The sequence below is a fragment of the Lutra lutra genome, chromosome 8 (assembly GCF_902655055.1).
Source record: "Lutra lutra chromosome 8, mLutLut1.2, whole genome shotgun sequence".
In the NCBI taxonomy this organism is placed as follows: domain Eukaryota; kingdom Metazoa; phylum Chordata; class Mammalia; order Carnivora; family Mustelidae; genus Lutra; species Lutra lutra.
In genome coordinates, this window is record NC_062285.1 from 53,687,513 (window position 1) to 53,801,885 (window position 114,373).

At 37.0% G+C, this 114,373-nt stretch overlaps 5 protein-coding genes and 1 pseudogene across 5 annotated transcripts; 2 read left to right on the forward strand and 4 right to left on the reverse strand.

Annotated features, from left to right (window-relative positions):
* Nucleotides 1–6,295: 6,295 nt before the first annotated feature.
* Nucleotides 6,296–7,237, forward strand: LOC125106897 (olfactory receptor 10C1-like). The gene has a single exon (XM_047741485.1). The coding sequence runs from the start codon at nucleotides 6,296–6,298 to the stop codon at nucleotides 7,235–7,237; it is 942 nt and encodes a 313-aa protein (XP_047597441.1).
* Nucleotides 7,238–26,244: 19,007 nt separating this feature from the next.
* Nucleotides 26,245–36,614, reverse strand: LOC125106898 (AP-3 complex subunit delta-1-like; annotated as a pseudogene).
* Nucleotides 36,615–39,916: 3,302 nt separating this feature from the next.
* LOC125106899 (olfactory receptor 12-like) lies at nucleotides 39,917–40,882 on the reverse strand. The gene has a single exon (XM_047741486.1). It carries the CDS (start codon nucleotides 40,880–40,882, stop codon nucleotides 39,917–39,919), a length of 966 nt encoding a protein of 321 aa, XP_047597442.1.
* Nucleotides 40,883–49,991: 9,109 nt separating this feature from the next.
* Nucleotides 49,992–50,927, reverse strand: LOC125107452 (olfactory receptor 12-like). Its single transcript, XM_047742566.1, has one exon. It carries the CDS (start codon nucleotides 50,925–50,927, stop codon nucleotides 49,992–49,994), a length of 936 nt encoding a protein of 311 aa, XP_047598522.1.
* An 11,742-nt stretch (nucleotides 50,928–62,669) lies between these two features.
* Nucleotides 62,670–63,659, forward strand: LOC125107682 (olfactory receptor 9K2-like). The gene has a single exon (XM_047742995.1). The coding sequence runs from the start codon at nucleotides 62,718–62,720 to the stop codon at nucleotides 63,657–63,659; it is 942 nt and encodes a 313-aa protein (XP_047598951.1). The 5' UTR covers nucleotides 62,670–62,717.
* An 11,955-nt stretch (nucleotides 63,660–75,614) lies between these two features.
* On the reverse strand, nucleotides 75,615–76,547 carry LOC125107645 (olfactory receptor 9K2-like). The gene has a single exon (XM_047742940.1). It carries the CDS (start codon nucleotides 76,530–76,532, stop codon nucleotides 75,615–75,617), a length of 918 nt encoding a protein of 305 aa, XP_047598896.1. The 5' UTR covers nucleotides 76,533–76,547.
* Nucleotides 76,548–114,373: the final 37,826 nt, after the last annotated feature.

The following is a 114,373-nucleotide window of genomic DNA, read 5'->3' on the forward strand; positions in this document are numbered from 1 at the left end:
GGTGAATTAAAAAAACACCAAAAAGATAAAAAGCTTAGAATGAAGGAAAAATTGATGGTATTTGCAGAAAATAGTACATGTATAATGCTAGATGCTTTGTTTTATCATTATGTATCTCTCCATGGATATATGAATATACAGGCATACCTTAATCATTGTGCTTTGCTTTATTGCACTTTGCAGATACTGCATCATTTTTTATTTTATTTATTTATTTATTTATTTATTTATTGAGAGAAAGTGAGTGGGGAATGGGGAGAAGGAGAGAGAGAATCTTAAACAGGCTCCACACCCAGCATGGAGTCTGATGCGGGGTTTGATCCCATGACTCTGAGATCGTGACCTGAGCCAAAATCAAGAGTCAGGCACTTAACCAACTACACCACCAGATGACCCTGCACTTTTTTTTTTTTTTTTTTTTTTTATAAATTGAAGCTTTGTGGCAACCCTACATTGAGCGAGTCTGTCAGTGTCATTTTTCCAATAGTATTTGCTCCTTTATGTTTCTGTGTCACATTTTGGTCATTCTCAAATATTTCAAACTTTTTCATTACTATTATATTGTGGTGATCTGGGATCAGTGATTACTACTTGATGAAAGCTTGGATGATGATTAGTATATTTAGCAATAGAGTATTTTTTTAAATTAAGGTACATACATTATTTTCTTAGACATAATATTATTGCACACTTAATAGACTACAATATACTATAAACATAACTTTTATAGGCACTGGTAAACCAAAATTTATTTGACTTACATTACTGCAACATTCACTTTCTTGTGGTGGCCTGGAAACAAGCCCCATATCTCCAAGATATGTTTGTGTGTGTATATATATATATATGTGTGTGTGTGTGTGTGTGTGTGTCTGATAGAAATAGATAATTAACAAAGAGTATAATATACACAACTCAGGTTTTCAGTTCAATGATTTTTTGGTAATTTTATATAACTATACACATACACACAAAAGAAAAAATACTAAATTCTTCCACAGAGTTTCCTCATGACTTTTATAGTCAATTTCCCTCCCCCTAAGGCAACCAATTTCTGATTTCTATCACCATAGATTTTTGTTTGGTTCTCTAAAAGTTCCAGTGAATTGAATCACATAGTGAATGGGATTTTGTGTCTGTATGCTTTCACTCAACTAAATGTTCATCATGAGGGTGAGTGACTCAGTTCATTCTATTTTGAGTGGTATTATATGCATAAACCCAAATCTGTTTATATGCTTTTTAATGAGCATTGGACTTGTTTCTAAGTTAGACTGTGATGACTATAGCTTTTAATAAGCATTCATATACATTTCTTTTTGCATATTGCATATTTTTTTTATTGTTCTTGGGTAAGAATCTAAGAGTGAGATTTCTGGGTAAAAAGGTCATAAGTATGTTTAAACTTTATAAGGAACTATCAAACCATTCTGCAATGGTTATAAATTTATAAGAATTCCAATTTTTCACATTCTCAGCATCATTTGATTTTTAGAGGTTTTTTGTTGTTGTTTTGTTTTGTTTTGTCATTCAGATATTTCTTTGAAGATTAAAAGAATAACCAGAATGAGTGATACATTCTCTTTCATTTCCTTTTCACCTCACAATGTTTATTTATACAATTTCTGCCAGTACCATGCTGTCTTGGTGATCACAGCTTTGTAGTAAAGCTTGAAATCAGGTAACATGATGCCCCCAGTTTTATTTTTGTTTTTCAACATTTCCTTAGCAATTCGGGGTCTCTTCTGGTTCCATACAAATTTTTGGATTATTTGCTCCAGCTCTTTGAAGAATACCGGTGGAATTTTGATTGAAATGGCATTAAAAGTATAGATTGCTCTAGGCAGTATAGACATTTTAACAATGTTTATTCTTCCAATCCAAGAGCATGGAATGGTCTTCCATCTTTTTTTGTGTCTTCTTCAATTTCTTTCATGAGTGTTCTCTAGTTCCTCGAGTACAGATCCTTTACCTCTTTGGTTAGGTTTATTCCCAGGTATCTTATGATTCTTGGTGTTATAGTAAATGGAATCGATTCTCTAATTTCCCTTTCTGTATTTTCATTGTTATTTTATAAGAAAGCCACTGATTTCTGTACATTGACTTTGTATCCTGCCACGTTGCTGAATTGCTGTATGAGTTCTAGTAGTTTGGGGGGTGGATTCCTTTGGGTTTTCCATATAAAGAATCATGTCATCTGCGAAGAGAGAGAGTTTGACTTCTTCATTGCCAATTTGGATACCTTTTATTTCTCTTTGTTGTCTGATTGCTGTTGCTAGAACTTCTAATACTATGTTGAACAAGAGTGGTGAGAGTGGGCATCCTTGTCGTGTTCCTGATCTCAACGGGAAGGCTGAAAGCTTTTTCCCATTGAGGATGATATTTGCTGTGGGTTTTTCATAGATAGATTTGATGAAGTTCAGGAATGTTCCCTCTATCCCTATAATTTGAAGCGTTTAATCAGGAGCAGATGCTGGATTTTGTCCAATGCTTTTTCTGCATCAATTGAGAGGACCATGTGGTTCTTCTCTCTTTTCTTATTAATTTGTTCTATCACATTGATTTATTTGCTATTTCACACATCTATTTCTACCATTTTATTTCTGTAATTTATACAGAAGAGAGAGCATAGGACATTTAAAAGAAAGGAAAAATATTACATATGTTGGTATTAAGGGAGACAGCCTGACCTCAAAGCCCAATTCTATAACTTTGTACCTGTAATATCTTGGGAATTATTTAAGAAGTCTGTTTTTAAGCTTCCTGGTGTTTGTAATGGAGATACCAATACTAATTCTTTCAGAGTGGTCATAAAAATTAAATGAGGTAATATAAATTCTCAAGCATGTATCTAGCAAATGATAAACACAAAATATTAGCTACTATTATTGGCCATTTATCATCATCATTGACATTATTACTGAAAGATTATCTTGGGGTGCATGGGTGGCTCAGTTGGTTAAATGATCGCTTTTGGCTCAGGTCATGATCTTGGGATCCTGGGATTGAGTCCTGCATTGGCTCCCTGCTCAGCAGAGATCCTGCTTGTCCTTCTTCCACTCTCCCCACTTGTGCTTGCTATCTCTCTCTCTGTCAAGTAAATAAATAAATAAAATCTTTAAGAAAATTATAAAAACAAAGAATATCTTAACTGGATTATCTGTTTTTGGGTGTTGTTTGCTAAGTTCCTTATAGATTTTGGATACAAACCCTTTATCAGATACATCATTTTGTCATTTGCAAATATATTCTCCCACCCTGAAGGTTGCCTTTTAGTTTTTTAATTGTTTCCTGTGCTGTGCAGAAGTTTTTGCTTTTTGCTTTTGTTTCCCTTGCCCCAGGAGATGTGTCAGGTAAGAATTTGCTACAGTTGGGGATGCCTGAGTGGCTCAATTGATTAAGCATCTGCCTTCTGCTTGTGATCTTGGGGTCCTGGGATCAAGCCCCACATTGGGCTCCTTTCCCTCTGTTCCTCCCCACTGCGTGTGCTCCCTTTCTCTCTCAGGTGAATAAATAAAATCTTAAAAAAAAAAAAAGTTGCTACAGCTGATGTCAAAGATGTTGCTTCTTATGTTCTCTAAGATTTTGATGGTTTCATGTCTCACATTTAGGTTTTTCATGTACTTTAAATTTATTTTCATGCATGGTATAAGAAAGTGGTTCAGTTTCACTCCTTGACATGTTGCTTTACCTTAATATTGTTGTAGTATCACTAAGTTGCAGATAACTGAGTTAATCTTTATCTCAAATCAAACATTTTAAGTACTAGAAGCACTGATCTTAGTATGATAATTTTTTTTGTAATTGTTCCACTCTGAGATGTTCACAGTTTTCTAAGTTAATGCTTTAATTCAAAAATTTAAATAAAGGTTATACAACTTTATTTCCCAAATGAGAGAGGAAGAGCTTTATTTCAGGTAGTTCCTTTACACAACATTTTAAAAAGCCTCATGATTTTCCATCTTAAAAACACAATGAAAAAAAAAAAAAAAACAATGAATAACAATAATAACTAATCTTATCCTGCCCTCTGTTTTTCTCCAGGTATCACCCTGTCTTTCTCCTCCCTTTCATGGCCAAACTTCTGTAATATGTTGCTCCCATTGGTTTCTTTCATTTCTTAATTTTTATTTACTCATAAATAGTTTCAGTCTGGTTCATGCTCTTAGCTGTCTTTGTTTTGCTGTGCAGAATCTTTTTTATCTGATGTAGTCCAATTTGTTTATTTTGCTTTTCTTGCCTGTGCTTTCAGTGTCATATCCAAAAAATCATTGCTAAGACCGATGTCAGAGACGGATATTATTCAACCATTAAAGAAAGGAAATCCTGACATTTCTGACAACATGAATGGACCTGGAGGCATTATGCTAAGTGAAATAAGCCAGAAACAGAAGGAAAAATACTGTATTATCTCAGTTATGTGGAGTCTAAAAAAATTGAATTCATAGAAACAGAGAGTAGAATGAGCTGAGGGGGGGTGTAGTGAGAGAAATGAAGAGATGTTGGTCAAAGGGTACAAGGTTTCAATTATAAGATGAATAAGTTCTGGGGGTCTAAGTTACAGGATGATAACTATAGTTAATAATACTGTTGTATACTTGAACTTTGCTAAGACAGCATACCCAAAGGATTTTTATCACACACAAAATGATAACAATGTGTGGCAATGTATGTTTTCATTATCCTAATTGTAGTAATTATTTCACAATTCATACACATATGTAATTGTCATTGTCAAATTGTGTACTTAAACATATATAATTTTGTCAATTATATCTCCATAAAACTGGAAAAACAAAATAAGAAGAAAATGTGTTAGGTTTGAAGAATGAGAATTCTTGAGAATGAAAAAGTTTTTACACTTCTTGAAGACAGGGAAGAAAACACATTTTTTACATTTAAAAAAAATATTTATTTTTTTAATTTCTTTTCAGTGTTCCAGAATTCATTGTTTATCCACCACACCCAGTGCTCCATGCAATACGTGCCCTCCATAATACCCACCACCAGGCTCACCCAACCTCCCACCCTCCTCCCATCCAAAATCCTCAGATTGTTGCTCAGAGTCCACAGTCTCTCATGGTTCGTCTCTCCCTCCAATTTCCCCCAACTCCCTTCTCTCCAGCTCCCCATGTTATTTTAATTAGTTTCATTGAAAATTTGGAATTGCCCTAATCAGGACAGTTTATTTGTGTTGTTAATTTAAACACCAATAATAAAGTGAAAACCATCTGAGGTGTTTATGGAACCTTCTTTGGAGCCCTGCACTGTGCCTATGATATCACAAAAACCTTAACAGTCACTATCCATTTGAGGAGCTTAAAGATTACTGCAGTAAATATTCATAAACCCAATAATTATTTCAATTGTATGATGGAAATCCACCAGAAACTTATTGTTTTACACATTGAAACTTAAGTGATGTAATCTCTGGAAAATATGTTCGAAAAATGAGAACCAAACTGACATAGAATGCTCATTGTTGTATTTCTGAAGAAATCCCTCTTGAGAGAAATCTAATTAAGCTGTGCAATGAATGCAATCCCTATGGTCTTCAGTCAGAATAAAAATATTGCCTATTCCATGACCAATTTGCAATTGTAGAAGGTCTAGAAGCCCAACAAGGAAAAGAAAATTCGCCTTATGAATAGGTATGTTCTCTTATTCATAATGTCCTGTAAAATTACACTGAGGTTGTAGAAAGGAGATTCTGTTAGTTTTGGTTTCCATGGATTTTAGCTGCCTAATTGTTGATTTATGCTTTTCAAATCTAAATGAGTCAAAATATGTATGAAAATGAATTGATAAATGGCTAGAGTGTACTCCATTCCAAACCCTTAACTGTGGCTTTAAGAAAAGTGTGGAATTCAGAACCTGAATATAGCATGATTATATTTTACTCTATACACTTCAGTTTTATATAACTTCTTTACAATTAGAATACCTCCTTATATTACTTACGTAACACTCTGCGTATAAGACTAGAATGTCAGCATGATAAAAACAAAAAATATATAATGTAACTTAAAGCCATTGTTTTCTTTTAATTTCTGTGAATATACCCTAAGATCTAGAATGCAAAATCAGAAAGAAATACTGCCTCCCTTTTAATTGGACATTTATTTAGAAAGATTTAGCAAAAGGAACCCAAATGACTATGTTCTATGTAAGACCACTGATCCTAGGAAAGCTCCTTCGCTAAAGTTTGATAGAAAACCATACTAGCTGACTGGATTCCCTTCAATATTTTCTGTTCTCTCTGTTGTCTCCACAGATGTCTGGCTCTGTGCCAACAATGAGTAGAAATCAGTCCCTCTGTACCACATTCACATTCGTGGCTTTTTCCTCTCTAGCAGAGTTACAGCCTGTGCTCTTTGTTGTGTTCTTAGTCATTTACTCATTTACTGTGGGAGGAAACCTCATCGTCATCTCCCTGATCTGGGTAACCCCTTCCCTGCACACTCCCATGTATTTCTTCTTGGTTAACCTGTCTTTTCTGGAGATCTGCTATATTACCAGTGTGGTGCCTCAGATGCTAGTGCACCTGCTGGTGGAGACCAAGACCATAACTGTGGGGGGCTGTGAAGCTCAGATGTACATATTTGCCATCTTGGGACTGACAGAATGCTGCCTGCTGGCAGCCATGGCTTATGACCACTTTGTAGCTATTTGTTATCCGCTGCATTATACTCTGCTGATGGGCCCTCGTGTGTGTTTGAAATTGGCTGTGGCATCTTGGACCACTGGGGTGGTGGTGGAGTCAGCCCAAATCACCCACATCTTCAGTCTGCCCTTCTGTGGAACAGGAAAGATTCAGCACTTTTTTTGTGACATCATGCCTGTAGTGAAACTGGCTTGTGTTGATACATCCCACATTGAGATTGTGATGTTCGCTGTCTCTGTGCTTTTCATTATGACTCCCTGTTTGCTCATCCTGTGCTCCTACCTGAGAATTCTTATAACCATCGTGAGAATCCCTTCAGCAACTGGCAGACGCAAAGCTTTCTCCACTTGTTCATCTCATATCCTCTTTGTTTCTCTGTTCTATGGCACTGCTTTGTTCACTTATCTTCAGCCAAAGACTGCACACACTCCAGAAAAAGACAAAGCAACTGCACTCATGTACACAGTGGTCACACCTGCTCTGAATCCTGTTATCTATACCTTGCAGAACAAGGAAGTAAAGGAAGCCTTTCAAAGAGTAACACAGAAGAACCCTCTTAGACAAATGGCCTAACCTAGCCATAGTAGATGAAACTTACATTATTTAGACAGAAAAGTTACCCAATGTTTTATGATCCCTCTACAAATATACATTTTTCTTAAAGTATTTATTGCATCCAATTGGGAAACATTTGTAAATGTTGCACATTTTTCAATGCGTTTAAGCAAAAAGCAACTATGCAATAGGATATTTAAATAATTTATCTTTCATTTAATCAATAAATTATCAAACACTTCTTGTGTCCTAGACAGTATTCATTTTTTAAAAGATTTTATTTGTTTATTCGTGACAGAGAGATAGAGGCAGAGGGAGAAGCAGGTTCCTCACTGAGCAGGGAGCCCAATGCAGGACTCGATTCCACAACCCTGAGATCATGACCTGAGAGAAGGCAGATGCCCAACCATCTGAGTCACCCAGGAGCCTGACAGTATTCATTTTTTCTTTCTCCATTGGTACTAAGATTAAGGTTCGTATCCCTCATATCACTGAGGAACATGAAATATTCTTGTGGGAAAAGATTAAAAATGAATAGGAAGTAATCTTTACACTTTTGGTGTCAAATACATGCTGTTAGAATTTAAGTTCTTAAGTGGCATATGCTCCCTTACTTAGCTCTCTATACTTAATAATCATGCATCTTAAATAATCAACTGTTAATAAATACTCGTGAGTGATATACACTATAATACAATTCTAAGTATTTAAACTACCAAAGTGTTTAAAGTGTCTAACTTGTAAATCTGGTGGGATCCTAATTCTTTATCCAAAACTAAATTCTTTCCTTGCTCTTATTCACTCAGTGCTTGAGTTTTCCTAAGAATGAAGTTTTAGAGACTTTTCTCCCTATTTGACATTCACTCTTGTTACTCCCATTGTAAACCTTGTTTAAATGTATGGGTTTGAATATAATATCCTTTGGGGACTGCCCATTTATTCTAGCTAATTAACTATTATATTTTTGATCCCCAAGTAATGAAGAACAGGACTTCCATAAGAGATTAAACTAAATAACTTTTATTTTTTAAAACTTTTATTTATTTATTTGTCAGAGAGATAGACAGCACAAGTAGGCAGAGCAACAAGCAGAGGAAGAGAGAGAAGCAGACTCTTCACTGAGCAGGGAGCCCAATGTGTGGCTTGACCCCAGGACCCTAGCATCATGACCTGAGCTGCAGGCAGATGCTTAACTGACTGAGCCACTCAGGCACCCTTAAACTAAATAACTTTTAAACAAATACTGATTTCTTATGGCAACTTTGGAGAAGTGAGGTGACCAAAAAATGTAAATGTTCAGTGATATATTGTAAAAATTAGGGTTAACTTTTGACTTTTATCTTAGTGTTGTTTACCCCAGAGTCAAGTCTTAATACCAGTGCAAGTTATGTATTTGGAAAGGACTCAGAGTGGGAAAATGACACAGACAAGGAAAGACAGACACTAAATTGTCCATTATTATGACAGGTACCATAAAAGAGCCCCAAAATTTATTTTTATGGAGGAAATAGTGTAAAACACAATCCTAAAATGTATCACTACATAGGTCTTTATACATACACACTTATTCTCATAAATCATTGATTGAGGGTTGATCTTAGGAAGTGATCACCCTGACACTATTACTTCACTGCTAACTGTAGCAGATTTCTGGAAATGCCCTCAGGAATAGTGATCTAGACTTGTGGCATCTGGAATGCATCTGGCATTGGATCTTAAAATGGCAAAGTTGAAGGGATATAGGAGGTGATACTGTCAGTGAAAGTTACAAGTTTATTCTACAGAAGTATTTGAGATACTTGTGATAGTTAAAGGAGGTAAAGTATAGGTATGAATTGATAGCAATATAAAATAGGAATTTATATTTCAATAATTGTTTTTCTCTCTTTCATTTTCTGACTCTGGAGAATGGTAGCTTCTTCAAGACCAATGCTAGAACTATATACCACACAGACAAGAGAAAAATGTAAATCTTGTCCCATCAATCCCTTCTTATCATAGGTTGACATTCACCTCAACCACTAGTTTAGTTTTTTTTTAGAACTCTACAATTGGCCTCTTTTTTAGAATAGCCTTCACAAATACAAATTTAATATTTTAAATTACTCAGCAGATGAAAGACTGTAGATACAAGTCCCAAGAACGTATTTACATAGTTGCATTTAAGTGTGACTATTTTTCAAAATTATCCAATGAAAATTTCCTATGATCCATTACTTAAACTGAATATAATTAGTCATTTTTACTATTTCTTTTTCTACTTATATTCATTTAGTGCTATGAGTGAAAAACAAAACATACAATAAACTATTATTTAAGTATTTGTTCTTCAGAGCATCCGCCATTACAAATATTTTATAATGTTTTATGCAAGGTAATGTGACAACCCTTCATTTGCATTTAGGTTTAAATACCCCTATTATCTTAGAAATGAAAAGAAAATCCATCTTTTTAGTGGACTGAGCAATACTTTCAGGCTCCTTTTGTATCCTAACATTACCATTGTTTGGATATGCAAGCTCATGGGCTAGAAGGACTTGAGGAACTCCATCATGTATCTTCCATTGCAAAACATCCCCTTTGTAATAAACATAAGTGAGATGGAGATTTTTCTAAAGAATTCCATTCAAATGCACTACAACTTTTAATATGTTTATCATAATGCAATAACAGAAGAACAAATTATTTTCTTTTTGGTAGGATTTATAGTTTGTGGTGATTAAATGCATAAAACATTATTAAAGATCACCTAGTTCATGTCCTGACTCTGAGTAGCCATGCAATAATAGCTACTATTAATAAAATTAATAATCAATAAGCTTTTATAAAAATCCCTGCCTTGCAGTCCTGAGAGGAAAATATATAGCGGTACAAGCCTTTCTCAAGAAACAAGAAAGGTCTCAGGTACACAACCTAACCCTACACCTAAAGGAGCTGGAGAAAGAACAAGAAAGAAACCCTAAACCCAGCAGGAGAAGAGAAATCATAAAGATTAGAGCAGAAATCAATGAAATAGAAACCAAAAAAACAATAGAACAAATCAACGAAACTAGGAGCTGGTTCTTTGAAAGAATTAATAAGATTGATAAACCCCTGGCCAGACTTCTCAAAAAGAAAAGAGAAAGGACCCAAATAAATAAATCATGAATGAAAGAGGAGAGATCACAACGAACACCAAAGAAAAACAGACAATTATAAGAACATACTATGAGCAACTCTACACCAACAAATTTGACAATCTGGAAGAAATGGATGCATTCCTAGAGACATATAAACTACCACAACTGAACCAGGAAGAAATAGAAAGCCTGAACAGACCCATAACCAGTAAGGAGATTGAAACAGTCATCAAAAATCTCCAAACAAACAAAAGCCCAGGGCCAGATGGCCTCCCGGGGGAATTCTACCAAACATTTAAAGAAGAACTAATTCCTATTCTCCTGAAACTGTTCCAAAAAATAGAAATGGAAGGAAAACTTCCAAACTCATTTTATGAGGCCAGCATCACCTTGATCCCAAAACCAGACAAGGATCCCAACAAAAAAGAGAACTACGGACCCATATCCTTGATGAACACAGATGCAAAAATTCTCGCCAAAATACTAGCCAATAGGATTCAACAGTACATTAAAAGGATTATTCACCACGACCAAGTGGGATTTATTCCAGGGCTGCAAGGCTGGTTCAACATCCGCAAATCAATCAATGTGATACAACACATTAATAAGAGAAAGAACAAGAACCATATGATACTCTCCATAGATGCTGAAAAAGCATTTGACAAAGTACAGCATCCCTTCCTGATCAAAACTCTTCAAAGTGTAGGGATAGACGGCACATACCTCAATATTATCAAAGCCATCTATGAAAAACCCACCGCAAATATCATTCTCAATGGAGAAAAACTGAAAGCTTTTCCGCTAAGGTCAGGAACATGGCAGGGATGTCCGTTATCACCACTGCTATTCAACATAGTACTAGAAGTCCTAGCCTCAGCAATCAGACAAAAAAAGGAAATTAAAGGCATCCAAATCGGCAAAGAAGAAGTCAAACTATCACTCTTTGCAGATGATATGATACTCTATGTGGAAAACCCAAAAGACTCCACTCCAAAACTGCTAGAACTTGTACAGGAATTCAGTAAAGTGTCAGGATATAAAATCAATGCACAGAAATCAGTTGCATTTCTCTACACCAACAACAAGACAGTAGAAAGAGAAATTAAGGAGTCCATCCCATTTACAATTGCACCCAAAACTATAAGATACCTAGGAATAAACCTAACCAAAGAGCCTAAGAATCTATACTCAGAAAACTATAAAGTACTCATGAAAGAAATTGAGGAAGACACAAAGAAATGGAAAAATGTTCCATGCTCCTGGATTGGAAGAATAAATATTGTGAAAATGTCTATGCTACCTAAAGCAATCTACACATTTAATGCAATTCCTATCAAAGTACCATCCTTTTTTTTCAAAGAAATGGAACAAATAATCCTAAAATTTATATGGAACCAGAAAAGACCTCGAATAGCCAAAGGAATATTGAAAAAGAAAGCCAAAGTTGGTGGCATCACAATTCCGGACTTCAAGCTCTATTACAAAGCTGTCATCATCAAGACAACATGGTACTGGCACAAAACCAGACACATAGATCAATGGAACAGAATAGAGAGCGCAGAAATAGACCCTCAACTCTATGGTCAACTCATCTTCGACAAAGCAGGAAAGAATGTCCAATGGAAAAAAGACAGCCTCTTCAATAAATGGTGTTGGGAAAATTGGACAGCCACATGCAGAAAAATGAAATTGGATCATTTCCTTACACCACACACAAAAATAGACTCAAAATGGATGAAGGATCTCAATGTGAGAAAGGAATCCATCAAAATCCTCGAGGAGAACACAGGCAGCAACCTCTTCGACCTCAGCCGCAGCAACATCTTCCTAGGAACATCACCAAAGGCAAGGGAAGCAAGGGCAAAAATGAACTTTTGGGATTTTATCAAGATCAAAAGCTTTTGCACAGCAAAGGAAACAGTGAACAAAACCAAAAGACAACTGACAGAATGGGAGAAGATATTTGCAAATGACATATCAGATAAAGGACTAGTGTACAAAATCTATAAAGAACTTAGCAAACTCAACACCCAAAGAACAAATAATCCAATCAAGAAATGGGCAGAGGACATGAACAGACATTTCTGCAAAGAAGACATCCAGATGGCCAACAGACACATGAAAAAGTGCTCCATATCACTCGTCATCAGGGAAATACAAATCAAAACCACCATGAGATATCACCTCACACCAGTCAGAATGGCTAAAATTAACAAGTCAGGAAATGACAGAGGCTGGCGAGGATGCGGAGAAAGGAGAACCCTCCTACACTGTTGGTGGGAATGCAAGCTGGTGCAACCACTCTGGAAAACAGCATGGAGGTTCCTCAAAATGTTGAAAATAGAACTACCCTATGACCCTGCAATTGCACTGCTGGGTATTTACCCTAAAGATACAAACGTAGTGATCCGAAGGGGCACGTGCACCCGAATGTTTATAGCAGCAATGTCTACAATAGCCAAACTATGGAAAGAACCTAGATGTCCATCAACAGACGAATGGATAAAGAAGAGGTGGTATATATACACAATGGAATACTATGCAGCCATCAAAAGAAATGAAATCTTGACATTTGCGACGACGTGGATGGAACTAGAGGGTATCATGCTTAGCGAAATAAGTCAATCGGAGAAAGACAACTATCATATGATCTCCCTGATATGAGGGAGAGGAGATGCTACATGGGGGGTTGAGGGGGTAGGAGAAGAGTAAATGAAAGAAGATGGGATTGGGAGGGAGACAAACCATAAGTGACTCTTAATCTCACAAAACAAACTGAGGGTTGATGGGGGGAGGGGGTTGGGAGAGGGGGTGCGGTTATGGATATTGGGGAGGGTATGTGCTATGGTGAGTGTTGTGAAGTGTGTAAACCTGGCGATTTGCAGACCTGTACCCCTGGGGATAAAAATATATGTTTATAAAGCTGTAAAAAAAAAAAAAAAGAAAGAAAGAAAAAAGAAAGGACGAATACCCAAGTTTTGTAGCAACATGGACGGGACTGGAAGAGATTATGCTGAGTGAAATAAGTCAAGCAGAGAGAGTCAATTATCATATGGTTTCACTTATTTGTGGAGCATAACAAATAGCATGGAGGACAAGGGGAGATGGAGAGGAGAAGGGAGTTGAGGGAAATTGGAAGGGGAGGTGAACCATGAGAGACTATGGACTCTGAAAAACGATCTGAGAATTTTGAAGGGGTGGGGGTGGGAGGTTGGGGGCACCAGGTGGTGGGTATTGTAGAGGGCACGGATTGCATGGAGCACTGGGTGTGGTGCAAAAATAATGAATATTGTTATGCTGAAAAAATAAAAAAATCAAAAAAAATTTTTAAAAAAAATCCCTGCCTTGTAAATTGTTTTGAGACATTCTTTTGCACCCAAAAATTGAGTTTTCTGCAAAAGATTTTATTGTATTTGTGAGCCTGCTTCGGGGCATAGTTTAGTGTCCTATGTGCCCTAACTTCTCATACTCAAGTAAATCAATTAATTAAAATAGCATTGTGAAGTAAATTAAGTCCTGTGGACATAAATACATAAGTTTCAGCTTTCACATACACAAGCAATGGTGTTTTCATGTCTTACCATTTATTCTGATTATTTAATCATACTGTTTTCTAATAACAATTCTTCATTATTCTTATCATTGATGTTCAAGAAAGGTCAAAATCAAAATACTTCAAGGGGACAGAAAGTGAAGCAGCTAAACTTGATAACCAAGAATTCACTTCACATTGCAGGATGTGATAAAACTGACTGATACCCATATCATGAGTCACTGGTCCTCTCAGTTACCTTACATTCACTTTTTTTTGGAAAAAGATTATATAATGTGCATGCATGTGTGTGTGTGTGTGTGTGTGTGTGTGTCTGTCTGTGTGTCTGTGTGTGTGTGTGTTTATTTGCTGAGCTGATGATAAAAATATGACACTGTTATGCAAGTTTTTTCCTACTTATCTTATTTTTACATTGTGGTTGTCTCCCCTCCATTCTTCTGTCTTCTTTTGTATTGAATACACAATATATTGTTTTGCTCAGTTTTATCATCATAGTCAAATTACCATCCAGGTCCTAAGTTTTAGAATAATGATGATCAGAACCTGGATGTTTATCAATAGAATAACAACTGGAAAAGATTCAGCTGGATATTTTCAACTCAGAAACTAAACTGCACTGCAAGTAGAAGCTGAACAAATGTATTTATCTCCTGTGTCTGAACAATATGAACATGTGCTCCCTCCTGTTGAGAAGTATTCGTGGTTGTACATGATGATGTGGTAAGCTCAGATAAGAGAAAGTTCAAAAGAAGGGAAAGACTGAAGGCTCTGTAGGTATTGCAGTAGCAGAGCCTCACCCCCCTTCAAAGCTTTCTTTTAGTTGTGTCTGGGACACATAACATATACTTCACATATGTACTCCCCATCCCCAATTCCATTCCAACAGCTGCCAGTCACCACAGGGTGTCTGATCTCTTATATTGTTTTGCTTTCATTTTCAAATACTCACTGCCCTGCAAAACCACTTGGAGAGGGTTTACTGTCGCTATCTATTCCGAAACTATTAAGATATCCGTTCATGTTCGCACCAGAAGTAATGTTTCTCAACCTTCATTTCCCCAGAATTTCAGAATGACACTGAATCTTCAGGGGAAAAGGTGAAAAAAAAATTCTTTACCAAACTTGTGTAACATTTTATTTCTTGGATTCAAAGCAGTTTATCCCCAAGTCAAAAGTTTATAGAATATTTTCCACACATACCACAAAAGATAAATCAATACTGACTTTTGGTTTAGAAAAATGAGGACACGTTTCAAAAAGCAACGTCACAAATTACCCTATTGTTAGAAAAAAAAAGGATAAGAAAGAGATTTGTATAGAGATTTATATAGAAAGTAAGAAAAAGTTATGGACACTAATGTGATGCTTTCCAGTATATGCCTACTTCTCTGAGACTGGGCCAGCACTTAGCTTCCCCATGTTAAGACAACTTGATGTCACTTCCACAGCCAAAACTGATTTTTTAAAAGATTTTATTTATTTATTTAAGAGGGAGACAGAAAGAGAGAGCACGAGCAGGGGGAGGGGTAGAGGGAGAGGGAGAAGCAGACTCACCACTGAGCAGGGAGCCGGACATGGCGCCCAATCTCAGAACCCTGGGATCATGACCTGAGCTGAAGACAGACGCTTAACCAACTGAGCCACCCAGGTGCACCTCCAAAACCTAGTTTAAGTACCAAAAGTCTTTAGCCAGGATTGCTGAGGATTTTAATTTTATGAGTTTTTTTTCTATGTTCCTCAGAAAGAAAGAGCTGAACAAATTATGCAATGCAAAAATAATCTTTTTGACCAGATCGAATGACTCAAATTTCTCAGATACAGGAACCAAAGTATATGGTTAGTGTTCAGGCTCTTTCCAAAGATAGCAATACATACACTGTCATTATGTTTTAATTTTTGAATTTTTTAAGATAATGTTAAGTAAGACAAAAAAATTTCTTCTCAATTTCTACATACAGTTGCCAGTAGGGAAAAGTAGATGCCAAATATTTGTTAATAATTATTGATTGATCTGACAACCTGATTAATCTGATAATGAGGATAATAACTCAGAATAAGATTTAGTACACTTATAAATTTTCATCAAGTTATACATCTTTAATACAAACAATATGTCAATTCAAGTTACCAACTGCCAAATAAATGCGTTATAAAAAAGGAAATGACATATAACTATATTTATAGTCTACCACTTAAAGAAATTTATTCAGAGGCAGTTTATTTTACTGTGCAGGATTAGGAGATATACTTGTCATTTGAAAAGCTCCCAAGTAGTGCCATCTGATGGCTGTAATTTGTGGTGATTTTCTCTGAATGTATGTCATGCCTGGACATCTTTACACTTAAGAAAATCTGATACTTTGTGACATTTTAGTTCTCAAGACATAAGCACTGATTACAATTATTTAAAATTTACCCAAAGAAATATGATCATTCCCTCTTTTGTTCCTTCACTCTATTTTATGCATATACCAAATGAAAAACATATCACATATGACTCATTTTTTGTAATTTTTTCTCTAAAGCATACATAATTCCCTGCTATCTCTACAATAACTTATAAGCTTCTTTTTTTAATTCTTTTTTTTAAGATTTTATTTATTTATTTGACAGAGATCACAAGTAGGCAGAGAGGCAGGCGGGCGGCGGGGGGCGGGGGGAGGCGAGCAGGCTCCCCGCTGAGCAGAGAGCCCGACGCGGAGCTCGATCCCAGGACCCTGAGCTCATGATCTGAGCCAAAGGCAGAGGCTTAACCCACTGAGCCACCCAGGCACCCCTAACTTATAAGCTTCTTGAGAGGAGAGATGTCTATTGTCATGGCCATCATTGATTTTCACAATTTTCAGTCCTACAAGTTCAAAGATTAGATTTCCATCCTTCAAAGAAGACCTATATAGCACTAAATAAATATTTTAAATAAATAAATGATTGAGTATTTTGTTCAATTCTAAGTGTTACCACATTTGAAAGACTCAGGTGAAGTATAGAGCAAGTTCCTAGGGGTGGACAGAATTGCTGTGTTCAGCAATGACGAGGTTTGACAGAAGTCATTAAGGAAGTTGAATATTACACAAGAAGACAAAGTCATTATCATTACACATTTAAAGGATTTTTTGAAGAGGCTTGATTTATACTCAAAGATGGAAAGCATAGAATTTAAAACAATGGGAGGAAGTCACATGAAAGCACTTTTCTGCTCAGTATAAAGAAAATCTTTCCAAGAAGCAGAAGTTTTAGAAAATGAAATTGACTGCTTTCAAAAATACTAAATTCTCAATTGACAAATATATTCAAGTGTATCCTAATTGGTAAGTGGTTTAGGAAGCATATAGAAAGGATTCACTTTGAATTCTGTTAGATTAAATCATTTAAGGTACTTCTCTGACATAAGAAAACACATTTTGCATTTGAAAGTATTAAGCACTAGAAGAGGGTATCTAAAATTTAAATCTCTATTGTCTCCCTCCTTCATGACCTCCATTCTCTATCTTTAGGTAGAATCTTAGGTAGAATATGGTTTCTAATCTTTTGGAGAATCGTTTATATGCATGAACGTTATAAGATAGACGACTAAAGTTAAACATTTCTTTAAGAATAATTTCTGTTCCATAATCATCTGATAACCTATCATTAAATTCTTATTAAGTAAAAACAATAACAAGAGTATCTATCCACTTTAGGGAAAAGCTTTAAAATTTTTAAGGATTTATTTGTTATTTTAGAGAGAAAGAGAGAGCATATGGGGAGGGGAGGGGCAGAAGGAGAGGAAGAGAGAGACTTTTTTTTCCCCCAAAGATGTTATTGATTTATTTAAGATAGAGAGTAAGAGAGATAATGAGCAGGGGAAAGGAGGCAGATTCCCTGCTGAGCAGAGAGCTCAATGTGGGGCTGGATCCCAGGACCTCAGAATCAAGCAAGCCAAAGGCAGATGCTTAACCAACTCAGCCACCCACGCACCCCAAGGGGGAGAGAGAGTCTTAAGCAGACTCTCGCTGAGCACAAGCCTGATGCAGAACTCAATCTCGGGACTCTAAGATAAGGATCCTGAAACCATGACTCCAGCTAAAATCAAGAGTCTGAGGCTTAACTTGACTATGACATCCAGGTGTCCCAAAAGCTTCAAAACTTTTAAAGCTTTAGAACACTACATCTCTTACTTAGAATAAGAAATTCCCCATCTCTAAGTGATAGAAGATTCTGAGAAATGTAAAAGAAATATGTAAATTATAATTTATTTAGTGTCTGGGATTAACTTCAATCAAAAGATAAAAGTATTTTATTTTTGACCACCAGTTACCATAGTGTTTATTTCCTAAATCAATAACAGTTAGGCTATACTTGACTAGTTTCATCAAATGAGAATTTCTTATTTTGAAGGCAGTCCATTTTGCATTGTTTTAGGTAAATTACAGACTCATTATTCTCAATTTCCCTCTCTTCTTTCATATTTACCAACATTAGTCATTACAGTCACGGAATTCCTCCCTATAACTATCTTCCAGTGTTATCACTAACTCATGGTGGGAGACAGGAGAAAAATTCTTTTAAGATGACTGAGCATAATAAATGTCTTAGGAAGACTTGAATAAGACTGTTTTTGATAGCCATTCCTCAAATCCTGTGTATACTTAATTGTTATTATAGGTTGTTTGTGATGTGATTTGATATTTAATTGACACCAAGTGTTAGGAACATTAATGTTAAAATTAATTCATCATTCTGTTTTATAGCTTCTCTGGCTAAAGAGGGCAGGTGAAAATAGTGCATCATACTCAACATAGTTTCTAATGTAGTTCAAAACACCTACTCAGTCTAATCAATCAAACAATAGCCCTGAGATGTTTTGTGTGTGTGTATATATATATTTTACATATAATATATATGCAGTATATATGAAGAATATATACATTATATAATGTTTACATATATAAAGGTTTTTATAATATATATATATATATATATATACTCTCCCATAAAATTTTTACAGCATCTCAAGAGAAATTATTTAATTGTATCTTGTCATTCAAGCTTATTTTATTTTTATTTTTATTTTATTTTTTCAGTGTTCCAAGATTCAAACTGATTTTAAAAGAAAAAAATATATTTTAACTTTCAGGGAATTAGGTAAAATATCATTTTATATGTGTGTACTAGAAGTGAGAGAAACTGTAGTTCAAATGTGTATATACATAAAGGAAACAGTTTCAGAAAAACAGCTTTTATTTTTTTCACATTTATTCTAGGTTACATTTACCAAACATGGTGAATAATATAAGATCACTATTTCCACCGAGGGAATAATAAAAATAAATAAATTCCAAACTAACTTGCGGAGATTAAGGAATGTAAAATGAGTTTAAACTGGAAGCCATAAATTCCACCTTCAAATAGTTTTTTTTTTTTTCTTTTTTTAACATGTGAGCTCTTTGGGAACTACTCTAATATCAGCATCTACCCAAGAGATTCTTGCAAACCCATATGTGTTGTGTGTCTATCTGTGTGTATATGACAAGTACAGAAAATTTAAAGAAACACTTGTCTCTGACTATATTTTTTAACATTTAATGTATTACTTAAAACTATTTCAAGCTTGAGTTACTCTGTAACTCCTATTCAGGGATTTCCTAAGGTTCTTCCTAATTTAGTTCTTTGACTAAATTCACTTTTTAATAAGGCCCAATGAGACTGATTAAAATCAAGGGTTATTTTACATAGACTTTATTTAAAATAATTCATAGAAGGATATAAAAGTTTCATTCCACCTGTGGGAATCATCTGTTTGCCTTGATGTAACCTATAGCTAATTATGCCAAAACAAGATCAATTTTTCTAAAGAAGTTTGAGGAATTACCTACCCTATACCCCAATTGCATCTTGAGACCAGTGGGATCCCATCTTCTCATTAACCTTCTCAAAGGCATGATTCTTTCTCTCATAGGTATCCCTCTAGCTGCTACACTTAACTGTGAAATGGAGTATTATTTTAGACATCCAGTGGGAATCATACTATTTGGAAACCATCAGAATAAACTGGCTTCAAACATGCTACCCTGAGGATGACTTCATCTTGAATTAAAAATATTTATATAAATATTCTCCAAGGAAAAAGATGATTAATGGCAACAACAGAGGAGTGTTATGTGAGCTTCTGATTGGTCTCCAGGGTTTGCTGCAAGATGCAAGATGCAAATTTCTTTTGAGTATAAACCCCACAAAGTGTATTAAACACTTTAGGTGAAAGGGGCATCTTAAAGGGATTTTGTCTTCTTGCATAATTAAAATAAGACATTCTTAAATAAATAAATAATCAGAAAATTTCCCCACCAATTACACAAATTCTCAGGATTGGTGGGGGGGTGGAATCTAGCAATTAAGAATTGTTTTTCTCCTATCTAGTCTCTAATCTAAATGTAGGTAAATCATTGTGGAAATAAATAGGAACTTGGAATGAGAAGAGTTGGATTCTAGTAGTGATTGGGACCAAAAGAAATGTGCATGTGGGTTCATATTTTACATTTCTGGTACTTCTCATTTAAAATCCATTAGAATTTCAGCCTTATGTCACAAACTCTTTTAAAGACTGATTTTAAAAACTCCAGGCAGGGGTGCCTGGGTGGCTCTGCTTCTTCTCAGAATCATGAACTTTGGCTCAGGTCATGATCCCAGGGTTCTGGGATTGAGCCCCCCCACCCCACCTCCCTCACCCCCCACATCAGGCTCTCTGCTCAGCGGGTAGCCTGTTTCCCCCTCTCTCTCTCTGCCTACCTCTTTGCCTACTTGTGATCTCTGTCTGTCAAATAAATAAATAAAATCTTTTAAAAAATAATAAAATTTAAAAAATAAAAATAAATAAAAACTCCAGGCAAACTAATGCATACACTATTTCCTGTTCCCACATTGAATCATTCAATTCAAGACACCAGGTACCTATCATATTTTAGAGGAAATGAAAACAAACACCTAAAACAAGAGATTTGTTAATTATTTTAAATTATTCACTTTAATTTCACAGTCCCATTTGCCAACACAAGTTAGCATTATTATTAATAAATGAGTCTTCAGAATTCACTGTGGTTTGTTTCTTCACACTATCTCTTGGTTCAATTCACAATAGGAAAACAATAATTTAATTTTAGAAATCTATAACAATAATAATACATCTAGAAAATCTCCAGATAGCTGGAGTTAAATAACATTTAAAAATCCATGAACCAAAGTGAGAATTTAAAAAAAAGAAAAAAATTTTAATTGAGTGGTTTTACATTAAATCATACTGGGAAAATCATTTCAAAATAACTGAGACGAAGCTAAAGCCATATTGAATGTGTCAATGATTTACTGATATTTATTGGTATGATACAAAAGCATAGAGAGCAAAAGAAAATATAGGCAAAATGGCCTTTATGGAAACATAAAAACCTTTTGTTTCAAGAGATTATCAACAGAATAATAATGCAGTTCCCCAAGTGGGTGAATATATTTTCAAATCACATATCTGATAAGTGACTAGTACTCAAAATAGAGAAATCCTAAAATTCAACAACAAAAAGCAAAAAACATGACTCAAAAATGGTCAAAAAATTAGTATACATATACAAATGATGATATACAATGACAAATAATCACTTGAAAAGATCCTCAATAACACTAATCATTAGGGAGATGCTTTTCAAATCTACAGTGAGATATCCCATCACACCCATTAGGATGACTACTAAGAAAGAAAGAAAGAAAGAAAGAAAGAAAGAAAGAAAGAAAGAAAGAAAGAGGAAGAAGAAAGAAAGAGAAAGAAAGAAAGAAAGAAAGAAAGAAAGAAAGAAAGAAAGAAAGAAAGAAAGAAGGAAGGAAGGAAGGAAGGAAGGAAGGAGGGAAGAGTAAATTGGTGAGAATGAGGAAAAATTGGAACCATGGATACTTTTGGTGGGAATGTAAGGTTGTACAGCTTTGGAAAACAATACAGATGGTTCCCAATTTATGAAGGTTCAACTTACTAGTTTTTTACAATTGTGCAAAAGTAATATGCATTCAGTAGAAACTGTACTTTGATTTTTTATCTTTTCCCAGGTGAGAGAGATGCAGTATGATACTCTCTCATGACATTGGCCAGCAGCAGTGAGCTGTTGCTCCCAGTCAGCCATGCAATCAGGAAGGTAAACAATCAATACCATTACATCAGTTCTGTACCTATACAGCCATTCTGGTTTTCATTTTCAGTGCAATATTCAATAATTCGCACAAGATATTCAACCCTTTATCATAAAATAGGCTTTGTGTTACATGATTTAACCCAACCATAATCCAATGGAAATGTTCTGAGCACACTTAATGTAGGCTGAGCTAAACTATGATGTTCAATAGATTAGGTGTATTAAATGCATTTTGAACTTTTGTTATTTCCAATTTATGATGGATTTATCAAAATATAACCTCAATATAAGGTAAGGAAGATCTGCATAGTGGGTTTGTAAAAAAATTAAAAATAGAACTACCATATGATCCAGCAATTCCACTTCTAGTTATATGCTCAAAAGAATGAAAATCAACAAGACAGTAAACAACATGTGTTGGAGAGGATGTGGAGAAAGGGGAACCCTCTTGGACTGTTGGTGGGAATGCAAGTTGGTGTAGCCACTTTGGAGAACAGTGCGGATATTCCTTAAGAAATTAAAAATAGAGCTTCCCTATGACCCTGCAATTGCACTACTGGGTATTTATCCCACAGATACTGATGTAGTGAAAAGAAGGGCCATCGGTACCCCAATGTTCATAGCAGCAATGGCCACAGTCGCCAAACTGTGGAAAGATCCAAGATGCCTTTCAATGGACGAATGGATAAAGAAGATGGGGTCCATATACACTATGGAGTATTATGCCTCCAACAGAAAGGATGAGTACCCAACTTTTGTATCAACAAGGATGGGACTGAAAGAGATTATGCTGTGTGAAATAAGTCAAGCAGAGAGAGTCAATTATCATATGGTTTCACTTACTTGTGGAGCACAAGGAATAACACAGAGGACACTGGGAGATGGAGAAGAGAAGTGAGTTGAGGGAAATTGGAGGGGGAGACAAACCATGAGAGACTGTGGACTCTGAGAAACAAACTGAAAGTTTTGGAGGGGAGGAGGGTAGGGGGTTGGGTGAGCCTGGTGGTGGATATTATGGAGGACACGTATTGCATGAAGCACTGGGTGTGTGCATAAACAATGAATTTTGGAACACTGAAAAGAAAATAAAATGGAAAAAAAAGTTAGAAAAAAACTTTTAGGAAAAAAGTTAGAAAAAAAGAATTAAAATCAGGGTCTCAAAGGGATATTTGTACACCTATGTTTCTAGCAGCATAATTCACAATAGCTAAAACATGGAAGCCTATCAATGGAGCAAGTGCATATCAATGGATGAATGGATAAGCAAAATATTATATATATATATATATATATATTTCCTTCATTTTAAAAGCTGAATATATATATAGTATATATATGTACTATAAATATACATAATATAATATAATATTATATTATGTATTATTATATTATATAATTATATATTATAATATATTATATATTATATTTATTATATATATATACACAATAGAATATTATTCTATTAAAATGAAGGAAATTCCAGCATATTCTATAAAATGCATTAACTTTGAAGGCATTTTGCTAAGGGATGTAAGCCTGTCATCAGACAAAAAGACAAATCCTATATGATTCCACACATATTAAGTAGTTAAAGTTGTCAAAATCATAGAGATAGAAAGTACAGTGTTGGTTGCCAAAAGCTGAGAGGTAGAAGAAGGCCAGCTATGAATTGGGAGAGAATATTTGAAAAACATTTATCTATTAAAAGTTATGTAAGACATATAAAAAAAACTCTTATAAATCAAGAATTAAAGGCAAAAAAAAACCAATAGGCAAAAACTTTAAAAGAAATATTATCAGATATGATATATGAATGTTAAACAATCAAATGAAAAGATCCCTAACATGACTAGTCATCAGGGTAATGTTAGTTACGTCAATAGATATCCACTAGAATGACTAAAGTTAAAAACATTGTGAATACCAAATATTGATAAGGATTTGATACAACTTGAACTCACACATTACTGATGGTAATGCAAAATCCAAGACACTTTGTAAACCAGTTGGGAGTATCATTAAAGTTAAATACACAGTTATCTAAAGCATGAATCTCATCCCAAATATTTTATTAAGAGAAATGAAAATATATGTCATCATGAAGTTATGTGCACAATTGTTCACAGTAGCTTTTTCCATAAATGTTAAAAAAAAAGAAAGCAAATCAAATTCAGGTTCAATAGGTTGATAGATAAACAAATTACAGTACATCTCTATGTAATAAAATACTACTCAGCAATGAAAAGAACAAGCTGCGGATATTAACATATTTATTAACATAAATAAGTCCCTAAAGCATTATGCTAAGAGAAAGATGTTATTACAAAAAGATACTGTGTAGAGGTGCCTGGGTGGCTCAGTGAGTTAAAGCCTCTGCCTTCGGCTCAGGTCATGATCCCAGGGTCCTGACATGAAGCCCCACATTGGACTCTCTGCTCGGCAGGGAGACTGCTTCCCCACCCCTGCCTCTCTCTGCCTGCCTCTCTGCCTACTTGTGATCTCTGTCTGTCAAATAAATAAATAAAATCTTTTAAAAAAAGATACTATGTGATTCCATTTGTATGTAATACTGGAAAGTTAAATATAATGACAGAGCTGATCTGTGATTCTTAGAGGCTAAGGATGGAGAAAGGGGGTTGACTGTAAAGGTGCATAAAAATATTTTTTGGAATATGGAAACTTTCTATATCATGATTTTTTTTAAGTAAGCTCTGTGCCCAACATGAGACTTGAACTCAGACCCCAAGTTCTTTTATCCTGAATATATAAGAATACCTATAACTCAAAAAATTAAAAATAAACACATCACCATGAAAATGAGCAAAAAAACATTCATTTATTTGACCACTAATGGCCACTGAGTTCATGTAGTATGGAAATTAAATTTAAACTCATTATGTAATACCACTTTCCACTGAGTAGACTGGTTAATAGCAAGAAGACAGATAAGCGCTGGCAAAGATGAAGAGCTACAGGAATTTTCCACCTTTCTGGGGGCTATATAAAACTTTTGTCAACTTCTGATCTAGTTAAAATGCATAGATAATGGGGCACCTGGGTGGCTCAGTCGGTTAAGCATCTGCCTTCAGCCTGGGTCATGATCTCAGGGTCCTAGGGTTGAGACCCATATTGATGAGACCCATATTGAGATCCCTGCTCAGGGGAGAGTCAACTTCTCCCTCTGCTTCTCCCTACCCTCTTGCTTGTGCACTCTCTCTTCATTAAATAAATAATTTTTTAAAAAAAATCTAAAAAAAAAAATAAAATGCATAGATAAATCAAAGATAGCAATAAGGACATTATTAAAATAGAAATATTCTTATATTGATAAAAATGAAATTTAGAACTAAATAAAACTATTCTCAAATTGCAATTAACTAATAAAATAGCTTCTATATAGAAAGCATATTACAGAAACAAATTGCCAAGTTTACCATCATAGTATGGGATCATCACATATCTTACTAAATATTAAAAAATAAAGCAGACAAGAAATGAGAAAAAATGTAAAGAAGTAAAGAAGTACAAGTAACAAGATTAATACAATAGATATACAAGAACATATATAAATAACAGACCTATAATGTGTGTGTTGCTAAAACAAAAAAATAGTTTCTTCTTCAGTACATAAGTAACAATTACAAAAAAAAATATTAGGCAATCAAGTTAGAATTATCACAATTAGAAATGCATATCATGCAGATACTATTCTCTGAAAATAAAAAGTCAAAAACTAGAAAAGCTCATTAACAATTCCCTCATATTTGCTTCTGTTTTACAAGTTTATTGGATTATCTTGACACAAAATCATTACAGCATGGTGATATGTCTCTCTCCCTTTTATCCATAAATGTCAAAGCACATCAGTTCTTAGATAACACATCATAAAATTTTGAGGTTCTAGAATTACTGTACAAGATTCTGTAGTAGGTTACATGCTAAAGAGATAAATGTTCTTCAAAAAGAAATTACATCGGGGCACCTGGGTGGCTCAGTGGGTTAGAGCCTCTGCCTTCGGCTCAGGTCATGATCTCAGGGTCCTGGGATGGAGCCCTGCATCGGGCTCACTGCTCAGAAGGGAGCCTGCCTTCCTTCCTCTCTCTCTGCCTGCCTCTCTGCCTACTTGTGATCTCTGTCTGTCAAATGAATAAATAAAATCTTTAAGAAAAAAAAAAAAAGAAGTTACATCATTGAGGACCATCATCCCTAAGGAAGTACATCCTCTTGGGGTGGTCCAGAGTCCTTTTGTCCAGCCCATGGCGAGGGCCATGCCAGGGCTGGGCCTTCCTGGAAGCTCTGGGCACAACATGGGACAAACCCTGGGGAGCTTTCAGCAACAGAAGGGACCTGGAATCCCAAACAGTCCCACCACTCACCAAACAACACCAACCAAGACACATTTCACTGAATAGGAAAACAAATGTAAACCAACAAGGTTCAGGTCCTGCTCCATCAGGGATCCTGACTGGATCCCTGTGGTAGTCCCCCACCCAGCAGATGAACACATGGGTGGGACACAAAGAACATAACAGCCAGCGGCCTTCATAACCCTTTAGCCAGCAGTGTCCTGATCCATGGCTGTGAGAGTGAAGAGGAGTATATCTGCTTTGAACATGTATCCCTGCAAAGGGTATCTGGGGGACCTGAGAGACTAGAGGCAGAACACACCACTCTGTGCTGTCCACTGAGTCCCCTCAGCCTGGACAGTGCTTATACTTGCTGCTGAGACAGCTGGCCTAGCTATCAGAGCCTCTGCTGGTTGGGGGCTGCAACAGGGCTTTTTGCCAAAGACATTGGACAGAGTCAAAGTAAAAATGACAAGATAAACCAATGCAACATATCACTGTGCCCCCTGAACGGCAGCAACAGTGGACCCAGGATGAATGCCCTCTCCTGGCAAGGTTGTAGGCCAGGCTCTGCACTGGCCAGCCTTACTTTCATCTCCTCCAACAAGTTGTCCAACAGTGTCAGGTGGCTGCATTCTCATGGGAAATTCCATGGAGACTTCTCCCCTTCTTCACCAGGGGGCAGGCATGGTGGCCCTGGATGGAGCAGCTGTACACGGAACAGGAGTCTACTTTGCCCACCATGAAAAAATGGTGATGGAAACAGATGTTTGCTAGAAGCTTCTGGAAGGACATAGTATTGCCATTGACTTTGAGCTCATGTTCACCCAGGTCCTCAGACTCCAGCAACTTGACAAAGGTCTCACTGTAGCAGGGTATTGTGGCCAAGTGCCATAACAAAGGTACAGCCAAAGTGCAGCTTGAAGTCCCACTTCTCTGAGTCCACTCTTCATCATTCTTGGCTCAAGGGTCCTCTTGAGCTTCTGGGCCATGACAACAATTCCCTGATATTGTAAATTTTAGAATCTGTTGCCAAGTAAACCACTGGTCAAAAACAATTTAACATGTTTAGATCTCCACAATAAGGAAAAAAGTATGAATCAAATATTTTTTAATTAAAATCAAAATTGTGAAAAATACTTTTCCTTACTAGAATACAGCATTGGGGAATGACTTTGTATCTTTAGCCATAAGGTATAATCCAATACTATTTAATTCTCTATTCTTGATAATTATTCCATGATTATGTAAAACATTAATAGTATGGGAAGTAGGGAATTTAAGGAAACTCTTTTTTTTACTATTTTTTCAACTTATCTGTAACTTTTTTAAAAATTTTATTTATTTATTTGACACAGAGCGAGATCACAAGTAGGCAGAGAGGCAGGGAGAGAGAGAGAGGGGGAAGCAGGCTCCCAGCTGAGCAGAGAGCCCGATGCAGGACTCAATCCCAGGACCCTAAGATCATGACCTGAGCCAAAAGCAGAGGCTTAACCCACTGAGCCACACAGGCACCCCTATCTGTAACTTTCTGGCAGAGAATTTATTTATTTGCTTATTGAAAAGTTGTTATTTGAGAGAAAGAAAGAGAGCAAGCATAGGGGAGGGCAGGAGGAAAGGGAGACAAAATCTTTTTGTTGTTGTTGTTAAGATTTTACTTATTTTATTTGCCAGAGAGAGTGAGATAACACAAGCAGAGGGAGAGGGAGAACAGGTTCTTGGCTGAGCAGGGAGTCCAATGCAGGGCTCAAACCCAGGAACCTGGGACCATGACCTGAGCTGCAGGCAGATGCTTAATGGACTGAACCATCCAGGTGCCCAGAGGGAGAGAGTATCTCAAGGAGAATCTCTGAACCCTGAGCTTGACACAGGGCTCCATGTCCTAGTCCTGATATCAGGACCTGAGTTGAAACCACGAGTTGGAGGCGTAACTGACTATGCCATCTGGGTGCCCCCTCTGGCAGAGATTTTAAAATAACTTTGACTAGTATGTCAATGGCTATAATGGAAATAATAGAAAACATGGAAGATCATAAATTTAATTTTAGGGGAAAGATGGGAACTATAAGAAAAAAATGGAAATGTTAGAAATCAATGCAGTAAGCTAGAAGAAGAAGTCCTTGATGTTCTCATCAATATACTTCACACATATCCCCAAAATTATTAGAATTAATGAACATGAAGATAAATCAATATAAATTATTTAAACTGAAGCACAAAGAGATAAGACATTTTTAAAGGAAAGAGCAGAACATCTAATAACTGTGGGACAATATCAAACAGTGTAACACATGTGTAATTGAAATCTTAGATAATTTACAGATAAGTTTGATGATAAGTTTGCAGGTAAGTTTGATAAATAAGGCATCTAGGTAGCTAAAAATTTTCCAAAATAAGGGACAGACACAAAACTAGAGATTGATGAAGTTCGGAGAACACCAAACAGGGTAAATACCAAAAATACTGCACATAGACATATCATATTCAAACTACTTAAATCCAAAGACAACGAGAACATCACAAAGGGAGCCAGAAAAGTGAAGGGAGGACATCTGTGAAAGAAATGAGTATAAGAAGAATAGGAAAATAGAAAAGTTCTCCTATGAAACCATGCAAACAAGGAAACAACAGAGTAACATCTTTAAATTCCTATTTAAAAAAAAAAAGAAAGAAAGAAACTACAGATGTAGAATTCTATATCTGATGAAAATATCTTTCAGATATGAAAAGGAGATAGACTGTCTAAGATAAAAATAAAGATTTCCACTGAATAAAATGTGTCCTGAAATATTTCATATGGAAGTAATATAATACAGGCCAGAAGCTTGAATCTACAGAAATTAAAAGTTTCAAAGTGGAATAAATAAGAGTAAAATAAAATCTTATTTTCTTATTTCAAATTCTTCTGAAAGATAAGTATTTAAATCAGGAATCAAAAAACTATACAGCTCTTGGGTCAAATCTTTTTATATGCCTGTGAGTTAAAAACATTTTTTTTCACTTTCAAATGCACAATTTTAAATGATTGGATAAAATCAAAAGAATAATATTTTATGACACAAGAAAATTATATGTGTTTCAAATTTCAGTGTCAATAAAGTTTTTGGCAAATTTAGCCACCATGCTCATTTATTCATGTTTATCTACGGTTGTTCTCTGCTATAATGACAGAGTTCAGAAGTTGCAAAAGAGTCCTGCTACATTGTACATTTCCTCCATATATTTTTATTGGATACTTTTGTTTGTTTGTGTCTTTATCTTTCAACATTTATTTGGCACATTGTTTATTGAAGGCTCTTGATAAAGATAAAATATCTAAAGTGCACATTTTCATTCTTTACATAACATGACTTTTTATTGCTTTGAGAATTTACTGTAATCTTTATGGATCATTTACTGGTAAAGTCTCAGTTTTGGTATACTTGCATCTCTCCTTTGGGAAATATTAATTGCTGAATTTTGGGTAGAGTTTGATAGCCAGTATTCTGGTATACAAGTGCAGGAGGAATCCTGAAGCATTTCAGGTGTGTTTATAATATACTTTTAATCTCTTGACCCTTTGGTATGAAGTGCACTCATGTTCTATGCTGTCTCCAAATCTGGAAATCCTTTGTTTTATACTTCCTGGGAAATAAATCTCAAAATCATGGTGTGGGAGAAGCAATGACCCAGCATCACTATGTGGGGGGATGAAGGAAATCAGAATTTCATCCCAAAATATGCCTCCTTGACATAAAAATATTCTGAGTTAAAGGCAATTAAGAAATAACAAATTCAGAAAAAGCTCTCCCTTTTTGCCTAAAGATATAAATTCTTCTTTTACTAGAGACAGACTGTTAATAGACCAGAGATGGCACCTAAGAAATCTGCAAATAAAAATTAGTCCATTAGTGTTTTCTGACATATATTTACCTTCTCTCCATTTGCACTGTGGAAGCCTAAAACTGCTTTCCTTTGTCCTGTCAGTTCTGTGTAAATTTACTGTCATTCATTGAGTATGTTATATATGCTGGAATTCTAACTCACCATTTTAACTTACTTTCATTTAAGTGTTCTCCCATGTGATGTGCACTGCACACATTAGTAAACTGTTTTTTTCTCTTATTAATCTGTCTTCATTTGAGATCCAGATGAAGACTAGGGATGGGTAGAAGTAAAGTTTTGACTCCCCTACAGAAAAAGCCAGGCTGAAATTGCTTATTTGCAAGCATGATTCTTGAAAGTTATTAGTTCATTAATCAGAAAATAAATGTGGCTTAAATAAACTGTACATTTATTTCCCTTTCAAAAAACTGTTATCTTGAGATAACACAGGAATTGTGTAGTAGTCGTATATTCATCAGGGACACTTGGTCTTTCTAATTTGTTACTCTATACCTTTCAATGGGGGGGGATATCATTTTGTAGTTAATGACAAATAAATATCACTCTGATGTTTTCCAGCTCCTTCTTACAAAGAAATGAAATTCACTTCTCCTTATTTTGAATCTAGGGTGGCTTGTGAATTATATCAACTTATATATAATGTGGCATTGATGTTGTGGGAGTTTTTTGTTTTTTGCTTTGTTTTGTTTTTTTGTGGGAGTTTTTAACCTTTATGAGAATTTGCAAATTGCCCTCTTGCTTTATTTGTGAACTCTGTGCCCATCATCATTTTAAAGAGACAGGATGAGTATTCTAGATAATGAGACACGTGACCTAGAGCCCTCAGAGGCAGTCAGCCACCTATCAGCAAACAGGCAGATACTTAGTGAGACCATGAAACACCATTTATTTCACTATAAAACATTGAATGATGAGCTTCTTAATGTTTGTTGTTTTAAGCCACTAAGTTTTGATACACACCACTGCTTGAACAGCAGCCAAAGAGAGAAAATTTTAATTAAAAAAAATTATAGCCCTTATGAATTAAGGAGGAAGAAAAAAGATGTACAAATTCCCTCTAAGGATACCTAAATTTCCAAAAGACACTGCAGCTTATTTCCTTCTGGTGAGATCATAACCATACAACCTCATGAGAAAACTAGTGGATGTTATTCAGCCTGTTCACACAAAATAATTCAGCCTATTTCAAACTAAAAGTGAAAAACCATAATAATACTTGATAAGGAAAAATTCAACTTCCATTTCTGATGCAAGCTATAAGAAAATTATAAAGGAAGCTCCACAACCTCACCAAAAGCATCACAATAAAACAACATCATGCCTAATAGTGAAAGAATTTTCTGCTAACACCAGGAATAGGACAAGAATATCTTGCTTCACCAACTCTGTTCACCATTGAATTTGGTTCAAGGAAGTGTGATACATAAGAAAAAGCTATTAAAGTCACCCAAAATAAAAAGGAAGAAGGGTAAGACTACATTTATTAGCAGATGACTTGATTATCTGTGCATTAAATTCAGTAGAATCTACAGAAAAGCTACCAAAATTAATAAACGTCCTACCAACCTTACTCTCCTGGGATAAACTTTACTGGTCATGATGCAGTATCCTTTTTTATATATTATGAATTCAATTTTTCTAAAATTTTATCAAGAATTTCTGCATATATTTTCATGAGAGATGGATATGCTAGCAAAGTCATGTTGGTCTCAAAATGAATTGGGGTTTATTATTTCTACTTTATTTTCTAGAGGAGTTTGAGTAGAACTATATTCTACAAAAAAACCATAATTTTTTATACAATAACAATATTAAACATTTGGTCATAAATCTGACTGATGTGTAAGCCCAGTTCACTAAAAACTAGAAAACATTGTCAAGAGAAACTACAGAAGACCTAAATAAGTGGATAGATGTTCCACTATCTATAGATCTATAGATGTTCCACTGATTCATTGGAAGGATCAGTTATATTAAGAGATTTGTTATACTTAAATTGATCTCTGAATTCAATTCAATATAAATCAAAATCACAGCAAGTTTTCTGTAGTTATTGGTAAGTTTATTCTAAAGTTTTACATAGAAATGCAATGGAACTAGGATTGCTAAAAACAACTTGAAAAAGAACAAGTTGGAGGCCTAAATAATTTTAATACTAGTGTTGCAATTATAATACAACATAAATCAATATGGAATTAACATCAAGATATCCAAATAGACCAAAGCAAGAGAGTCCAAAAATAGATATATGCCTATATGATCATTTGATTTTTTAAATGTTTTTTTTTAAGATTTTATTTATTTATTTGACAGAGAGAGATCACAAGTAGACAGAGAGGCAGGCAGAGAGAGAGAGAGAGAGGGAAGCAGGCTCCCTGCTGAGCAGAGAGCCCGATGCGGGACTCGATCCCAGGACCCTGAGATCATGACCTGAGCCGAAGGCAGCGGCTTAACCCACTGAGCCACCCAGGTGCCCCATAAGTAGTTTATTTTTTTTTAATCTTTTTTTTTTTAAGATTTTATTTTTTTATTTGACAGAGAGATCACAAGCAGGCAGAGAGGCAGGCAGAGAGAGAGGAGGAAGCAGGCTCCCTGCTGAGCAGAGAGCCCGATGCGGGGCTCGATCCCAGGACTCTGAGATCATGACCTGAGTCGAAGGCAGCGGCTTAACCCACTGAGCCACCCAGGCGCCCCTGATCATTTGATTTTTCAGCAAGGACACAAAAGCAATTCAGTTGGAAAAAGAGATCATCTTTTCAACAAAGTGCTGGAACAATTGCATATCCATATGCAAAAAAAAAAAAGAAATTTATTATACCTCTCCCCACAAACAAAAATTAACTCAAAACACATCATTGAAATAGATGCAAAACCTAAGATATAAAATTTCTGGGAAACCTGGGAGAAAATGTTTGTGAGTTATAAAACTTATAAACAAACAAACAAACCAAACGTGGGACGTCTGGGTGGCTCAGTGGATTAAAACCTCTGCCTTCGGCTTGGGTCATGATCTCAGGGTCCTGGGATTGAGCCCCACATCGGGCTCTCTGCTCAGCAGGGAGTCTGCTTCCTCCTCCCTCTCTCTCTCTCTCTCTGCCTGCCTCTCTGCCTACTTGTTATCTCTGTCAAATAAATTAATAAAATCTTTTTTAAAAAAGTGGGAAGAAAGAGAACTGAATGAACACTGCAAGTAGAGAGGGTTGCAAAGGTGAAAGAAAAAACAAACTGCAAACAAAAAAGAAGAAACAAAAATATTAATAATGTATCAGATAGGATTCTGGGGAAAATATTTAAGCACACACAGAATAATACTATGTTATAATTTTAATATATTTGAACTTCAAGTGTACAAAGGGATTTATGGTAATCCTTGTTTCATGCTACACTATCAACTTCAGACCACATGTAGACATTAATCCTTTCCCTCTCCTCTCATACCTTCATCCTCCCATCCCAAAGTAATATTCTGACTCCTTTGTTAATCATTCAGTTGCTAACATTTAACATAATTTGAGTGAATACACATGTCTTTTTAATTATTTTAATTTCAGTTGCCTTTATTAAAAAGTATCACATAAAGAATTCCATATAATTTATGTATGCACACCCCTCAAGGAGGTAAAGCTTAACTCCCTACTCCTGAAGAGGAAGTTACACTTAGTATTTGCTTCCAAAGAGAACTGTGTGAAAAGGAAGAAAAAGTAACTACAGAGGAAAAACTTGATAAGCACTACCTTAGCCAGGTGATAAAGGTTAACATTGCCAGGGGTTAAGTAATGTTAGTATGCACCTTATGTATCCTTGATGTGATGTGTTGAGAAGGACACTTTACCTGTATGGACTTCCTTCCAAAAACTCACAACCACAGTCCAGCCATAACAAAAATTTCAGACAACCCCAACTGAGAGGCGTTCTACAAAATAACTGATCAGTACTCTTCAAAACTATCAGGATTATCAAAAATAAGGAAGGTCTGAAAAACTGTCACAGTTTAGAGGAGGCTAAAGATGCATGAGAATAAAGTATAATATGGTATTCTGAGAGAGTTCCTGGAAAAGAAAAATAATGTTAAGAAAAACACTAATGAAATCTGAATATGGACTTTAGTTTTTTAAAAAAGCAAATTCTGTACGTAATGTTTTGGGACTGACTTTTCATCCTTAATATATTATTGCTCAGATTCACTCTCATTGTGGGTATATCTATAATTTCTTTGTTTCATAATATTCTGTGTGTAAAAACATTCGTTTTCATTGATCAAAATTCCTGTCGAGGAACATTTTATTTCTGGAATTTTTATCTTGTTAACTACGCTGTCATCAGTATTCTTACATATATCTTCTCCCCTACATGTGTAAGATCTTCTCTTGGGTATCTGTTTGGGAAAAGAGTTTGTTTTAAGATACATAAATAATGCACTATATGAGATAACAACAAACTTCCCAAATTATCTTTACTTATTTACACAATCAAAAGTAATGTAAATATAACCTGTAGACCATTTACAGATTCAATCTTATTTTTTCATTGTCACCCCCAAGAGCCTATTCTGCACATTTTTATAATAACAACCATGAAATGTTAATACTAATACTACAAACATACTGTATAACCGTTTGTACACTGTGTGTATATATACAGAAACAGAATTTTTATTCCATGTGTAAATATAAAGGATATGATACAAAAGAAAATTGTACATTAAAAAAATAAGAAACAATGTTTGGTCCTTACAGAAAATATTCTCCTGTTAAGAATTCATGCTGTGTGGGCACCTGGATGGCTCAGTGGGTTAAAGCCTCTGCTTTTGGCTCAGGTCATGATCCCGAGGTCCTGGGATGGAGCCCTTTTTCGGGCTCTCTGCTTGGCGGGGAGCCTGCTTCCCTTCCTCTCTGCCTACTTGTGATCTCGTCTGTCAAATAAATAAATAAAATCTTAAAAAAGAAAGAAAGAAAAAAAAAAAGAATGCATGCTGTGGACCATGTGCTCTCTAGCATTGGCCTGGTAGGACTTTTTCATTTCTTTCCAATTAAGTAGGTATAAAATTGAATTTTGTATTACAATCTTGATTTCCATTTTTCTAACCCGATTGATATAGAACATCCCAATAAATTTTCAGTATCGTTTGCTCTTCTGTGAAGTGTGTGCTAATATTTTATGCATTTAATATTGGTTAATTGCAGGGGTGCCTGTGTGACTCAGTGGGTTAAAGCCTCTGCCTTCGGCTCAGGTCATGATCCCAGGGTCCTGGATGGAACCCGGCATTGGGCTCTCTGCTCAGCAGGGAACCTGCTTCCTCCTCTCTCTCTGCCTGCCTCTCTGCCTGCTTATAATCTTTGTCTGTCAAATAAATAAATAAAATCTTTAAAAAATATATTGGTCAATTGCACCATCTTACAGATGTGTAGAGCTCAGTATATAATCTTATTGGTTGTGAGTACTGTGAACATATTCTTTAAGCTTGCATTTTATGACTTTACTTTTTATAAAGTGCCCTTTGATGGGCAAAACTACTCTTACATGTATTTATCTTTACTTACATGATTTAAGTCTTTTGTAATCTTGAAAATTTTTTCTCTATTCATTTTTTTTTCCCTATGGAACAGAAACAACTCATAATTCCAAGGCAGAATAAATAGACCTAAGCTACATTTACTCTCTGGAATTTTTTTCCCTTTACTTGTACTTATCTGTTCTTACACAATTGAAGCCCTTGTATTAATTCTTTTTTCTCAATTTCATTTTTTTTTCCTGTGGATGAGAAACAATTCATACTCCCAAGGCACAATTGATCAATGCTACATTTATTCCCTGGAAATTTCTTTTTCCCTTGAAATTTTTTTTCTTTGTACTGAAACTTCCAGAAAAGTTTATTAGATTGGCTGATATGTTTACATTAAAATTATGAAGAAAACCTGTTTTCTACACAACAACATGTTCATGCATTGTTTTTCTGATTCTATTTAGTTGTCTGTGCTCTCTTGCATTTCACTGAGTTTCTTTAACATAATTATTTTGAATTCTCAGGCAAATTGTAGATCCCCTTTTCTATGGGGTCAGTTACAAGATCTTTGTTAATTTCATTTGTTGATGTCATCATGTTTGTCTGATTCTTCATGATCTATGTGGCTTTGCATTGGTATCCACTTGTTTGAAGGAGTAAACATCTCCTCCAGGATTTATGGACTGGTTTTGGCAGGTGAAGTCCTTCTTTTGGTTCCCTGAGCTGATGGAATTATCTCCGGAATTGCAGTAGTGCTGGATTGGAGCCAATTTGAGACTGTCACTGGGTCTGTAGTGGGGTCTGTATTTGGCATGCTTATTACCAGGGACTCCGGTGGACATTTTTGGTCTGGCCTCTCTGGGTAGATGGGACTGCCTCAAGTAGTTTGTTCAGGAGGGTGGTACTAAGATGAGAATCTGCTTCAGGGTCCATAGTCAGGTCCTCAGTCGCAATCTATCACCAGATACACAAATAGTATCTCCTGCTGCATCCCCAGACCTGCAGGACAGCTGGCCGCTGTGGCTGTAGGGACCTGGAATCAAATATATGGCCCTTTCGGATCTTTGGGTGTGCAGACAGAAGAGTTTCCTGCTTAGTCCCTGTGTCAGCAGGACACCTGATGAACTGCTGCTGGGACAGGCTGGAACCCCATTACAGGACTACTCAGAATCTACAGTCTGACTCAGTTTGATGGGCTTATCTCCAGGAGCTCCCAGACTCTGGCTGAGAGGGGCTAGAGCTTGTTTGCCACCTATTTCAGGGTCCACAGACAAGATGGAAGTTTGCAATGCTTGTTATCCAACCCAGGGATGGACATGATTGCCTTTAAGTGCCTTGCCATATGGGACTGGTCACAGGATCAAGACAAAAGGGGCTGTATTTGAGTCTTCAGGGGTTTAGAGCTGTTTCCAGGACTGTAACTGGCACCATGTTGACAAGTCAAGTTGCTTGATTGTGGACCAGTGATCTCAAAACAGTTCTCTACAGTCTTGAACTGCACAGTCTCCAGTCTGGATCCCAAACCTCCCACAAAGGCAGTTTTGTCGCTGGATGGATGACAAATTATTGTTCAGGAATATGAGACGTGGATGGCTTATTCCATCATCTTGCTGACATCACTCTTCTCTTCTTCTTTGTAATTTTTGAAGGATAGTTTTCTACTGCATAATCCAATGAATTTTATAATTTTCCACATTGAGGTCTTATACATCTTTTGCTGAATTATACTAAATTCTTGATAATCTCTGATACAGATATAAATGGCATAGCCTTTTATTAAACATTTCAGTTGTTCACAGGGAGAGGGAGAAGCAGACTTGCCAATGAGCCAAAGCCCAATGCAGGGCTCAATCCCAGGATTGGAAAATCATGACCTGAGCCAAAGGCTTAACCATTTGAGCCACCCAGGCACCCCATGAAATTGATTTTTTATATTAATCCAGACATCTATATAAACACTTCCTTCATATTTTCTTTATAAATAATAATGTAAATGAACACATTTGAAACATACATATTTTCTTTGTAAATAATCATGTAAATGAATAAAAATAATGTAAATGAACTGTTCATTTACTTAACTTATAAGCAACTTAAGTTATAAGTTATAACATATAAGTTCATATACTTAATCTCTTATACTTGAAATTTCTATTTATCATCACATTGCTCTTACTAGATACAATAAGATGCTGAACTGCATCTTTTGGGGGATAATGGACATTTTGTCTATTTCTTAATTTTTCTATTCTTAATTTTAAGAATTTTCTATTCTTAATTTTAAAGAAAATATGTCTAACATCTTCCCCTTTAGAATGTGTGTTCATTCAGTTTGTATAAATGCAATTTGACAGATTAATGAAGTTTAGTTGTTTTTCTTTAAAAAAAAAAAAGGTTTTATTTATTTATTTGAGAGAGAGAGCATGACAGGGAAGAGGCAGAGGAAGAGGGAGAAGCAGACCCTAAGCAGGGAACCTGACACAGGGCTTGATCCCAGGACCCTGAGATTATGACCTGAGCTGAAGGCAGATACTTAATCGACTGAGCCATCAAGGTGCCCGGAAGTTTTGTTATTTTTCTGATTTCACTGTTTTTAAAATCCTAAAATAGAGTAAAAAGTTATCAAATACTCTTTCATCTATGAGATATTGTTTTTTACATTTAAACAACAATAAAAAGTTATCATCTAAATAAGTCAAGAACATCAGAATAAGAAACATCATTTAAAGAATCCTTAACATTAAAAGTAAACAGAAAAATTATTTATATAATGATGAAAACAAAAGTCAATTACATGGAAAATTATGTAAAAGTTTTAAATATGTCATTAAAATGAAAACAGAAAATAAAGTAACCAATAATTCCACATATGAATTCAGAAATACATATATGCAGATATCATATTAATGAACCTAATATGTTCTGTATTAAATGTCTGTATTAAATTTATGAGTTGTAATTTTGAATATATCTAAATCAGAAACTCAAAATTCTCATGGTATGAAGTCAAAACTATGGCAAATTTAATTAAGGAATATAAACTGGAGTCACCTGGGTGGCTCAGTCAGTTAAGTGTCTGCTTTCGGCTCAGGTCACAGTCCCCAGGTCCTGGGATGGAACCCCATATCAGTCTCCCTTCCCTGCTCGGTGGGGAGTCTACTTCTCCCTCTCCTTCTGTCCTTCCTCCCACTTGTGCTCTCTCTCTCTCATGTTCTCTCAAATAAATAAATAAAATCTTTTTAAAAAAAGAACATAAAAAGATGAAGTTCTAAGGATTAATAATACAAAGTATAGAAAACCACAGACATCAAAAGAATTAAACTATATTAAGATGTGATTTTATGTTCCTCCATAGCAATATTTTTTCAAATCTAGAGAAAAATAAGGATTTTCAATCAATATACGGGTTGTGAAAATGATCCCAGAATATAAATAGACAGTATTGAAACCAATAAACATGACTGATAGCAGAAAGTTTATCAAACATTTATTATAAGATCCCATGACAAAATAGTTTTATAGGAACCATATTTATTTATTTATTTATTTATTTATTTATTCATTTTTTACTTTTTGCTTCTTGATGGAATCATTAATTTTTAGATGATGGAAGGATATTATGAAGGATATTATTAGTGTAATACTTTGTACCACTCCTTTGTATAATTTAGACAAAACCAGCACCTTACCATAGCACCTTGAATTCTCATTTGCAAAGATTGGACAGTGGCAAACTTGATTATGATTTGGGGAAAACATACAGCATAGTGTGTGTCTCTTTCAGCTTTTTCCTTTTCCTGATACATAGATGGATAAGTAAATACACATATTCACATATATTTATAGATATTATATCAATAAGTTGAATGTATTAATGTAGTATACTATATTTGTAAGTTGCAATTTTTCATACACCTAAGTAAATAAAACATGGAGAACAAGCCTATATAATAACTAGATATCACACTGTGAAATAATTATGTAGGATTATGAAAATCTATATTGGTTTTTAGTCTTTCCTAAAGAATCTATTGATGTTATAAAAAATAAAACAAACCTTGATCTTCAAAACTTTTGGATGGCTTTCATTGAAACTATTCTATAAAAAATTATTGAAAATATTGCTTTTAGTCTATCTGCAGTTTCATAGATGGCTGGGTGTCAGTGAAAAGATAATTTTTTTTAACAATACTCTTTTCACAGCATTTTTCACCTCTCTGTTCCTTAGACTATAAATCAGTGGATTTAACATAGGGATGATAAGAGTATAGAAAACAGCTATAATCTTGCTTTTTTCTGGTGAGAACATGGCCCCAGGTTGGGCATACATGAAGAACACAGTACCATAGAATAAACTCACCACAGTGATGTGAGAGCTGTAAGTGGAGAAAGTCTTACTCCTGCCATGGGTGGAGGGGATCTTCAAGACAGTGGATAGAATATAAGCATAGGAAACCAGAATGACAGTTGTGGTGGTGATGATGATGAGGGCAGAGAGAATGAACAGCACAATCTCATTCACAAAAGTGTCATCACAAGAGATCTTGATCAGGGCTGGGACGTCACAGAAAAAGTGGTCCAGTCTGTTTTCTCCACAGAAACGCAAACTGAAGGTAAAACCTGTTTGTATCATGCAGTTAACACCTCCACATATATAGGAACCAATCACCAAACGAGCACAAGCCTGTTGAGACATACGTACAGGATAGAGGAAGGGCGAGCAAATGGCGGAGAAGTGATCATGTGCCATAATGGCCAGAAGAAAGCCTTCAGTCCCAACACAGAGAGCAAAGAAAAAGAACTGTGTTGCACAGCCATTGTAGGAAATTTTCTTGTCCTTTGACAAGAAAGTAGCCAGAGTTTTGGGAGCAATGACTGTGGAGTAACAGAGATCTAAATAGGACAAGTTTCTGAGAAAGAAATACATAGGTGTATGAAGTTTGGAGTCTATTTTAATGACAATTATCATGCTAATATTTCCCACCACAATGACCATGTAGATGAGCAAGAAGAGTAAGAATAAGAGAATCTGTATGTCTGGAGCTGTTCTGAATCCCAGCAGAATGAACTCATTCACTTCTGAGTAATTCCTGTTCAGCTCTTTCTTCATAGCTGAGACTTATCTGAGAAAATAAGTGGATGGTCATGAAGCCTGTGAAATGCAATGCCTTGTTAACGTTTGGTTCCTGAGGTTCTCAGTAGAAGAAAAAGTATTGAGAGGTGTGCTTGACTACACCTCTGACAAAACAGCCTTATTTCTTCTAATATATTTAGTATCCTTGTCATATGGGAAATGTGGATGGGCAAAGGATGTCTGGGACAAGTGATGACATCAGTCATTCTATGTCATTTGCTCCAAGCTAAGGAATCACATGTACTGGGTCCAAATTTTACCTCTTTCAATCCAACGGAATCTAAGATAACTACCTGCATTTCCAATGCCTTGAAATTTTCTGTCAGATGGAAGATACTAATAATACCTACATTATAGGACTACTAATGAAGATAACATGAGACTGAGTGTGAAAAGAAACATTTACAATTACTAGAACATCTTAAAAGCATAATAAATATTAGCCAAAAAAAAAAAAAAACTAGATCAGCAAACAAGCAGCTAAAAATTATTTTTGCATTATGAATGGTAAACTGGGTAAAAACATAGTCATTTCCTTTCCCACCACAAGATGCAGTTAATTTGGTTCTCAAAATATTCTGATATTTAAATTTTATTTTTTTAAACATATAATATATTTTTATCCCCAGGGGTACAAGTCTGTGAATCGCCAGATTTACACACTTCACAGCACTCACCATAGCACATACCCTCCCCAATGTCCATAACCCCACCACCACTCTCCCAAACCCCCTCCTCCCATCAACCCTCGGTTTGTTAGGTGAGAATAAGAGTCACTTATGGTTTGTCTACCTCCCAATCCCATCTTGTTTCATTTACTCTTCTCCTACCTCTTGAACCCCCCAATTGCATCTTCTCTCCCTCATATCAGGGAGATAATGTGATAGTTTTCTTTCTCCGATTGACTTATTTCGCTAAGCATGACAGCCTCTAGTTCCATCCACGTCGTCGCAAATGGAAAGATTTCATTTCTTTTGATGGCTGCATAGTATTCCATTGTGTATATATACCACATCTTCTTTATCCATTCATCTGTTGATGGACATCTAGGTTCGTTCCATAGTTTGGCTATTGTAGACATTGCTGCTATAAACATTCGGGTGCACGTGCCCCTTCGGATCACTACGTTTGTATCTTTTTTTATTTTAAAGATTTATTTATTTATTTATTTGACAGATAGAGATCACAAGTAGGCAGAGAGGCAGGCAGAGAGAGAGGAGGAAGCAGTCTCCCTGCTGAGCAGAAAGCCCGATGTGGGGCTTGATCCCAGGACCCTGGGAACATGACCCGAGCCGAAGGCAGAGGATTTAACCCACTGAGCCACCCAGGTGCCCCGACTACGTTTGTTTCTTTAGGGTAAATACCCAGCAGTGCAATTGCTGGGTCATAGGGTAGTTCTATTTTCAACATTTTGAGGAACCTCCATGCTGTTTTCCAGAGTGGTTGCATCACCTTGCATTCCCACCAACAGTATAGGAGGGTTCCCCTTTCTCTGCATCCTCGCCAGCATCTGTCATTTCCTGACTTGTTAATTTTAGCCATTCTGACTGGTGTGAGGTGATATCTCATGGTGGTTTTGATTTGTATTTCCCTGATGACGAGTGATATGGAGCACTTTTTCATGTGTCTGTTGGCCATCTGGATGTCTTCTTTGCAGAAATGTCTGTTCATGTCCTCTGCCCATTTCTTGATTGGATTATTTGTTCTTTGGGCGTTGAGTTTGCTAAGTTCTTTATAGATTTTGGACACTAGCCCTTTATCTGATATGTCATTTGCAAATATCTTCTCCCATTCTGTCAGTTGTCCTTTGGTTTTGTTCACTATTTCCTTTGCTGTGAAAAAGCTTTTGATTTTGATAAATTCCCAATAGTTCATTTTGCCCTTGCTTCCCTTGCCTTTGGCAATGTTCCTAGGAAGATGTTGCTGCAGCTGAGGTCGAAGAGGTTGCTGCCTGTCTTCTCCTCAAGGATTTTGATGGATTCCTTTCTCACATTGAGGTCCTTCATCCATTTCGAGTCTATTTTCATGTGTGGTATAAGGAAATGATCCAATTTCATTTTTCTGCATGTGACTGTCCAATTTCCCAACACCATTTATTGAAGAGGTTGTCTTTGTTCCATTGGACATTCTTTCCTGCTTTGTCAAAGATAAGTTGACCATAGAGTTGAGGGTCTATTTCTGGGCTCTCTATTCTGTTCCATTGATCTATGTGTCTGTTTTTGTGCCAGTACCATGCTGTCTTGATGATGACAGCTTTGTAATAGAGCTTGAAGTCCGGAATTGTGATGCCACCAACTTTGGCTTTCTTATTCAATATTCCTTTGGCTATTCGAGGTCTTTTCTGGTTCCATATAAATTTTAGGATTATTTGTTCCATTTCTTTGAAAAAAAAGGATGGTACTTTGATAGGAATTGCATTAAATGTGTAGATTGCTTTAGGTAGCATAGACATTTTCACAATATTTATTCTTCCAATCCAGGAGCATGGAACATTTTTCCATTTCTTTGTGTCTTCCTCAATTTCTTTCATGAGTACTTTATAGTTTTCTGTGTATAGATTCTTAGTCTCTTTGGTTAGGTTTATTCCTAGGTATCTTATAGTTTTGGGTGTAATTGTAAATGGGATGGACTCCTTAATTTCTCTTTCTTCTGTCTTGACGTTGGTGTAGAGAAATGCAACTGATTTCTGTACATTGATTTTATATCCTGACACTCTACTGAATTCCTGTACAAGTTCTAGCAGATTTGGAGTGGAGTCTTTTGGGTTTTCCACATATGGTATCATATCATCTGCGAAGAGTGATAGTTTGACTTCTTCTTTGCCGATTTGGATGCCTTTAATTTCCTTTTGTTGTCTGATGGCTAGGCTAGGACTTCTAGTACTATGTTGAATAGCAGTGGTGATAACGGACATCCGTGCTGTGTTCCTGACCTTAGCGGAAAAGCTTTGAGTTTTTCTCCATTGAGAATGATATTTGTGGTGGGTTTTTCATAGATGGCTTTGATAATATTGAGGTATGTGCCTTCTATCCCTACACTTTGAAGAGTTTTGATCAGGAAGGGATGCTGTACATTGTCAAATGCTTTTTCAGCATCTATGGAGAGTATCATATGGTTCTTGTCCTTTCTTTTATTAATGTGTTGTATCACATTGATTGATTTGCGGATGTTGAACCAACCTTGTAGTCCTGGAATAAATCCCACTTGGTCGTGGTGAATATTCCTTTTAATGTACTGTTGAATCCTATTGGCTAGTATTTTGGTGAGAATTTTCGCATCTGTGTTCATCAAGGCTATTGGTCTGTAGTTCTCTTTTTTGATGGGATCCTTGTCTGGTTTTGGGATCAAGGTGATGCTGGCCTCATAAAATGAGTTTGGAAATTTTCCTTCATATTTCTATTTTATTGGAACAGTTTCAGGAGAATAGGAATTAGTTCTTCTTTAAATGTTTGGTAGAATTCCCCCGGGAAGCCATCTGGCCCTGGGCTTTTGTTTGTTTGGAGATTTTTGATGACTGTTTCAATCTCCTTACTGGTATGGGTCTGTTCAGGCTTTCCATTTCTTCCTGGTTCAGTTGTGGTAGTTTATATTTCTCTAGGAATGCATCCATTTCTTCCAGATTGTCAAATTTGTTGGCGTAGAATTGCTCATAGTATGTTCTTATAATTGTCTGTATTTCTTTGGTGTTCGTTGTGATCTCTCCTCTTTCATTCATGATTTTATTTATTTGGGTCCTTTCTCTTTTCTTTTTGATAAGTCTGGCCAGGGGTTTATCGATCTTATTAATTCTTTCAAAGAACCAGCTCCTAGTTTCGTTGATTTGTTCTATTGTTTTTTTGGTTTCTATTTCATTGATTTCTGCTCTGTTCTTTATGATTTCTCTTCTCCTGCTGGGTTTAGGGTTTCTTTCTTGTTCTTTCTCCAGCTCCTTTAGGTGTAGGGTTAGGTTGTGTACCTGAGACCTTTCTTGTTTCTTGAGAAAGGCTTGTACCGCTATATATTTTCCTCTCAGGACTGCCTTTGTTGTGTCCCACAGATTCTGAACCGTTGTGTTTTCATTATCATTTGTTTCCATGAATTTTTTCAATTCTTCTTTAACTTCCTGGTTGACCCATTCATTCTTTAGAAGGATGCTGTTTAGTCTCCATGTATTTGGGTTCATTCCAAATTTCCTCTTGTGATTGAGTTCTAGCTTCAGAGCATTGTGGTCTGAAAATATGCAGGGAATGATCCCAATCTTTTGATACCGGTTGAGACCTGATTTAGGACCCAGGATGTGATCTATTCTGGAGAATGTTCCATGTGCACTAGAGAAGAATGTGTATTCTGTTGCTTTGGGATGAAATGTTCTGAATATATCTGTGATGTCCATCTGGTCCAGTGTGTCATTTAAGGCCTTGATTTCCTAGTTGATCTTTTGCTGGGATGATCTGTCCATTTCAGTGAGGGGAGTGTTAAAGTCCCCTACTATTATTGTATTATTGTCGATGTGTTTCTTTGATTTTGTTAATAATTGGTTTATATAGTTGGCTGCTCCCAAGTTAGGGGCATAGATATTTAAATTTTAGATCTTCTTGTTGGACAGTTCCTTTGAGTATGATATAGTGTCCTTCTTCATCTCTTATTATGGTCTTTGGCTTAAAATCTAATTGATCTGATATAAGGATTGCCACTCCTGCTTTTTCTGATGTCCATTAGCATGGTAAGTTGTTTTCCACACCCTCACTTTAAATCCTGGAGGTGTCTTCGGGTTTAAGATGAGTTTCTTGTAGGCAACATATAGATGGGTTTTGTTTTTTTATCCATTCTGATACCCTCTGTCTTTTGATTGGGTCATTTAGCCCATTAACATTCAGGGTAAGTATTGAGAGATATGAATTTAGGGCCATTGTATTGCCTGTAAGGTGACTGTTATTGTATATTGTTTCTGTCCTTTCATATCTACTACTTTTAGGGTCTCTCTTTGCTTAGAGGACCCCTTTCAATATTTCCTGTAGAGCTCGTTTGGTGCTTGCAAATTCTTTCAGGTTTTGTCAGTTTCAGTTTTTGTCCTGGAAGCTTTTAATCTCTCCTTCTATTTTCAATGATAGCCTAGCTGGATATAGTATTCTTGGCTGCATGTTTTTCTCATTTAGTACTCTGAATATATCATGCCAGCTCTTTCTGGCCTGCCAGGTCTCTGTGGATAAGTCTGCTGCCAATCTAATATTTTTACCATTGTACATTACAGACTTCTTTTCCCGGGCTGCTTTCAGGATCTTTTCTTTGTCACTAAGACTTGTAAATTTTACTATTAGGTGACGGGGTGTGGATCTATTCTTATTGATTTTGAGGGGGGTTCTCTGAACCTCCTGAATTTTGATGCTTGTTCCCTTTGCCATATTGGGGAAATTCTCACCAATATACCTTCTGCTCCCCTCTCTGTTTCCTCTTCTTCTGGAATCCCAATTATTCTAATGTTGTTTCGTCTTATGGTGTCACTTATCTCTCGAATTCTCCCCTCGTGGTCCAGTAGCTGTTTGTCCCTCTTTTGCTCAGCTTCTTTATTCTCTGTCATTTGGTCTTCTATATCACTAATTCTTTCTTCTGCCTCATTTATCCTAGCAGTGAGAGCCTCCTTTTTTTATTGCACCTCATTAATAGCTTTTTTTATTTCAACTTGGTTAGATTTTAGTTCTTTTATTTCTCCAGAAAGGGCTTTTATATCTCCTGAGAGGGTTTCTCTAATATCTCCCATGCCTTTTTCAAGCCCGGCTAGAACCTTGAGAATCGTCATTCTGAACTCTAGATCTGACATATTACCAATGTCTGTATTGATTAGGTCCCTAGCCTTTGGTACTGCCTCTTGTTGTTTTTTTTTTTTGTGGTGAATTTTTTGCCTTGTCGTTTTGTCCAGATAAGAGCATATGAATGAGCAAGTAAAATACTAAAAGGGTGGCAACAACCCCAGGAAAATATGCTTTAGCCTAATCTGAAGAGATCCCAAATCGTGAGGGGGGAGAAAGGGGATAAAAAGGTTCAGAAAGAAAAAAAAATTAAAAAAGAAAACCAATAAAGAAAAAATATAAAAAGGAAAAAATATATATATATTAGATAAACTAGTTAAAAAATGTTAAATTAAAAAAGAAAAAGGTAAAAGTTAAAAAAATTAGCAGAAGAAGAGAAATAAAAATTGAAAAAGAAAAAAAAATTAAATTAACTGCAAGTCTAAAGAATCAGGGGGAGAAAGCCATGAGTTCCGTGCTTTGCTTTCTCCTCCTCTGGAATTCCGCTGCTCTCCTTGGTATTGAAACTGCACTCCTTGGTAGGTGAACTTGGTCCTGGCTGGGTTTCTTGTTGATCTTCTGGGGGAGGGGCCTGTTGTAGTGATTCTCAAGTGTCTTTGCCCCAGGCGGAGTTGCACCGCCCTTACCCGGGGCCAGTCTGAGTAATCTGCTCGAGTTTGCTTTAGGAAGCTTTTGTTCCCTGAGCGCTTTCCATAGAGTTCTGGAGGGCGGGAATGAAGATGGCGGCCTCTCGGTCTCCAACCTGGAGGAACCGAGAGCCGGGGTCCCCACTCCTCAGTGCGCCCTCAGAGAACAGTGCCCAATTACTCCCGTCACCGTGGCCTCCGGCCGCGCTCCAAGCTGACCAAGCCTGCAACCGGTTCAAGGTAACGCCAAGCTGAGAGCACACTCCTTGGCTCTGTCTCTGTAGCCAGCTTCCCCGTTCTAATACCTGCAAGCTCTGCGACCCTCAGATACCCCCGATCCTTCTTTGACCCTGTGGGACCTGAGGCCACGCTGACCCCGCCTGGGCTTCACCCTGGTTAAGCCTCTGGAGCGACGTCCCTCAGCGGAACAGACTTTTAAAAGTCTTGATTTTGTGCTCCATTGCTCCGCCACTTGCCGGGAGCTGGCCCCTCCCCCCGCATCTATCTTCCCGTCGCTTTGGATTCACTTCTCTGCCAGTCCTACCTTTCAGAAAGTGGTTGATTTTCTGTTTCTAGAGTTGTTGTTCTTCTTCTCTTCGATCTCCCGTTGGATTTGTAGGTGTTTGCAATCTTTAGATAAGCTATTTAGCTGATCTCCCACTACCTGAAGTAGTCTCAGCCTGCTACTTCTCTGCCATCTTGACTCCTCCCCCTCTGCCCATTATTTTATTGGATTTTTCCTTTTTGGTGTTTTGAGTTTTATAAGTTCTCTATATATTTTGGATATTAGCCCTTTATTGGTATGGCACTTACAAATATCTTCTCTCATTCCATAGATTGCCTTATAGTTTTGTTGGCTGTTTCTTTTGTTGTGCAGAAACCTTTTATTTTTATGTAGTCCCAATAGTATATTTTGTCTTCACTCCTGCTACCTGAAGTAGTCTCAGCCTGCTACTTCTCCACCATCTTGACTCCTCTCGAAGAGCTTTGAATTCTTAACCATCGTTCTGGAAGTTCCTTTCTATCACAGTATCCAGAATTCACTTCAGATTTAGTTGGATGACAGCCACCAGATGGCAGCAACTGCAGCTGTGTCCATCCAGAATTAGCTTCTGGAGCCAGAACCCTCCAGGAACACTAAGTGGTTCTGGATCCTCTCAATCATATCATTTACCATGATAATTAGGCACTTACTTCAGAAAAGAATATTATGGAACTACTCCATGTTAAAGCAGGATTTTAAAGCATTAGAAAATTGTATTCATTAGTATATAAAAAGCACTGTATATTATGACAAACCAGGGCAAAACTTTTATTTCCTTTCTACATTTTTTAAATGTTAAAAATATTCTTAACTGTTGGAAAAACACTTGAATAAAGACCTCAGTCCACACCATATAACATAAAAAAGAACTTTATAATAACTAAAATTCAAATATAATATATGAAAACTTTAATATTTGAAAATATCAGATTTTGAATGGGTAAGTATATGTAAAAAAGAGAAAAAATAAAATTATATACAAATGCTATGCTACTTCACATGCAAAATTGATTAAAATTTCAAAAGAGAATAAACACAATAATATTTGCACAAATAATGACAGGATATGGGGCACATGGGTGGCTCAGTCAGGTAAGTGTCTGACTCAGCTCAGGTCATGATCTCAGAGTCATGAGATTGAACCCCGAGTTGCCATGGAAACTGCTTGAGACTCTCTCTCTCCCTTTCTCTTGCCGAGCCCCCATTCTCGCTTGTGCTCTCTCTCTTTCTCTCTCTCTCTCAAGAAAAAATTAAAATAATGACAGGATAATGGGTCAATGACAGGACTGACCCCATATCTCTACCTCCCTTCAGAAATAGCTGTTTCTAGATTATGAGATTACATCTTTAGAATATTCCACATGCTTTGCAATATATATTTGAATAATAAAAATTCTGGAACCATACTAGTGTTGAGTTTTGACTATACCAAGTTACTTAGTCTCCAACTGCCTCAATGTCCTCATTTGAAAAACAATGATAACAGTGATGTTATATGTTCTTTATGTATAAGCTTTTATTATAAAATATATCACTTAATATTTAGAAAAAATGAAGAATTAAAAATTAATACAATATTATTGCCACATATTTTCCATGTAAATAATTCTTTTTTTTTCCATGTAAATAATTCTTAAATAATATACTGGGGGTCCTCTTTTTATAGCAGTAGCCATTCTAAGGATGATAGTCTTCAAAATATAAACCTGAGTCTTTGGGAAAGAAAGGGGCCTTTACTCAAAAGTGCTATATGTAACCATTACCATTCTGTTTTGCCCCTACACAGTATGGCTGCTCTCTTTTCCAAATGAGTATCAATATACTTGCTTTGTAGGATAGAATAGTTCACACAGATGTAATATTTTAATTCTCATACAATAGCAGCTCTTACTATTTACTTCCTAAAGTAAAACTGAAATGAAGATATTATTATCACATCCAAAATTGAAAACAATGTTTTCATATATTCTAAGCATAGAAATACCATTTTGTAACACTTAGAAAAACATTGGATGCCATATATAAAAATATCTTTGATATATTAATATTCCAAGAACAAGGATAACTGGAACCCTTAGAAAACAGACAGTGTCTACTGCCTCATGGTTTTACAAACATCACAGAAAGAATCATTTCCGGTGTAGTATTCTCTTCACAGCATCTTTCACATCTCTGTTTCTCAGACTGTATATTAGAGGGTTTAGCATTGGTATTATCAATGTATAGAGCACCGCTACGATCTTGTTTTGCTCTGGGGAGGCGATGGCACTGGGCTGGGCATACATAAAGAACACAGTCCCATAGAACAAACTCACCACAGCTATATGGGAACCGCAAGTAGAGAAGGTCTTACCCCTGCCATGGGTAGAGGGAATCTTCAGGACAGTGGAGAGGATGTAAGCATAGGAAACCAGAATGACAGTTGTGGTGGTAATGATGATGAGGGCAGAGAGAAAGAATAGCACAATCTCGTTCACAAAAGTGTCATCACAAGAGATCTTGATCAGGGCTGGGACGTCACAGAAAAAGTGGTCCAGTCTGTTTTCTCCACAGAAATGCAAACTGAAGGTGAAACCTGTTTGCACGATGGAGTTGATGCCTCCACAGATGTAGGATCCAGTCACCAACTGAGCACAGACTTTCTGCGACATGTGCACAGGGTAAAGGAGAGGGGAGCAAATGGCCGAGAATCGATCAAATGCCATGACAGCCAAAAGGAAGCCTTCAGTTGTGACAAATAGAGCAAAGAAGAAAAACTGGGCCGCACACCCATTATAAGAAATCTTCTTTTCACTAGACAGGAAGTTAGCTAAAGTTTTGGGGGCGATGACTGTGGAGTAGCAGAGATCTAAATAGGATAAGTTTCTAAGGAAGAAATACATAGGCATTTGAAGTCTGGAGTCCATCTTAATGACAATTATCATGCTAATGTTTCCCACCACAGTGACTGTATAGATTAGCAAGAACACTAGGAATAAGAGGATTTGTAGTTTTGGAGGGGTTACAAAGCCTAGCAGAATGAATTCTGTCACTTCTGAGTAATTCCTATTTAGCTCGTTTTTCATGGTTGAGATGTAGGTGGAACTGGAGAGATGGTAAAAATGAAAGAAATAAGTGATCAGAGCACTAGTTTAAGTAAAAATAACTAAAAGCTAGAATAGAAAAAATTTCATCATATTGTTCCCAATAAATTACAAAACAGCAATACAGAACAAATTGTTATTTTTAAAGAATAAAGAATTTAATCTGATTGGTCACCCTTTGAGATATACCTATTTTGCAAATAATGCAGGCTTGTTCTCTAAGCATACTTTGGAGAAATAGAGATTCTAACAAAGTGTGTAGAAACAAGAGCTCGTCAATTGTTTTTCCCTTGAGTTATTATCAGTTATTACCATTGAAAGTTGCCTTCTCTTGTGGAATATATTTCTCACAGACATAATAATCCACTTAAAACTTCATTTGGAGTGAAAATCCATTAAATTGATTATCTCTTTTTATTTTTTAAATCATTTAGCTTCCTTATCTACTATAAAAAATAACAGACAAATATTATATTCATTTTTCTTTTATTATGAGGAAAAGGGCTTCATATTCTGACAAAAGAATCATCTTTTTACCTGGTAATTCATATTCTTATTTCTTCCATTATTTTTTGTCCCTATGGTGATGTGACTCTTATTGGCACAATTCACTTACTAAAAACAGAAGCAATTCTTGAGTATATTTTCTAAGCATGATTTCATCAGACTTTTGTTTTTTCTCTTTCTCCTTTTCTCTTTCTTTCCCTCCCTCCTTCCTTCCATCCTTCCTTCTTTCCCACTCTTATTCCCTTTGGAGTTTTCAGGGTGGAATCTAGGTAGGGAATTCTAAGATCTTGGATAGAGATTATTCTGTCCTTTCAGAAACAGACAAATCTAGTAAAAATACAAAGATCTGTGCATATGGAGGAAAGAGGGCACATATGACAATTTTAAGATAGGTAAAAATGGGGGAAAGAAGAATGAAGAAGAATGAAGAAAGAAGAATGAAGAAATGTGTATTTAAACAAGCTTGCATTATATTTACTTAGACATATGATGTTATGGCTATAAGTGTCCCTAAAACATGGTGGTAGAAAAAGGAAGTAATTTTTATTTTATTTTATGTATGGAGAAATTAAGAAAAAAATATTTAAAAAGCTTCTTTAGAGGCATGAGATTGAGGAACAGAGTGGTTTACTATTCAATAAGCTATCATAAAATATAAAAGAAAACTAACATTTCAAATATTCACATACTATGAAAATATCTTTCATATTTTATAAACATAGTTTTATAAATATATAAAAATTATTATGTAAGTTGTATAATTATAATAAATAAAAATTATATAAAATATAAATTATACAATGTCTCATAATATCTCTTGTCATCTTTATTTTGGTCATTGCCATAGTTTCACTAATGGTGACATTCTTTCAAGACAGGTTGAGACAACACAAGTATACTAGAGTCAATTTAGTCCAGTATTTATATCTACTTCCTTGAAAAAAATTAAAAGTTAACAGCAATGTTGACTGATTTTAGAAGGCAGAAAAGTCATCAAAATAAACTCTGGTAGGGCCTATCAACTAAAAAATGTATGGTTTCCTTAAATACACATTTTATACAAAACTTCTGGTTTCAACAGAAAAATTGAAAAAAAGTAACTAAAACAATCTAAAAAAGAATGTGATGAGAAAAAAACTAGATATAAAAGATATTCTTAAGAATGAAACATTTCTCTCCTTGTAAACTCTCTACTATATGTGAAATCATGAAGAAACAGGAGGATGAAAAGAAGTGCACCTTGGTTTCCTGCAACATGGATTGCATCCCTTCCCTGGCCAGATCAGACTCCAAATGCTAAGATGTACAAGTGCTAGCAACAATTGTAGTTTTTTTTCTCTCTCTCTCTCTCTTTCTCTCTCTTTTAATTTATTGTACTTTTTCATTGATTAAAACAACACCAAACCTGGTCCAGTCCTGAGAGAAATTCTCTCTTGAGGAGGGAAACCAGAGTGGTGTACATTCCCTCTGCAAGAGGGTAACCAAGCATAAAAAACTTTCTCACCAGTAATGTGCTCAGAATGCAAAAGAGAAGTGAGAGAAGAAAGGATTCATTAGAAACTTACCAGACCTTTGGGAAGTAGAAGCGCTCTCCAGAGGGCATGAGAACTATCCTTCTAACTACTGAACTAAATAATAATAACAATTAAACACATTTGGATGAGAAGTATTTGATTCTTTTTTTTAACTTCATAATCTATGCAGAAGAAATTCACCATTTTTCATCTGAGTGGATAGCAACCCTTATTTTTAGAAACTCATTTCTTATCTCTACTGTTAACATGTCATACTTGTATTAGAAGAAAATTTTTTATGCAGAATAATCCAAATAGGTGAAGAGTTGGGGTTGGAAAAGGAGGATTTTGAAGTAACACAGAGACTGCCAGAGCAGGCAGTCATACATCCATTTCTGATTTCAAGGCAAAAGAGAGGTGTTGTTAAGGATCCCAGAAGCCTGGGAATTCCTTCAAGAGTGAGACCATGGCTGGGTTTGCCCACCTGTGCTAGAACCAAAAAGAGAAACCCCCAAGGAGCATACTGAAAGAGAAAGAAATTCCCTCTCCTCACACATCCTCAGTTTTACCATTAGTGGGAAAACAGCTTCTCCAGGATCCTAGAGATCCTTCCTACTTTATCCTGATGACATTTCCCTTTAACTAGGACAACTCTCTTTGGTATTTCTTAGGGCACAAGTATGACATAACATATTCTCTTAGATCTCCCTTATCTGAAAAAGCTCCTTATTTTGCCTTCAGTTCTGAAGACTGTGTTTTCTGCACATGCATGTTGGTTTGGTCTCCCGTCCCCCAATCTTTAAAGACTTTACACTATCTCTGGTTTGAATTATTTCTGACAACAAGTGCATGCTTTAACTTTGATGTGTTTGTGTGTGATGTCCCTTTTTTACTCACCTTCAGAATTTGATTCTGATGTGCTTTATTTGGTTTTCTCTCTGTCTATGGGATTACTCTTTATCTATCTATGGGATTTTGCCCATTTTCTTGCATCTGTGTGATTAGATTTGTCATCAAATATGAAAAATATCTGCCCTTTATACTTTATATTATTTTTCTGGCCCCTCTTCTTCCAGTTACATGTACATATTTCCTTAGTTGTCACTGAATACCTGTTCATTATTTTTCCTTTTTAACTTAATTTTAGGTTTGGTTTGTTTCTGTTGCTATATATTCAAGTTTAAAATCTTTTCCATCTGATTTGTTCCCTTTCTCAGGAATTATAGTCATTCACAACTTATTGGGCAATCTCTAAAAATATTTGGTTCATGTATTTTCTCCAGAGTTTAATAGTTTTGTGATGGGAGGCAAATCTATGGTTGCCATTCTTTCATAACTAGATGTAGAAAATCTTAAATTCATTTTTTAAACTTATAGAATTACCTCAGCATTTGCAGTATAAACATATACATCAGTGAGATTTCATTGTTCTTTTTTATTGAAGTATTTTATTTATTATTTGTCTGTTTTGAAATTTTAAGTTAATTTACGAGTGAGAGTTGTCTACGAATTTTTAGTTTAATGTCCATATGACATTTATAAGAACTCATAAATATAGTAGGAGAGTATTTTCTTTACAACTATTTCTGAGAGAGTTTATGTAAAAATTAGCTTCTTTTTTGTAAATGTTTGCAAGTAAACACTGGTGAAGCTATTTATACTTCATAGGAATATCATTAATAAAAATTCAGTTAGTTTAAGAGATACTTTAAAATTCATATTTCTTATCCACAGACCTGGCAGGCCAGAAAGAGCTGGCATGATATATTCAGAGTACTAAATGAGAAAAACATGCAGCCAAGAATACTATATCCAGCTAGGCTATCATTGAAAATAGAAGGAGAGATTACAAGCTTCCAGGACAAACAAAAACTGAAAGAATTTGCAAATACCAAACCAGCTCTACAGGAAATATTGAAAGGGGTCCTCTAAGCAAAGAGAGACCCTAAAAGTAGTAGATCAGAAAGAAACAGAGACAATATACAATAACAGTCACCTTACAGGCAATACAATGGCCCTAAATTCATATCTCTCAATACTTACCCTGAATGTTAATGGACTAAAGTCCCATTCAAAAGACACAGGGTATCAGAATGGATAAAAAAACAAAACCCAACTATATGTTGCCTACAAGAAACTCATCTTAAACCTGAAGACACCTCCAGGTTTAAAGTGAGGGGGTGGAAAACAACTTACCATGCTAATGGACATCAGAAAAAGCAGGAGTGGCAATCCTTATATCAGATCAATTAGATTTTAAGCAAAAGGCTATAATAAGAGATGAGGAAGGACACTATATCATACTCAAAGGAACTGTCCAACAAGAAGATCTAACAATTTTAAATATCTATGCCCCTAACGTGGGAGCAGCCAACTATATAAACCAATTATTAACAAAATCAAAGAAACACATCGACAATAATACAATAATAGTAGGGGACTTTAACACTCCCCTCACTGAAATGGACAGATCATCCAAGCAAAAGATCAAAAAGGAAATCAAGGCCTTAAATGACACACTGGACCAGATGGACATCACAGATATATTCAGAACATTTCATCCCAAAGCAACAGAATACACATTCTTCTCTAGTGCACATGGAACATTCTCCAGAATAGATCACATCCTGGGTCCTAAATCAGGTCTCAACCGGTATCAAAAGATTGCGATCATTCCCTGCATATTTTCAGACCACAATGCTCTGAAGCTAGAACTCAATCACAAGAGGAAATTTGGAAAGAACCCAAATACATGGAGACTAAACAGCATCCTTCTAAAGAATGAATGGGTCAACCAGGAAGTTAAAGAAGAATTGAAAAAAATTCATGGAAACAAATGATAATGAAAACACAACGGTTCAGAATCTGTGGGACACAACAAAGGCAGTCCTGAGAGGAAAATATATAGCGGTACAAGCCTTTCTCAAGAAACAAGAAAGGTCTCAGGTACACAACCTAACCCTACACCTAAAGGAGCTGGAGAAAGAACAAGAAAGAAACCCTAAACCCAGCAGGAGAAGAGAAATCATAAAGAACAGAGCAGAAATCAATGAAATAGAAACCAAAAAAACAATAGAACAAATCAACGAAACTAGGAGCTGGTTCTTTGAAAGAATTAATAAGATCGATAAACCCCTGGCCAGACTTATCAAAAAGAAAAGAGAAAGGACCCAAATAAATAAAATCATGAATGAAAGAGGAGAGATCACAACGAACACCAAAGAAATACAGACAATTATAAGAACATACTATGAGCAATTCTACGCCAACAAATTTGACAATCTGGAAGAAATGGATGCATTCCTAGAGAAATATAAACTACCACAACTGAACCAGGAAGAAATGGAAAGCCTGAACAGACCCATACCAGTAAGGAGATTGAAACAGTCATCAAAAATCTCCAAACAAACAAAAGCCCAGGGCCAGATGGCTTCCCGGGGGAATTCTACCAAACATTTAAAGAAGAACTAATTCCTATTCTCCTGAAACTGTTCCAAAAAATAGAAATATGAAGGAAAATTTCCAAACTCATTTTATGAGGCCAGCATCACCTTGATCCCAAAACCAGACAAGGATCCCATCAAAAAAGAGAACTACAGACCAATAGCCTTGATGAACACAGATGCAAAAATTCTCACCAAAATACTAGCCAATAGGATTCAACAGTACATTAAAAGGAATATTCACCACGACCAAGTGGGATTTATTCCAGGGCTGCAAGGTTGGTTCAACATCCGCAAATCAATCAATGTGATACAACACATTAATAAAAGAAAGAACAAGAATCATATGATACTCTCCATAGATGCTGAAAAAGCATCTGACAAAGTACAGCATCTCTTCCTGATCCAAACTCTTCAAAGTGTAGGGATAGAGGGCACATACCTCAATATTATCAAAGCCATCTATGAAAAACCCACCACAAATATCATTCTCAATGGAGAAAAACTGAGAGCTTTTCAGCTAAGGTCAGGAACACAGCAGGTATGTCCGTTATCACCACTGATATTTAACATAGTACTAGAAGTCCTAGCCTCAGCAATCAGACAACAAAAGGAAATTAAAGGCATCCAAATCATCAAAGAAGAAGTCAAACTATTACTCTTTGCAGATGATATGATACTATATGTGGAAAACCCAAAAGACTCCACTCCAAAACTGCTAGAACTTGTACAGGAATTCAGTAAAGTGTCAGGATATAAAATCAATGCACAGAACTCAGATGCATTTCTCTACACCAACAACAAGACAGAAGAAAGAGAAATTAAGGAGTCTATCCCATTTACAATTGCACCCAAAACTATAAGATACCTAGGAATAAACCTAACCAAAGAGACTAAGAATCTGTACTCAGAAAACTATAAAGTACTCATGAAAGAAATTGAGGAAGACACAAAGAAATGGAAAAATGTTCCATGCTCCTGGATTGGAGGAATACATATTGTGAAAATGTCTATGCTACCTAAAGCAATCTACACATTTAATGCAATTCCTATCAAAGTACCATCCATTTTTTTCAAAGAAATGGAACAAATAATCCAAAATTTATATGGAACCAGAAAAGACCTCGAATAGCCAAAGGAATATTGAATAAGAAAGCCAAAGTTGATGGCATCACAATTCCGGACTTCAAGCTCTATTACAAAGCTGTCATCATCAAGACAGCATGGTACTGGCACAAAAACAGACACATAGATCAATGGAACAGAATAGAGAGCCCAGAAATGGACCCTCAACTCTATGGTCAACTCATCTTCGACAAAGCAGGAAAGAATGTCCAATGGAAAAAAGACAGCCTCTTCAATAAATGGTGTTGGGAAAATTGGACAGCCACATGCAGAAAAATGAAATTGGATCATTTCCTTACACCACACATGAAAATAGACTCGAAATGGATGAAGGATCTCAATGTGAGAAAGGAATCCATCAAAATCCTCGAGGAGAACACAGGCAGCAACCTCTTCGACCTCAGCCGCAGCAACATCTTCCTAGGAACATCACCAAAGGCAAGGGAAGCAAGGGCAAAAATGAACTTCTGGGATTTTATCAAGATCAAAAGCTTTTGCACAGCAAAGGAAACAGTGAACAAAACCAAAAGACAACTGACAGAATGGGAGAAGATATTTGCAAATGACATATCAGATAAAGGGCTAGTGTCCAAAATCTATAAAGAACTTAGCAAACTCAACACCCAAAGAACAAATAATCCAATCAAGAAATGGGCAGAGGACATGAACAGACATTTCTGCAAAGAAGACATCCAGATGGCCAACAGACACATGAAAAAGTGCTCCATATCACTCGGCATCAGGGAAATACAAATCAAAACCACCATGAGATATCACCTCACACCAGTCAGAATGGCTAAAATTAACAAGTCAGGAAATGACAGATGCTGGCGAGGATGCGGAGAAAGGGGAACCCTCCTACACTGTTGGTGGGAATGCAAGCTGGTGCAACCACTCTGGAAAACAGCATGGAGGTTCCTCAAAATGTTGAAAATAGAACTACCCTATGACCCAGCAATTGCACTGCTGGGTATTTACCCTAAAGATACAAACGTAGTGATCCAAAGGGGCACGTGCACCCGAATGTTTATAGCAGCAATGTCTACAATAGCCAAACTATGGAAAGAACCTAGATGTCCATCAACAGACGAATGGATAAAGAAGAGGTGGTATATATACACAATGGAATACTATGCAGCCATCAAAAGAAATGAAATCTTGCCATTTGCGATGACGTGGATGGAACTAGAGGGTATCATGCTTAGCGAAATAAATCAATCGGAGAAAGACAACTATCATATGATCTCCCTGATATGAGGGAGAGGAGATGCAACATGGGGGGTTGAGGGGGTAGGAGAAGAGTAAATGAAACAAGATGGGATTGGGAGGGAGACAAACCATAAGTGACTCTTAATCTCACAAAACAAACTGAGGTTTGATGGGGGGAGGGGGTTGGGAGAGGGGGGGTGGGATTATGGACATTGGGGAGGGTATGTGCTATGGTGAGTGCTGTGAAGTGTGTAAACCTGGTGATTTGCAGACCTGTACCCCTGGGGATAAAGTATATGTTTATAAAAAATAAAATTTAAAAAATAATAAATCTTTTAAATTTTTTTAAAAAAATTCATATTTCTCTTTTACACATAATTTTGTTCTACTTAAAATATTTTTATTTAAAAATCATCAATTTTGGTAAAAATGTTTTCTTTTTTTTAATAGCAGAAGAATATGTAGTGCCATCCCCATTTCACTCCTGATCCTTGTGATTAATGTTGTTCTTTTTTCCTTATTAAGTTTAGGATTTTATACACACTACTAATTATTCAAAGAATCAACATTAAAGTCATGTGAATAGCCTATATCATATATAGTTTTTCTAATTAATTTTACCTTTACTTTTTATTTTCTTTTTCTTTTGTTTTGTTTTGATTTGACTTGCTATTATCTATTTCATATTATCAAGAAGATTATTATTCTTTTAAGATCTAGGTGTTCTTGCCTTTCTTCATATTTACAAGTAAGGGTTTGTATATCCTCCAAGTACTACTTATTCTTATGAAGCTTAGAAATATCATAGTTCATTGTCATTTAGTTCAAACTAAATCAAAACTGAATTTGATAGATAATTAGAAAACTTTATGGGCATGGACATTAGAAACAAACACCTCCTAAAAATCCATTTGATTTCTGTATCAGGTAGACTATGATTAAGAACATACACTGAATGATTTCAATCAGTGAGTTTGTTGAGGGTTCATATCCCATCTAGTGTGAATGACAGGAAGTGACTCTTACATATTTGTAAGAAATAGCATGTTGTTACTGCTAATGCTATTGTGAGTAGCTTAAGAATAAAAATACTATATTAGATTCTGGTACATGTTACAGATTAGATAGTCAAGATCTATGTCATGTGCTTTCTCGAAGAAGAGATCGGAAAGTTTAAATGTGTCCTGCCACAAGGGTTTTTGACCCAGATTTTGTTCTACCAATTAGATCTACACAGACTCTGAATTTAGAACAGAACAAAGACTTGGGGTCGACTTTCTGTTCATTTTGACTTTTTCTTCTACCAGTAGACAAGTTTTGGAAACATGTGGGCTTTTCTCTGCAGCATTGTTGAATGCCCAAATTTCTACAGAAGGATGTTTTGATGGATGGAGAAGTAGTGACATCTTTTTGCTCCCTTCTATCTGACCCCTGGATCATAGTTAAGGTGCTATATTTTTAAATTGCATCTCCAGTGGTAGCCTCTCTCTGTGAGTTAATCCTAAATTGTCCTGAGGGTCATTATAAGAATGTCACCCAAGGTGCACTTGGGTGGCTCCATTGGATAAGTGTTGACTCTTGATTTTGGCTCAGGTCTTGATTTGGGTCTTGAGATCAAGCTCTGGCATGGCCACAGCAGGGAGTATCTGCTTGAGGTTCTCTCCCTGTCCCTCTGCCCCTCCCCCTGCTCATCACACGCATGCACACATGTGCTCTCACACACACACTCTCTCTCTCTCAAATAAATAAATCTTAAAAACAAAAAAGAGTGCCACCCAGAAGTTCCCAGCCTTTCCAAATTGATAGGCTTCTATTCACCTTTATTAATATTTTCCTGTTTAAAGTAACAAACCTATTTATTCTTCCTACACCAACAAAACTTTTACTAATATTGTATTAAAATGAGAAGCTCTTGACCTATATAATTTTGTATTCCACACACTGAAAAGTTCTAGATAAATTCTAGAAATAATTTTTAATTAAAAGGAGATTTAGGAGCACCTGGGTGGCTCAGTTAATTAAGTGTCTGCCTTTGGCTCAGGTCATATTCTCAGGATCCTGGGATCCTGTCCTGCAATGGGCTTCTTGCTCAGCAAGGATTCTGCTTCTCCTCCTGCCTCTTACCCTGCTTCATCCTCTCTATCATTCTCTCTTCTCTAGCTGTTAAATAAATAAGTAAAAACTTTAAAAAGCGGGGGGACTTAAAAGGTAAGATTACAATTAAGTCATGGAAATATTTAGGACAAAAATGGCATCCTGAAAATATTAAGCTCATTAAATAGAGTGTTATCTCTATGGTTTTAATGTAGTCTTTCCATCACAAATATTTTAAAATATTTCACTAAGGAATTTTAAAATAATCTTCTTGAATGCTATTATTTCTTTTATTTTCTAATTGTTTAGTTTTGAATATATGAAAACATAGAAATCACAAAACAGTATCTGACCTTTAATTTGTGATTTAAATGATATTTATGATATCATGGAATAGTAGACATGGAATATGTCTACATCAAGGAATACAGGTAAACCCTAAGCTGGAGTGAATTTTTGTCTGTTTTGAATTATAATTAATGTAATTTACTACATAATTAAAAATGTTCACTTTTTATTCTAACATCTAACACTTTTCTCATATGGTACAAACTTTTAAATCTCTCTGTGCCTACCAATACATATGTTATGACAATTACCAGAAACTTTTTCTTCATCAGTGAAAAAATTAAGTCCAAAGAAATTCCCAAAGGATACATACAACCTGTACTTGGAAAAGTTCCCTGTACTTAGAATATTATTAGATTATTTTGTTTGTATCTGAGGTTAACACAGTCCTCATGGACAACAGCCCTGGAGCCTGCACTTACATCTCCACAACTGACTTTAAGATTACTCTTCTCCCAGTGGAATTGATCAGAGGATGAGCAAAACCATAATGTTGGAATATATTGAAGAAAGGTTCCACAGGACTAAAAATAAGAACATTGTAAACAACCATTGTTGACACTCAAACAAATGATGATTGACTCTAGATGACACAGAGTTGCTAAGGTCCTTTAATACCCATGATTATTTCATTAGCCTTATTTTAAGACATATAAAGCATACTAGATTTTATGAAAGGTACTTTCCTTTAGTATATTCTTTAAATAAACTTTCCCTGAATGAAGAGCAAGATCCCTTGAACTGATGCAACTTTACTAGAAAGTCATCTTTGTGGTGTAAGAACTGCAATGTTCATCAGCTTCCCTCTGCTTCAAAAAAATCTGATTATGACATATTTTAAGTAAACAACTACCAGTGAAGTAAAATAAATATAATGAGGCAATAAAAATGCCTTATTAAGGGACTTGATCTATGGAAATGACCATTTAATTAGAAAGAGCTTTAAATAATTTTATTTAATATAAGATTAGTGGCTTTTAATTTTTTAATTTTATCATATATATCACTTACCTATTTTTATCTCTTTTCAAAATGATGGGTACAGTAGTAATAAATATTAAAGAAACTGAGGCAAATAAGGTAAAAATACTCAAAAATGTTTTTATTATTGTCATGTAATGATTCAAACACTGGACTATCATAGGCTACAAACATTGTCATAGAGATTACATGTAGCATCTCTGTTTTAGATTATCATAGCACTCCTATTTTAGATAATGAGAATAGAAATTTCAAAAGTGAAAAATTAGACAATATTAAATCCTATAACTGGCTGAACTCTCAGCAAAATTATGACTTAAATACAATAACTCAGAAATGTCTTTCACTGCTTAATAACTGAATACCAACTTCATAAGTCTAACATTATCTAATGCAAATTCTTGAACGCTCATGACATTAAAATTGTTTTATATGCAATATTGAATTAAGATGCAAATAATGTATTCTACATTTAAGAAACTATGTGACTAAGAAAAAAGCCTGGATTGCATTTGTTTATTTTGCTTTCTGCCTCCCAGCAGGTTTCTGCCATGGGTGACAGGGGAACAAGCAATCACTCAGAAGTGACTGACTTCATTCTTGTAGGCTTCAGGGTCTGCCCAGAACTCCACATTCTCCTCTTCCTGCTCTTTCTGCTTGTGTATGCCATGATCCTTCTAGGGAATGTGGGGATGATGACTGTTATTATGACTGATCCCCGGCTGAGCACACCAATGTATTTCTTCCTAGGCAACCTCTCCTTCATTGATCTCTTCTATTCCTCTGTTATTGCACCCAAGGCTATGATCAACTTCTGGTCTGAGAGCAAGTCCATCTCCTTTGCTGGCTGTGTGACCCAGCTCTTTCTCTTTGCCCTTTTCATTGTGGCTGAGGGATTTCTCCTGGCAGCCATGGCTTATGACCGCTTCATTGCCATCTGCAACCCACTCCTCTACTCTGTCCAGATGTCAACTCGTCTCTGCATTCGGTTGGTGGCTGGTTCCTATTTTTGTGGCTGCATCAGCTCAGTTCTTCAGACGAGCATGACGTTTACTTTGTCCTTTTGTGCTTCCCGCACCATTGATCACTTTTACTGTGATGACCGTCCACTTCAAAGGATTTCTTGTTCTGATCTCTACCTTCATAAGATAGTTTCCTTTTTCTTATGCGGCATTATTATTTTGCCTACCATAATTGTCATTATTGTGTCCTATATGTATATTGTGTCTACAGTTCTAAAGATGCACTCCTCTGAGGGATGTAAGAAAGCCTTCTCAACTTGCAGCTCTCACCTAGGAGTCGTGAGTGTACTGTACGGTGCCATCGTTTTTATGTATGTCATCCCTGACAGATTCCCTGAGCTTAGTAAAGTGGCTTCCTTATGTTACACCTTAGTCACTCCCATGTTGAATCCTTTGATTTACTCCCTGAGAAACAAAGATGTCAAAGAAGCTCTGAGAAAGATCCTGGGGAAAAAAAACATTTCTATTTAATTTTATCTTAACAGTGACATAACTGAAAGGCCTGGACATTATGACAATTTGGGGAGGCATTGATGCAAAGAATGCCTCCAATGATTTTGAAATATTTAATTTTAGAAAGTTTATTTATTTGAATCCTGTGAACTTACAGCTGACAAGTACATTTTGAACGATATTTTTCCTGATGGTTCATTCTGGAGTGGAATGGCTTTCTCCGTACTTTGTCTTCATTTGGGTAAAGATCATGATTGCTGTGTATTTCGATTTTAGGGAAAACATATTCCAGATTTGGTGCTGACACTCTGAAGATGATGTTTGGGATGTTTATCTTGAATCAGTAACAAGTGTTACAAAATATGTATATACTTGGTAGAAGTAATAAAATCTGATATGGTAAGAAGACAGAACAAAATATCAGATTTACTGGAGAAATCTTTTTCAGCACTCCATGAGAGAATCAGATGTTCTACAGTGCACACAGTGCCAAGAGTGACATGTGGGTCACTCTTAATTGTCCAGACACCCAATGAGTGACCACATATGTCATGCTTTTCTGGGGCTTAAATCATTCTTGAAAATCCTCCTTTTGGACAAGGAAACTGTAATGAAAATGAAAGAAAAATAAAGAGGATTCATTTTTTTTGTTCTACATGCCTTAGAATTAATTCACCAAATCAATATTTATTGAATATTTATATATATTTTGCTGTACAAAAACGCACAGTTAGATGAGGAGAAAACAGCTGGCCAGAGAACCAAAATATCACACGGAAACCCAGTGAAAAAGACATTTATGGAATATACAAAAAGAGCACAGCCTTTAGAGGTGAACAGTCTTAATGGTCAGTGAAATCTTTCTCTACACATTTTTAAAAACTAGGTAAAATTGAGCAAGGTGAAATAGACAGGTTTCTGTGCAAAATCACTAGATGGTGAACTGCATGAGGTTTGATAAGTTATTTGTACTGCACAAGACAAAAAGTGAGGGATAAACCTTAAAAATGAATTCATGGAAATTGTGAAAACCTCTATGTCAAGCCAAGGAAGACGACTTTTATTCTGTAGACAAGAGGTAGGCATTGGGGATTTTTAAGAAAGATAGTATTCTGTTCAACTGGGCATTTTGCAAATATCATACTGATATCTTTATGGAAAATAAATATTCACAAGGAGAAGACTTAGAAAGTGAGTGATTGTCCAAGTAAGAGATTATGGTGGCTTTTACTAAAGGCAGTCTTCTTAAGGACAGTGGAGAAGAGACTCTCTTTAGAATGACAGGTAAAGTAAGCTGAATATGGACTGATGGTTGATAAAATGGGAATGATGTAGAAGAGAAAAATGCCTCCTAATGTTTAAGCATCTCTGCTGGAGAAAAGCTACTTCATAAAATGAGGAAGAAAATCTGAGTAACAACAGTTCACTGATAACTTGAGAGTTAAAAAAAATAAGCTCAGGTGTCAAATGGAGCTTTCAATTTCTGTGTTTGCCATGTAGTTTTGGGCAAGTTGCATAGTATCTCCATATTCTAATTTTCTCCTGTAAAATGGGGTGTATAAGAGTATTTACCTCTCAGAGTTACTTGAATGATTAAATTACATACATTTCATACAAATCTGTTAAATCTATATATTTATTGGCTGCCAGATTTGTTCTTTCTTCATGCATTTAATACTATCAATGTTAATTCTGAGAGAAGACAGTAGCTTTCTCTGTCCCTTTCCCTTCGTTACCATGAGGCATTACCAAATCCCCAGGAGTACCTATGTTTTCATTTCCATAGACAGAACTTGAGTCACTTTACTTTGTTATTTCAGCCTTTATTTTCCTTTTTGCTAACAACCAACAGAAAAGATTCAAAACAAACAAAAAGAACAGAGCCCCCAACTAGGGATGGAATAGTAACTTATGACCAATGAGGTATCTAGTTCTCTCTCTACTCATGTCTGTCTCTAAGAATCCTTCTTGTATTTCAATAAACATCACCTCTTTCACCCACATTTTTTTAAAATACAGATTACTGGGGAAAACAGGAGACTCGCTAAGTAGAAAAACTTCATGAGGATTTTAGGGTAAGTGATCACTGTGCTACGGTAGTATACCACCTCTCTCCTGAGGTGAAGCAGAAAGATTTTTAGGTTGAAAGAGGCATATTTTACAAAGCCACCCCCATGAGTAAAATGCAGAAGACTTCATGCCAGTACTCTGAGTCCTATAATGGAATGACTCAGCAATGAAAGAAGCTCCTCATCCTTTAAATCATCATCCAATGAATATTGGTAACCCTTCATCCAACTGAGGAAAAGGACCCGAACAATAGTGTTAACTGTTGGGAGAACAATGTTCCTCTATATGCACCACATCCTGCATTCCCAGCAACCACCACCAGACACACACATACATATCAATACAAACATAATCATGGTCTTGTGTCTTTGTCTCTGTCTCTCTCTTTCTCCTCTCTCTCTCTCTCACACACACACACACACCCAGGATACCTTTGAGAAGGACACCAAGAACAATTAGTCGCTATATCACTCCCCAGAGCAATGTATGTGTAAAGTCATCCAGCTGACTCTGAAAAGAATCCTCAGACTAAGCTAGAAGCTAACAGACCTCACCATGAGAAGATACATACAATAATTTTTCAATGCTGACTTTTTCCCTTCTTTTCCTGATATCAAGTAATTTTTGCCATTGCTACAGGAATTAAATTCAGGTATATTCGTTCTTGTTTAGAAATTGCTCTTCTCAGTTTACTTTTCAATTAAAGTAAGGTTCATGTATAATACAGAGTATTTCTAAAGCAGGGATGAGATTGAAAAAGAATGATAATGAGCATGTTCATATAGATTAATAAAAATATATGCATAAATGCATACATAAACATAAATGTGTGTATATATATGTAATTCTCAAAATATGAGATATGCATTAGAAGACTGCTAATAATCAAATTTGTAGGCAAGTCATGGAAAAAGTTATTTCAATATTATATAGCTAATATTTGATTTGGGAACTACTAGGTTTTTTGTTATTTATTTATTTATTTATTTATTTATTTTCTGCATAACAGTATTCATTGTTTTTGCACCACACCCAGTGCTCCATGCAATCCATACCTTCTCTAATACCCACCACCTGGTTCCCCCAACCTCCCATGCCCCACCGCTTCAAACCCCTCAGATTATTTTTCAGAGTCCATAGTCTCTCATGGTTCACCTCCCCTTCCAATTTCTCCCAACTCCCTTCTCCTCTCTAACTCCCCATGCTATTTGTTATGCTCCACAAATAAGTGAAACCACATGATAATTGACTCTCTCTGCTTTACTTATTTCACTCAGCATAATCTCTTCCAGTCCCATCCATGTTGCTACAAAAGTTAGGTATTCATCCTTTCTGATGGAGGCATAATACTCCATAGTGTATATGGACCACATCTTCCTCATCCATTCGTCCGTTGAAGGGCATCTTGGTTCTTTCCACAGTTTGGCGACCATGGCCATTGCTGCTATAAACATTGGGGTACGATGGCCCTTCTTTTCACTACATCTGTATCTTTGGGGTAAATACCCAGTAGTGCAATTGCAGGGTCATAGGGAAGCTCTATTTTTAATTTCTTGAGGAATCTCCACACTGTTCTCCAAAATGGCTACACCAACTTGCATTCCCACCAACAGTGGAAGAGGGTTCCCCTTTCTCCACATCCCCTCCAACACATGTTGTTTCCTGTCTTGCTAATTTTGGCCATTCTAACTGGTTTAAGGTGATATCTCAATGTGGTTTTAATTTGAATCTCCCTGATGGCTAGTGATGAACATTTTTTCATGTGTCTGATAGCCATTTGTATGTCTTCATTGGAGAAGTGTCTGTTCATATCTTCTGCCCATTTTTTGATATGATTATCTGTTTTGTGTGTGTTGAGTTTGAGGAGTTCTTTATAGATCCTGGATATCAACCTTTTGTCTGTACAGTCATTTGCAAATATCTTCTCCCATTCCGTGGGTTGCCTCTTTATTTTCTTCAGTGTTTCCTTTGCTGTGCAGAAGCTTTTGATTTTGATGAAGTCCCAAAAGTTTATTTTTGCTTTTGTTTCCTTTGCCTTTGGAGACATATCTTTAAAGAAGTTGCTGTGGCTGATATCGAAGAGATTACTGCCTATGTTCTCCTCTAGGATTCTGATGATACAAAGTCAATGTACAGAAATCAGTGGCTTTCTTATACACTAACAATGAAAATACAGAAAGGGAAATTAGAGAATCGATTCCATTTACTATAGCACCAAGAACCATAAGATACCTGGGAATAAACCTAACCAAAGAGGTAAAGGATCTGTACTCGAGGAACTAGAGAACACTCTTGAAAGAAATTGAAGAAGACACAAAAAGATGGAAGACCATCCCATGCTCTTGGATCGGAAGAATAAACATTGTTAAAATGTCTATACTGCCTAGAGCAATCTATACTTTTAATGCCATTCCGATCAAAATTTCACCAGTATTTTTCAAAGCGCTGGAGCAAATAATCCTAAAATTTGTATGGAACCAGAAGAGACCCCGAATCGCTAAGGAAATGTTGAAAAACAAAAATAAAACTGGGGGCATCACATTACCTGATTTCAAGCTTTACTACAAAGCTGTGATCGCCCAAGACAGCATGGTACTGGCATAAAAACAGACACATAGACCAGCGGAACAGAGTAGAGAGCCCAGATATGGACCCTCAACTCTATGGTCAAATAATCTTCGACAAAACAGGAAAAAATATACAGTGGAAAAAAGACAGTCTCTTCAATAAATGGTGCTGGGAAAACTGGACAGCTATATGTAGAAGAATGAAACTCAACCATTCTCTTACACCATACACAAAGATAAACTCAAAATGGATAAATTACTAGGTTTTTTAAAAACATCATGGCTAGTACTTAAGTAACACCCTTATCTAAAATATTATGCATGTGTGGAACGTCAAACTCATCTAATGGCTTCCCACTGAATATATAATTATAGCTGACCATAGTGTCAATAACTGGTAAAGTTTTCTCTCTTATAATATTCCACTTATTTAAAAGAGAGAGAGACAGAGAGAGGGCATGAACAGGGGTTGGGGCAGAGGGAGAGAGACAAGCAGACATCCCACTGAGCAGGGAGCTCAACTCAGGGCTTGATCCCAGGACCCTGAGATCATTACCTGTGCCTAAGGCAGATGCTTAGACATCTGAGCCACCCAGCCACCCACAAGTAAAGTTTTCTTCATTAAAATCATAATATTGATGCTGGTAGATCCTCGCTTAACTGCTGCTACACTAACAACATTTATATTAAAAAGTTTAACCTACTTTTTCTCTGAGTTTTTTATATAAATATCTTCTATTGCCTTTAGTAGATTCCTGTGTTTTAGGCCCAAATTAAGTCTTCAGTCCAGAAAAAAAAAATCTTTGCCAATTATTTTTTCTCAAATATTTCATTGAAGGATAATTGTGTGAAATGAACTGTGTTTATTCAGAGTATACAATATCATGAGTTTGAACACTTTGTACATTAATGAAATCATCACCACAAGATACAGAACATTTCCATCACCTCTAAATGATTTATCATGTCCCTTGTTAGTCCATGCTCTGTCCAGCTCCATTTCCACATTTCCACACCAGTGATCTCATATGTTTTGTGTATCTCTATATAACCTGCATACTGTATGTACGCTTGTTGGAGGCTTCTTAAACTGAGTAAAATGAATTTGAAATTTATTTATATTGTCATCTGTTTAAGTAACTCATTATTTTTATTGCTCAGTCATATTCTATTTCCCATTGAGTACATATGGCCAAATTTTGCTTATGCATTCTTAAATTGATGAGCAACTGAGGTGTTACCACTTTTTCAATGTTGTGAATAAAACAAATAGAAACATTCACATGTATGTTTTTGAACGAGGGCCTACACATTCCTTCTCCTCTCCCAGCCCAGCATGATAAGAAGCACATAGGGAAGTGCAAACAAGAACGTAGGGGGACTCCTCTTCCCCCTAGATCCCAGTCATGGACTACCATATCACCTTGAGAGTGGCAGGCTTAAAACATTTCTTATTTCCTCCAGCTCCAAGATGCAGAAGCTCTATTCAAGACAAGAGTGGTTACAATGTCTGGAGATCTTTTTCTTTACTCAGGTCCCATTCACAGGGTAGAAATTCTACTCCAGGCATGGTAGGTCAAGAATAAGCGGGTCCCAATTTCACTTGCGCCAGTTCAAAGGATAGAGATTTTTTGCCAAGAGAGATTACTCAGCCATCAGAAACAATGAATGCCCAACTTTTGCATCAACATGGATGGGACTGGAGGAGATTATGCTGAGTGAAATAAGTTAAGCAGAGAAAGCCAGCTATCATATGGTATCACTTACTTGTGGAACATAAGGAATAAGATGAAGGACATTAGGAGAAGGAAAGGAAAAGTGAATTGGGATAAATTGGAGGAGAAAATGAACCATAAGAGTCTGTGGACTCTGAGAAACAAACTGAGGGATCTAGAGGGGAGAGGGTGTGGGGATGAGTCAGCCTGGTGGTAGATATTAAGGAGGGCATGTATTGCATGGAGCACTGGGTGTTGTACTTAAACAATGAAACTTGGAACACTGCATCAAAAACTAATGATGTATTTTATGGTGACTAACATAATAGAATAAAAAAATAAATAAATAAAAATGTAAGCAATTGTTGCTGTCAAAAAAAGAGAGAAAGAGACAGAGACGGAGAGAGAGAGAGAGTGATAAGCTTAGAAGACCATAGGCTAAAGACCTTGCCCAGAAACCTGCACAAAAAGCCAGGGTGTCACCCTGAGAGAACTAGGCCATTGCTCCTATTTCAGTTCCAGGATGGTTGAACACAGGTTTTACTTGGAACGAGAGCAGGCCATAGTAACAGAGGGCCCCAGAACTCTTCTCAAGTGAACTGACGTCATTTGGAATAAAATGTGGGAAGGTTTAAGCATAAGCTTAAGGGACTCTCAAACATAATAAACATTTGTTGATAAGAATTAAGAGAGGTTGCTAGCTCCATGAGAGCAAAAAGCTAACAGTAGACCAACTAGAAAGAAGTTGACCAGAGAGAAGGAGGGAAGGAGACAGCAAAGAAGACCCCCCTAGAATTGGAGAAAACCTCAAAGACTGGCCTTAAGGACTATCCATGCAGAGGGGACCAAATCAACTGGATCACACAATAGAGAAATATATGTCCCACAATGTTTTTAAAACAATAGAACAAAATAAGAATTATTGGAACCTTCCTCATGTGTAGGAAACTTACAGAGACATATCCAATAAAATGATCAGGGGAAGACACAACCAAAGCTAGCCCAATAAAACCACTGCCGTCCAAGAGTACATACAAGCCTGAGGTTGTACCTCTGAGAAGTGACATGAAAGGCTTCTCAGAGCAAACAGAATCGTTTTCTTAGAAATAATAAATATTTTTTAATTTAAGTTCAATTAATTTACATATAACATATTATTGGTTTCAGAGCTAGAGGTCAGTGATTCATCGGTCTTATATAATACCCAGTGCTCATTACATCATATGCCCTCCTTAATGTCCCATCACCCAGTTACCTCATCCCCTGAAGCATCTCTCACTTTGTTTCCTATGATTAAGAATCATTTATGGTTTATCTCCCTTTCTAGTTTCATCTTGTTTTATTTTTTTCCCACCTTTCCCCTGTGGTCTTCTGTTTTGTTTTTTCAGTTCCACATATCAGTGAGATCTTATGATAATTGTCTTTCTCTGATTGACTCATTTGGCTAAGTATAACACCCTCTAACTCCATCCACATCATTGCAAGTGGCAAGATTTCATTTTTTTGATGGCTGAGTAGTATTGCACTCTATTTATATATACCACATTTTCTTTATCCATTCATCAGTCCATGGACATCTGGGCTCCTTCCATAGTTTGGCTATTGTGGACATTGCTACTATGAACATTGGAGGAGCAAACAGAATCCAATAAAATAGCAAAAATGAAAACAAAAGACAAAGAGGCAAGCAACAACAAAAATAGAGAAATTATTTCAAAACTTATTCTGTAGTTTAAAAATTGAACAACTGGTGCACTGGGGTGGCTGAGTCAGTTAGACTGCTTCTTTCGGCTCCTGGGATAGAGCCCCGTGTCTCTGCCTGAGACTGCTGTCTCAGGCTCCTGGGATGGAGCCCCATGTCTGACTCTTTGCTCAGCAGGGAGTCTGCTTCTCCCTCTGCCTCTGTACTCTCTCTTGCTCTCAAATAATTAAGTTAAATCTTTAAAAAAAAAAAATGAAATAACTGAAAATGTTGGTGATGATCATGCAGTATGTATCCTTTTCAGATTGGCTTTTTTCACATGGTAATGTGCATTTAAGATTCCTCCATGTCCTTCCACAGCCTGTCATCAACATCCCTCACAAGCTTGGTATATTTATTACAATTAATGAGCCTACATTGACTTATTTTATTATTCAAAATTAATAGTCTACTTTCTTTTGAAGATTTTTATTTATTTGAGAGAGTGAGAGAGAGAAATAGAGAAAGCACACAGAAGGAGACAGAGAGAGAGAGAAACAGACTACCTGTTGAGCAGGAAGCCTGATGAGGGACTCTATCACAGGACTCTGGGATGATGACCTGAATGAAAGGCAGATGCTTAGCCCACTGAGCTACCCATGTGCCCCAAAAGTATTTTAAGTACATAATACTTATGTATATAATAATATACAGGGTGAGGATAATAAAAAATGTTATTGTACCTTTCACTGAAATCCACTTGTTCATTGCTCCTATATGGAAAGCAATTAACTATTGTATATTAACTGTGTATCCATCAACCGTCCTATAATCTCTCAGTTTCAGGACATTTTTTGCCAATTCTTTCAGATTTTCTGCCTAGATATCATGTGCAAAGAAGAGTTTTCTTTTTTTTTCTTTTTCCCATTCTATATACATTTTTGGAATCGTTTGCCAAGGCTCCCAAAATAAAAATACTGTAGACTGGGTGGCTTAAACAACAAATTTATTTTCTCACAGTTATGGATACTGAAAGTCCAAGGACAAAATGCCAGCAGATTTGGTTTCCTCTGAGGTGTCTCTCCTTGGCTTGCAGCTGTCTGCCTCTTTCTCTTTTTTCACATCTTCATCCCTCAGTGCACCTGCACCCTAGTGTCTCTCTGTGCCTCTTACTTTCCTCTTACAGACACCAGTCAGATTGAATCAGAATCTACAATAACAGCCTTATTTTAACTACCTATTTGAAAGCCCTATCACTAAATATACTCATATATTTGGTAATGGGGGGTAGGGCTTCAAAATATACATTTAGGAAGACGTAATTCAGCCCCTAACACTTTTATTTCCTCTTTTTGTCTTTTGCATTACCAAAGACTATCAAAGGGATGCTATAAAGGTGAGGTGAGACTCCTCTCCATCCTTGCCTTGCTCCTATCATAACAGGAAATCTTCTAGTTTACACCATTAAACATACTCTACACTGTAGGTTTTTTTTTTTCAGCATAACAGTATTCATTATTTTTGCACCACACCCAGTGCTCCATGCAATCCTTGCCCTCTACAATACCCACCACCTGGTGCCCCCAACCTCCCACCCCCCACCCCTTCAAAATTATCAGATCGTTTTTCAGAGTCCATAGTCTCTCATGGTTCACCTCCCCTTCCAATTTCCCTCAACTCCCTTCTCCTCTCCATCTCTCCTTGTCCTCCATGCTATTTGTTATGCTCCACAAATAAGTGAAACCATATGATAATTGACTCTCTCTGCTTGACTTATTTCACTCAGCATAATCTCTTCCAGTCCCGTCCATGTTGCTACAAAACTTGGGTATTCATCCTTTCTTTTTTCTTTTTCTTTTTTTTTTCCTTTTTTTTTTTTACAGCTTTATAAACATATATTTTTATCCCCAGGGGTACAGGTCTGCGAATCGCCAGGTTTACACACTTCACAACACTCACCATAGCACATACCCTCCCCAATATCCATAACCGCACCCCCTCTCCCAACCCCCTCCCCCCATCAACCCTCAGTTTGTTTTGTGAGATTAAGAGTCACTTATGGTTTGTCTCCCTCCCAATCCCATCTTGTATCATTTACTCTTCTCCTACCCCCTCAACCCCCCATGTTGCATCTCCTCTCCCTCATATCAGGGAGATCATATGATAGTTGTCTTTCTCCGATTGACTTATTTCGCTAAGCATGATACCCTCTAGTTCCATCCACGTCGTCGCAAATGGCAAGATTTCATTTCTTTTGATGGCTGCATAGTATTCCATTGTGTATATATACCACCTCTTCTTTATCCATTCATCTGTAGATGGACATCTAGGTTCTTTCCATAGTTTGGCTATTGTAGACATTGCTGCTATAAACATTCGGGTGCATGTGCCCCTTCGGGTCACTACGTTTGTATCTTTAGGGTAAATACCCAGCAGTGCAATTGCAGGGTCATAGGGTAGTTCTATTTTCAACATTTTGAGGAACCTCCATGCTGTTTAAAGTGTTCTTTTTCCATTTTAGGAAATTCCCCTCTATTCCTAGTTTGTGAAGAGGTTCTTTACATTTTGCCATCACCAGCCACATCATACAAGTTCAAAAATGTGACACACCTGCTTTGGTACACTCTCCTCATACTAATAAGTTAATCAGTTCTGTGTATTTGATGAGAAATTTTTTTCAAATCAGCCTTTTAAAATTTGCATTGGCATACTTCAAAGCTTCATCAATAATATGAACTGATTCAGCAGTTTCCCTGACTCCAATCTTGTTCTCTTTAAATGTATCTTCCATGTAGCCCTGAAGACTTTCCCTTGTTACCAACCACCAGCTTTACCTACTTTACCACCTCTGTGTATTGTTGGCATACTCATATCTGGATTACAATTGCCTGTGCAAGGATGTGACTCTCACATTAAATTGTAAGCTCCCTAAAGAATAATCTCATACTGGGGCACCTGGGTGGCTCAGTGGGTTAAGCCGCTGCCTTCGGCTCAGGTCATGATCCCAGGTCCTGGGTTCGAGCCCCGCATCGGGCTTTCTGCTCAGCGGGGAGCCTGCTTCCTCCTCTCTCTCTGCCTGCCTCTCTGCCTACTTGTGATTTCTCTCTGTCAAATAAATAAATAAAATCTTTAAAAAAATTAAAAAAAAAGAATAATCTCATACCCAAGCTTATCCCAAGAAAAGAATATATTACAGAGGTAATCAATAAAGTTAATCAAAGAATAAATATTCCAAAGCATGGAAGAGTAAATTTTGGATCACATGCTATTTCATGACTACCTCCCTGCTATACTTTTTTAAATGTGTTCCTTAGAATAATTAACACAGGAAAAAAAAGTTACAAAGATCCAAATTGAGGGAGTGATTGCTCCATAATGTTGGCACTTCTCTTTCTCCCACTTGGTTCTTCTTGTTAGTTGGGATCCAATAGCTAGAGAGCCTCAGAGCACTCTGTATCAATGAACAATTTTTCGGTTTAATGTATCTTATGAAGATTGCTTATTCTTTGTCTCTTCTTTTACTTTCTCAATATATGACATATGAAATACTTGATTCAAAGTGAAAATTCAATAGCTGTTTAACATGTACTGTTTATACACTATAATAAAATATAAAAATCATGTTTAGCAGCAAGCCATCAAAACATAGAAGTCAATTCAATGAAATAAAATGTTATTTTAGATCGGTGGCAGGGTCAGCTTGAAAAATGTTTCCTTCATGTCAGGGAAACCTCCAATATCCAGGACGTTTTGGATTAACAATGTCTCCGACACAAGAAAAGTAATATGTGGGACATATGACACCTTGAAAGAGCTTGTTAATATTTCTATGATGTTCAGGAGAATAACTTTCCTAATGGTCACAAGGAGTATGGAAGAAATAGCCACAACATCTTTCATGGGCAAGAAAGAGTAATCAAAGAATAGTATTTTTCATCTCTCAAAGTTTTTTTAGAGCCCCTTTAACATCTTTGTTCCTCAGGGAGTAAATCAAAGGATTCAACATGGGAGTGACTAAGGTATAACATAAGGAGGTCACTTTACTCAGCTCAGGAAATCTGTCAGGAGTCAGATATGTAAAAAAGACAGTACCATAGAGTACACTCACGACTCCTAGGTGAGAGCTGCAAGTGGAGAATGCTTTCTTACGTCCCTCAGAGGAGCGTATCTTTAGTACTGTGGACACAATATATATATAGGACACAATAATGATAATTATGGTAGGCAAGGTAATAATGCTGGATAAGGAGAAAGAAATCATCCTATAGATGAAGAGGTCAGAACAAGATATCCTTTGAAGAGGGCGAATATCACAGAAAAAGTGGTCAATGGCCCGAGAAGCACAAAAGGGCAAAGTAAATGTCATGCTTGTCTGAAGAACTGAACTGATGCAGCCACAAAAGTAGGAACCAGCCACCAACTGAATGCAGAGGCGAGTTGACATCTGGACAGAGTAGAGGAGTGGGTTGCAGATTGCAATGAAGCAGTCATAAGCCATGGCTGCCAGGAGAAATCCCTCAGCCACCATGAAGATGGCAAAGAGAAAGAACTGGATCAGACAGCCAGCAAAGGAGGTGGACTTGCTCTCAGACCAGAAGTTGATCATAGCCTTGGGTGCAATAACAGAAGAATAGAAGAGATCAATGAAGGAGAGGTTGCCTAGGAAGAAATACATTGGTGTGTTCAGCCGGGGATCAGTCATAATAATGGTCATCATCCCCACATTCCCTAGAAGGATCATGGCATACACAAGCAGAAAGAGCAGGAAGAGGAGAATGTGGAGTTCTGGGTGAACCCTGAAGCCTACAAGAATGAAGTCAGTCTCTTCTGAGTGATTGCTTGTCCCCTTGTCACTCATGGCAGAAACCTGCTGAGAGACGTAAAGTAAAATAAACAAATGAAATCTGGGCTTTGATCCTAGCTCCAAATAATCTCTTACACTGTTAGGATTTATACAGTTATTTGTTGTCATTATTCATTAACCTTATAAATTATTGTGACTTAAATTAAGCCTACTGCAACTGATGACGACTCAAAGATTAGTTCTATGGCTGTATTCCCACAAGCGGTGGAATTAGATCTTTTTCTTCTGAGTCTAATGCAATGCATGCCCACTCAAATGCCTTTCACATTTGCAAAGGTCCCTTGTATGTCTGTTTCTGCCTCATAATTTATGTGATAAATTCAGTGTCATGAAACAATGCTTGCAAGAGAGCACAAATAATTTAACAAATGACATTTGGGCAGTAATTCTGGTGTCTGGGTTGGGAGATATTAGGGGAGGGATTCCATAGCCTACGTTAGGAAACCTTAACTTTAAAGCTTTAGTTTATATTATATACCAGCAGATTTAAAGAAAGTCACTAAATTTAAAAACAGCTTAAGACCCAACTTTTGTAGCAACATGGACGGGACTGGAAGAGATTATGCTGAGTGAAATAAGTCAAGCAGAGAGAGTCAATTATCATATGGTTTCACTTATTTGTGGAGCATAACAAATAGCATGGAGGACAAGGGGAGTTAGAGAGGAGAAGGGAGTTGAGGGAAATTGGAAGGGGAGGTGAACCATGAGAGACTATGGACTCTGAAAAACAATCTGAGGGGTTTGAAGCGGCGGGGGGTGGGAGTTTGGGGGAACCAGGTGGTGGGTATTGGGGAGGGCACAGATTGCATGGAGCACTGGGTGTGGTACAAAAACAACGAATACTGTTATGCTGAAAATAAATAAAAATAATTTTAAAAAAACCCCAACAGCTTAAGGGGTGGCACCGGCCTAGGACTAATAATATATTATATGTTAATAAAAAAATCTAAAAATAATTTAAAATTAAAAATAAATAAATAAATAAATAAGCGAGTGGGGGAGGGGGAGATGGCACCTGGGTGGCTCAGTCAGTTAAGCAGATGACTCTTGATTTTGGCTCTGCTCATGATCTCAACATTGTGAGATCCAGCCCCTGAGCTGGGCTTCCTGCACAGCAGTGAGTCTGCTTCTTCTTCAACTCCCTCAACTTTTTCTCTCTCTCTCTAATAAATAGATAAATAAAATCTTAAAAAAAGAAAGAAAGAAAGAAAAGAAAAAAAGAACAACCTAAGTTGTACAATTGCTTTTCATGGGTAATGGAAACTTTGAATTCTGATATGTCATTTACTCACTGAGATCAAAGTTCTCCACAAACAAACACAAAAGTTATCATGACTCTCATGCTAGGATTTCTCTCCCAGATGGGCCTCCAAAGCCCTTCTATAAAAACAAGTTCCCTCCATTTCCTCAACCTGCAGCTTACAGTTTTCTTAAGAGGCCAACAGTGAGTCTAGATGGAAGAGTTACTTTAGAAAAAGATACTGAACAAAGATACATATGAGGGACTAACGATGCTTGCTTATTTACCTGGGGTATGATTTTCACCACCATCATACCTCATTTACTAGACAGCTCAGCTAAAGTCTTGAACTGTGTGTGTTGACAGTATGATCACACTTTCTCTCCCCTCAGGGCTCCATTATGTGTGCTTCTGCTCAGATAACAGTAGTAGCATAATAGTGAAGAAATATGTGACAATTGTTTACAATGCAGACACTTTTCTAAATGCTTTCAGAGTAGCTCATTTATTTATACAACAGTAAGATGAGGTGAATAGTAGCATATTCCCTAGTTTCCAGGTGAGAAAACTGAACCATACAGAAGTGGAATCTGTTGAAAACCTCCTACTATGGTCAGAATGGGGATATAAAACCTAAGAAACCAGACTCCAGTCTTTCTTAATCACTGTGAGACCATCCTTGATAACAAGCCCTTCCAGTTCCTTCTGCTGTGGTACGACTTCTCTTTATAAAGTCCAGTTAAAATTTCCTATCTTCACAATCAATTCCCCAGTATTTCAACCTGGGTTAAAACTGCTCTGCATTCCACATGCTCTCAAGGATAGTGGCTATTATCATCATATTTATATTCCTATTAAATATTAATAATCCTTCCTTGAGATCAAAAGAGCAACTTGTCCTCCACATATCTTCAACATCAACATGAAATTTTGTGTCTGCAAATGGGAATTAATCCATAGATATTTGCTATGTAGATATATGTTGAATGATGAATGAACATGCAGAATCAGAGAAAATTTGAAGACTATAATACAACAGTGGTTTAGCATGGGTTCAGGTTTAAATAGAGGTAAGTTTCTGTGCAAGCAGCATTTTCTAAATGGAAGAAGCACTCACATTTTCTAAATGGAACCTTGGACAAGTGACTTATATGTAGAGGATGATTTTAGACAACAGGCTTGAGCAATGGAAACTTGAGCAAGGCTAAAAGATCCACGGTGACCACTGAGCTGACCTAAACAGGATCATTAAGGCATAAGCCCTAACTAACCAATGGGCTACCTACAAGTAGGCACAGTTACCGATAAAGGGAAAATTCCATACATCCCCATACTGGCAAGTTACTATACCACTGTATGCACATATGAAGGAGGGATGGAAACAACATAACTGGCAAAGTTTTCATGAGGGTATATACTTAGATAATGCATGTAAATAACAGCCTCATTTATGACAGAATAAACACTTGACAAATATTAACCATTGTTAATTGTATCATATCTTTCTGCACTAATTCCACAATGAACACCAAACTAATCAGTAATAATTAGGTTGAAAATTAATAATTAAAAAAATGGGGTTTTAGAAGTAAACCATTCTAAGTTGAGGGAAGGAATACAACACTTGTTAAAAGTTTCAAAAGAATGAAGAAATATGAAAGAAGTATAATATTTTGTCAGGGAAGACGACTGACAGAAAAATGGCATGGTGTCTTATTGTGATATTTTAATTATCGCCAGTTCCATCAAAACTTAGATCTGCAAATAATTGTAATGAGACAAGGAAAGGAAAGGGACCCCATGAGAGAAAAAGCTGGTTTTGTTTTGTTTTTTCCTCTGTTTCTTTTCCTGCCTCCATTATTTTTAGGACCTGCACCCCACACTTAACTTTACATATGTCTTATCATGAAAATAACCTGCATCCTCTGTGTAAGGGAAAAGGAATTAATGACTCTCAAGAATAAATAACATCTCAGGAAAGACCTGGTGAGAATGACCTTATGAAGCTTTCATACGCATATTCCAGACCATTGGGCTAGGCATCTCCACACCAAGACCCCCAGTTCAAAGGAATAACACCAGGGCCCTCCTCTTTTTTCTAACCAGTTTCTGGCTGTGTGAGAGGACACATACATCAGACCACTACCCTCAGTAAAAACCTCATATCCAGAACAAAGTTGAGACTCAGGATCTTTTCCCTTTTGAGTCTCCCAGATGCTCCTTCCATCTCTCTCTCTCTCTCTCTCTCTCTCTCTCCATATATATACATGAGATATATAAGAGATACATCTCCAATAAACTGCTTTCACCTCCTGTTGGCTCATGTTTGATTTCCATCCTCTGTGAAGCCATGAACCCTCCTGGCTGGTCTCGTGGAACACCCCACCACAAACACACAAAACTCAGACTCAGTCCTCAGACTCAGCCTGTTGGTATCAGTATTATAAAAGAACAATGTTAAATAGATTGTACTTAGCGTCTAATGAGGCATAAGATATTTAGCCACAAAAAGGGAGCCTGGAGTAGTCATGAATATTTTTGAAAGATAATGTATTTTATTTATTTGCCTTTAATCTTGCCTAGGGGCAAGGACATTGATCATTTTAATTTTCCAGATTTAGTCCTCTCAAACTCATTGTAATAAGTGTTTGCCTGAAGACCTGAAAAGGGAGAGTTTTCCCCAGAGTAGCCAATAAACAAATGGTCATTCTGTGATATATTTGTCAAAGCTCATGTTTTCAGATTTACTCTTACCTTATATTGTTTGGTAATTTGTCAGATTCTGAAAATAAAGCAGCAGAATTAGAATGCTATCTTCTTGTTACTGTTTTAATCCTAGAAAGGGTAAACAAAAGTTAATGACTAAGCCATAAGTCCTGTAACATCACTATGCCAAGATAAAATGAATCCCCCTTGCCCCCAATTTTCCAAATGCATGTTTATCATTCCAGTTTTAGTTCTTCCCATAGAGAAATTGGACTAATAGCCCTCATTTCTCTGTTTAAATAACTGTCCTTTCTTTTAGTAGTTGATTTCTTGAAAAATGCTATAGTCCTTTGTGGGAGAGACACAAGGTGAATTTTCCAAATGATGCTTTGCTAATATTGAAACAGTTCCAGGAATTATATTCTGTAGTTAACACAAAGTGAACCTGATGAGTCGATCCGCAGGATACTCTCTGCCCTGCACTCTTGGATGCTGAATGCTTTTAAAGAAGTAAAGTAGATTGTCTTGGATATGTAAGTAGAGGTCCTGAGTCATCTGGAACCTCTGATCATCCACCAGAATAGCAGCAGCAGTTATCTCTAGCGGCTTTGATTTTACTACAATGGTGTAACTTTTTCAAATAACTACAGCACTGAGGTTTCTCTTACCTTCTGGGAGACAATCCTCCTGGGAGAGAAGGAAGGCTAAGTAAGTTATTAAGATACCCAGGCTCCAGAGCCAAACTCCATGAGGAACACAGAGGCTCTCTATTTAAAAAGAGAGAGAAAGAGAGAGAGAGAGAGAGAGAAAAGAAAGAAAAAGAAAGGGGAAAAAAAGAGCCTAAATCTAATAGGGGTCAAAATATATACAAGAAGTTTTTTTTTTCCTTCTTTTCTTGTGTTACCTCTTGTGGAGGGACCAGAAGATCCTTCCATCTTAATTTCTTCTTCACCAAAAAACAGGCATTTCAATTTATCATTACAACAAAGTTACAGATAGGCAAACAGAAGTAGATATGAAGGGAAACATTACATTATTAAACATATCTTGTGGGGAATAAAGTTCATTTCATTTTCACCCCAAACTGTCCACATTTATTTTTCAGCTATAATTTGTCAATGATAATTGATAATAAATGCAATTCCATGAGAATGGAGTGGAGCAAAGCCCAACAAATGTCCTCTAATTCCTTAAGTAAAGGTTAAATAGTATTTAACTGGATCTAAAGTTAGTTTTATTTTATAACTTTACCTGTTTGATGATTGTTTGCCAGGAATAGATATTATCTCAGTCTCAGAAGTTGTGCAAGGGGCTCTGATTCCTGTTTCATAACATGCAGGAGTGCTCTGTTCTTTCTAGGAAAGAATGCATGATCTAGCGATATAAGATTTAAAGGCCACTAGGTTAAGTGGAAGGGCTGAGGTAGCATCAAGAATAAAAGCATTTTGTTTACCTGTTTGTTCATTGAAATAAATATCCAGCAGGAAGGAGTAATGGCTGTGTTCCCCAGGAAAATTATCCCTCTGTTGACTAGTAAGTATATTAATTCAGCAAAGTCCAATGTCATAGGGGTAGCAAGGAAAAACAAAAACAAAAAACAAAACAGAGTGAGTTACTAGGTTTTTTAGTGGTGAATGACATTCCCACTTTGACCCATTTTACTTGGATCAATAATCTGATTATCATGGAAATAGCTTCATGTATTGGCCGCCAATAACACAATAACTCCACCATTCCATAAGTTCACCTGATTCTGTCTGACAAGGTGCATGATAACTCTACTGACTCTCTTGGGTTGAGTTGATCATCTTGTTTCTCTTCTTACAGAGTGCCTTGCACCAAAGCATTAGCACAATATGGCATTGTAATGAATATGGCATCTGTTGAGTCCTGACTGGGTGGTATTAACAGATGCAATCTGGGCATGGACAAGGAAATGCCTAGAGCAGAGCTTGAACAAATAGCTACTTCTCTTTGAAAGAAAAATATCAATGTATTTCTGAGTCTGAAACATGATGACTGACTGGTAGCCCCAGGTTAGGATGTACTTATCAGGAACATTTTTTCAATTGCAGTAAGAACATTTAAATGAGATCTATCCTCTTAACAATATTTTAAGAGTACAGGATGGTATTAACTGTAAACACAGTGTTATACAACAGATCTCTGGAACTTGTTCATCTTGGATAACTTAAGTACATTGAAACCTACTGAATAACAACTCTCCATTTCCCTCACCCCTTGCTCAGCCCCTGACATCTACATTCTATACACTGAGCTAGGACACTATTATTTTAGTGCCTTTTATAAGTGGTATCAGATGCTCTTTGTTCTGTGACTGGCTTTTTCACTTAGTGTAAGGTCTTCGAGGTTCATCCATATTGTCATATATGGCAGAATGTCCTTCCTCTGTAAGGCTGAATAGTGTTGCATTGCATGAATATATCACATTTTCTTGATCCATTTACCTATCAATGGACATTTAGGTTGTTTCCACATCTTTTTGGTGACTATCATCAGAAAGTTGTGCACTTAACGTGGGCAGTTTCCAGGTGAGAGGTCAAATATCCATGTTGTTTAGTTCTATCTCTTCTACCATGGCTATATTATTGATGAGAATTCATTCAATGAGCAATGGAGGAAGTGAAGAAGAATCTGAAAGATAATAAATCATTGCCTTCACCAAGTCACTGAGAATCTCCTCCTCATCTGATGTGAATTAATGAGCATTCATTTAGGAAATCAATATTCTCAAGTCATATTACTATTTAAGGAAGTCCATCTACAAACAGACCACCTTGTCTTTAACCCTTCCATTTTATTGCTCCTAAGTCCTTGGTTATCCAGCTAAACCAATAGCCCACAAGCTCTAAATCAGTGTAAATAAGTGTCCTAGATCATTTTCCTGGCAATAGAACAATATGCAGCTTGAAATTATATCCATTAAAAACATTTCCCTGGGGTATCTTGGTGGTTCAGTTGGTTAAGTGTTGGACTCTTGATTTAGGTGCTGATCATGATCTCAAGTTTGTGAGATGGAGCCCCACCTCCAGCTGTGCACTAGGCATGGTACTTCTAGGGATTCTCTCTCTGCCACTCCACCCCACTCTCTCTCCCTCTAAATTAATTAATTAATTAATTATGAAAAATAGAACATTTTCCTTACCAGTGTTGTTAGGGAACAATCTTGAATTGAATGAGAATGCTGCAGTAGTAGTCCATTTCCAGCTGGTATTCACGTTACATGTAGCACCATTTGTAATCCTGGTTCACTTTAATTTTTCCTGAGAAAATGTTAATCAGGAATGTCCCACATGATCATAAATGTAGGCTGAGAGGGAGGAGTCAAGATGGCAGAGAAGTAGCAGGCTGAGACTACTTCAGGTAGCGGGAGATCAGCTAGATAGCTTATCTAAAGATTTCAAACACCTACAAATCCAACGGGAGATCGAAGAGAAGAGAAAACAGCAACTCTAGAAACAGAAAATCAACCACTTTCTGAAAGGTAGGACTGGCAGAGAAGGGAATCCAAAGCGACGGGAAGATAGACCACAGGGAGAGGGGCCGGCTCCCGGCAAGCGGCAGAGCAACGGAGCACAAAATCAGGACTTTTAAAAGTCTGTTCCACTGAGGGACATTGCTCCAAAGGCTTAACCAGGGTGAAGCCCATGTGGGGTCAGCGTGGCCTCAGGTCCCACAGGGTCACAGAAGGATCGGGGGTGTCTGAGGGTCGCAGAGCTTGCAGGTATTAGAACAGGGAAACCGGCTACAGAGACAGAGCCGAGGAGTGAGCTCTCAGCTCGGGGTTACCTTGAACTGGTCGCAGGCTCAGTCAGCTCGGAGCGCGGCCGGAGGCCAGGGTGACGGGAGTCATTGGGCGCTGTTCTCTGAGGGCACACTGAGGAGTGGGGCCCTGGGCTCTCGGCTCCTCCGGGCTGGAGACTGGGAGGCTGCCATCTTCATTCCCGCCCTCCGGAACTCTATGGAAAGCGCTCAGGGAACAAAAGCTCCCGAAAGCGAACCCGATCGGATTACTCAGACCGGCCCCGGGTAAGGGCGGTGCAACTCCGCCTGGGGCAAAGACACTTGAGAATCACTACAACAGGCCCCTCCCACAGAAGATCAACAAGAAATCCAGCCAGGACCAAGTTCACCTACCAAGGAGTGCAGTTTCAATACCAAGGAGAGCAGCAGAATTCCAGAGGAGGAGAGAGCAGAGCACGAACTCATGGCTTTCTCCCCATGATTCTTTAGCCTTGCAGTTAATTTAATTTTTTTTTCTTTTTCAATTTTTATTTCTCTTCTTCTGCTAATTTTTTTTGACTTTTACCCTTTTCTTTTTTAACGTTTTTTAACTAGTTTATCTAATATATATATTTTTTTTTCCTTTTTATATTTTTTCTTTATTCGTTTTCTTCTTTTAATTGTTTCATTTTTTTTTTCTTTCTGAACCTCTTTTTATCCCCTTTCTCCCCCCTCACGATTTGGGATCTCTTCTGATTTGGCTAAAGCATATTTTCCTGGGGTTGTTGCCACCCTTTTAGTATTTTACTTGCTCCTTCATATACTCTTATCTGGACAAAATGACAAGCCGGAAAAATTCGCCACAAAAAAAAAAAAAAAAAAAAAAAAAAAAAAAAAAACAAGAGGCAGTACCAAAGGCTAGGGACCTAATCAATACAGACATTGGTAATATGTCAGATCTAGAGTTCAGAGTGACGATTCTCAAGGTTCTAGCCGGGCTCGAAAAAGGCATGGAAGATTTTAGAGAAACCCTCTCGGGAGATATAAATGTAGGCTGAAAGAAATATGGCATGTGACAGGAACAGTTACATTGAAAATAAGAGCCATGTTCCCATAAATGTACTTCTGATCTTAAGATCCATTCCATCCAGACATCATATATATGAATTTCCCTTGGATGACACAATACTCTGTAAACCCAACTGTGTGGTGGAGGGATTAGATATTGCTCAAGATATTAGCCACTTGACTTCCATAGTCATGTCCAGTCTTCTTCAGGGACCAAGATGGGAATTCATTCTTAAAAGGAGAATTTGCATAAAACCTGCTGTCTTTTAAATTCTTGGAAGGCAGCACTTTGATTTTCCAATCAGAGTTTGTCACAGTTTCCACAAATCTCTGACACGAGAACTCAGAACATCACTGACTATTTTTATGAGTTCCAAGTGACAATGTTGCTCACTCTGAAGCCTGAATCAGCAGAAGAATGCTGACATTTTATTTTACCAGAGTAAACCTGGGTGTGTCATGCCTGCACACAATGGAATATTACTCGGCCATCAAAAGTATGAAATTTTGCCATTTGCAATGACATGGGTGGAACTAGAGGGCATTATGCTAAGTGAACTAGGTCCATCAGGAAAAGAAAAATACCTCACAGTTTTACTCATATTCAAAATTTAAGAAACAAAACAGAGGAACTTAGGGGAAGGGAAGGAAAATTGAAATAAAATAAAAACAGAGGGAGGCAAGCCTTTAGAGACTCTTAACTCTAGGAAACAAACTGAATGTTTCTGGAGAGGAAAAAGGTGGTGGGATGAGGTAACTGGGTGATGGGCATTAAGGAGGGCATGTATTGACCCTTCCATATGCTGTCTACCATTTGGAACCTAAAGATCCATCCAGACTGAAAGTGAAGGGATGGAGAAGCATCTTTCATGCCAATGGGCCTCAAAAGAAAGCTGTGGTAGCTATTCTTATATCAGACAAATTAGATTTCAAACTAAAGACTATGGTCAGAGATAAAGAAGGACACAACATCATTCTTAAAGGGTCTATCCACCAAGAAGATCTAACAATCGTAAATATTTAAGCCCCCAATACCAGAGCAGCCAACTACATAAGCCAACTGTTCCTCAAGATAAAGAGTCAAATTGATATGAATACATTAATAGTAGAGGTCCTCAACATGCCAATCTCAATAACAGACAGACCATCCAAGCAGAAAATCAATAAAGAAACAAGAGCATTGAATGACACATTGGACCAGATGGACCTCATTGATATATGCAGAACATTCCACCCTAAAACAACAGAATACTCATTCTTCCAGAGCGTACATGGAACTTTCTCCAGAATAGACCACATACAGGATAACAAATCAGGGCTCAACTGATACCAAAAGATTGAAATTATTCCCTGAATATTCTTAGGCCACAATGCTTTGAAACTGGAACTCAACCACAAGAAAAAGCTTGGAAGGAATTCAAACACTTGGAAGCTAAAGACCAACCTGCTTAAGAATGTTTGGATCAATCAAGAAAGCAAAGAAGAACTTAAACAACTCATGGAAACCAATGAGAATGAAGACACTTCAGTGCAAATTCTATGGGATATGGCAAAGGCGGTCCTAAGGGGGAAATACATAGCCATCCAAGCCTCACTCAAAACAAATTGAACAATCCAGAATATACCAGCTCTCTTTACACCTTAAGGACCTGGAGAATTAACAACAAATTAAGCCAACCCCACCCACAAGAAGGGAAATAATCAAAATTAGAGCAGAGATCAATGAGTTAGAAACTAGAGATACAGTAGAACATATCAACAAAACTAGAAGCTGGTTACCTGAAAGAATCAATAAGATCGACAAACCACTAGCCAAACTAATCCAAAAGAAAAGAGAGAGGACCCAAATTAATAACATTATGAGTGAAAAGGGAGAGATTACCACTAACACCAAGGAAATAGAAACAATCATCAGAAATTATTCTCAACAGTTATATGCCAATAAGTTGAGCAGCCTAGAAGAAATGGATGCATTCCTGGAAACTTATCAACTTCCAGAATGGAATCAGAAAGAAATTAACAACCTGAATAGACCAATATCTAGTAACAAGATTGAAGCAGTGATCAAAAACCTCCCAAAAAGACAAGAGCCCAGGACCTGACGGATTCTCTGAAGAATTCTACTAAACATTCAAAGAGGAAATAATACCTATGCACCTGAAGTTGTTTCAAAAAATAGAAACAGAAGGAAAGCTTCTTTATATGCAGACAGCCTCTTTCTATGCAGCCAGCATTACCCTGATCCCCAAACCAGGCAAAGGCCTCACCAAAAAGTAGAATTTCATACCAATATCCCTGGTGAAAATGGATGCCAAGGGGGGAGGAGTCAAGATGGCAGAGAAGTAGCAGGCTGAAAAAACATCAGGTAGCAGATCAGCTAGATAGCTTATCAAACCATTCTGAACCACTACAAATCCAACAGGATATCAAAGAGAAGAAGAGCAACAATTCTAGAAACAGAAAACCGACCACTTTCTGAAAGGTAGGACTGACAGAGAAGTGAATCCAAAGCGATGGGAAGATAGATGGCAGGGGGAGGGGCTGGCCCCTGGCAAGCGGCGAAGCAACGGAGCACAAAATAAGAACATTTAAAAGTCTGCTCCACTGAGGGACACCACTCCAGAGGGTAAATCGGGGTGAAGCCCACACAGGGACAGTGTGGCCTCAGGTCCCACGGGGTCACAGGATTGGGGGTGTCTGAGTGTCGCAGAGCTCACAGGTATTAGAGCAGGGAAGCCGGCTACAGAGACAGAGCCAAGGAGTGAGCTCTCAACTCGAGGTTACCTTGAACTGTAATCTGTGGCACAGGCCACTGCTCTGTGAGTGAGGACCCCAAAAGATCCAGGGAGACCCCCTAGAAGAGCTCAGGAGTCTGCAGGGTTCAGAGACTCTAGGCGGAGCTGTGTGCCAGAGAAGGAGACACTTGGTCACAGGCTGGGTGAGCCCGGAGGGTGGCCAGAGGCCAGGGAGACAGGAGTGATTGAGCGCTTTTCTCTGAGGGTGCACTGAGGAGTGGGGCCTTGAGCTGTTGTCTCCTCCAGGCTAGAGATTGGGAGGCTGCCTTTTTCATTCCCTTCCTCCAGAACTCTACAGAAAGTGTTCAGTGAATAAAAGCTCCCGAAAATGATCCTGAGTGGATTACTTAGCCTGGGTCCTGGTAAGGGCGGTGCAACTCCGCCTTGGGAAAAGACACTTGAATATCACTACAACAGACCTCTCTCCTAGAAGATCAACAAGAAATCCAGCCAAGACCAAGTTCACTTACCAAGGAGAACAGCGGAATTCCAGAGGAGGAGAAAGCAAATCATGGAATTCATGGCTTTCTCCCCATGACTCTTTAGTATTGCAAAGTTAATTAATTCTTTTTAATTTTATTTTTTCTTGTTCTGCTATTTTTTTAACTTTTACCCTTTCCACTTTTAACTTTTTTTTTCAATTTGAATACCATTTATTTATTTTTTGTTGTCTCATTGATTTTGCAAAGCATTCTAGTACTATGGTGAACAGCAGTGGCTAGAGTGGGCATCCTTCTCGTGTTCCTAATCTCAGAGGGAATGATGTCAGATTTTCTTTTTTTTTTTTAGTCGTCTATTTCTTTTTTTTTTTTTTTTCAGAGAGAAGAGCTTTTATATTTTTTTCATTTTTTTCATTTTTTTTAATTTATTTTCAGCATAACAGTATTCATTGTTTTTGTACCACACCCAGTGCTCCATGCAGTCCGTGCCCTCTCTGATACCCACCACATGGTTCCCCCAACCTCCCACCCCCAACCTCTTCAAACCCTTCAGATTGTTTTTCAGAGTCCATAGTCTCTCATTGTTCACCTCCCCTTCCAATAGTTTATCTTAACAATATCTTTCATTAAAAAAAATCTTTTTGAACCTTCATTATTATACTCATATTTTATCCTTCATTGTATCTAACTTTCTGTATACACATAGGGTATTTTCTTTAAAAAATTTGGGGTACAACTTCTTCTAATATATCAAAAAACACCCTAAATGTAGCACCAGGTTTGTTCTAGTCTTCAGCCTGAGCAAATTCTCTCCACTTTCTTTTTCTTTATTCTCCCAACCAACTTATCTTACCAACTCCTTTTTTAGAAATTAAAATTTTTTTTCATATTTATAGTCATATTCCATTCCTTCATTGTTGCCCATATATATGTTCTTCATTCTTTAAAAGTTTGGGAGGTAGTTTCTTCTAACAGACCAAAATACTCCCAAAATTAAGTGGGTGACCCTGTTCTATTCACCAGTCTAATATATATATATACACATATATATATATATGTGTATATATATATACACATATATATATATTTCTTCTTGTATTTCTTTATATATTTATATTATATATATATATTATATATTTATATATATTTCTTCTTTGTATTTCTTTGTATTTTCTTCTTCTTTGTATTTTTCTTTATTTGTTTTCTTTTTTTTTTTCTGAACTTCTCTTCAGCCCATTTCTCCACACCATGATTTGGGGTCTCCTCTGATTTGGTTAAAGAACATTTTCCTAGGGTCTTTGCTACCCTTTTAGTCTTTTATTCGCTCCTTCATATATTCTTATCTGGATAAAATGACAAGGTGGAAAATCTCACCATAAAAAAAAAAAAAAGAACAAGAGGCAGTACCAAAGGCTAGGGACCTAAGCAATACAAACATTAGTAATATGTCAGATCTAGAGTTCAGAATGAAGATTCTCAAGGTGCTAGCCAGGCTCAAAAAAGGCATGGAAGATATTATAGAAACCATTTCCAGAGAAATAAAAATGCTTTCTGGAGAAATAAAAGAATGAAAATCTAACCGAGTTGAAATTTAAAAAGCTATTAATGAGGTGCAATAAAAAATGGAGGCTCTTACTGCTAGGATAAATGAGGCAGAAGAGCGAATTAGTGATATAGAAGACCAAATGACAGAGATTAAAGAAGCTGAGCAAAAGAGAGACAACTACTGGGCCACGAGGGGAGAATTCGAGAGATAAGTGATACTGTAAGATGAAACAACATTAGAATAATTGGGATTCCAGAAGAAGAAGAAAGAGAGAAGGGCGCAGAAGGTATATTGGAGGGAATTATTGTAGATAATTTCCCTAATATGGCAAAGAAAACAAACATCAAAATCCAGGAGGTGTAGAGAAACCCCCTCAAAATCAATAAGAATAGGTCCACACCCCATCATCTAATAGTAAAATTTACAAGTCTTAGTGACAAAGAGAAAATCCTGAAAGCAGTCTGGGAAAAGAAGTCTGTAACGTACAATGGTAAAAATATTAGATTGGCAGCAGACTTATCCACAGAGACCTACCAGGCCAGAAAGAACTGGCACGATATATTCAGAGCACTAAACAAGAAAAACATGCAGCCAAGAATACTATATCCAGCTAGACTATCATTGAAAATAGAAGGAGAGATAAAAAGCTTCCAGGACAAACAAAAACTGAATGAATCTGCAAACACCAAACAGCTCTACAGGAAATATTGAAAGCAGTCCTCTAAGCAAAGAGAAACCCTAAAAGTAGTAGATTACAAAGGAACAGAGACAATACACAGTAACAGTCACCTTACAGGCAATACAATGGCACTAAATTCATATCTCTCGATTACACTCAGTTACCCTGAGTGTAAATGGGCTAAATGCCCCCAATCAAAAGACACACGGTATCAATATGGATAAAAAAAAAAAACCCAACCTTATGCTATCTACAAGAAACTCATTTTAAACCCAAAGACACTTCCAGATTTAAAGTGAGGATGTGGAGAACAATTTACCACGCTAATGGACATCAAAAGAAAGCTGGGGTGGCAATCCTTATATCAGATCAATTAGATTTTAAGCCAAAGGCTATAATAAGAAATGAGGAAGGACACTATATTATACTCAAAGTGTCTGTCCTACAAGAAGATCTAACAATTTTAAATATCTATGTCCCTAATGTGGGAGCAGCCAACTATATAAACCAATTAATAACAAAATCAAAGAAACACATCAACAATAACACAATAATAGGGGACTTTAACACTCCTCTCACTGAAATGGACAGATCATCCAAGCAAAAGATCAAAAAGGAAATAAAGGCCTTAAATGACACACTGGACCAGAAGGACATCACAGATATATTCAGAACATTCCATCCCAAAGCAACAGAATGCCCATTCTTCTCTAGTGCACATGGAACATTCTCCAGAATAGATCACATTCTTGGTCCTAAATCAAGTCTCAACCGGAATCAAAAGATTGGGATCATTCCCTGCATATTTTCAGACCACAATGTTCTGAAGCTAGAACTCAATCACAAGAGGAAATTTGGAAAGAACCCAAATACATGGAGACTAAACAGCATCCTTCTAAAGAATGAATGGGTCAACCAGGAAATTAAAGAAGAATTGAAAAAATTCATGGAAACAAATGATAATGAAAACACAATGGTTCAGAATCTGTGGGACACAACAAAGGCAGTCCTGAGAGGAAAATATATAGCGGTACAAGTCTTTCTCAAGAAACAAGAAAGGTCTCAGGTACACAACCTAACCCTACACATAAAAGAGCTGGAGAAAAAACAAGAAAGAAACCCTAAACCCAGCAGGAGAAGAGAAATCATAAAGATCAGAGCAGAAATCAATGAAATAGAAACCAAAAAAACAATAGAACAAATCAACGAAACTAGGAGCTGGTTCTTTGAAAGAATTAATAAGATCGATAAACCCCTGGCCAGACTTATCAAAAAGAAAAGAGAAAGGACCCAAATAAATAAAATCATGAATGAAAGAGGAGAGATCACAACGAACACCAAAGAAATACAGACAATTATAAGAACATACTATGAGCAATTCTACGCCAACAAATTTGACAACCTGGAAGAAATGGATGCATTCCTACAGACATATAAACTACCACAACTGAACCAGGAAGAAATAGAAAGCCTGAACAGACCCATAACCAGTAAGGAGATTGAAACAGTCATCAAAAATCTCCAAACAAACAAAAGCCCAGGGCCAGATGGCTTCCCGGGGGAATTCTACCAAACATTTAAAGAAGAACTAATTCCTAAACTCCTGAAACTGTTCCAAAAAATAGAAATGGAAGGAAAACTTCCAAACTCATGTTATGAGGCCAGCATCATCTTGATCCCAAAACCAGACAAGGATCCCATCAAAAAAGAGAACTACAGACCGATATCCAAATGAACACAGATGCAAAAATTCTCGCCAAAATACTAGCCAATAGGATTCAACAGTACATTAAAAGGATTATTCACCACGACCAAGTGGGATTTATTCCAGGGCTGCAAGGTTGGTTCAATATCCACAAATCAATCAATGTGATACAACACATTAATAAAAGAAATAACAAAAACCATATGATACTCTCCATAGATGCTGAAAAAGCATTTGACAAAGTACAGCATCCCTTCCTGATCAAAACTCTTCAAAGTGTAGGGATAGAAGGCACATACCTCAATATTATCAAAGCCATCTATGAAAAACCCACAGCAAATATCATTCTCAATGGAGAAAAACTGAAAGCTTTTCCGCTAAGGTCAGGAACATGGCAGGGATGTCCGTTATCACCACTGCTATTCAACATAGTACTAGAAGTCCTAGCCTCAGCAATCAGACAACAAAAGGAAATTAAAGGCATCCAAATCGGCAAAGAAGAAGTCAAACTATCACTCTTCGCAGATGATATGATACTCTATGTGGAAAACCCAAAAGACTCCACTCCAAAACTGCTAGAACTTGTACAGGAATTCAGTAGAGTGTCAGGATATAAAATCAATGCACAGAAATCAGATGCATTTCTCTACACCAACAACAAGACAGAAGAAAGAGAAATTAAGGATTCCATCCCATTTACAATTGCACTCAAAACAATAAGATACCTAGGAATAAACCTAACCAAAGAGACTAAGAATCTATACTCAGAAAACTATAAAGTACTCATGAAAGAAATTGAGGAAGACACAAAGAAATGGAAAAATGTTCCATGCTCCTGGATTGGAAGAATAAATATTGTGAAAATGTCTATGCTACCTAAAGCAATCTACACATTTAATGCAATTCCTATCAAAGTACCATCCTTTTTTTTTTTTCAAAGAAATGGAACAAATAATCCTACAATTTATATGGAACCAGAAAAGACCTCGAATAGCCAAAGCAATATTGAAAAAGAAAGCCAAAGTTGGCGGCATCACAATTCTGGACTTCAAGCTCTATTACAAAGCTGTCATCATCAAGACAGCATGGTACTGGCACAAAAACAGACACATAGATCAATGGAACAGAATAGAGAGCCCAGAAATAGACCCTCAACTCTATGGCCAACTAATCTTCGACAAAGCAGGAAAGAATATCCAATGGAAAAAAGACAGCCTCTTCAATAAATGGTGTTGGGAAAATTGGACAGCCACATGCATAAAAATGAAACTGGACCATTTCCTTACACCACACATGAAAATAGACTCAAAATGGATGAAGGATCTCAATGTGAGAAAGGAATCCATCAAAATCATTGAGAAGAACACAGGAAGCAACCTCTTCGACCTCAGCCGCAGCAACATCTTCCTAGGAACATCACCAAAGGCAAGGGAAGCAAGGGCAAAAATGAACTATTGGGATTTTATCAGATCAAAAGCTTTTTCACAGCAAAGGAAACAGTGAACAAAACCAAAAGACAACTGACAGAATGGGAGAAGATATTTGCTAATGACATATCAGATAAAGGGCTAGTGTCCAAAATCTATAAAGAACTTAGCAAACTCAACACCCAAAGAACAAATAATCCAATCAAGAAATGGGCAGAGGACATGAACAGACATTTCTGCAAAGAAGACATCCAGATGGCCAACAGACACATGAAAAAGTGCTCCACATCACTCGGCATCAGGGAAATACAAATCAAAACCATAATGAGATATCACCTCACACCAGTCAGAATGGCTAAAATTAACAAGTCAGGAAATGACAGATGCTGGCGAGGATGCGGAGAAAGGGGAACCCTCCTACACTGTTGGTGGGAATGCAAGCTGGTGCAACCACTCTGGAAAACAGCCTGGAGGTTCCTCAAAATGTTGAAAATAGAACTACCCTATGACCCAGCAATTGCACTGCTGGGTATTTACCCTAAAGATACAAACATAGTGATCCGAAGGGGCACGTGCACCCGGATGTTTATAGCAGCAATGTCTACAATAGCCAAACTATGGAAAGAACCTAGATGTCCATCAACAGATGAATGGATAAAGAAGAGGTGGTATATATACACAATGGAATACTATGCAGCCATCAAAAGAAATGAAATCTTGCCATTTGCGACGACGTGGATGGCACTAAAGGGTATCATGCTTAGCGAAATAAGTCAATCGGAGAAAGACAATTATCATATGATCTCCCTGATATGAGGGAGAGGAGATGCAACATGGGGGGTTAAGGGGGTAGGAGAAGAGTAAATGAAACAAGATGGGATTGGGAGGGAGACAAACCATAAGTGACTCTTAATCTCACAAAACAATGAGGGTTGATGGGGGGAGGGGGTTTGGGAGGGGGGTTGGGATTATGGACATTGGGGAGGGTATGTGCTATGGTGAGTGCTGTGAAGTGTGTAAACCTGGCGATTCACAGACCTGTACCCCTGGGGATCAAAATATATTATATGTTTATCAAAAATAAAATAAAATAAAAAGATCCAGCATCCCTTCATGATTAAAACAATTCAAAGTATTATGACAGAGGGAATATTCTTCAACTCATAAAATCTATCTATGAAAAACCCACAGCAAATGTCATCCTCAATGGGGAAAAGCTGACAGCCTTCCCTTTGAGATTAGGAACGTGACAAGGATGTCCACGCTCTCCACTGTTGTTCAACATAGTACTATAAGTCCTTGCAACAGCAATCAAACAACAAAAAGAATAAAATATATTCAAACTGGCAATGAAGAAGTCAAACTCTCTCTCTTGCAGGTGACATGATTCTTTATATGGAAAACCCAAAAGACTCCACCCCAAGACTACTAGAACTCATACAGCAATTCAGCAATGTGGCAGGATACAAAATCAATGTACAGAAATCAGTTATTTTCTTACACACTAACAATGAAAATATAGAAAGGGAAATTAGAGAATTGATTCCATTGACTATAACACCAAGAACCATAAGATACCTTGGAATAAGCCTAATCAAAGAAGTAAAGGATCTGTACTCGAGGAATTACAGAACACTCATAAAAGACATTAAAGAAGACACAAAAAGATGGAAGAGCATTCCATGCTCTCAGACCAGAGGAATAAACATTGTTAAAATCTCTATACTTCCTAGAACAATCTATACTTTCAATGCCATCTTGATCAAAATTCTACTGGCATTTTTCAGAGAGCTGGAACAAACATTCCTAAAATTTGTATGGAACCAGAAAAGACCCTGAATTGCTAAGGAAATGTTGAAAAAGAAAAACAAAACTGGCGGCATCCCATTGCCTGATTTCAAGCTTTACTACAAAGCTGGGATCACCAAGACAGCATGGTACTGGCGCAAAAATAGATACATAGACAAGTGGAATAGAGTAGAGAGACCAGATATGGACCCTCAGTGCTATGGTCAAATAATCTTCAACAAAGCAGGAAAGAATATCCAGTGGAAAAAGACAGTCTCTTCAGTAAATGGTGCTGGGTAACTGAAGAGCTATGTATAGAAGAATGAAACTCAACCATTCTCTTACACCATACACAAAGATAAACTCAAAATGGATAAAAGACTTCATTTGAGGCGGGAATCAATCAAAATCCTAGAGGAGAATATAAGCAGTAACCTCTTCAACATCAGCCACATCAACTTCTTTCAAGACATGTCTCCAAAGGCAAAGGAAAGAAAAGTGAAAATGAATTTTGGGACTTCATCAAGATGAAAAGCTTCTGCACAGCAAAAGAAACAGTCAATAAAATGAAGAGGCAACCCATGGAATGGGAGAAGACACTTGCAAATGACACTACAGACAAAGGGCTGATATCCACAATCTATAAAGAACTCCTCAAACGCAACATACACAAGACATAAAATCACATAAAAGATGGGCAGAAGACATGAACAGGCACTTCTCCAAAGAAGACATACAAGTGGCTGACAGGCACATGAAAAAATGTTCATCATCATTAGCCATCAGGGAGATTCAAATCAAAACCACACTGAGGTACCAACTTACACCAGTCAGAATGGCCATGATCAACAAGACAGTAAACAACAAGTGTTGGAGTGGATGTGGAGAAAGGGGGACCCTCTTACACTGTTCGTGGGAATGCAATTTGGTGCAGCCACTTTGGAAAACAGTGTGGAGATTCCTTAAGAAATTAAATATAGGGGCGCCTGAGTCGTTCAGTGGGTTAAGCCTCTACCTTCAGACCAGGTCATGATCCCAGGGTCCTAGGATCGAGCCCCACATTGGACTTTGTGCTCGGTGGGGAGCCTTATCCCCCCCCCCCCCGCCTGCCTCTCTGCATGCTTGTGATCTCCGTCTATGAAATAAATAAATAAATAAAATCTTTAAAAAAGAAAGAAATTAAATATAGAGCTACCCTATGACCCTGCAATCGCACTACAGGGTATTTACCCCCCAGATACTGATGTAGTGAAAAGAAGGGCCATCTGTACCCCAATGTTCATAGCAGTAATGGCCACAGTCACCAAACCACGGTAAGAGCCAAGATGCCCTTCAACAGAAAAATGGATAAAGAAGATACGGCCCATATGTACAATGGAGTATTATGCCTCCATCCGAAAGGATGAATACCCAACTTCTGTATCAGCATGGATGGGACTGGAGGAGATTATGCTAAGTGAAATAAGTCAAGCAGAGAGAGTCTATTATCATATGGTTTCACTTACTTGTGGAGCATAAGGAATAACATGGAGGCCATTGAGAGATAGAGAGAAGTGAGTTGGGGGAAATTGGATGAGGAGACAAACCATGAGAGACTGTGGACTCTGAGAAACAAACTGAGGGTTTTGGAGGGGACAGAGGTGGGAGGTTGGGTGAGCCTGGTGGTGGGTATTAAAGAGGGGCATGTATTGCATGGAGCACTGGATGTGGTGCAAAAGCAATGAATTTTGGAACACTGAAAAGAAATAAAATGAAAAAAGATAATGAACTTAAAAAAGTATTAAAATCTGATAAGCTCTTCATACCAAGAAAAAGACACTTCCTTAAATTTTATTTTTCATTTAGTATTTATTTTTCTCTATAATAATACTTTGTTTCAATGCAGTGTACAAATAAAGAAAAATAAGTTAAAAGTACATTTCAAGATAAAAGGAATTTCTTACAAAAAAAAAAAAAAAAACAAAGCAAAAATAAAACCCTCTTACAACTGCAGGTTAATTTCTAAAGACACAATTGTCTGATTTAGAGATCTTTTAAAACAAAATCTTCCTTCAACTTCTAGGTATAATCTAATTTTATTTAAGTGCAAAACTGAAATGTGAGTGATGCCTTTATATTTTTTTTCCTGTGAAGTTTATTGATACTATTTTCCCTCCACATAATCAAGAAATCCATGTTACCTCCAACTTTTCTAGATTTGAGAAAAAATGAGAAACCACAAAGTAAGGAACCAATAAAAAATGTCAACTGTGTAAAAGAATAGATTCAAATAAAAGTTTATTGAATTCTTCATCTGATGGTTGGAGCTTACTAGCATTAAGAATAAATAAATATTTGTGGGGCACCTGGTTGGTGCAGTTGGTTAAGCAACCAACTCTAAGTTTCAGCTCAGGTCAGGATCTCAGGGTGTTGAGATCAAGCCCCATGTGGGACACCACACTCAGTGGAGAAGCAGTTTGAGATTCTCTTCTTCTGTCCCTCCCCCTGATCTCTCTCTCTCTCTCTCTCTCTCAAATAAATAAGTAAATCTTAAAAAAAAAAAGTATTTGGTTTCTGGAAGCATTCAAGTTAACCTATTTAGATTTGAGCAAACTATTAAGCATCAAGACAGCTTTGATTAATTTATAATGTTTTCTGTCATTTTTCTATGAAACAACACACTCATTGTCAATTAACTTGTCTAGCAATTAAGGATGACATTAAACATCTTCTCCTCTTTGGTGACATGTATCTTTCCAAGGGATAACAAAGATAATAAGAACCAGCAAATGATTCACAAAATGTCTTTACTAAAATTAAAATGAATGATACAGAAACAATAAAAATTAGAGCACATGTAGTTTCTCTTTACTCTCCATCCTCCAATTGTAAGTGATTTTTGTTTTTTGTTGTTCCATTGTCTAATTCTTTGATCCTGAAATCTGCATGATTTAGTTGGTTCTTTTGTGTGTTTTCTTTCGCAAAAATTTTCTCAAAGAAAGGAATGAAATTAATTCATATAAATTTAAGTCAAGGGGAAAATAACTGAATGAAATACATAACCTTTCTCAGTCTCCTTCCTTGCTCTACAGTTCCACCATGCATTTGAAATCCATTCAGATAATTGTAGAGTAATTTGGTTTTATTAGGAGATGGGGGATGAATTAGATTTACAGGTTAACATACGTGAGGATAATTATATTTTATTCTAGAACTAATAGAATGAAACGTTTTAGGCATAAACTATATAGAGAAGTTTCAAGCAATGGTCATCATGCATTTTTTTGGAATTGGGAAAAAGGACTGTTAATAAGAATAAGAAGCATTTTTAAGACATGATAAAATTCTTTCTGCAGAGACACAAGAGAAACACTTTGTCTTTTAGTCTTATTTTTAAAGGAGGAGAAGCAGGAGGAGGAAAAGATAGAGAAGGAGAAGAAATTTAAGTTCTTAAAAAATTGTGACTTTTGGGAGACAAGATGGCGGGGAAGTAGGAGGAGGCGCCTTTTCAACCAGTACCCTAAAGTGAGCTGATTACCTACTAAAGAACTCCGATCACCTATGAAATCAGCCTGAGATCAGAATTATACACGTCTGGATCTCTACAGGGGCAGAAGACACCAGTGGGCAGGTAAAGTGGAGTGGGAACGTCGGACTGATATCAGAAGAAAAACAAAAGGGGGAGGGAGCCACCAGAGGCGACTGATTGGAAAGTGACACCCCTAATACGAGAGTGCCCTGCACCTGGGGACCAGCATTAACTTGGAGACAGGTTGAAAGCACTCCAAAAGAGCAAAGGATCATGGGGGTGGGGGGGAATTGTGGGAATTGGGGAGGCTAGGGACAGGGGCTTAAGTCCCCGGACCCAGGACAGCCTCCCCTGGTGCTGAGCCAGAGAGAGTGGGGTGGAGAAACCAGGTCTTGGTCCCTGAGCTGCCAGTGCTCCTGAGGTTGCCTGGGGTATGGCTTCTGTGAGGGGCTGGGGGCCTCCCCAGATGGCAGAACACCGAGCCCTGCTACAGAGTCTGAGACACGCGCGCCCCTCACCCTCTCCTGAGAGAGGTGCACAAAGGCCCACCCGGTGCTCTTAGACCCGCGCCATTGTTTCAGAGCCTGAGACGCGCGCCCCAAACTCTCCCCTGAGAGAGGTGCACAAAGGCCCAGCCTGGTGCTTTCAGACCTGCGCCCTGCTCTCAGAGCCTGAGACGCGCGCCCGCGACCCACAGCCTCCCCTGAGACAGGTGCGTGCAAGCCAAGGGCTCTTAGACCCAGAAAGACCAGGCACTCCCAGCCCGGGCCAGCGGGAAAAATCTCAGTGTGCAATCACTGCTTGGAACCTCTCTGGCGGTCTGAAGCTGCCCAGACAGCCGCCGCTGCCGTGGTTTTGGGTACAAGCAGAAGTTCCTGCATCTCCAGGGACCGTGACTTGGAACCTGCCCTGCCAGCGGCCAAGGGGGAATTTATATGGGCTCTGCAACACCCACAGAAGAACAGACTGAGGCTTCTCTCTGAGAGGTAGGTCAGGGTGCAGTTTGCTTTCCTTTAAACCTACAAAAACCATCAAAAGTGGTCAAGGAGAGAGGGAAAAAAAAAAGTGAACAAACATAAAAACCTCCAGAGAACAAAAGCCTGAAAAAACCAGTTTCCTCAGAGCCCACCCCCTTGAGGGGGGCAGGAGGACTTAACTCAGGGAACATCATTAACTGAAAACCCATGTGGAAGGCCCCTCACCCAGAAAACCAAGAAAAAAGAAAGAAGAAGAAGAAGAAAAAAAAAGAATACAAGAGAACAGCCACCACTACTTCATAGGACAACTTTTATTTTTAATTTGTTCCCACTATTCTGGCGTATTTTTCTTATATACATAATTTTTTAAACTATTTACCATCACAGTGAGATGTCCAGTACATCAAATTCCATAATAACCTTCTAACCTGAACTTTTTGATACATACACCTGTGTTTTTCTTTTGCATTTCTATTTTTTAAATTTCTTTTTTTTTAATTTTAGTTTGGTTTAGTCTAGTTTATTCCTTTTTTATTTTTATTTTCTAATATTCATATAGAGTTAAACTTCAAAGTAATCCCGTTTCCCCAATCAATACTACCCCTATAGTAAACCAATTTTTAATCCCCCTTTATCTTAGGAAAGTTGAGTCCTTTAACAAAGATATCAAGATACATCCAGGAAGAATCAAAACAACCTCCTCACCCACAATGAGAATTTATAACCACTCTCCCATCTTTTTCTTCCCCCAGTGTTTCTGTGTTTTTGTGTTTGTCCTGATACTATATAAATGTTACACTTGGGGTACTTTTTGATGAGGTTCTTCATATATATATATATATATATATATATATATATATATATATTCTCTTGTCATATAAATTTATCAGTCTTTTTGTTTGTCTGTTTTTGTTTGTATACTTCATAAATCTTACCTTGGTGCCCATTTGGGCTAAACCTTCTCTTTTATCTTCCCTTTCTTTCCTGTCTCTCTCTCTCTCTCTCACTTTTTTTTTCTTTTTCTTTTCTTTTTTCTCTCATTTGGGTGGGGAATCCTGATTGTTCAGAAGTGTTCCAGGGTGCACCTTGACTGCACCACGGTTGATACATCCAGCTACATCTGTTCAGTCATCTCTCACCAAAATGACTAGGAGGAGGAATGCCCAACAGAAGAAAAATACAGAGGATGGACCTTCTGCAACAGAGCTAATGGCTATCAACATAGACAATATGTTGGAAAGAGAATTCAGGCTAACAATTATCCAGGCAATAGCTAGGTTGGAGAAAGCCATGGATGACCAAATGGAATTGATTAGGGCCAAACTTAAAGCGACCAGAGATGATATTCACAATGTTAGGGCAGAGCTGAAAGCTACCAGGGATGAGGTTCACAATGCTCTCAATGAGTTCCAGTCTAATCTAAATTCTCTCAAAGCTAGGGTAACTGAGACAGAAGATAGAATTAGTGATCTGGAGGACAAACAGATAGAGAGAAAGCATCAGGAGGAAGCCTGGAACAAACAGCTTAGAAACCACAAAAACAGAATCAGGGAAATGAATGATGCCATGAAATGTTCCAACGTCAAAATTATTGGAATCCCTGAAGGGGAGGAGAAAGAAAGAAGTCTAGAAGATATAGTGGAACAAGTTCTTCATGAAAATTTTCCCAATCTCACGAATGGAACCAGCGTTCATGTACTAGAGGCTGAACAGTCTCCACCCAAGATTATAGATTCCAGAAAAACATCAAGGCACCTGATAGTCAAATTGAGGAATCATAATTGTAGGTATAATCTCTTGAAAGCCGCTAGGACAAAGAGGCTCCTTACTTACAGAGGAAAGCCCATCAGAATAACGTCAGACATGTCCACACAGAACTGGCAAGTCAGAAAGGGCTGGCAAGATATATTCAGGGCACTAAATGAGAAGAACATGCAGCCAAGAATACTTTATCCAGCAAGACTGACATTCAAAAGGGATGGAGAGATAAAGAGTTTCCAAGACCGGCAAGGCTTAAAAGACTATGCAACCACTGAGCCAACACTGTGGGAAATATTAAGCGGGGGTTCCATAAAAGAGGAAAAATCCTAAGAATAGCATTGAACAGAAATATAGAGACAATCTACAGAAAGACTTCAAAGGTAACACGATGTCAATAAAAACGTATCTATAAATAATCGCTCTCAATGTGAACGGCCTAAAGGCGCCCATAAAACGGCACAGGGCTGCAGATTGGATAAAACGACAGGACCCATCCATATGTTGTCTACAAGAAACCCATTTGGAATCTAAAGATAAACCCAGACTGAAAGTGAAGGGATGGAGAAGCATCTTTCATGCCAATGGGCCTCAAAAGAAGACCGGGGTAGCGATTCTCATATCAGATAAATTGGATTTTAAACTAAAGACTGTAGTCAGAGATACAGAAGGACACTACATCATTCTTAAAGGGACTATCCACCAAGATGATCTAACAATTGTAAATATCTATGCCCCCAATATGGGGAACAGCCAATTACATAAGAAAACTGTTAATCAAGATAAAGAGTCATATTGATATGAATACATTAATAGTAGGAGATCTTAACACGCCTCTCTCAGAAATAGACAGATCATCGAAGCAGAAAATCAATAAAGAAACAAGAGCATTGAATGACACATTGGACCAGATGGACCTCATAGATATATACAGAATATTGCACCCTAAAACAACAGAATACTCATTCTTCTCAAGTGCACATGGAACCTTCTCAAGAATAGACCACATACTGGGTCACAAATCAGGACTCAACTGATACGAAAAGACTGAGTTTATTCCCTGCGTATTCTCAGATCACAATGCTTTGAAACTGGAGCTCAGTCACAAGGAAAAGTTCAGAAGGAACTCAAACACCTGGAAGCTAAAGACCACCTTGCTTAAGAATGCTTGGATCAACCAGGAGATCATAGAAGAACTGAAACAATTCATGGGAACCAATGAGAATGAAGACACTTCGGTCCAAAACCTATACAACAAAGGCGGTCCTAAGGGGGAAATACATAGCCACCCAAGCATCCCTCAAAAAAAATTGAAAAATCCAGAACACAGCAGCTGTCTCTACACCTTAAAGAACTGGAGAATCAACAACAAATCAAACCAACTCCACACATAAGAAGGGAAATAATCAAGATTAGAGCTGAGATCAATGAGGTAGAAACCAGAGATACAGTAGAACGTATCAATGAAACTAGGAGCTGTTTTTTTGAAAGAATCAATTAGATCGATAAACCATTGGCCACACTAATCCAAAAGAAAAGAGAGAAAGCCCAAATTAATAAAATTATGAGTGAAAAGGGAGAGATCACAACTAACACCAAGGAAGTAGAAACAATCATCAGAAGTTATTATCAACGGTTATATGCCAATAAGCTAAGCAACCTAGATGAAATGGATGCATTCCTGGAACATTATGAACTCCCAAAATTGAACCAGGAAGAAATCGACAACCTAAATAGACTGATATCTAATAACGAGATTGAAGCAGTGATCAAAAACCTCCCCAAAAAAAGAGCCCAGGACCTGACGGATTCCCTGGGGAATTCTACCAAACTTTCAAAGAAGAAATAACACGTATTCTCCTGAAGCTGTTTCAAAAAATTGAAGCAGAAGGAAAACTCCCAGACTCTTTCTATGTAGCCAGCATTACCCTGATCCCCAAACCAGGCAAAGACCCTCCCAAAAAGGAGAATTTCAGACCCATATCCCTGGTGAATATGGATGCTAAGATTCTCAACAAGATCCTAGCAAACAGGATCCAACAGCACGTTAAAAAGATTATCCACCATGACCAGGTGGGATTCATCCCTGGGCCACAAGGATGGTTCAACATTCGCAAATCAATCAATGTGATAGAACAAATTAATAAGAAAAGAGAGAAGAACCCCATGGTCCTCTCAATTGATGAGAAAAAGCATTTGACAAAATCCAGCATCCGTTCCTGATTAAAACGCTTCAAAGTATAGGGATAGAGGGAACATTCCTGAACTTCATCAAATCTGTCTGTGAAAAACCCACAGCAAATATCATCCTCAATGGGAAAAAGCTTGCAGCCTTCCCATTGAGATCAGGAACACGACAAGGATGCCCACTCTCACCACTCTTGTTCAAAATAGTACTAGAAGTCCTAGCAACAGCAATCAGACAACAAAGAGAAATAAAAGGTATCCAAATTGGCAATGAAGAGGTCAAACTCTCTCTCTTCGCAGATGACATGATTCTTTATATGGAAAACCCAAAAGACTCCATCCCCAAACTACTAGAACTCATACAGCAATTCAGTAACGTGGCAGGATACAAAGTCAATGGACAGAAATCAGTGGCTTTCTTATAAAATAACAATGAAAATACAGAAAGGGAAATTAGAGAATCGATTCCATTTACTATAGCACCAAGAACCATAAGATACCTGGGAATAAACCTAACCAAAGAGGTAAAGGATCTGTACTCCAGGTACTACAGAACACTCATGAAAGAAATCGAAGAAGACACAAAAAGATGGAAGACCATTCCATGCTCTTGGATCAGAAGAATAAACATTGTTAAAATATCTATAATGCCTAGAGCAATCTATACTTTTAATGCCATTCCAATCAAAATTCCACTGGTATTCTTCAAAGGGCCAGAGCAAATAATCCAAAAATTTGTATGGAACCAGAAGACACCCCGAGTCGCTAAGGAAATGTTGAAAAACAAAAATAAAACTGGGGGCATCACGTTACCTGATTTCAAGCTTTACTACAAAGCTGTGATCGCCAAGACAGCATGGTACTGTCATAAAAACAGACACATAGACCAGTGGAACAGAGTAGAGAGCCCAGATATGGACTCTCAACTCTATGGTCAGTTAATCTTCAGCAAACCAGGAAAAAATATACAGTGGAAAAAAGACAGTCTCTGCAATAAATGGTGCTGGGAAAACTGGGCAGCTATATGTAGAAGAATTAAACTCTACCATTCTCCTACACCATACACAAAAATAAACTCGAAATGGATAAAAGACCTCAACATGAGAGAGGAATCCATCAGAATCCTAGAGGAGAACATAGGCAGTCATCTCTTCGATATCAGCCACAGCAACTTCTTTCAAGATATGTCTCCAAAGGCAAAGGAAACAAAAGCGAAAATGAACTTTTGGGACTTCATCAAAATCAAAAGCTTCTGCACAGCAAAGGAAACAGTCAAGAAAACAAAGAGGCGGGACACCTGGGTGGCTCAGTTGGTTAAGCGGCTGCCTTCGGCTCAGGTCATGATCCCAGCGTCCTGGGATCGAGTCCCACATCGGGCTCCTTGCTCAGCGGGGAGCCTGCTTCTCCCTCTGCCTCTGCCTACCACTCGGTCTGCCTGTGCTCATGCTCGCTCCCTCTCTGTCTCTAACAAATAAATAAATAAAATCTTAAAAAAAAAAAAAAGAAAGAAAACAAAGAGGCAACCCACGGAATGGGAGAAGATATTTGCAAATGACAGTATAGACAAAAGGTTGATATCCAGCATCTATAAAGAACTCCTCAAACTCAACACACACAAAACAGATAATCATATCAAAAAATGGGCAGAAGATATGAACAGATACTTCTCCAATGAAGACATACAAATGGCTATCAGACACATGAAAAAATGTTCATCACCACTAGCCATCAGGGAGATTCAAATTAAAACCACATTGAGATATCACCTTACACCAGTTAGAATGGCCGAAATTAGCAAGACAGGAAACAACATGTGTTGGAGGGGATGTGGAGAAAGGGGAACCCTCTTCCACTGTTGGTGGGAATGCAAGTTGGTGAAGCCACTTTGGAAAACAGAGTGGAGAAAACTTAGGAAATTAAAAATAGAGCTTCCTTATGACCCTGCAATTGCACTACTGGGTATTTACCCCAAAGATACATATGTAGGAATATTAGATTTTTAAACAACAGACTATACGTAATTACAGCCTGATATATACATGGTCACTTTGGGGGGGTCACTCTTGGAGGACAGTTTATCATAGGAATCTCTCATATTTATTTAATGTAAGAAGATCTGATTCAAAGAGACTGACCTACACCAAAGGAAAGAAATGTTTATAAATATTTAATGCATTAGAGTTAGTTCACTATGCTTGGGAGAACAAAGAGCTCTCCCTTGTATTCAAGCCACTATGATTTATTCTCATCTAAGTTAAAAACTGAATTAATTCTTGGAGAAAGAGGGATGGAAAACTTGCAATGTTTGTGAGAATGGTCCTCCTCTCCTGGAAGATGCTATAATAAAAGCTAAAAACAATGAATGGACCAAACAACAAATAGCAGCAACCATAGTAAATTATGCAATTATCTACTATTTGCTTCAGGTAGCCATAAGTCTGTTCTATCTCTCTCTCTCTCTCTTTTTTAATATGTTTCTTTTTCCTTTTTTAAAGATTTCCCATAGAAGTGACATGTAGTATTTGTTTTCTTTGATTTACTTCACTTAACATAATGCCTTCAAGGTGCATTTATGCTTGTTGCAAATGGTAGGAGTTCTGCATTATTTTATAGAGGAATAGTATTGTGTGTGTATCAATCTCTGCATCTATCACCTATCTACGTATGTATCTGTCATCATCTATCTATCTCTATATATATCTATAGTCTATCAATCATCTATCTATCTCACAACTTCTTTATCCACTCAACTATCAATAGACACTTAGCTTGTTTTCATGTCTTTGCTTATATGACAATACTGCTAAGTATACAGGGGTGCAGATATGTTTTTGAATTAGTGTTTTCACTTCTTTTGGATATATTCCCAATGGAATTTCGGGATCATATGGTAGTTCTATTTTTATTTTTTTGAGGATTCTTTATACAGTTTTCCATAGTGGCTGTAACACTTTACAAGGTCATCAACAGTGCACAAGTGTTCCCTTTACTCTATATCCACAGGAGCATTTGTTATCTCTTTCTCTTCCTGTTACCATGTAACAGTTATGTGGTGATATCTCCTTGTAGTTTTAATTTGTATTGTCCTAATGACCAGTGATGTTAAGGATCTTTTCATGTACCTATTTCCTTTTTGTATATCTTTTTGGGGGAAATGCTTATTCTGGTCCTTTATCCACTTTAAATTGGGTGATTTACTTTTTTGCTAATGAGTTGCATGATTACGTGATATGTTGTGGATATTAGCCTCTTATCAGATATATGGTTTGCAAATGATTTTCCCCATTCTATAGGTTATCCTTTCACTTCATTGATATTTTCTTTTGCTGTATAAAAGCTTTTTAGGTTGAAGTCATCCCATCAGTTTATTTTTGATGTTGCTTTGTGCTTTAGATGCCATATCCAAAAGTTATTATAAAGACCCTTGTTTAGAAGTTTATTCCTATATTCTTCTACATGTTTCATGGTTTCATGTGTTAAAGTATTTAATCCATTTCAAGTTAATTTTTGTGAGTGGTGTACGATACGGGACCAATTCCATTCTTTTACATGTAAATATCCAATTGTGCTAGCACAATTTATTAAAGAAACTGTCTTTCTCCATTGAGTGTATTTGGCTCTTTGGTCAAATATTAGTTTGACCACATATACTTGGATTATTTTTGGGTGTTCAATTCTGTTCCGTTGGCATATTTGTTGGTTTTTATGCCAGCAACATGCTGTTTTGGTGACTATAGCTTCATAGTATAGCTTGAAATCAGGAACTGTGACACCTCCTGCTTTTCTGCTCCCTTCAGGGTTTCTTTGGTCTGTGTGGTTCCATGTAAATTATAACTGTGTTTTCCTATTCCTGAAAAGGATGGCACTGAAATCTTTTTTTTTTAAGATTTTTATTTATTTATCTGACAGAGAGAGATCAAAAGTAGGCTGAGAGGCAGGCAGAGAGAGGAGGAAGCAGGCTCCCTGCTGAGCAGAGAGACTGATGCGGGGCTGGATCCCAGGACCCTGAGATCATGACCTGAGCGGAAGGAAGAGGCTTAACCCACTGAGACACCCAGGCGTCCCTGGCAATCTTGATAGGGATTGCATTGAATCTATATGGAAATCTTGATAGGGATTGCATTGAATCTATATGGCTTTTGATAGTATCAATACTTTAACAATATGAATTCTTCCAATCCCTGCACATGGGATACCTTTCCACTTATTTGTGCCCCCTTTGCTTTCTGAAATAAATGTCTTGGTGTTTTTAGCAAACAGATCTTTTGCTTCCTTAGTTAAATTTATTTCTACATAGTGTATTGTTTTTGCTGTTGTTGTAAATTATACCAATTTTTCATTTCATTTTTAGAAAATTCATTGCCAGCACATAAGAAACGCTCCTGATTTTTGCATGCTAATTTTGTATTCTGTAACTTTACTGAATTGTTTAGATCTAAGAGATTTTTGATTGAGTGTTTTGGATTTTCTAAAGACAAAACCATGGGGCAACTGGGTAGCTCTGTTGGTCTGATCTTAAGGCAGGTCATGATTTTGGGTCCTGAGCCCCACATTAGGATCTCTGCTCAGTGGTGAGTCTGCTTCTCCCTCTGCCTCTCTGCCTGCTTGTGCTCTCTCTCTCTCAAAAATGGATAAAATCTCTAAAAATAAGTAAATAAATATAAAATAATATTACCTGCAAGAAGAAAAAAACTGTTACCTTTTCCTTTCCAATTCTGATTCCTTCTATTTCTTTTTCTGGCTTTATCACTCTAGTGAGTACCATGTAGAATGAGAGTGGTGACAGTGGGCACTCTTGTGTTGTTACCAATCTTAAAGGATTAATTTTCCTTTTTTTTTTTTGAGGATTAATTTTCAACTTTCATCATTGAGGATGATGTGAGCTTCTCATATATGGCCTTTATTTTGTTGGCATATGTTCCTTCTATGCCTAATCTGGCAAAAGTTTTTATCATGAAACTATGTTGAGTTTTATCAAATGACTTTTCTGTGTCTATTGAGATGACTGTATGATTCTTTTTTCATTTCGTTAATGTACTATATCATTTTGATTGAATAGCCTATGATAAACCACGCTTCCATAAACAAAAACAAATCACTTAATCATGATGAATGATCCTTTTAATATGCTGCTAAATTGAATTTGCTAATATTTTATTGGGAAATTTTGCATCCATATTTATTATGGATATAGGCCTATGGTTTTCTAGTAGTGTCCTTTTGTGGTTTTGGTATCAGGATAATCCCATCCTTATAAATAAATTTGGGAGTGTTCCCTCTCTTTGATTTAAAAAATTTTATATATAGATATATATTATTTATATTATTTAGTTATTGTTTACATTATATTACATAATATATTATATATAAATTAATTATATTATTTATTTATTATTTATGTAATATTATAAAAAATATATGTAAACTACTTATATATATACACACAGGAATAAGAAATGTATATGTAATGAAATAAGAAAACAAATTAAAAAACATAAAGGGGGAAAGCATTATTTTAATACATTTTGAGATATAACTTTAAGATATAACTTTCTTCTCAATAGGAAATTAATGTATGCATTCATTAATTAGAATCTTCCTAAATTTGTTATTAATATTTGAAATGGTTAGCAAATTTGGGTTTATATCTTCTGTTTTTATGTAGTGAATTTTATAACCTTGCGTTATCCCCTTCAGTATGAAAGAGTGATGTTGTGCCATACATTGATGAGTTGTGTCTTTTAATGTACGTAGTACTTTTATGGAAATGAATGAAAACAAACATTGTGTCAATCTTTGTCCATGACCATATTTCTGTTGATCGTGTGTCCTATATAACCAGTGAAATATATTTACACTAAATATGTTTACCTACGCATAATTTTAGGAAGATTAAAATTTCTTTTTTGACCTGACAATTAACCATATAGTGGACGTGTGAACAAGTCTACTGAAGTAACTGTGAAAAGCTAATGAATCAGAGGGAGCACAATAATTATCAATAATTATTTACATCATCACTTCTCACTCATTACTACCATGTCATAATAGATTACAAGGTAAGGGAGCAGCCTTCTTAAAAACTCAAAATGATCTTTAGAGTACAAAATACTCTTTTAAAGTTTGTTTTCCTTCTGAATTTGGGAAATTCAATGGGGAAAAACAGTACCAAAAATATTATCAAAGTTGGCTGGTCATGAAATGGATATTTAAGCACAGGTCATGGATGTTTTGAGATAAGATTGGAATCTTAACATATTAGTTTCTGAGAAAAAAATAAATTGTGCCAAGTTTATGGATGGTGCTTCATGTGATATGAGCACTGGCAGGAAATGGACTGCTATAGCAGCATTCTAGTCCAACACGAAGTTATTTCCTAATGACACTTGTAAGGAAAATATTCTTAATGGACATAATCTCAAGCTGCACACTTGTTCTCTTTTCTGAAATTCAGTCTGGGACACACATTTGCACTGATTTAGGGCCAGTGGGCTAGCGGTTTACATGGGTAACTAGGAACTTGAAAGCAACAAGATTGAAGGATTACTGACATGATGATCTGTTAGTAGATGGACTTCCCCAAGTGGTAAAAGGAATTGAGAATATTAACTTCCACATGAATACTTGGTAATTCCTATCAGATATGGATCAGTTATCAGTAATTTGTGAAAGCAATGATCCATTATCTTCCATATTCTTTGCGATCTATTTTGCTCGTTCTTTGGGTTCTCATCAACAATATAGCCATGGTAGAAAAGCTAGAACTCACAGCATGGATTGCTAAACATGCTTGACCTAGAAATTACCCATGGTAAGTGCACAATTTTCTGATGATGGTTATCAAAAATGTATGGAAAGAGGCACCTGGGTGGCTCAGAGGGTTAAGCCTCTGCCTTTGGTTCAGGTCATGATCTCAGGGTCCTGGGATCAAGCCCTGCATCGGGCTCTCTGCTCAGTGCGGAGCCTTCTTCCGCCCTGCCCCTCTGCATACTTGTGATCTCTTTCTCTCTCTCTGTCAAATACATAAATACAATCTTAAAAAAAAAAGAGAACATCTGGGGATATGTTATAAAAAATATACGGAGAAAAACAAACCATCCATTGATGGATGAATGGATAAAGAAAATGTGGCATATGCATACAATGGAACATCATTTGGCATGAAAAAGGAAGGAAATTCTGCCACAGTGACAATGTGGATGAACCTGGAGGACATTGTGCTGAGTGGAAAATGACAATCAAGGCAAATACACCATGATTCCTGTTATATAAGGTATCTCAAAAAGTTAAGCTCATAGAAGCAGAGAGTAGAATGATGATTTCTTGGGGCTGAGGGGATGAGAAATGAGGAATTGCTGTTCAAACGGTTTCAACTTATTAAATTATGCACGCGGAAACAGTTCCAGACATCTGTTGTGTAACATCGTACATGTTGTTACAATACTGTGTTGCACACTTAGAAATTTCTTAAAAGGGTAGACCTCATGGTAAATATTCTTACTACAACAAGAAATGTAAATAAATTCTTGGGCTACCAGCCAGCTGTCATGCTTCCATTTGATTACCTTGGTTTTTCCGTCAAGAAGTAGTATTGATTCACCCAGGCTCTACTCTAGTTGTTATCTTGCCCATTTTGCTCAATTGCTTCTGTTCACATGACTATATCGGGATTGAACCAATGCCTTATTCACTATTATGCCATACTGCAGTAGAACTTTGGTGTAATACACTCACTTTGCAAGAACAGAAGTAAGGCAATGCACTCATTCCCATGGAATTCAGTGGAATCATCAGGCACCACATAGAAGAGAATCAAGGGAACTAATGGAATGGTGGAATCACTTACGAAGACGCAGTCATTAGAACAACTGCTATTAGCCCATTACAAAGTTGGGTTATTGTCTCAAGGATATGATCTGTACCCTGCATTAGCAAACAATGTATGAGGCTATTTCTTTCATAATCAGACTGTTGGCCCAAGTACCTTGGGTCAAAATGGGAATGCCAGTGACCACCCTAATACCTGCTAACCCACCCTCTTTCCCCCATTGCTGTCCCTATGTCATTAGACTTTTCTGAATTAGTGTACTTATCACTCAACAGGATAATTTTATGGGGGACACAGCAACTGCTCCTGTCTCCTGGGTAGTCATTTCACTGAACCGACAGGTAAACAAAATGCTTTGTATTCTTTTGGGTAACTGATAGTGATTAGCAAAAGATATTAATAGAAAGGAGAGGGGGAGGTGTATAGAAGTAACCCAGGGAATTTTCCAGAATGCCTTGTAACACCATCGTGTCTGCCAGTAAATGTTAATCAACAAGTATAGCAATTCAACATGGCAAGACCACAAGGGCCCAGATCCTTCATCAGTGGAGTTTGAATGACTCCACCAAGTAAGCAGATTCTGGATTCTGAGTTTATCTTCGAGACCAAGGTGCATAGGGAAAGAAATGATCAAATATTGCCCTTGACCAGTACACATGTGAGGACTTAGGAGCTACCATTGTTTTAATTTAATTTTTATTATATAAAAATGGGATTTTTTTGACTGATATTGTACAGTTTAAAAAATAATTGAAGTTTATACAGCGACTGTTGGGAAATTACTTACTTAATATATGACACCCAGACAAAACTTTCAAGCAAGCCAAATGACAAGGTGAACCTAAATGTAAATCCAATGAATCAATGTTTAACCTCTACTTAAGGAATTAGAGGGCATTTGGTGGGCTTATTTACCCCACATTACCCCCATGCCATTGTACTTCTAATTACCAATTATCAGTGACAAAATACAGCTAAGGAATAAATATAGAGAGTTTTAAATGAAAATGAATGAACTTTATGACTAGAAGAAAAATTTCCCTAAAATATATTTCATGACATAGTATTTTCTTTCATATCTATGTGAGTTAGCCTACCCCAAGCTTTGCTGTAATGATGTAATGATAAGTTGAAATGCTTCTTTTTCAGTGAAGAAATTAGGAATGAAAGATCCTTTTGGACCCTCCCAAAGGATTCACACAAGAAGAAAAAAAATTAACTGTTGTTAAGTATTTTGACTCCTACCAAGTTTTGGCTCTTCTTTTTCCTTTCTTTTCTTCCCTTTCTTCCTTTCTTTTCCTTTCCCCTTTTTTTTTCCCTTTACTTTTCCTCTCCTCTCCTCTCCTCTCCTGTCCTCTCCTCTTCTGTTCTCCCCACCCCCCAAATCTAGAGATTCTGTGGTCCTCATGGATCTTGACTCCCGACCCGAGTATCTTAGTATTTATGCTTCCTTCTCTCCCATGGGGACTATCTCTCAGAAGGTAAGAGAAACCTTAGTGCTGAAATTATTTGAAAAAGTTACATCGTTATGGTAAAATCAAAGCCAGTAGAGATAACTGCTGCTGACATTCTGGTGGATGATCAGAAATTCTGCATGGCTCAGGACCTCTACTTACATATCCAAGATAATCTACTTTGCTTCTTTAAAAGCATTTAGCATCCAAGAATGCAGGACAGAGTATCCTGCGGATTGTCTCCTCAGGTTCACTTGGTGTAACTGTAGAATATAATTCCTGGAACTGTTTCAGTATTAGCAAAGCATCATTTGGAAAATTCACCTTGTGTCTCTTCCACAAAGGACTATAGCATTTTTCAGGAAATCGACTACCTAAAGAAAGTGCGGTTTTTAATTAGAGCAACAAGGGAAATTAGCTCAATTTCTCCATGGGAAGAACTAAACCTGGGATGATAAACATGGGTTTGGAAGTTTTTTTGGAGGGGGGGCGGGATTCATTTTACTTGACGTAGTGGTTATTTAGAACCTGTGGCATTGTCATTAATTAACTTTATGTTTATCCTTTCTAGAATTAAGAAAATAACAAGAATTAAAGACCAGGATTCTGGTGCTTCCTTCTAAACAACAAAGGTGAGAATAAGTCTTAAAACATGTGAGTTTTGACAAGTGATAAATCATAAACTGACTACTTGTTTATTGGCTCCTCTAGGAAAGACTCTCTTTGCTAGGTATAAACATCTTTGGGAATAAACTTATTAACATTAGAACTAGTTTGATAGGAATAAATCTGGATAATTAAAATGATCTACAATCTTACCCTGGGAGAGATTAGAGGAAAATAAATAGACTATATTGAAGAAATATTTCATGACAACTTCAGGCTCTCTTTTCACCTTTTAAGTAAGTATTTTATGCCTTTTCTTTTTAATCTTTAGCATTTTCCTTGATTCCTTTCCTCAACTTAGGATGGTTTATCGAAAAAA

Excerpts from the sequence above, each read along its gene's own strand:
- LOC125107682 (XM_047742995.1), top strand. The coding sequence starts at position 62,718 with ATGGGTGACAGGGGAACAAGCAATCACTCAGAAGTGACTGACTTCATT.
- LOC125106899 (XM_047741486.1), bottom strand. The coding sequence starts at position 40,882 with ATGAAGAAAGAGCTGAACAGGAATTACTCAGAAGTGAATGAGTTCATT.
- LOC125107452 (XM_047742566.1), bottom strand. The coding sequence starts at position 50,927 with ATGAAAAACGAGCTAAATAGGAATTACTCAGAAGTGACAGAATTCATT.
- LOC125106897 (XM_047741485.1), top strand. The coding sequence starts at position 6,296 with ATGAGTAGAAATCAGTCCCTCTGTACCACATTCACATTCGTGGCTTTT.
- LOC125107645 (XM_047742940.1), bottom strand. The coding sequence starts at position 76,532 with ATGAGTGACAAGGGGACAAGCAATCACTCAGAAGAGACTGACTTCATT.